This window comes from Canis lupus, chromosome 10 (genome assembly GCF_011100685.1).
Source record: "Canis lupus familiaris isolate Mischka breed German Shepherd chromosome 10, alternate assembly UU_Cfam_GSD_1.0, whole genome shotgun sequence".
Lineage (NCBI taxonomy): Eukaryota > Metazoa > Chordata > Mammalia > Carnivora > Canidae > Canis > Canis lupus.
Genome location: NC_049231.1, coordinates 41875188 through 42019366, shown reverse-complemented (window position 1 = coordinate 42019366; position 144179 = coordinate 41875188). Strand labels below are relative to the sequence as shown.

At 43.6% G+C, this 144179-nt stretch overlaps 1 protein-coding gene, 1 long non-coding RNA gene, 1 other non-coding gene and 1 pseudogene across 6 annotated transcripts; all 4 read left to right on the top strand.

Moving 5' to 3' along the window:
- Positions 1–67085: 67085 nt before the first annotated feature.
- Positions 67086–138940, top strand: IL1R1 (interleukin 1 receptor type 1). 4 transcript variants are annotated; one of them, XM_038550926.1, is made up of 13 exons: positions 67086–67418; positions 71043–71137; positions 71295–71356; positions 117799–117865; positions 120750–120984; positions 121091–121280; positions 122283–122451; positions 124718–124783; positions 129802–129919; positions 130674–130825; positions 133469–133612; positions 134550–134717; positions 135616–138940. In XM_038550926.1, exons 4-13 carry the CDS (start codon positions 117805–117807, stop codon positions 136029–136031), a joined length of 1719 nt encoding a protein of 572 aa, XP_038406854.1. In that variant the 5' UTR covers positions 67086–67418; positions 71043–71137; positions 71295–71356; positions 117799–117804; the 3' UTR covers positions 136032–138940. The 4 variants fall into 4 exon arrangements, with proteins under 4 accessions (XP_038406854.1, XP_038406855.1, XP_038406852.1 ...); XM_038550924.1 differs by lacking the exons at positions 67086–67418; positions 71043–71137; positions 71295–71356 and adding exons at positions 103125–103146; positions 103581–103959; XM_038550927.1 differs by lacking the exons at positions 67086–67418; positions 71043–71137; positions 71295–71356 and adding an exon at positions 103019–103037.
- On the top strand, positions 126688–127909 carry LOC102157304 (annotated as a pseudogene).
- Positions 134839–134945, top strand: LOC119876756. Its single transcript, XR_005366309.1, has one exon. It is a non-coding gene; the product is annotated as a U6 spliceosomal RNA (small nuclear RNA).
- A 325-nt stretch (positions 138941–139265) lies between the features above and the next one.
- LOC119873772 lies at positions 139266–141144 on the top strand. The gene is made up of 2 exons (XR_005365216.1): positions 139266–139815; positions 140312–141144. It is a non-coding gene; the product is annotated as an uncharacterized LOC119873772 (long non-coding RNA).
- Positions 141145–144179: the final 3035 nt, after the last annotated feature.

Genomic DNA, 144179 nt, shown 5'->3' with positions numbered 1-144179 from the left:
CCAGTGGCTGCTTTTGCTCTTTGAAGGCAGAGTCGTTGTGACAACCAGGTTCAAACTGTTGGTTATCTGGCACCAGACAGAGAAAGTTCGCTGACCGCTGGTTTAGACCAAGGACATTTACAGGAGGTTTTTGAGCCTGACTTTTGTGTTGCCCTGACTGTTATCTCCCCTTCCTTCCTTGCCTGTTTTGTAAACACGTAAGGAAGGAGAAGGAAATGAGAAAGAGCAGATGGAGGCCTCTTGGCATCGAATTGGGAACTTTCACCGTGAACGAGGTGGAAACAAGGTTTGAGATGGAGGCAATGGGCTGCCCTGGGTGCTGGTGCTCTTTCTGGATCTTCAGGTTTGGGCGTCGCACAGCTCTTTGTCTCTCTTCCTTCCCTGGGACTCCTCCTCCAGTGCTCTCCGGAATTCCCCACCTCCAGGTCCTGGCAGCTTCAGCAATAACCCAGAACAGAAGCTGACTGCAGCCAGAAGGGGACTGCCAACAACTGTTGAGACTCCACCTTGACCGCACGGCTTACGCACTTCCTCTGTCCACAGTTCACAAGTGGGGTGGGGTGGGGTCTCGCGCTTAGAAAGAATAGGAGACAACCAGGGAATTTCAGAAACCAGATTTATGATGACATAAGTGTTCAAATGAAACAAAGCAAAAGGCGCTGCAAGTGCCATATTGGGATTTTGTTACATTTTGAAAGAAGAGTTGTTGAATTTCTAACAGACTTACAGAAATAGTTACGGGTGATAGCTGAGATTTGCTTCAGAATTGTCCTGTATTTGGGGGGGAATACGGATGAAATGTGATTGGCTGTGTATTGACAATTGTTAAGGCTCATGATGAGTGCGTAATGGCTCTTCATACAATTCTCCCTCTTTTTGTGTATGTCTAGAAATTCCCATAATACAGAGGGAAAAAACTAGCAATATAGAAATAACCAAATACCCATTAGATAAGAGAATGAGCCCATAAGCTGATGTATAATATCACAGTGGCATCTTCTACAGTGGTGAGAATGAATATCATATAGTTCCATGCAACGGAATGAATGAACCTTAGAAAAATATTACTGAGTAAAAAAATAAGTCCCAGAAACATTTATTTATAACATGATCCCTTTTTAGTGAAAGTGAAAAACAACTGAAACTAAAATCTCGCTCTCTCCCTCTGCATGCATGCATACCTACCTCTTTATACATATTTATATTTGAGAGCACATATGTGATAAAACTGTATTTTAACTATATTTGGATATGTATGTATCAGTACGTAAAGAGCACATCTATGACTTTAAAGGTTTACAATTGTCTGTGTTTTAAGAAAGCAAGAGAATGAGCAACCCAAGGTTCAGGGGATAGTGAACACCTCAGGTGACGTGTGGGGGACCAGGGCTGGGACGGGTTAGAAAGAAGTTAGGTTCATCAAGTTCTAGATCTCATATAGAGTGACGGATTATCACTGCTGATACTACCAAACAGATTAAGAAACAGACCACTCACGGACTAATGCAGAGCACGTGTCTTGAAGTAAGGATTCTGCTTAATTCTGCACATCTGAGTCCAAATGAAACAAACAAACAAAAAAACAAGGTGTTTTCTTGATGTTTTCACCTATGTCATGTTCATTCTGTTGGTCGAACTTTCTGATATGGAACTTTTTCACCTCCCCCTACAGAATCAGGGGGAGCATTTGCCTGTCCCACACTTCTAGGCGCTGCCTGTAGGAAAACAAGCCCTATGTAATCAAATACCACTTCCCCAAGAACTGAGGATGACAGGGGACACCAGTAACAGGCACCAACCATAATCAATGCACTAAAATTGCATGTCTCAAATATTTCACGTGTTGGGGGGATCCAGAGAGGCTTTACGGAGTGGGTAGGGTCATATATCTACCTGTAAGACCTCCCAGGGACAGGAGCATTCCTCTTACTGACACATCCCCGGCACCTGGCATGGTGCCTCACCACCTGGCAGCCACTTAAGGAGTGTGGGTGCTGGCTGGATAGAGAAATCCTGTGTTACTTAGGTTTTTCCAGGATTCGCTGGCCTGTGTGAACAGATGGGATCCTACCAGCAGGACTCTGGTGGGACAGGAGTCTCCCGGGTCCTGTCCCTACTCCCAGATACGCACTGATTATTTCCAAGACTCCTGCCAATAGCTCACTTGGACACATAAATGGACCTCGTGTTTTCGTGGTAGTTTTCCTGTTCTTGGTCCCAGCTGTGGGCATCTGCGGACCAGGTCATCTCACGAGGTCATCTCCTCATTGCTGTGCCTGGCCTCCCACAGAGCGCTGTCAGCCCACAGAGGGCAGTGTCCCAGGGGGTCCAGCTGTCACTCTGGGCAGCAGCCTCTGTCCGCCGTGGTGCCAGGAGCCTCCCTGCACAATCACAGAGGCTCCCCCGCCCTTTGTGGCTCACGTGGCCGGCCAGCCAACCACAGCGGTGGTGGGGGCCCCGCAGCCCGTCTCCCACAGGGCTCAGCCCTGGAGGCCACCCTCCTCCTCCCTGGTGTGCCTACAGAAACCACTTCCTCCTTCTTGTTCAAATGAAGCAAAGCAAAACAAAGTCTCCTGCCAGCCAACTCCCAGAGGTGCTGCCCACTGGTTCCTCAGAAACGGCCCGTGCGCAGTGTCTAGGCCCCTGAGGGAGGCCCCTGAGTTGGGCTGTGTGGGGCCAGGAGCTGCTCTGCCAGCTGCAAGGACCGAGGCAGAGGAAGTTCTAGATGAGGGAGCAAAAAAGCAAAAATGAAGAAGAGGAAAATTTACAATGTACAAGACTTTATGGGTTCTTACTCAATGTAATCCTCAAAGAAGTCAGCAAGGCAAACCCTGTAAGCCACATTTTGGAGGTGAGGACATGGAGGCTGGGTTTCAATATTACATCATCAGGTGGATGATGTAATAGATGTGCAGCAACGAAGGGTTTCCTAATACCGACTCCCAGGACTCAGCACAGCTGTAGAACAGCTGGCCCCGGGCTGGGCTGAGTCCCTTGCAAGAACACAGGAAGAAGGAGCAGAGCAAATCTTTGCTTTCCTGGGGGCAACCTGGCCATCGAAAGGAGCTGAGATCGATGTGTTTGGTTCCTCTCCAAACTTGCCAAAGATACATCTGGAATCCGTGGGGGGAATGAGCAACCAAGTGGCGGGGAGGGGGGTCCTCCACAAGGAAGGAAGCACCAGGAATGGGACCCAAGTGTCCCTTGCCCCTGCGGTATGCCCCAGGTTTTAGCTCTCTTGTCCTATGGGACTCCGGCTGGCCTGTGTCCCACAGGGTGGGGATGAACAGCCCACTCACACAGTTCCACTTGACCTTTCGGAGGCGGCTTGTCCAGGAAATAGAAGTGAACTTCTCAGATCTTTCTGGGTCTGATGGTGAGTAATGTAGATTTAACCCTCAGAAGGCTCAGAAATAATTAGGAGTTAAATTTCTAATGGATTAAATTTCTTGTCCCAAATTACTGTTTTAAAAATGTAGGTTTCATCATCATCATCATCATCATCATCATCATCATCATCATCATTTATTTATTTTAGGTGCAGAGGGGCAGAGGGAGAGGGAGAGCATCTTCGGTAGACCACCCTCTGAACACAGAGCTCAACACGGGGCTTGATCCCATGGCCCTGAGAGCAGGACCTGAGCCCAAACCAAGAGTCGGATGCTTAACCGACTGCACCACCCAGGTGCCCCTAAAATATTGGTTTTATTATGATTCAGGTATGGGGAGGCCAACAGATGGGGAACTGACTGTCATTGAAGAGATGGTTTGTTACAGATCCTGGAAGAAGGGCCACGCGGGGAAGCACCAGGGTGGGTGAGGAGGCAGAGGGAGTGAGGGGAAACCATGGCCTTTACTGCTGTTTCTGTGGAAGGAATGGACAAGACGGGGCGTAGGGGGGAGCAGGCTTCAGATTGGCTAGTTTGACTAATTTCATAGACTAATTTCATTCACTGGTGCCTAGCGTCGGGCAGGTGGATGGTGCCAGGCCCCGAGTGTGAGAGACTGATAAAAGGAGGTGGTTGGTGTGCAGACTGTTTTTGCATTTGAAAAGCGTGCTCCGGGAGGGCCCACCAGTTCTGGAAGGGTCTGCAAAGCCTGGGTGGCAGACACATGGTTATGCCCAGCTTCGTCTGGCAGCTCACCAGAGGTTCTGCAAGGAAATAAATGGGCAAAAATAAAGAGCCAACAAAATAGATAGGCTCCCGATTTTATTTTTATTTTTACTTTTTTGCGAGACTATCAAATGTCCTTTGTTAAGCAGAGCCAAGCCGTCCGCCTGGCATGCCTGAGCAGGGAAAGGTTGTAAAATAGTATTCTGTAGCCCCAGTTTGATTTGAGTTTTTTTTTTTTTTTTTCCACTATCAGGTTCCTAAGGAGACATTAGAGTTCAAAGAGTAAATGTTTTTGGCCTTGTAAATTTGAGGGTAAAGAAACCAGACCTCAAAAATGTTGAAATCACAGTCTTGAGTTTCCTCCACCACATCGCACCTTGCTGGGTGCCAGCAGGAAGGCTTCTCCGTCCAGGGAGAGGGGCCTGCCATCGGGAGGGGTCTGTCTTCTGCAGGGAAGGTCATGGCTCCAGGGCCTTGGACATCGTGTTGGCCTCTCATGTGTCCCTTTTGAAGAGCCCCAGGTGGCTTTTTTTTTTTTTTAAAGATTTTTTATATTTATTCATGAGACACAGAGAGAGGCAGAGACATAGGCAGAGGGAGAAGCAGGCTCCCTGTGGGGAGCCCGATGTGGGACTGGATTCCAGGACCCCGGGATCACGACCTGAGCCAAAGGCAGACACTCAACTGCTGAGTCACCCAGATGTCTTTGCCCCAGGAGTTAATACAACATTAACACAGCCCCGACTCCACTCACACCGCCTGGCCTCTGGAGCAGATTTCGCAGGGTGCCGGTGCGGGCTGTTGGTTCTCAGAGTGTGGACCCCAGACCAGCAGCACTGGCCTCCCTGGGAACATGCTGGAAATGCTGGAGCTGCCTGATGAGAGGCTGGGGGGTGATGTTGAGGCATGATCACAGCCTGAGATCCACTGTGGTTTGTCTAGGATCCTCCACCCAAAAATGTTGACTCTGTTGGGCCAACTACTCCCATAGGCCTTAGTGGCAGCACCATGGTGATTTCATCAAGAAAATTCCACCTGTGCATCTTTTCTCAGCCATTGGATCCCTGGCCCAGAACTGCATGTGCCTCCTCTGTCACCAGGCAGGGCCTGAAATGCAAGACTTGCCGCGAAAGACCCCATAAGAAGTTCTGAGTGGGGAACAGAGTGGAAGAAACGCATGGAGAAAGACCCAGAGCCTGGGAGAGGGGATCCCCCTGGAGACGTAGACATTATTTGAGAACACAGCAGGGATCCGCTGGCTGTCCTAGACAGAGGTGGCACTGGAGGGATGTCACACATGTGCGGCAAAGGCGCTTCCTGGTTCTGAATGTTCGGGCAGGAGGGGATCCGACACTCACTCCCAGGAGGAGCCCTGCAGAAGTTTCGGGAAGCTCAGGCCCCATGAGGTGGAACAGGGGCATGTGCCGGAGCACCGCATGCTGGGCTCCTCTCCGAAACCCACGGAGGGCCCCTCACACCTCCTGCTTCGGGGTGGCATTGAGGGGACCGCAGTGGGACAGGGCCCGAGTGGAGGGAGACGTCAGGAATGGGCACCCGGTACTGCCTCCTAAAAAAATAAGCAGTTCTTGGTTATTTCTGGCAACTGTACCACGACTTTGGTTGTTCCCGTCCAACTCTTCATTATCGAGAATTCCTTCCCTGGAAGAGAGAACAAGCAGAGTTGCTGGGCTGTGAGCAAAAGTTGGAGTGCCGCCGGGTCCTCTTCATGAAGGCCAGACCCAGGGAGCCCCACAAAGCCTTTCTAAGTGGCTGTGCGAGCCCTGGTTTCCCGTATGAGGAGGCTTCACCCTGGTACCAAAAAAAAAAAAAAAAAAAAAAAAAGAAAAGAAAAAAAGAAAAAAAAGTGTCCAGCAACTGTTCAGGGGACATTCAGAAGCGAGGAGGTCCTTACAGCCTGGTACTCACAGGTGATCAATCAGCGCTTGTTGGATGGATGGATGGATGGATGGATGGATGGATGGACGGACCGATGGACGGACGGATGGATGGACCGCCGGCTTCTGCGCCGAGAGGACAGGCCCCGGGGAAGAGCCTGCCCACTTCCCATTGGCTCTCCTGCAGCTGGCTTTGCCCACGCATCTTCTTCCTCTCCAAACCCTCCTCTCACTGCAGGGCTCTGTTCCAAGGCCGCCTACAGCACAAGCCCTTCCAAACACCGACTCATCATCCCTCCCAGTCCTGAATCCCACGTGGGCCTTCATCAGAGCTTTTAGCGCTTTCGGCTTCCTGTGCCGTTAATCACATTTTTCTCTTTTCTTCCCTAGGAGACTGTGAGTAATTGGAGAGCAGGGTCAGGGTCTGACTTTCTCTTTGCCTCCCCAAAGCAGTCCGCACAGGGTCACAGAGCGGAAAGCACGCGGTAGACCCGATAAAGGCTCTGAGAAGGCCTGCTTGGGGGGGGGGGTGGCGTGACTCGCACCTGCCGCTGGGTGGGGGGGGGAGCCCGCCGCTAGGGGGCGCCCAAGGGGTGTGGGTGGGGTGAGGGAGCCCGGGCTGCGCGGCGCACCTGGGCCTCTCACCCGGGCCACCGTCTCATCTTGGGCATCACTTTGATCTGCTTCAGAGTCTCAAGGTGGGAGGTGACCTCCTGCCTCCAGGCTGGCCTCCGGCTGCCCCCCAACTCCCACATGGCAGCCAGAGTCACTTCTTTCCTTCCTTCCTTCCTTCCTTCCTTCCTTCCTTCCTTCCTTCCTTCCTCCCTCCCTCCCTCCCTCCCTCCATCTCTCTCTCTCTCGCTTTCGCTTTTTTCTTGTTTTTGTCTGGTCTTTCGTGCTTTCGGCTTGTCGTTCTTCGTTCTTTTTTCTTTCTTTCTTTCTTTCTTTCTTTCTTTCTTTCTTTCTTCTTCTTCTCTTTTTCTTTCTTTCTTCTTTCTCAGATTTTATTTATTTATTTGAGAGAGAGAGCGAACATAAGCAGGGGGAGGGGCAGAGCAAGAAGCAGACTCCCCACTGACCAGGGAGTCCCAGGTGGGGCTGGATCCCAGGACCCTGAGATCATGACCTGCACCAAAGGCAGACTAGACTCTTCACTGACTGAGCTCTCCCTACCCCACCCCGTGCCCCTAGAATCATTTTTCTGAAGTCCGAATGCGATGATGTCTCTGGTCTGCTTCAAACTTCATAATGGCTGCCTACTGGCCACATGCTGGAGTCTAAACTGAGAGGCCTTTCCCAGTCCCCCTGCTTATCTCATTTATTTTGTCAGCTTCTGTCTTCCTTTACTAGAATGTAAGCGCCGCAAGGGCTGTGGTTTGTACGTGTTCACTACTGTGTTTGCAGCTTCTGGTGCCCAGCGAATTAGCTGAGTGAATGGATGGACGCCTCACCTCCTGCCAGGCCCTCCCATCTCCCTGCCCAGGGCTGGCCATACCGAACCACTCGCATTTCTGCTCAGGTCTGTTCTCTCTGTTTCTGGGGACGTGGCACGTGCTGTTTCCCGGATCTGGAAGATTCTGTCCCCTTGTGTTCAAGTGGCTGATTCCTTACTGTTTGGGTCCTTCCTGGGACACCTTTCCCCACCCCTCAAACCTGGCAAGGACACCTCTCTGTGTCCCCAGGGGGAAGCTATCGCAGTTGGAATAGTTGTCATTTATTAAGCAGACAGGCCAGGCTTTATCTACATTAATTTTTCAGACAGTATCTCATTTGTTGTCCCAAATAATACTCATACTCAACATATGGGGAAACTGAGGCTTGAGCACCTTCAATAACTTTCCTAAGTCACAAAGGAGTAGAGGCAGGGTTTGAACCCTATTATCTAGCTCTGGAAGCCACATTCTTATCTCTGAACTTGCTCTTCTAGGTCATTGAAGTTGCCTGTGTCCTTGTCTATCTTTTCTAGTAGATTATAGGCTCCTTGAGGTAGGGTCTCTACCCTATACACTATGGCTTTGTCTGGTGACTTGTGCTTAGCACGGATGACCTGACTTAGCACACATGAAGCACCCCATAGATACTTGGTGAATGAATGTACAAAGGACAGTGTTAAGGTTCTGAGCACATACAGACAAGGAAAATGGAGTCCCTGGCCCCCACCTCCACGTCCATCCAGGAAGCTCACCACCTACGCCTGGAGGGTCTATACTGGCTTTCCCCCAAGGGGCCATTGATCTACCCAGGTGTGTACCTGGTTGCCTCAAAGGAATCCATCCTTACAAATATTATTTGGAAAGCAGAGGTCTACAGCTTCCCCAATGTCAAAGATAGCAGATGAATGAATGAACAAAGCGCGCTGGCTGCTTGGCATTCATGGGAGGTGGGATGTTCTCAGGTGAACAAGGAGGATTTTCTCTGTAACCAAAGGAGGAGATTGGAGTCCTGTTCCAGGAATCACTCCCTCCTACAGTCAGAGATCAGAGTTTCCCTTCTCGAAGATCTGGTGCTGCCTGGCTCTGCTGCCTCTTTAGCCTTGAGCAAGAGCTCCTTTATCCCACTGTGAAGAGAACCCTCCCACCTCCGCTTGGAGATTTAGGTTTAATGTTATCTTCCAACAGTGAAGTAGGGGAGGCTGACAGTGTGCTGGGAGCAGGGAAGGTCACTTTCCGACTCTGGCACGGTTCAGAATGTTTTTTGTTCTTTGGAATTAGAGTTTCCTGTTTAAATGTCTGAGCGTCTGGGCACAGGGTGCTTGCTGAACTCTGACTAAGAGAAGCCTGTGATTGAATTATTTCAGACTATAATAAAAATATTTTAGGATGAAGTCCTTTGAGAATTCTGTCAAATGCTGAGTACACTTTTCTTGGTAAACACTTGAGTCTGCTGTGTCTTTTTGAGTCAGCTTTTACTCAGTGGTGTTCATCCTGAGGAAATTCAGACTTATCTTCAAAGTGATAAGCCCAGGTTGATTTCAGAAACCTCTTGGAGGGAAAGGAATCTGGTGATATCTCAGGAGCAGAGCTTCTTGTTTTAGCACAGCATTGCCCATCCACCCCCCCCTCCATCAACTCCCACCATCTTTAAAATAAATTACTATGATGCATTTGAATTACAATCTTCCAGGGGAGAAAACTTATGAAGAGGTTGCCCTCCAGTTCCCCTTCCTCTGTTCCACCAACCCTTCAATCCAGAGCATGTGGTGGTGGAGTGGGGTGATTGGGGGGAAATGGGGGGACCATGAGCCTCTTGACCTCCCCATGCTCACTGACCATACTGACTCCAGTATTTCTTCAATTACAATTGTTCTGCAGTAGCTCAAGGCAGATCTTCTGTTTTCTCCTGCGTAGGAGCAAATTAAGTAGACAAACAAAAATCTCTTAAGTAACGAGCATGAGTGAGATGCTGTGCTCTAGGAGGAGACACATCGATGGATTCAGCAGCATTTCCTTGCTCTCCAGAAGCTCATGGAACAAGTGCGGGCATAGCATTTCATAGACTGTATTTGCTTCTCCGGGCCACCCCGGCTTGTGGCTGCCACCGGTGAGAGTGCCACCGACGCACCTAAGAGTCTTGTCTAGTCTTAGATCTGTATCTGTTGGGATGGATTTGGCTGCAAGTAACAGAAAAACCAACAGAGAGTGGTTTGAACAAAAACTGGTGTTTATTTTTTCCTCACATTACTGGAAGCATAGAAGTTTGACAGCTTGAAGATGTCAGGATCAGTGACTCTTGAATTTCTGTCCTCTTCTCAGGGTCCCGGATGGCTGTTGCAGTGCCAGAAGTAGCACCTACATTCAAGGCAGGAAGAAGGAGAAGGGGAACTTCTGTTCTGTCTTTACCTTCACGGGGAAACTTTCCTGAGCTCCTGGTAGGCTTTTGCCTCATCTTCTAGAACAAAACTGTCCCATGGCATTCTGGAAAAGCCATATCCCAGCCTCGTGCACTCTGTTTTCTACTGTATAGGACAGCCTGTGAGCAGGTTTTCTTTTCCCACTGATTATGGCTCCGGTTTCCAGGGCTCCTAAGAACCTGGCAACATGTTTCTGTGGGTCGGATTGGAAGAGGGCTGGTGTGGCAATGCAGCATGTCCCTCTGCTGTCAGCCCCCAGCAGGTATGCCGACACCCGGATCCCATACCCAACCTCCCTTCCTTTGGGGCAGCTCCTTTCCCCAGTGAGAATATTATTTTGGAGGGGCAGCCCGTTGTCCTTGATTTGCCAGAGGGTGGATCTAGCATAAGGCCAGATGTCAGCCTCTACATGCAGTGCAGTGATCCCCGGGAGCTCACACAGGGGAGACCCAGGCATGATGGAATGTAGCAGGAGAATGGCTTGTAGGGTGGTTGTGTGTGCGGGTTGGTGGAAGGCTGGTAGGAAAAGGGTAAGGACACTGCGTGTGTCACAGGAGAAAGAACATTCGGTTCAGCCATTGATTTATTCCTTCATCCAACAAATATTAAGTTTTCCTTCCCTAACTAGCAGAAACAGACTTGTCTGTTGCCTGTGAGAGCTCATCTCATGAAGAAGACTGACAGAGATAACATAATGAGTGTGATAAAGTACAAGACTGTGGAAGGTGCAAGAAGGAGAGGGGTGTGCTGCTGGAAGGGGCCACTGGCTCAGGGAGGTCAGAGCTGGATGCGTAGGGGTGAGGGGGTCTCACCAAGTGAACGGAGGGAAGGCTGAGCATTGAGTGGATCTGGAAAGGGCTGGCCGGGTTTGGGGAAAGGTGAGTGGTCCTGACAACCAAGAGAGGAGAGAATAAGCAAGGACTGGGACCACTATTTGCCAGCTCTGTGACAGGCAATTCTCACATTCTGAGCTTAAGTGTTGCTAGAACAGCTCTACAAGGTGAGAATTCCCTTAGTTTTGGCTCTCCTGAAGATGAATTCTGAGAGGAAGACTTGGATGCAGATAGTTGATGGGGAAGGTGATTCCAGGAAGCAGGAGGGAAGGAGACAGGAGAGGAAGGCAGGAAGTGAGGAAAAAACATGCAAAGGGTGATTTATGGAGATGACCTGCTGAGGCCACTGGGGTTCTTGTCCCCAGGGTCTCCTTGAAAGGCATATAGAACGCCCCTGTAACATTTTACTTGAAGGAATGGACACAGATCAGGAGTGAGGGGCCCCTGAAACACCTGCTACATGTATTATATTCATTTAAAAGATGAGGATCAGAAAATTTTAGCCTTTGCCCATTTTTTTTTACTGCCAGTAAATTACAGAGTAGGAATTTGAACCATGAAAAACTCAGACACTTACTGCCATATTATGCTAAAATGGATGTTAGCATGAACGTTGGTGTGATGTTTTTCTGACAGTCACTGATTATGCCAGACCTAAAAGTGATGCCAAGCCTGCTGCTGCCACAGCACCTGCATAAAGGGAGTCACCTCACTGGGAGCTAGTGAGGGATGACACTGTGCAAGCCACAGAGCAAACTAGTTGGCCTAACTCAAGTATAAAATAGTGAAAGGGATGACAACAGGGTCTGTGGTAGATGAATGATAGTTGGCAAAAAAAAAAAAAAAAAAAGATGGCAGAAAATTCTTTGCAAAGTCTCTCATCAGAAGTGGCATTTAAGTCTCTTCCTTCTAAATTCAGTCTGGTATTAGTGACTGGCATGGCCCATAGAATGAGGCAGAAGCAACTCTCTGGGCCGTTCAAAGTTTGCTCACAGGAATCTTCATAGCTCACAGCTGGGCGTCTTGGCTGGGACATTGCTTTTGGTGTCCTGAGCTGCCATATTAGATGTCCCTCTTCTCTGAGGCTGCCATGCTGGAGAGGCCCCAGGTAAGCCCTCTGCTCGAGAGTGTCAGCTGAGCCTGGCCTCCCAGTGGTCCCTGTCAAGGTGCCAGATGCATCAGAGACCCACCAGACCAGGCCTCTTCCAATCGAGTGCCACCAACCTCTGTTGATGCCACATGGAACAGATGAATCACCCCGCCGCCCATAGTTTTGACCTACAAAAGTGTAAGATGAAGTAATATTCTTGTTATTTTAAGTTTCTAAGTTTTGAAGTAATTTGTTCCTCAGCAGTAGATAACTGGAACATAGCCACTACTTTCTGTTTCCTGTAGTCACTGAAAAGGTGACGTACCATCTTTAAATTTAGGCCAAAATGCAGCTGTTTCGACTAGGTTCCGATATATACATATTTAGAAATCATTGAGAAGTTTGGGACCCTCTTTCTTTTTCTCCATGATCCTACATCTGGGATTTGAGATCAAACATCTGAAGAATCTGCCCCTAGGAGGAGAAAGCACACTCCGGTATCAGCATTGAGTTTGAGTGGAGGGCCTAAATCTTCACAGGCAATCTGTAAACATCCGCCTACAAAGCAGTAGGAACGATGCACATGGTAAGGAGGTTTCCAAGGGGTGTTAGCAGGTAAAGCAACGACTGTGGATGAGTTTTCTGAGAGAAAGTAAAGCTGAAAGTACAAGAAAAATTTGGGGGAATGCCCACAGCTGAAGAGGCCAGGGGTCTGAGGCGAGCAGCTGGGTGCTTGGAAGGTGAGGAGCTGGTGTGCTGAGTTCACGTCCAGGTTCGAGGAGGGATTCCAGCAGGAAGCACTGGTGTCCCATGCCACAAGTGAGGTCCAGGAGACTGGCCATTTGGATGAGGCTGCTGCCTTCCTCACCTTGCAAGTAGCCTCATCACGATTTCTTGTGACCTCACTCACATAGGTATGTTGGAAAAAAGACATCTTTCACCAATTGTGTAACTAATTTAGTCAGGCATCTCACCTCTTTGGGGGCAAAGACATGACATGGTTTATAAATTTTTTCGATAACTACAGCCAGTTGTGTGTTGACGCACCCTTTTTCCTCTGGGTGGGGATCCCCCTAATGACTCATTGGTCCATTTCCATAACTTTTCAGTAATGTCGTGTTATTGCAACAGTCTAGTTCTGATTGCCAAGACTTAGTACTGTTTACTTAAAAAATCTAATCTCGTAACCTATGTCTTCCGTTTACCCATTGCTGTGTGTGTGTGTGTGTGTGTGTGTGTGTGTGTGTGTGTTGTATGCTTGTGCATATGGTAGGGTCTGTCATCTTATACCCTCTTGGTTTCTCCTGAATGCACACCTCTGTGTTGGTTGGGACTAGCAGGGGGAAAGAGAAAGGCCTCAAAGTTTCCATGGATGGCTGCTGTCCTTTTTCTACCGGCAGTCACTGCTGTTAGATCTTGCCCTTGCGGTGCTTTCCACCAACTGCTGCTTTCCACCAACTGTCTGGAGGTGGGACAGGGCACTGGTTGGTTTCTCAAGGGTCTTGGGGTGGGTGGTCTTATTTTTACACACTTGCTTGGCTTTTATCTTTTCTGGTTGAAGATCCTCAACCGGGGCTCCCTTCCTGAGGCATGCTTCCATTACAAGGCAAATCGGGCTTTTTTCTGAGTCCTTAGTAAATTCCAGCCGTCCTGAAAGGGTCTTTCACAAATGTTACCTGATCAAATCCTCTTGACTCCACAGGGAATAGAGGCTGAGAAGGCGAAGTCTGCCCAGGCCACCCCCATGGTCAGTGGCCTTGCTGGGATTTTCATCCAGTTCTCTTCTTGTCTGATGTTTGTACACATTGTACACATCCTTGCAACTATCACTTCTGCTGTTGAGTCTCCTTTTAAAGATAACTCGGGATACCTGGGTGGCTCAGTGTCTGCCTTTGGCTCAGGTTGTGATTCCGGGGTCCAGGGATCTAGTCCCGCATCAGGCTCCCTGCATGGAGCCTGCTTCTCCCTCTGCCTGAGTCTCTGTCTCTCTCTGTGTGTCTTTCATGAATAAATAAATAAATAAATAAATAAATAAATAAATAAATAAATATTTTTTATAAAAAAAGGATGTGGTAACCCAAAGTTCACACATTTTTCCAAATACAGCCGAAACTTGGTTTTGGAAAAACACACAATGTCCAACTCTGACAGCGGTGGCTTTGCTACCCTTTGACTCAGTGGGGGCAATGGGTGAATGTTGCCAACAAATGGCCACAGTGAATGGCTGTATTTCTTCTCAGGGTTATTATGGATAGGCTGACCTCTTTATCTTATAAATATCATAGAGGTGACTTTTCTGGAAGTCATTTTAAGGAAAAGTATAATCATAAATACTCCCAGAGAAGCACAGCTATAGATTCCTGCTCACTACTCATTTTTTTTTCCCAGATCTTTTTGAAAGTCAGCAGCTTGCCATTTTTTCACTTGGAAGAACTGAGTCATTTGCAAAGTTATAGATTTTTTTGTGTACTCCCTTGTTTTGGATCATGTTGAAGTATTCATTTATCTCAAAAGTTGGTTTTGATCTTCACATGTCCTGTCTATCATGATAAATGCCTGCTTTTCTACTGGCTGTAGTTTGAAGTTGTCAGGTTAGGTTTGGGGCAGGTCTGAAGTAGGACCAGAATCCAGAGGAAACAATGACTTCCAGATGAGGTCATTTATCAAACCTGGGATTTCCACTCAGGCAAGTCAAGAATTGGCACCATAAGCTTGTACAATCATGAGGTAATTTAAATCAGATTTAATCAACATTCTAGAACATACTAGAGGGTGCCGCTTGATGTTTGACTGGGACAAGGACAATGAAATGGCTATTTAAATATCATTAAAGAAATAGATGGAAGTCATTCTTGAAGAGGTGGCATCTACTAAAATCCCAATAGATTCAAGTATGGTTGAATATTGTCACATCAATAAATGCATATCTGCAAGAGAATTTTCTTAAAGATTTTATTTATTTATTCATAAGAGACACAGAAGGATGGGAAGAGACACAGGCAGAAGGAGAAGCAGGCTTCCTGTCAGAAGCCTGATGCAGGACTCGATCCCAGGACCCAGGGATCATGACCTGAGCCAAAGGCAGATGCTCAACCCTGAACAAATCAGGGAGGGTGCACAGCAGATGCTGGCCACAAATTTTAGCCACCCAGGTGCCCCCTGCAAGATAATTTTTAATGGTAGGAATGATATTCCTTTGAGTCAACATTGTAAAAATTATTTAACCAATTCTACCACAGGCCATTAAGCTGTTTCTAATGTTTAGTTGTTATAAACAGTGCCACAATAAACATCCTTGACTGCCGACGCCTATCTACTAGTTCCTTCTGGTAAATTCCCAGGAATGAATCTGCTGAGCCCAAGGGATGTTCATTCCAAGGGCTTTAAGTAAAATATCCTTAGAAAGGTACTACATACTTACATTGTCACCAGCAGCGGTGGAGGTGCCAGGTGTCCCTGTGTTGACACTGCCAGGAAGATATTTTTCTTTTAGAGAAATTCAAGGTCAATGAGCCATTAAGTCCAGGAGGTGGAATAAGTACTTTTCAGAATGCATACTTCGAACAGAGAGGTAGATGATATCCTCATTCCCCCTTAATTTCTGGTGTTTGCTTTTTCACATCAAATGTGTAGATGGAATATGTCCAAAGTTTGGAATCAGCTATTTAATGGCTGTGGCTATGATGTCATTTGGTGTTGCCAACCTGCCTGGGAATCCTCAGCCTGTGAGTTTAGAACTGGGCTCCACTTACTGAGGGGGGCCTTGGAACATGGCCCTGATGGATGCTGCCCTGGGGTTCTGTGAGCCTTGTCTGCCCAGGATGGTCAGGGTTTGGGCAGACAGGTCATTCTAGAGTCAGTTCTTCAGGATCCTGGCAATACACAGGCAGGTAAGCAACACATTCTTACGTGACTAGGGACAGCTCTCAAATCTTGGAATAACTCAAGTGCAAATGATTGATTTTATAATTTTTTTTTGATTTTATAATTTAAAATTATTTTTGATATCAATTTTTTATAGCAAACATTTATCAAGAGTGGCTGACCAGAACGCCTGTAAGATGGGACATTAGAGATACCAAGGATGAAGGGTGTTTTTTGTTGTTGTTGTTTTTGTTTTTTGTTTTTTTTTTTTTTCGCATTTCCACAACAGTCTTTTTTTGACAACCTCTTCTTCCTACCCTAATTCATTTTATATTTTAAAAATCTGGCCACAAATTTTAGCCTCAGAATGGTCCTTCACCTCTGGCTGTCCCACCTCCTTTCTGGACCTCTGCAGAATGCCTCAGACTGGGAGGCACTGTAATAACATGGTGGCTAAACAAGCACTAGGCTAGCCTGGTTCAAATCCCAGCTCAGCCAATTGCTCGCTGTGTGACACTGGACATGTTCCTTAAAATATCTCTAAACTAGGAGGTTAATGCCTATCTCATAACGTGGCTTTAGGGATTAAATTAAATGAAGTAATATTGGCAACAGGGAGTCATAGAATAAATGCTATCGTTGTAATCATCAGATTACATTGATCATAATTTCCAACTCCCAGTCTCTCTGAGCCAAGGTTGTAATCATCAGATGACATAGATTATGATTTCCAACTCCCAGTCTCTCTAAGCTTAGGTTCTGGGGGTGGGGGTGGGGGTTTGGATTATAGTGATTTCTCCGATTGCTGATTGATTTCCTAGATTACTGGGGCGTTATCATTCCCTTTGTTTCCCCTCATATCCTGCCTGGCCTGAAGCCCCCTTCCAGGCACAACAGCAGACACTGATGTGTGCCACCCAAACCCAAGCCTTGCTTACAATAACCTCAGTTGCAAACCGAAGGTGGTTTTTACCAGCTGAACAAATCAGGGAGGGTGCACTGGGGGCAGGCTCAGTGGTTGGGATTGGACAGCCTGGAGAATAAAAATCTGTAAAACTATTAAAGAAAGATACCTTTAGACTGCAAATGGACTTTGCCCACCTGTTTCTGGAGCAGAAGAAGAGCATGCCTGGCGATGCATGGAAAATTACACACACACACACACACACACACACACACACACACAAATACATGACCTCACAGAGCAGGGAGTCAGTTCATGGAAAATGTTGTCCCCAGAGGAGACACAAACTGAAGATGGGGTTTTGCCAAGGATCTAGAAGAAGTTGTTAAGAGAGTGTCATAATAATGTGTGCCCAGAAATCAGTGGGAACATCCTGAACCTTTTGAGGTTGCCCTCAGGGAAAATAATCACTCTAGTGTCACAGTCTTGTCCTTGTGCACTGCAGACAAGCCCTCCTCAGGCCTCTTCACCTCATCCCTGAGCATCTCTTCTTCTTGGAACCTTAGGGTCTAGCTGGTAAGCCCCCTCATTCTTGGTTTTTCCTTTTCTTCTTTCCAAGAGTCTGGTTATGGACAAGAGAATCATGAGCTCATACTTCTATATGGTTTATACTGAACTCCTTTCATCCTTGCAACAACCTGTGGGAATGGCAAGGCAGCTTCTAGCTGTATCCATTTAATTGAGTTTTGAATAGTTCAGAGGACTAATGTCCCCAAATCCTCATTTTCTTTGCATTTTACCATGAGTTCCAACTTGAGATGTGCTGATATTTTACTAACTGGTGAATTCATGGATCACCATCATAGAGAGCATTTACCTTCAGACAGGTGTCTTCAATAACTGCTGGTGGTAGAATTTTTCACAATGTGGTGTGGTCATGAGAGAGAGAGATTTGGGGGAATTTTCTTTAGCCTTTCACATCACAAGACTATTTGCTCACCTTGCAGGAGGTTTAGGTGATGGTTTGAGAGGGCAGATCAAGGGACAGGTCAAGTGAAAGTAGATGTAACCATGGAAATGCCCCCATCCTCTCACATATATTATTCAAAGTTTTTTTTTTTTTTGTGGTAGCATCAGATAGAAATAAAATATTTGAGGCAGCTGACCTAGATTCTGAATGTGAATTCCAGGGAGATAACTATAGGAAGATAAAATGGAAACGATGAAGTAAATGGCTTTAGTGCAGGAGTCACTAGACTTACAAGAAACTGCAGTATGTCCAACCTGGCAGGGGGATCCTCCTAAAGACACACTATTAGGTTGCAATTAATTAATTAATTAATTAATTATAATTTATTTTTGTGATCTCTATATCCAACATGGGGCTTGTACCCTGGGATCAAGAGCCACACACTCTTCCTATTGAGCCAGCCAGGCAAGGAGACCCCAGGTTGCTTTTAAGTTGGGTTTGATTTAAATAGTAGTAAAAGAGGAGCACCTGGGTGACCTCTTGATTTTGGTTCAGGTCGTGATCTCAAGGTTCTGGGATTGGGCCCTGCATGGGGCTCCATGCTCAGCAGGGAGTCTGCTTGAGACTCTCTCTCCCTCTGTTCCTCCCCCTGTGTACTCTCTTTCTCAAACAGATAAATTTTAAATAACGGTAAAGGCACAGATGTGTGTTTGTATTTTAGTTACTAGTTTTGGCATTGTTTTATTGCATGATGTGAGTTTCCAAGAGCAGAATGCCCATGACAAATCACTGTGGAAAAAGACTTTGACTTAAGATGGCTCAATTTTCGCTGATTGTCCAGGAAGCTAATTAAATGATGAAGTGGTGGTGGCTAGCAGGGTTTGCCAATGGTGTAGTTTTTTCCAGCTCTGTAGAACTCGGGCTGCTTTGTTCATGTGGCCAGGAGGTGGTCTTCCCGTGGTGGCTGCCGGGTCTCCATTCTCTACCTACTCTAGAGCTCCGTGTCTTGCTTCTGCGGGCTTGCTGCTCTCGATGGAGGGGTGTTTCCAACTCTGGCAGGAGAATTAACTTCTGGAATAGTGTCCAATCTGGTGAAACACCAAGTGCCATGATACATGTCCATTACAGGTGACATCACTAATGCCCAGTCAGGATTCAGGGGTTTTGTATTTAAGCCATTTAACTTAATTTTAGGTGGGCAGCGTGTGGACTGCCAGCTGGGGCTGTATTCCATGGACAGGAATGAGCCTGGAGGGTGCTCCAGAAGGACTTGGTGGGTGATGAATATTTGAAGTGGGTGTGGGCCTGGTGGAGTCTCATCAATATAGTCTTCATTGTGCTTGTGGCAACTTTTACAGGTGGGGATTATTTGGGGGGCAAGACCCAGAGTGATTACATACATACTTGCTGATTTGTGGAAGAGAAGTTTATCTGCATATATACTGATGATGCTGTCTCAGTCTGCAATGTTTCTGAAGGGGTGCATCGAAGAACGGTAAATGTAGTTGACTCTGAGGAGAAGGACAGATATTCCGGGATGGAAACAACACCACTTTTCAAAGCATTGCTTACTAGTGCACATATTCCTCTTCCATTTCGTTAATCAGGCTAGTTTTCTCTAGCGGTATTAGGGCTACTGGTGTGATCTTAGCCACATACCACCAAACATCGCCTGAATTTTGTGTTTCTTATCTGCAGAACAAACAAGTTGAGTTAGAGACCTTTTAACATCTTTTCTAGCCCCTTCTAAGGATTCATTTTAAGACTGAAGTACTTTAGGAAGTTGGTTGTACCTAAAAGCACTTTTCATCTGAGATGTTTAAGTTGGCCATGACGCCTGCATGGTGTTTTGCAACCTAGCCAATCCTGCTCCACAGAGCGCCAAGACAATGCAGATGTCTAAGGTCAATCACACATGCCTCCTGTCTCCTAACGTGGCCAGAAAGGGAGAGTGTGTATCACTTCCAGTAGATCCAATAGATGCAACAGATCTTCCTGTTTGTGTGGACGGGTGGAGTTATTAAAATCCTTTCAAGTCAAGCCAAAAACTGGGATTTAGGCCAATGGCTGGAGGAAGCCAGTAGCCTATTTGATCAAGGATGCATGAAATCTTCTAGGATCTTCCATCAAATGGCCTTGTTTTCAGAAGCTTTCCTCTTGCTGCTCATTGATACCAAGCAGTCCTTTGAAAGCTGCTATTGAATCATGGCTGGTTGGCATTCTTCATAAAAACACTTCCAGGATGGAAATCATCATGCTTTACTAAAGCCAATGAGCTTAAATACACAGTCTTTTCTTCCCTCAGTGGGGGACTTTAATAGGCTGGAATTTACTGTTAACATTTGTTTGAGGCAAACTGATAAAACGGGGTCACTTCTGGGAAGGGTTGCTGATGTGCTAAGGCAAAGCTTGGCTTCCTCAGAATTGTGTCCCTGGGGTGACTGATTTGGTGTACACTGATGGACCTGGCTGGTGGCTCAGGTAAGACTTTACTGGGACCATTGCTCTTGTGTGCGTGTGAAACCACTGAGGTCTTCAGGAAGGTTTGCACCACAGACAGAAACTCCATTTTGTTGGTGCTCAGTGATGTTCAGGCTCCCACGGATGAGTCATTCTAACCAAATTTAAGAAGCTATTGAATTCCAGAATGTCCATTTGTTCATTATACTTAATGTGTCTCTTCCTAGTGGTTTATGGAGGGAACCAGAAGGCTAGAATTTGGAAGCTGAAGGCTGCGTGAAATCAATGCCACTGGTAATGTAGGTAGAATTTTCCTGATGGAATTTACAGGTAGTATAGTACCCAGATTGGCCGGGACTGAGTCCCAGCTCCTATTAGGTTGGTGACATTGGAGAAGTTTCCTTAAGTTCTTTCTCTGCTTCTGTTTCCTTATCTGTGAAACTGGTATAATTTCATTGGATGTTTTCAAAGTTTGGCATAAGGATGAGATGTGACATGTATGGCATCTAGAACAATGGCCAGTACATAGTAAGCACTAGAAGCATTCATGGGTGTCATCATTCAGAGGAGGGGTTGGCAAATTCTTTCTGTGAAGATGAAGAGTCAGACGGTAATATTTCAGGCTTTGCTGGCCATATGGTCTCTATCTCAACCACTTGATTCTGCTATTACAGCTCAAAACAGCCATAGGCAATAGGTAAAGAAATGGACACAGCTGTGAAAATAGGGAGTGGGCAAGATTCTGTCCTTGGGCTTGGTCTACTGACCCCTCATCTGTAGAATCCCTGTGATACTGGAGCCCCAGGTGGAATTAGCAAATGTGGGCAAGGGTCCAAGAAGAGGATTGTTTAGTCTTTATCCTTAAGGTAATAACCCTCCCATTCTTTGGGACATTGGAAGGGCGGATGGGGAGACTAAGGAACCCATTCTCATAGTGTGAAGTTGGCAGAATTGGATTCCCATGACCTTTAGTGCTTTTTCCTCAACACTGAGCAGCTCAGTGCTCACACGGAAAGCAAGAATCCGCTATGTTCACTTAAGAGGAAAGAGGGACATAAAGTCCTACCCAAGCATGAGCTGCCAGTGAGGGATATTAAAGAATCATGAAGGATGGAGTCTCCACTAAAAGGGATCTTCGTGGTCAACTATCAGATGTTTCTGTTTCTATCCACTCAACAGTGGTCCATCCAAGGAGGAGTGTGGTGAGTCCTGAACTGGCCTTCACTAAGAGTAGCCTTCAGTGATGGCATCCATGGCGGCCAGGGTCAGAGCTGCCCTTAGATCTGTAAGATGGCCGTGCCCTAGACCGCACACTTTTAGACAAATAAGCAACAAATCCCAAAGACTTCTTTTTAAATTTAATTTCAGTCTCCTAAGAAATTTTTTTGAAGGTTTGGCCAAAAACTGGGCAAAAAGGAATTATGCAGGAAAATTGCTTGAACCAAACTGGACTCCTCTGAGCCTAAGGATATGGGGTGGGAGCGCTGGGTTTGTGTGGGAAGAGGAGAAAATCACAGGTCTGCTCTGAGGACCCAGAGACAGTTGCTGCTTTTGTTTAAAGTTGGCTGCCCCCAGTTGCTAAAAGTGGGTGTCTAGGCAGGAGCTCGGCTCCCTGAATAATTATAGTTCCTGCCACCCTTTGGCTGGGAGGATGTGGTTTTAGCACTGCTTAGAAATCCTGAGTCAGAAGAGTAAGGTGTGGCTTGGTGGGGATGGAGGGGAATCCCCTATAGTTTTAGGGTCAGGGAATCACTTGGTTGCGGCCATAGGACCTGGACACAAACAGGTAGAGATTCAGACTTAGCATTCCTAATTGTATATTAAATACCTTAGAAATATCCAGACCCATGGTATGTGGCCTCTCTTTGGAGTCTCATTTTAAGCCTCAGAAATGTTAGGAGTAAGCCTGGCTAAATTCACGGCACCTTGTGTTCCTGGGTCACCTGATTTCCCTGGTTTTGCTCCTGAACATATCCCTTCTAGATATGTAATCAACACACACTTAACATTGATGAATGCTCTCCTGGCTGGGGTACACTCCTTTCCCTTAGAGTGCCTTTCATGCATCAAATTTTACCCATTTTACGTAGGTCAAAGTAAATCCAAAAACCCAGGGTTCTCATTCTGTGCTACCATTGTGTGTGTGTGTGTGTGTGTGTGTGTGTGAGAGAGAGAGAGAGAGATAGGCAGAGACAGTACACATACGTATATATATGTGAGTGTGCATATATACATGCATGTATATATACATATGTACACACACATATGTTGTTGAGTTTTACATTTTATCTCTCAAAATTGTCTCCTGTATTTTCTGAATAGAAGGAAGGATTGGGGTAGTGGGATACATGGACCATATATTTGCCACTCTCAATTACTCAGTTAATAGAGTTGAATTTGGAATTAAGTGAAAAATACCTTCTGTGCAGCAGAAATAGACAGTGTATTAGTTATCTGTTGCTGTTTAATACCTTTCCCTTGCTTGAACACAAATAATCATTTATTATCTCACAGTCTCTGAGGACTAGTGACTGAGGAGTGCTGGCTTGGCTGTGTTCTGGCTCAGGACCTTCACAAGGTGATCAAGATGCCGTCACAGGCTGCCATCATTTGAAGGCTAGACTGGCCATGGAGTTCTGCTTCCAAAAATCTCATGGCTGACCAAGTGATGCTGGCTGCTGCCAGGGGACCTCAGTTACCTGCCGTGCACACTCCCCACTGGGCAGCTTAAGTGTCTTCACAACATGCGCTGGCTGCCCTTGGAGTGTGTCGTCCTAAATGCCATTGTGGAAGCAATAATGCTGTTTATGACCCTACTGTTATTTCTGCAGGTCAGTCCTGATTTAATAGTTAAGGTACCAGGGCATGCCTACTAGAAAGTGAGGATCATCCAGAGAGGGTCATCTTGGAGGCTGGCTACTGCTGATATTATAACATCCCTGGGTAAGATGTGACACCTGCAGACCCAAATCGGACCTATTCATGCCTTATTTTTGTGAACATTGCCCTCTCTGTGCCATGAGCCTGTAGATGTTGCCACCACATGGTTCAGCTACATCTCTGCACCAATGCCCAGAAAGGTCCTTGGACTCGGGACTTTATAATAACCACAAAAAAGAGTCTTTGATGACTAAATCCAGACAGTCAGAAGTCCACATGAATATGTGTACATCTGATTCAGCATACCACACAAGATTATACACAGTATTGTCCTGATGATGTCAACCACTGATACTTCCTTGTTGTAGAACTGGCCACAGTCACTGCCCTAGAGACCTATGGCAATGTGTCTGTCCTACCCCTGATCCTCTTCACTGGTTGACCTTTGATGACTTCTGCATCCCACTCAGTCCATTGTATTTCTCAATTTTAATTCAACTGACATGGCAGTTCGAAAGATTCTCTGTATTGCTAAAGATCATCTTTAAAGGACCAAGTCCTACTGGCAGAGTCCCACGAGCTTCATGAACTGTGTTTCTAGTGCTAGATCCTTGTATTCTCATTCGCTCACTCACTCATTCTTTCACACATTCAACTGTGACCATGTGTGCACTCTGTGCGGGGCTGGTGTGAAGCGCTTTGCTCTCTGGTTGGCTATTGTGCGAGGGGTCAGACATCGCAGGACTCAAATGCTCAAAGGCTGGGTGCTCTTTCACTAGGGAGGCTCTGCTAATGGCTTCTGCCAAGCATCCGTCTACAAAGTGCCAGAGAAAGCTGCCTGCAGCACAGTAGGACCAGATTTGAGAGATGGCTCTCATTGTGGGTGGAGAACAATGATTTCCAGGCCAACTCTATCAAATGGATCCCCTGGAAAGGTCCTTCTTATTGTAGTTTTTTTTCCATTTATTTTTATTGGAGTTCGATTTGCCAACATATATCACCCAGCGGTCATCCCGTCAGGTGCCCCCCTCAGTGCCTGTCACCCAGTCACCCCATCCTCCCACCCACCTCCCCTTCCATTACCCCTTGTTCGTTTCCCAGAGTTAGGAGTCTCTCATGTTTTGTCACCTTCTCTAATTTTTTCCACTCATTTTCTCTCCTTTCCCCTTTATTCCCTTTCACTATTTTTTATTTTCCCCAAATGAATGAGACCATATAATGTTTGTCCTTCTCCGATTGACTTACTTCACTCAGCATAATACCCTCCAGTTCCATCCACGTGGAAGCAAATGGGTATTTGTCTTTTCTGATGGCTGAGTAATACCCCATTGTATATATAGACCACACCTTCTTTATCCATTCATCTTTTGTTGGACACCGAGGCTCCTTCACAGTTTGGCTATTGTGGACATTGCTGCTATGAACATCGGGGTGCAGGTGTCCTGCCGTTTTGCTGCATCGAATTAGCTCTTTTAAAAGGGGAGAGTGGCTGCTGGAAGCAGGTAGCATGACAGTAACGTGAAGGGTCCACTGAAAGAGATTGAGGAAACAGAAATAGGAGACAAAGCAGAAGTAAATACTTAGAAAGAGCATGCCTCTGGGGATGTCAGGGCAGGCTGTCTCATGTGTTCTTGGTTAAGAGCCCATATGAGCCTGGTGTGGTCATTACCCTGCTTTTGGGGCTGGGCACAGAAAGTCTGGTCTACTAGAGGGACCCCCTGCTCATAAAGCTCTATAGGGGGTCTGGGGACAGAGACTATGTGACCATGTGAAAGTGGATGCTCTCTGCTCAGAGAAGTGACCTAGAAGGAGAGGGGAGGCCTTTAGAACTCAGGGGGGTGATGACAGCTTGATCTTCCATTTCGCCAACTCAGACCTGTGAAGTCAGCTCATAGCTTAGCTGCCAGTGGACGGAAAGGAGCCTTCAGGACCATCCAGATTGTCAACCCTGGGGTGGCTATGAGGGTCTGCTTTGATGTGGACTCTAAGAAGTCACTCTGAATTGATAGGTCAATTGTGTAGTCTTCTCCTGTGTGTGTGTGTGTCTGTGTGTGTCTGTGTGAGGGTGGTGGTGACCTGCTGGTCCAGAATCATTAGTTTCCTCCTCAGTTTGAACCCTAATGAAGGTGTGAGTGAGTACTCACCTTGCTTCTCTTTGGCCAAAGGAAGGAAGGTTTTCTAGGCCTTCCCCATCCAGCTCCCCAGGCTGTCTTTATGCCACACCCCAGATCAGTTTTTTAAATCTCCTAATTCCCCAAAGAGAGCTCTTCTAAGGGGAAAAGAAATGAACTATTTAATTATCATGCTTAATTCCCGGTTCAGAGTAGGCGCACCGGGAAGGGGTAGGGGCGGCTTTATCACATAGACCATAGACCCCCCTGTTACTGGGAGGCCCCGTGTGTCTGGTCTGTGACAGCATATGACTCCCTAACACCCTTTCAGGCTTTCACATCAGAGAACCTGGTGTGAACCTAAAAGGCAGTTGGTTACGCAGCCACATATGATGGGGACAGGGAAACTTCACATTTTTTGGCGTCTTGCTCTGACCCGGGCATCCAGGCAAACCCTCTTCACCGGAGCACGTCCTCTGACTGCCCCGCACAGTCCTGTGTCTGTGCTCTGTCATCCACGAGCAGCCAGCTTGACTCAGGGGTTCGGTGGGAATCTTCCACTCTGGAGTTTGAGGTGGGGAGTCATTCCTGCACCCTCGTGGGCGTGCATCTCACACGCGGCCCCAAGCCACTTCAGGACTGTCGCTCTCCCTCCTGACCTCATGCCCTCTGACTGCCCTGCTATGGAAGATCCGGCCGTTCTTTGTCCCTGAGCTCCACAAGGACAGCCATCTCGCAGGTGCTCGCCTTCTGGTCCTACAGTGATGAGTCCCCTTTTGCCACTTGGATCCGACAGTCCCAACCTCTGCAACTTTGCACCCGAAGCCATGATGCAATCTCCCTGCTTTTTCTTTCCTGTTTGCCTCTTTCAATTATTATGAACTTGGAATCATTTGAGAGAGTACAGCCAACAGGCCAAGCAGCTGAAGGGGATTCTGGGAGTCTGGCTGGTTTGGGCTTAGCTGCTGTGGGCTACCTCTGGAGGTGGTTCTGGGAGCCACACTGAGCAAAGGGGCACCACATCTTCGGTTTCAGTCACAGACAGGGATGTGAGCAATGCTTAAAGCTCGACCAGGGTGGAGGCTGGGGTGGGGTGGAGACAGGGGCAGAGTCTTGGCTACTACTTTGTGGGATATGATCTCCTCTCCCTTTCTCCTCCTTCCCTTCCCTGCATGTACTTATATATGTGGCCCTGCATGCACTCATAGGTCCGCGTGCAGCTAAGTCTGTCCATATATACACTTATTTATATGCATACACACAAATGAATCAAAATGAGATAATTCAAGCTCTGCTTTCTGTCATTCTAAAATGACAGTTTTAGAATTGCTTATTAAAACGTTAAAACCGATTTTTAAAACAAAAGGAAAATGAAAACAAAAGTCCCTGTTTTACTGGTACAACGAATGTCGCCAGAGTTTGGGGAAGCTGGGGTCAGGCAAAGCCTGCACATCTGTCACCCTATGGGATTAACCATGAGCCAGGTTGGGCACCAGGTGGAAGGCAAGCATGTGCGAAGATAAGAAAGTTCAAGAGGCCAGAGGCTCTGGCAGGTGAGTGTGATCTGGGTTTGCATCTACGCTCTTTCCCCAGACGTGCCTGTGTGATCTCGGACACATCACTTCCTCTCTCTGGGCCTCTGTTTCCCCCTGTGTACCCCTAAGTGACCCACGAGCTCCTTGCAGAACTATCATTCCTCGACTTACAATCATAAGGCAGTAGAATCTGAGGACTGTGGTCATGGGCCACGTGTCATCTCAGGGGCCCAAGTATATTGGCACCGGGGAGGATGATCAGGTGACCTTGGCTCTATTCTGACATGCAGAGGTGAGGATGGCAGTGATTTGGGGTTGATACACTTGCCAAATGGATTTTCCTCATCATTTCCAAATGAGACCCACAGTGAGTGTGGCCAGGGACATCCCACTAGGATCTCTAATTCTGGCTCCTCCAGCTCTCTGATCTTGGGCACAGAACTACATGACATTTGCCTTCTGGGGTTTCTCTAGCCAAGTATGTCTCTTGCTAGGTCAGAGTCTGGACTGTGCCTCTGGCAGTGGCTGTTCACCCCGAGACAGTGAGAACATCTCACAGACTTCGTAGTGAGCGAGGATGAGAATCCTGACCCACTGGCAACAGCAGGCCAGAACTCAGAGCCATTTTCTTAATAAAACATCTTAGTGAGTGCAAAGAAGCAAATTGGTTTTCCAGAAAACATTTGACTAGTTTCTTGGAAGTGTTTTTAATAGCTTCACAGCTATAAACATTTTTGTCTTGAATTGAAAAGCTGAGTGGGTCCACTGAGCAGTCTGTGTTTTGGAAGTGTTTCCTTTGGATGGCATTCAAAGCAGCAAAATCCTATTATAAATCCTAATTTGGAAAGTCCCCATTTTGACTATTCAACTAAGGATTAACTTCATATTTGTATTAAATGAGCAGGCAACTTCTCTCATTGACGTATTTGTAGGGATAATATTTCAAGATTTTGAATTTATGTTTTTCACTTAGATCACTTTTGGGGTTTTCTTTTTTGAATCATGGTTAAAATGTAAAATGAATAAAAATATAAAACTTTTGCATATAGGGATGCTCGGGTGGCTCAGCGGTTGAGCGTCAGCCTTCAGTTCAGCCTGTGATCCTGAGATCCGGGATCGATTCCCACATCGGGCTCCCTGCAAGGAGCCTGCTTCTCCCTCTGCCTGTGTCTCTGCCTCTCTCTTTGTGTCTCTCATGAGTAAATAAAATCTTAAAAAAAACAAAAACCTTTTGCATATAATCTCACTCCTTATAACTAAGTACTTATACTACTATTTTTTTTTGTATTTGCAAGTGACAACCCATCTCAAACTAGCATATGAGGGAGAGAGAGATAGAGATAGATAGAGAGAGAGAGAGAGAGAGAGAGAGAATCTGTCAGCTCAAAAGACAGTAATGTTAAATAAAACCCGGTAACAAGGTGGCTTCAGCATGGCTGATGATCCAGGGACCATCAGGGTGCCTTATCGTTGTCTCTTTAATGGGTTCTCTTCACGTGGTAAGCAATATTAGCCACTGGTATCTCAAGGTGTACCTTATATTTGTGCACCAACCTACATGAGAAAAAATTATCTTCTCAGATATTTCTGTTCAGCTATGTCCTACTCTCCTCTCTGGAGCTGGTCTGCTCACTGTAGCCATGAGCATGACACCATCTGATTGATCAGGACTGGGTGACATGTCCTCATTCATTCTACAACTCATATAGTGGGCTTCTGTCTTTTTTTTGGGGGGGGGATTCTGTCTTTGTATCACTGTTTCCTTATTTATTCTATTTAAAAAAATAGAGTATGAGTGAGAGTATGAGTAGGGGGACAGAGGGAGAGGGAAAAGAAGGCTCCTGGATGAGCAGAGAGCCCCCCTCAGGACTTGATCCCAGGACCCCGGGATCATGACCTCACTTAACCAACTGAGCCACTCAGGTGCCCCCCGTTTCCTCATTTCTAAACATAGTGAGAAGAATATTCTTTCAGTTTGTTTCTTAAGGCTGTCATGTCAATACATTGCCTGGTGACTACTTTCCATTATGTGCTTGATCTTTCAGGGATGATAGCATTGCATTATAATCACAGGTGAGCATGGACACATGTGGCGTCAATAAGATGCTGGCTGGTGGTAAACTTATGCAGACCCAGAATCTGGTCCTTACCTCTTCTCCTCTCAGGATTTCCAGGAAGTTTTCTCCTTTCCTGAGATTTTTAGTGCCTACGGTTAATTGCACCCAGAGCCCAAGGCATAAAATTAGTTCGAAATGAAAAGCTCGGAATTTATTCTTGAAAAATCACAAAGCCTCGCAGTGTATGTCTCATTGGTCAAGAGCCAGGGCTGGTGTGTTCAAACCAAACATGGTGATCATTTGCATGTTTTGACTTATGCTCAACATCATGCTGTTTCGATGAATGGTTTGTCCAATGCAGTGGCTGCGGTGGAAAGTAATTCTTTTTCCTCTTCAGAGATGAGGGTGTGGAATCACCGGGGACACCTCCCTTGCTAGGAAAGCCCCTTGAGAACTGAAACGAGTCACCATTTTCTCAGGTTGTGCCGAGAGCTCAGTGAATTGATATTAATTAAAATTCCCCTTCTTGTGAGATTTTCCTTCAAGATCCGGAAACAAATAACTGGGGGAAAATGAATAACATGACACTGTAAATATTGAAAGCCCTGAAATGGTTCCATCTGTGTCGTCTTACTTGGAGAGGCAGAGAGGAGGGCTTGCCCTGGGTTTGCTTGTGGAGAAGCTGGGATGTCACCTGAGCCACTTGTCCAATGTCACATGCTAGTTGGGCCCCAGTGGGAACCCCGACTCCTTCTCTGGGTCTCACAAGCTCAGACATGGTGGCAGACAGCTTTGGTTGCAAAGCTTATTTTTTTTTTATTTTTTTTATTTTTTTATGATAGTCACAGAGAGAGAGAGAGAGAGGCAGAGACATAGGCAGAGGGAGAAGCAGGCTCCAAGCACCGGAAGCCCGACGTGGGATTCGATCCCGGGTCTACCAGGATCACGCCCTGGGCCAAAGGCAGGCGCTAAACCGCTGCGCCACCCAGGGATCCCTTTTTTTTTTTTTTTTTTTTAACCATTTCAGCTTTTATTAGTAAAACAGAAAACTAAATTCAAGGCAACTGCTTTGTTCTTGCATCTGATCTGACCATATTACTGGAGACGGGATTCTTTAGGCGGACTTAAGTTTCAATATACAGACAGGTTTCATCAAAAGTGGGATATTGCAGTATCTCATAAGGTTAGGTAAATGAAATAAAAAAGAGAACAAGTTAAATATTAAAAATCACAGAAATCTCCCTCAAATATCAGGGGTTTCCTATGACAGTCTTCAACGTGCTCATCAAGATCAATCATATTGCACAACCGCCAAAGGAAAAAACTGAGGAAACTCATGGGTAATTTTCACAGCGTCATTGTAAAGGCCATGATCGAAAGGATGGTTATCTTCTTTAAACTGGACATATGATGTACACATAATGGTTGCTTTGGCCGTTACTCTTCCAACTATTTCCAAGATTCCAGAGATTTCTTCATCAAGGGGCTCCATCAACTCAATGGACTTATTTTCATATCCTCTTTAGGAAACCAGACCTCCCATAGTCACCAGAACTGGGTCCCACCCATCCTAACCTTTAAAAATTCACCTGACCAAAGAGACCTTGCAGTTTTATTTGCTTGAACAGACTTCATAACCTCCTACAGATCCTCTGTGTCACACTCCCTTGTGTACTTCTGAATAAATAATCACTCCCCCTGTTATCAAATGTTCTTTGACCTCTTTTTAGGAACACACCATCAGTTTTCCCTTTTAAACAGCTCTTTGAAGTTTGTTTACTTGTGAATGCAAGGCCTTCCCTCCCCTGTGGGTCACAGAGCAATTACTGGAAGGTTGGCAGTAGGTGATTCTTGGCTTCGGGTACATGTGAGTGTGTGTCTATGAGCAGGTTGGTGTTTAATGTTCCAGGCTGGAGCCCTTTGGTCTGAAGAGATATGCAGGTCACCTCAAAATACAGAAAGAAAATGCAAGGCTACTCCAGTTGCAATCACAGAGGGAAGGCAAGAACCTGTGGTCCTGGGGACCCCCAAGGCACATCAAGGAACCCTAGGGTTCCTCTGAGCACAGTCTGAGGACCTCTGGACTGGCGGCTTTATGAAGTTCCCGTTGGAAGAGCCTGCAAGGCCTATGGTGGGGGTTGCTAGCAAAGACCTGCTCCTCACCACAGTCCTCTCAGGACTAGACATTAGCCCCACATCTCAGCAAATTCCTTTCCTCTCTTCACTTACCCACCAGCTAAGGTGGTAGGTTGCAGGGTAAACAGACTTTATGACTTGATCCCTTTCCTCCAAGAACTTATCACTAAGCTTTCATAGTAAGTGTTCCATGTGTATTTGATGAATAGATGTGATAACCTCTTTTGAGGTATACAGAAGACAAAAAATATGGCTAAAGTCCAATCCTCAGTAAGAGACACATTTGACATTGCACCCCAAACATACATCCCTATATATGGATGCAATGAGAAACCCGGATATACTCCATTCTTTCTTACATTAAAAAGAAAAAAAGCCAGTCGTGATCCACCAAAGTGTTTTCCTAACCCATTAATGGGGTCCTGCTCCGGAGAATGCTGGTGAGGGTGGGCTCACTGGTCATTCCTCCGAGCCCACATGGGGTTAGCTTTAAGCTTCTCCTGCTACATCAAGGGTCAACAAACAGCAGCCCCCAGGCCAAGTGCCACCTATCACCTGTTTTTGTATGGCCCACTCAGGGGTACTGGGCGAGCACTGTGAACCTAAGCTGGTGTGTCCCCTGCTACGCTCTTCCTCACTCTGTTCCTACACTTGCTGGGCATTGACTGTGCTGCAGGCTCCCAGTCTGGAGCTGGAACTTCGGTGACCTCACTTCTGGTGGGCCACCTGCGGGCAGACACTCATGCTCTCTGGGAGGAGAGGGTCTGGGTGTCTGTTGGCAAAGAGAATTGACCGTGGGGGCTTGGCCCCCTGTAATTACCCATCATGGTGATCTGGCTTGCTGGTTGCTCTTAGTCCTGAGACTGTCTCCAACAGACCCACCTGGGTCCAAAATGTGCCTACCACCCAGGGCAAATATATAATTGCTTCTCGGTCCACAGTGTCTGAAATATTTCTTTTTCTATCTGGTATTTTATTGGAAAAATTTGCCCAACACAGTGCTATCTGCTGAGGGGAGGTGCATGACATAATCCTACAAAAACTCATCTGCTTTTTAAAAAATCAAATAATCTTTAAAAAGATCTTATTTATTTATTTGAGAGAGAGAGAGAGTGTAAGCAGGGGCAGGGGCAGAGAGAGAGGGAGAAGCAGACTCCCCTCTGAGCTTGGACCCCGTACTCATGACCCTGAGATTGTGACCCAACCCAAAATCCAGAGTCGGATGCTCAACCGACAGAGCCACCCAGGTGCCTCAAGACTCATCCACTTTTAATAATAATAAACAGTAGTATTAACTATCACTTATTGTGGCTCAGAAAGGTTAAGAAACTGGCCCAGGGTCACACAGCTAGTAAGTGGCAGACTGGGATTTTGCAGCGATGGTTTGGCAGGAGAAGAGACTAGACCACAGAGTTGACTTCCTGCCATGCTGGCAGTGTGCTGGCACCCCAGCCTCAGCTTCCCCAGGGACCACCCTTGCCCCAGAACCGCAGGGCAGCTGTCTCATGTCTCTCCTCCTGAGCCTGCGCTGGGGTGGCCGCCAAGGTTTCTCTGTAATTATCATGGTCCGACATCGGGGCACCATGGCCAGAAGCTTCTATCTGTCGGGCATTTTCTTTCCTGTGTGGTCTCCCAGATTTAGTGGTTCCTTTGTGACTTGGCTAATTCCCCTCCGGAAATTTAGGTTTCCTCTTCAACTTCACTTTGTGGTTCAGGGAGGAGACCACTGTTTTTAAGTGGTGTCCTGCTCAACTTCTGGTGTGTCAGAGTTGACAAGCCCCCTGCCTCGTGCCCGCCCCTGAGTCATCCCCACGGAGCAGACACATCTCACTTACGAGGCATCATCCAGGAATGTGTGCTCTGAAGTGGATTTTCTGGGAATCAGACTCACTGCTCCGAACGCCCGACTTTGGAAACTTGTAACTATTTTGCATGGTAATCGTTGTAAAGTAAGTGACACCTTGCCTTGTCGTCTTAAGCTGAGCCCCTTGCACATTTAGTCCTTCCCTGAAAACTTAGTAGACTCATGAAAAACATTAGTAATCCGGGCTGTGACGGAAAGGCAGCGTAAGGTGAACTGCATGACTTTGAGAGATTTGCATAAAACCTTGAAGTTTCTGTTTCCTTATCTGTACAATGGGGACGATACTGTGACTGACCCAGTAGAATCAGGTGAGGGCGAAATGAGAAAATTCTCGGAAAGCCTTTGGCAAGGTGATTGGCACGTAGTGTGCTCCCGCTGGGTGACTGATGTTAGGATCCAAAAACATCGTCCCACGTGGGGTCGTGGGGTCGTAGTTCTCAACGCGGGCTGTGCGCTAGGGCCCCTGGGGGAGCTTTTATTTTTTTATTTTTATTTTTTAAAATTTATTTATGATAGTCACAGAGAGAGAGAGAGAGGCAGAGACATAGGCAGAGGGAGAAGCAGGCTCCATGCACCGGGAGCCCGACGTGGGATTCGATCCCGGGTCTCCAGGATCGCGCCCTGGGCCAAAGGCAGGCGCTAAACCGCTGCGCCACCCAGGGATCCCCTGGGGGAGCTTTGAGAGTGCTGGAGCCCCACCCCGGAGCAACTGAATCGAACCTCTGGGGTTGCTTGTGCTTCAGCATTAATGCTTTTGTTTTGATTTGTTTGCGTCTCTGCCTTCTTCCCCCCACCCCCTCCCCCCACTGCCTTTGGCCTCTCTCAAATGCAGCTAGAACTGGGGACCCCTGCTTTGAGGTGTGTCCAGCTATTTGCTCCAACGCTAAATAGCCTGATCCTCTTGAAACTTTTAAGAATTTCTATTTTCATTTCAGAGCAGCTGACTAAGGGCTTTCCAAGGAACTTTGCCAGCTGTGATTGACCCTTTCCTGCACCCCACCTAGTCCCGGGCACCCAGGGCACACCATTTAAGGAGGCACTTACTCTCCGGGCCTTGCAAGTACCCGCAAGTGTGCGTGCCATCCTCAGTTTCTGGCCCTGGGCAGGTACCGGTTTGTCTCTCCCAGGTCTCTGCCCCACTCCGCCGACCACTCTCCGTTTTGTTCCCCTTCCTTCTCCACAAGGACTAGCATCTATGTCTGTTTTACTGCCCAACACGGTACAATCCCTCTAGAACTGGGACTGAACACTGTAGGTGTTTGTGCATGCGTGAGCAAGAGGTCCCTGCAGGAATCCTGTGCCTTAGGTTCCATCACTATTCATTTACAGGTGGGGAAACTGAGGCACAGAAAGGCTAAGTAGTTTGCCCAGAGTCCCCGGAGTGTGGCAGCTCCGGCTGGGCCCCAGGTCTTGTCCCTTGCACCCTGCTTCCTGACTCCATCACTCCCACTGCCCGGAGGAGCTCTGGCTCCCGAGTGTGTCTGGTCCAGGAAACCGTAATCACATTTAAAAAAAAGAATTGGCTGGTAAGAAACCAAGCCCTGATTACCTAAGGAATGTTATTTCCTTTCACCTTCCTGATGCTATGAGCCCAGCTATTAGTTTTCAACAAACAAAATTGGTAGCCCCAGAAAGTTTGTAGTGCCCTTTCTTTCTAGAGTCACAGCCCAAATCCCAGGCCTGCGGCTGTCGCTGATTCCATGGCAGAGCTGTCACCCCTGGGGTTTGACAGGCTCCCCGCCTCTGATGGCTTCTGATCCAGCCACAGGGAAAGGAAAGGCGCAGGAAGCACCAATGCTGCAAAGGGGGACTTAGGCACCCTCCCCCGGCAGAGGGGTGGCCACAGCTTCTCCCTCCCGGGCATCTGGCCAGGGTGGGGGCCCTGGCACGGTGTGGACATGCACAGCAGCGAGTGGGGGCTCCTGGCCGGCTGGCAGGGCCTGAGCTCTGGAGGGGGAGGGCGTGGGGGGACAGTGGGGTGAGGAGCTCCCGGGGTGGCAGCTCCTCCAGGGGTGGGAGGCCTGCTCACAGAGGGGGAGGTCGAGTCACAGGGCCGAAGAGCCACTTCTTTCTGGGAAGCGGAGCACGTGGCTCACCCTGGCCCTGTGTGAGGACACACTGCCACCCGAGGTTTCAGGGCCTAGGATGGCAGCCCTGTCTTGCAGCTGCTCCCTCTGCCCTGAACCCCTCTCCCTCTCGGTTGTGTACCAGGAGCACGGCTGGGCGTGCGTTCCCCAAACACAAACACGCTCTCCTGAGATCTCTCTAGACTGTGATTCTGAGCCCGAGCCTCTGTTGCTGCCTGGTTTTGCTGCAAATGCACCGCTAACATCACAGGCGATCAGCGCCTCGGGACTGCGCGGGTTCTTAACCTCTCCGCAAGGAAGCTGGGCTCGCCCGTCGGGGCGGTGGTACAACGCGGCGGACCCTGAACCCGCTTCCAGACAGCTCGGCCCTGGGAGAATCTGATGGCAAACTCCCCAGTGGGCCAGGCTTTCTTCTCGCACCGTGCGGTGCCACCTCCTGCGGGGCAGCTCGTTTCTCAACGAGCTGGGGACCCGTCGCCTCTCAGCGAGGCTGGGCCTTGCCGCTGGATTTCCGGGCGGCGTTCGGCGGCCTGCGGGGCGCGGGTCCCGCTCGCGGGCGCCTCCCTGTCGGCGGAGGGCGAGGGGCGGGGGTGATGCGAGGCTGCGGGACGGGACGCGCGAGCCGCCGGAGGGCGCCCCTGGCCCCGCGCTGCGCTCCCGCCTCGGCGCGGACGTAGGCGGGGGTCCTGCCTCCGGGGAGCCGGCCGTGGAGCCCGCGTGCCCGCCGACTGCCCCCCGACGGCCTTGCTGGGACTGGTGACCACGACGGGCTGCTGTCGAAGCGCCACCCACGCAGGACCACTCGCCCCCGAGGCCCCCCGAGGCCCCCTCGTCTCCATCTCGCCCCAGGGAGGCCCCGGCGCTCAGCAGGCTGCTTCACCCAGCTTCCCTGCCGCCTTTCTTTCCTTCCTATTCCGGGGGAGGGGGGGGGGGGGAGGGGAGGGGAGGGGAGGAAGGGAGGAAGGAGGAGGAGGAGGTGGAGGGGCGGGGCGAGGCGGGAGGGAGGGAGGGAGCGGAGGGAGGGGAGGGTAGGGAGGGAGGGCGGGAGGGTAGGGAGTGGGAGGGAGAAGGAAGGAAAAGAAGAAGAGGAGGGTAGGAGGGAGGGAGGGAGGCGGAGGGAGGGAGGGATGGAGGGGAGGGGAGGGAGGGTAAGGGGAAGGACGGCAAGGAAGGCAATGAAGGACAGGAGAGGGGGTAGCGGAGGGAGGTGAGGGCGGAGTGGGAAGGGAGGGAGGGCGGGGAGGGGAGGGGCGGGAGGAGGTAGGGGGGAGGAGTGGGAGGGAAAGGGAAGAAGGAAGGGGGAGGGGAGGGATGGAAGGAAGGACGGAGGAGCGAGAGGGAGGGAGGAAGAGGAAGGAAGGAAGGAAGGAGGGAATGCAGGGAATAGGAAGGATAGGAAGCGAAGGAAGGGAAGGAGGAAGGAAGGAGGAGGGGGGCGGAGGGCGGGAGGGGGGAGGTCGGTCGGGTATGGCGGGAGGGAGGGGGTAGCAGGACGGACGGAAGTCTTAACTGCATATCCTCCTTCCTTCCTTCCTTCCTTTCTTTCTTCTTTCTTTCTTTCCTTCCTTCCTTCCTTTTCTTTCTTTCTTTTTTCCTTCCTTCCTTCCTTCCTTCCTTCCTTCCTTCCTTCTCCTTCCTTCCTTCCTTCCTTCCTTCCTTCTTCCTCTTTCCTCCACACCCAGCATGGAGCCTAATGCAGGGCCCCAATTCACAACCAGGAGATTAAGACCTGACCTGAGTTCAGAGTCGGACACCCGCCCAACTGAGACACCCAGGTAGGTGCGCAAGCCCCGCCCCCCCAACTCCACTCAGTGCTGTTAACCTTACAAAGTGCTGCTGCATCTGCTGCCAAAACATATATTTATGTTCTTCCCTATGTCTCCACTGCTGTAACCCAAACAACGCCATACCTGGGAGTTGGGGGACCATAGTCCCAGCCTGCTAACTGGTCTCCCTTCTGCTTTCCCCTCATCGCTCCAATCCTCCCGTGATGCTGCAGCCAGGGCATCCTCCTGAAGCACAGACATCTCAGCCGTTACCAACAGCATGGCCCCTGACTGTTACCCTGCACTTGGCGACAGTCCCACTCCAACGGGGTGCTCTCCTCCTCCCTCCCTTAAGGAAGCACAGCAGCCTCACGTGAGGGGAGGGATTGCAGGATTGCAGGGATCCCCTTGAGTGAGTCCTAATTAGCAACATGTTACTTCCCCCACACCGCCCAGCTGCTCTCTCCATGAGTCTGGGCACCGCAATTGGGCAACACTAGCCCAGAGGTAGAGTCCAGGAGGTCTTTCGCAAGCTCTCCAGGGCCTCCCTTTCAATTCTCATTTCCCCACCCTTCTGTGCCATTCTTGCAGCCCACAGTCCCGCCGTGTTCTTCTTTGTGCAGATGGGCGGTCTCTGCAGGGTGGGGGTGGAGGGGGTCGCTTCCTCTTCGTCTCCACTCTGCCCAGTGGCCAGGGCTTCCTTCATCCCCATCGTGTTTTGTGTGCATCCTTGTGTGTTCTCACCTCATATTACATTTTCTGGTTCTGATTTAAAAAAAAATCAGCTTTCTTAAGGTCTAATTTACAAACAGGAAAATGCACCCATTTTAAGTGTGCAGCTTGCTAAGTTTTGACAAACCTAGGCACCTGTGTTAACCACCACCACGGGCGAGATAATAGGATAGTTCCCACACTGTGGAAGGTTCCCTCGTGCCCCTGCCTGGTCATCGCCGCCCACCCCAGCCCCGGGAAGCCCCTGATCCGATGTCTAACATCGCAGGTTGGCTTTGTCCTTTCGGGCATTTCATGTACACAGAGCATGGGGTTTGTGCTCGTCTGTGATGAGCTGCTTTCACTGGGCGGAAGGTGCTGGGATTCATCCTCGTGTGTGTAGGTCATTCCTTTCCACGAGCCCTCTTCCATCCTACGAATATGCCATCATTCGTTTGCCAGCTTTCCCGAGTTCTGGGCTGTTGTGACTGAGTTTGCCATGAAGTGCAGGTCTTGGGACCTCCGGGTGGCTTAGTGGTTTGGAGCCTGCCTTCGGCCCAGGGTGAGATCCTGGAGTCCCGGGATCAAATCCCACATCGGCTCCCTGCATGGAGCCTGCTTCTCCTCTGCCTGTGTCTCTGCCTCTCTCTCTCTCTCTCTCTCTCTGTGTGTCTCTCATGAATAAATAAAATCTTAAAAAAAAAAAAAGTGCAGGTCTTTTGTGGACACGTGCTTTTTATTTACTCTGGGAAACCATCTAGGATTGGACTCACTGGGTTAAAGGGTAGGCATATATATATAGTTTTATCAAAAAAGCATCACTTTTCCCCAAAACAGTTCATCACTTATGTTCCCCCCAGCACTTATGAGGCTCCCAGAGTGCCATCTTGGCGTCAACATCTTTGTTGTCAATCTTTTCGATTTTAGCCATGCTGGTAGGTGTGCAGTGCTATCTTGTTGCATTACTTTATATTTCCCCTTATCACGCTGTATTTTAATTATTTGAGAGTCACTCTCTCCCATCTGACTTCAGTGCAGGGACAGCTACATTCAGCTCTACTGGGTGAGTGAACAAGTGTGACTATGGACACAATCTCTGCTCTTCACTCAAACTGGGTCCTGAGAAGAGGGGACTTTAGGCCCAGGACTGAGGAAGTTCTCAGGCCAGCATGTCGGTCCTGCCCCGTGATGCTGCAGCCAGGGCATCCTGGTTGGATGGTTGGTCACCCAGGGGATGTGGGCAGATGTGACGTTTGATCACAAATACACTCAAATGGTTCTTTCTTGTGAAGAGGGTAGAGAAATGTTGTCTTTTCAGTTCAAGGGAACTCGGGCCCTCTCAGTCTTAGGTGTTTTCTCAAGCACTGAGATTGGTCCAAGATTTTCTGCCTGCCCCTTCTCATTGGGAGCTGCCTTGTGATGCCCATTGGCCTGGTCGTTGGGCACTGTGTCCTGCCTTGTCACTGGTCTCATAAGGCATGTGCTTTGTCAGGGAGGGTGGGTAGCCAAGGAACCTGTCCAAGCCCTCCTGTAGCTCCCGGAGGCCACTGAAACCCTGAGGCCTCCCTCCGACCTTCATCCTGCCTGCTTCATTCCAGTTCCCTTGCTCCTGGGCCACAGGCCCATGTTGGAGGAGGAGGGGTGTCAATACAAGGTTTGCCTCGAAATCCAGACACAGATGCCTCCTTGTCTTGGGTCCCTTCCACCCCACTCCCACTGAAGCTCCCAAACCTAGTCATACTCCCTCATACTTCTGGTGTTATATGCTGGTTCCAGTGTTTACTCCCTCTCTGGTCTATGATATAAGCTCTATGCCCCAGGCCTCTGGCTTTTGGGCTCTTGATATACAAGGATATGTTTCTTGAGCTACAACAAATAAAAGCCAAAAAAAAAAAAAGTGCTTTTGTCAAGGCTTTTAAGATGAGCACCTTGACAATCAGCCTGGTGGCCTTATTGGCACCTTCCCTCTGTTAGGGTGGCACCCAGGGAAAGTTGCCTGCTGTCTTATAGGAAATGTGGTGAGCACAGGAGAGGGCAGGAGAGAGAGGTGGCTCTGGAGGTTGGTTTGAAGGCTTCTTGGAAAGATGAAACTGAAGTTTGAACTTTAAAGGGAGGGCAAACTGTGCCAAATGGGTGATGGGCCTAGAAACTCATTTCAGAGAAGGAGCCTGGCTTGGACCAAAGCACAAGGCTGGCTGGGCCTGCCATGTGGGAGCACTGATAAGGTGGCCTGACTGCAGGGAGGATGTGCATTTTAGGGGAGATAAGAGGGAAGAGGGTGTTTGTACAGTTCCTCAGGAGGTTCACCTCAGATTACCCACTGGTTTCTGATACGCATAGCTGGACACCACAGTTGGCCACCCCTCCATTCCTAGTGTCTTATAGTCACAGCATGCCTTTCCTTGACAAAGCATTTCACCTCAGCCTTCACCACCATCCCACAGAGCAGATGAGATTATTTCCATCTGTAGAGAGGAAACGGGGGCCCAACAGAGGCAAGTCATCTGCGTCAGGTCCCAGGGCAAAGTCACTCAGCCATCCCAGGAATACTTGCTGAGTGGCCGGCCCTGTGTGCCAGGTATGAGCACCATGAACTTTGGCTTCTTTTGCACTTTGTGCAAAACTCACATCAGACATTGCCTCCTTATGTGAAAATCTGCATGGATTTTGATATCTTTCCTCCATCTCCATAGCACACATAACATGCTTGGGAAGATTTCTGAAATTACATGTGCCTACACAGATGGATATATGTCTGCATAAGGCAGCTTCAAAGCCAGGCCTGGCTTAACATTTCGTTTAGAAGAACTGCTATCCTGATAACCAACAATAACTGAGAACAATTTAAAGCTCTATTGAAGGCCCTTAAAAAAAAAAAAACCTCAAAGTGTGTGTGTGTGAACATTCATCATTGCAAAATGAAGCAGAGCTGTGAGCTGGGATGGAAGGAAGCTTCAAAACCGGGCTTAGAGCCCCAGGCTGCTGGTTTTTGGGAGAGATTGCAGCCCTTACTGCCCTGCTTCTCAATTCTCCCACCCTTGGGGAAGGAAAACCCGGCCCCAGTATCCTGAGGGTGTGGCTCAAGACTTGCTGACAGCTCTTCACTTGTATTTTTTCCTATTGAGAACAGGAGGCGACATCCAGTCAAGGAAAGTTCCAAGGGATTTATCTTGATTAATCCTCTGAAAAATGAGCAGGGAAGCCAGATGACTTCTCCAAGGCTCCTTTTCAGCTGATTGGGTCAGTGAGTCTAAGGTTCCCATAAAGAGCTCTTCCCAGTTTCCCTGGGGCTGTGTCTGTGATCATGTCATTTCCAGGGTCGGGAGGCCCCGCACAGCTCCTGAGCTGAAATCCGGGAACTGTTGCTGCTTCTAGGGTGTTTGAAGACATGTAATGTCAGAGCTCCAAGCAAAAAACAAATTTCAGGAGGGGCGCCTGGGTGGTTCAGTGGTTGAGCGTCTGCCTTTGGCTCAGGGCGTGATCCTGGACCGGGGATCGGGCTCCCTTGCAGGGAGCCTGCTTCTCCCTCTGCCTGTGTCTCTTGCTTCTCTCTCTGTGCCTCTCATGAATAAATACATAAAATTTTTAAAAATAGATAAATTTCACGAAGGGCTGCCTTTACTTTCAGAAAAATGAAATAATGAGAGCTAGCATTGATTGGCCATTTGGTGCCAGGGCCTGTGAAGGAATTTCTATTTATTTTTACTATTTTGGAGATCAAGACACACATGCTAGCTATTTCAAGGCAGGCAAGGAACTGGAGAAAGCGATCAAAAGCTAAATAGCTGTAGGGTTATGCAATTTGATCTTACGTAAAAATTAAGCTATTTGGAGACTACACTCTTAGTATCTGTTAGACCATAGCTTCTTTCATGATGGTATCTAGAACACTTCAGAGCTCTATATTTATGCATATACACATACATTAAAAGTAACATATTTATTGCCAGAGCCTTAAAAAAATCAGTTCATAATGGTAGAAATGAATCTTCCTCTTCCTCTCTGATTTTAATCTTTATTTCCCTCTATAGCTTAATTTATTTTTTTACCTAAGTGGGGTGATACCATGAATACAATTCCCTAGCATTTTCCTTATTAGTGGAAATCTGTGTACAACACCACTTAGACAGCTAATCAATACCTCCTATCCTGTGCACAGTATTTTCGCACATGGTTGGGCCATGATTTCCTTAACCACTTCCCTAACGATGGCTCTATCATGAGGTTTTTTTGGCTGTGGTATCAGAAAGTGACTCAGACTGGCCAATGAAGAAATTTATTGGCCCTTGTAACTGAAGTCTATGGAAAAGGTAGCTTCAAGATGGGTTTAATCCAGTAGTCTAGCTTCACTGGTTGTTGGTCTTGTTACCTCTGGGAAGTCCTCTGATGTGCCCTCCTCTGCAAGCTGGTTTTTCTAGAAGGTTGCTTCCTCTCATGGTGGCAACTGGCTGTTGTAGCAGCACTCAGCTTTATAGTCTCTCATCAGGGTGATGAGAGAGAAACACTGCTGTCTCACATGCCAAGCGAGAGTCTTGTGATTCATCCCGTTGGAGTCCTTGATGCACCTGTCCCCTGGCCAATGGCCAAGGACTGGCCAGTGGTCCTCTTTCATGGAAGCATTTGGGCCATACATCCTCCAAAATGGACTCTTAGAGTCAGTCCAAATTTTTCAAGATTGGAAATACTGTTAAAAAAAAAAAAAACCCCAAAGCTTTGTACTGTACACCCAGGGCTTGTTTACTTGTCATGGCTAGTTTAGGATTACCTTTGAGAAATTAAATTGCTGGGTGAAACGGAATGCAACTTTTAACTTTTGCTTGGCATTGACACTTTATGCTCCAAAAAAGATTTTAACAAGTTATGTTTATAATAACTGTGCCTGGTACCTTTTATCTCACATACTTCTTAGAAATCTTTTGGTCTTTGCCAAAACAGGTTATTTTCCTATTAGCATAATAGGAAATGAATTGACATAATTAATATTTCTTTCATTTTTAGTAATCTTGAACATAGTTTTAATGTTCATGGTCTGCTTCTCCACTTCTGTAGATTGGGTATTCATAGGCTTTGCCGAGTTTTGTCTTGGATTCGTGGGAATTATTCATTTCTTATGAGCATTAACCCTTTGTGGATAATGCATGCTGCTAACATTTCCCCCCAAGCTTTAATTTGTTTGGTAAACTTAAATTTTTCTTCAATGTCTTTTCTAGATGAAAGGATTTCACTTTTATGTGGCTGAAATTATATATTATTTTCCTTCAATAGCCTCCACATTTTAGGTCATGCTAAGTCCTTCCTCTGTTGACGATTGTAAAAATTGCCTCCTACATTTTCTCTTTAAGTTTTTAATTTCAATATCTGATCTATCTAAAATATGTTTGTTGTAAAGAATGAGATTAGAAGCTGGATTTGAACCTTTGTCTGTCTGGCCTTGAAGCCAGGCCCCCCTCACTGCCTGCCCCCTTCAGACAAGCAGGACTTGGGTCTCCTTGTTGGCTTTGCCTTCCAACAGATTAACCCCAGAGCCACATGCACACTCCATATCAGAACAAGATCGGGGCTTATCATTTAGCCATGGATGTGCCTAGAATAGTGTCAAAGAGCTGTCAGGAGGATGTTCTCACAGTGCAAGGACTGAGGGAATATACTTCCCATTTTGAGCTTGAACCAAGTAAAATGGGTGATTGGTCTATTTGGAAACCACTCTGGGGCAGTAGGTATAAAACTTCCATTTTTCTTCTTGGTCTGGAATATCATGAAACCTTTTCAATCTCCTTGAGATTTTTTCTAAATGTTCTCATTTGATCCAGACATTAGGTCCAGTGGTTCTCAATCTTCAGGGTATGTGAGAATTAACCACTTAGAAAACTCACTGAGAGGCAGATTCCCAGGGGCCCATTTCTGTTGCAGTGGGTCAGGGCCAAAGCATGAGAGACTCTGTATTTCTTCTTTGCTACGGCCCGAATGTTTGTGTCTTTCCAAAACTCACATGCTAACATACTAGCTCCTGAAAATGATGATATTAGCAGGTGGGGCCTTTGGAAGATGATGAGATCATGAGGGTGCAATCCTCATCAATGGGATGAGCGCCTGTGAGAGAGCCCAGAAAGCTCCATGCTCCTTCTAAAAGGTGAGGATACAATGAGAAGTTTGCAACTCAGAAGAGAGCCCTCACCTGACCTTGTGGACACTCTGACCTCAGACTTTCAGCTTCTAGAACTGTGAGAAATACATTTCTGTTGTTCATAAGCCACTCAGTCTGTGGGAGTTTTGTCATAGCAGCTGGGATAGACTGTGACATTCATTGCACAGGTATTTCATGAGTGTTCAGAGCACTGTTCTCAGAGCCATGGTTAAAATATGTGAACAGAGTAAATAGATTTCTGTTCTCAGCTGACATCCTAGTGGGGGAGATAGTTCATAAGCAAATAAATAAACAAAAACTCATCTGGGCACTGAAAGGGTCTATTGGGCAACATGAAGCTTCTGCAAATGTTGGGATGGAGAAATTAGAATGAAAGCAAGAATCCAATCACTGAAAACTCTCTATTAGTTCCTTCTCTCCCTTCCAGCCTCCACCCCCAGGTATTGACAGTTTATAGCAGACTGGTAATGATGCAAAAGGGAAGTGTGGTGGATTTCTCAGAAGTTCATGGTGTGACTCCTCCTCCACTGCTCTTGTCACCCCCTACTTAGAATTTTTGCAGAATGTCAGTGAAGTGGCTTAAAATTCTGAGCACGTAAGAGCCATTCTCAGGACTCTTTTTTGGATGTCAAATGGATAAAATATTACCTCTTCAATAGCCTAGATCTCACTTCCTCTTACTTTTCCAAGGCAGGAGACAACAGTGCTCCCTTTTGTTTTTTTTTTTTCTTTTAATTTTTATTTATTTATGATAGTCACACACACAGAGAGAGAGAGAGAGAGAGAGGCAGAGACACAGGCAGAGGGAGAAGCAGGCTCCATGCACTGGGAGCCTGACGTGGGATTCGATCCCGGGTCTCCAGGATCGCGTCCTGGGCCAAAGGCAGGCGCTAAACTGCTGCGCCACCCAGGGATCCCCCTCCCTTTTGAAAAGGCATGATTCATGGTCAACAAACCTCTGAGCTCAAAGAAAAGAGGAGAGGCAACATGCAATCCTACCTTACCCAGTAAAAAGTTTTTTTTTTTTAATGGTTTCATTCGGCCTTCTTCAGAATCCCCTAAAATAGTTGTTAACTGTATGATGAGAAGATGGGAGGAGCAAAAGGTCAAGTGACTTATCAAAGTCAAACACCTTTTAAGTAGCTCAGTCAATTCGCAACCCAGCTGTCCCCACTTTCAGCCCCATGCTCTTTTTACTTCATCAGTGTTAACCAGCACTTGGTCTTCAGCTTCACCATAAGACTTGAGATTTCGTTTTTAAATATAGTTTTGGTAATTTGCAAAGAGGCTCAAACATTAAGATTATTATTAGCAGTCTCAATTATCTATTGCTGTGAGACTGCCCTCTCCTGTACCCTCTCCCCCAAGTCCTGTAAAACAACCACCATTTTGTTTTCTTGCCTGATGTTGTGGGTGGGCTGGGGTCAGGCAGTTCTGCTCCACATGAGGTCAACTGGGGCTGCACATATGTGGGGGCTGACTTGGGCTGTTAGGAGTTCCTTGTGGTTCCCTCACATGGAAGGCATCTTAGTGAGGACAGCTCCCGACTGGGCCTCTGTTCTCCATGTAGTCTAAGGGCCTCTCTACCTGGTCTTCCACCGTATTTGCTAGTTTGGAGCAGCTCTTTCCTTTCCTTTCTTTTCTTTTTTATCCTCTTCTATTTAAAGATTCTGCTGGCATGAGCTCTTTGCCATCCACAAAAGGATTGATACCTTCCTGGATCTCTTCCCGCATGACTGTCGGAGACTCACTACATGTTTAGCTACTCCCCGGGGGCAAAATTTTAGTGCAAAACCATCTCACACATTGCTAACTGTCTACTAGAGTTTCCAGAAGTGTCTCGAGGAGGCCTGGATGCCATAGACCTATTCCTTCACAGGGTATGTAAGGGATATCTTGGCAGGTAAGAATGGAAAGATAGGCTTTAGCCTTTAGAATTTATTGGAGGAGATTATCAGAGCCATTTAAATTAAATTTTTATCAGCAAAGAGTTGATACAATTAACTTGAGGAAGATCAATCTCCTGGCAGGGTATGACAGGTGCCCAATCATCTCAGTTACAATCTGTGCCTATGAAGGATTTATCAAGCGTGCCTTAAACTTATTACAGCCTAATTTCAAGACAGTTATACTGCTTCATGTATATGAACCTTATATAACACTTTCATTTCTCTCTACCTGGCCTTTGTGCTATTAGTATCACAGATTTTTCTTCCACATGTTACAAGCCCCATTATACATTGCTGTTATTTTGGTTCAAACAATTATCTTTTTTTTTAAAAAATTTATTTATTTATTCATGAGAGACACACAGAGAGAGGCAGAGACACAGGCAGAGGGAGAAGCAGAATCCCCGCTGAGCAGGGGGCCCGATGCGGGACTTGATCCCAGGATCCTGGGATCATGACCTAAGCCGAAGGTGGACACTCAACCACTGAGCCACCCAGGTGCCCCTCGAACAATGATCTTTTATAGAGATTTAAATAGGGGCACCTGGGTGGCTCAGTCAGTTAAGTGTCTGCCTTCGGCTCAGGTCATGATCCCAGGGTCCTGGGATCAAGTCCCGCATCGGGCCCCCTGCTCAGTGGGGAGTCTGCCTCTCCCCACTGCTCATGCTTTCCCTCTCTCAAATAAATAAACAAAATTTTTAAAAACAGATTTTAAATAATAAAAAAAATCTTATGTATATTCCCTTGGAGTTATCATTTCTATTACTTTTTATTCTTCTGTGTGGATCCAGGTTTCTATTGGTACAATTTTCCTTTTGTCTGGAGGACTTTCTTTGACATTTCAAGTGTAGGTCTGATGGTGATGAATTCTGTTAGCTTTTGTGTGTCCAAAAACAGCTTCATTTCCCCTTCACTTTTTTTTTTAAACTTTTATTTATTTATGATAGGCACACAGTGAGTGAGAGAGAGAGAGAGAGAGAGGCAGAGACACAGGCAGAGGGAGAAGCAGGCTCCATGCACCAGGAGCCTGACGTGGGATTCGATCCCGGATATCCAGGACCGCGCCCTGGGCCAAAGGCAGGCGCCAAACCGCTGCGCCACCCAGGGATCCCTCCCCTTCACTTTCAAAAGATGTTTTCACTGCATAAAAAAGTGTAGGTTGACAGTTTGTTATTTCTTTTAATGCTTTAAAGACATTCATCCAGGGTCTTCTACTTTGCATCATTTTTGATAAGAAATCTACGTCATTTTTATCTCTGTTCCTCTGGCAACTTTTAAAGTTTCCTTTTTATCGCAGATCTTAAACAACTTGATTATGATGTGCCTTGGTGTAGTCTTTTTTAGGTTTCTTGAGTAGGGGTTTATTGCATTTCTTGGAAATGTGGGTTTATAGTTTCCATCATATTTGGAAAATTTTGGGCCATTATTTCTTCAAGTATTTTTTTCTATTGCCTCATCCTGCCTCACTTCCCTGCTACCCATGCTGGAGACTACAATTACACATGTACTTGGATACTTTTAATTGTTCCACAATTCATCAATGCTTTATTCACTTTAATTCAAACTTTTCTCCCTGTTTTATTTTGAATAATTTCTATTTCTATATCTTGAAGTTTCTTACACACTTCTTTTGCAGTATTGTATCTGCCATTAATCCCATTCATTAAAGGAATTTCAGATGTGGTAGTTTTAATTTCATTAAGTGTGATTTGTATCTTTAAAAATATCTTTCACATTTCTGCTACCTGTTTGATCTTTACTTTCACATCTCAGACATGTGGAATACAGTCATAATAACTGTTTTAATATCCTTGTTTATTAATTCTATCATCTGTCTATTTCTGATAGTTTTGATTGATCATATTTCTTCTCATTATGGGTTATGTTCTTTTGCTTCTTTGCATGCTTAGTAGTTAAATTTTCTTTTTGAGTATAATTGACACATGAGGCTACATCATTAGTGTCAGGTGTACCAAATAGTGATTCAATTTCTCTATAAAGATGCTCTGCTCATCACAAGTGTAGCTATCACCCATCACCATACAATGCTATTAAAATATATTGACTACATCCCCTATGCTTGGTAGTTTTTTTTTAAGGCTTTAATTTATTTATTCATAAGAGACACACAGAGAGGCAGAGATATAGGCAGAGGGAGAAAGAGGCTCCCTGCAGGATCCTGAGATCACACTCTGAGCCAAAGCCAGACACTCAACCAATGAGCTACCCAGGCGTCCCACCTGGTAGTTTTTTTTTTTTTTAAAGACTTTTTAATTTTTTTTAATTTTTTTTTAATTTATGATAGTCACACACAGAGAGACAGAGAGAGAAAGAGAGAGAGAGGCAGAGACACAGGCAGAGGGAGAAGCAGGCTCGATGCACCGGGAGCCCCATGTGGGATTTGATCCCGGGTCTCCAGGATCGCGCCCTGGGCCAAAGGCAGGCGCCAAACTGCTGCGCCACCCAGGGATCCCACCACCTGGTAGTTTTTGATTGGATGGTAGACTTTGTGAATTTTCCTTGGTGGGTTAGACCTAACAGACATATATGAAATTCTCTTCCGAATGACAGCAAAATATACATTCTTCTCAACTGCACATGGAACATTCTCCACAATAACTCTACGTTAGGTCATAAAGTAATCTATGCATTTAAAAAGATCGAAATGATACAGAGTATGTTCTCCAATTGCAACAAGGCAAAATGAAAGATGGATAGGAGAAAGAAATTTAGAAACTCACAAATGTGTGGAAATTAAACATCACAATCCTAAATAGTGAATTAAAGAAGTAATTAAAAGAGAAATCCGAAAATACTTTAAGGTGCAAAAAATTGAAAACACAATATACCAGACTTAAGAGATATAACTAAAGCAGTACATAGAAATATAGGAATGTAAATGACTATATTTTAAAAATTCTCACATAAATCACCTGTTTTTCCACCCTAAGAAACTAGAAAATGAAGAGAACATAGAATCTAAAGCAAGCAGAGGGAAGTACATAATAAAAGTTAGAATAGACATAAATGAAATAGAAAATTAAATAGAGAATATTGACAAGACCAAAAGTCGGTTTCCTGAAAAATGAGCAAACTTTTGGTTAGGTTGACCAAGAAAAAAAAGAGAGTCTTAAATTGTTAAAATCGAGAATGAAAGAGGAGACTTTACCAGGGACCTCACAGACACAAAAAGTATTACAAGGGAATATTTTGAACAGTTGTATGCCAGTAAATTAAAGAACCTAGATTAAATGGACAAATTCCTAGGAAGGCATTACCAAAACCAGCTCAGCAAGAAAGGAAAAAAAAAATTCCTGCAAAGAAAAGCTCTGGCCCAGATGGTTTACTGGTGTTCCAGTGGATATTCATTTCTACCAAATATTCAAAGAGGAATTAGTGCCAATCCTTCAAAAAACTCTTTTGAGGAACAGAAGACGAAGAAACACTTGACAGCTCATTCTGTGAAGCCCATATTACCCTGATACAAAAACCAAAGACATGATAAGAAAAGCGAAGTGAAGATCAATATCACTTGTACATACAGACAGCAAAATCCTCAGCAAAAACTAGAAAACCAAGTAGAGCAACATATAAAAGAATTATATACCATGACCAAAGGGGATTTATTCTAACAATGCAAGATTGTTTCAACGCCTGAAACTCAATCGATGTAATACAATGCACTAATGGAATAAAGGATAAAACCACATGATCATTTCAATAGATGCAGACAAAGCATTTGACAAAAGACAACAACCTTTCATAATATAAAGAAAAATCAACAGACTAGTAATAGATGGGAATGTCCTTAGGTTGATACTGTGCATCCTTGAAAAACTCACAACTGACATTATACTTAATGACATATCCACCCCTAAGATCAGGAACAGAAGGGTATCTGTTTTTACCACTTCTATTCAACATTGTACTGGAAGTGCTACCTAGACCAATTAGCATTCATATGGGAAAGGAAGTATTTCTATTTGCAGATAATTTTAAAGGATCCACAGGAAACTGTTAGAACTAATAACCAAGTTCAGCAAGTTTACAAGATAAAAGATTGATAAACAAAAATAACAGATTACATATAGTAGCACTAAAAAAATCTAAAAATGAAATCAGAAAACAATTCCATTTATAATAGCATATAAAGGAATAAAATAGTAACACTTAAAAGAAGCACAAGCCTTATTTACTAAAAATACAAAACATTGTTGAAAGAATTTAAAGGAGACCTAAATAAATGGAAAGACATCCTATATTCACAAATCAGAAGACTTAACAGTTTTAAGATGGCAATGACCCCAAATTGATCTGCAGATTTATTCACAATATATATGAAAATCCAAGCTGCCTTTATTGCAGAAATTGAGAGGCTAATCATAAAATTCATACGGAAGTGCAAGGGATTCAGAATATCCAAAGCAATCTTGAAAATAAAACAAAAACAATGTTCAATGACTTAGATTTCCCAATTTTCAAAAGTTAGTTCAAAATTACAATATTCAGTGTGATGGTGTCATAAATCTAGGCATAAAAATCAGTGAAAGAGAATTGAGGATCCAGAAATAAATGCTTATAACTGAATTCAAGCAAAAGAGCCAAAACAATTCAATGGAGGAAAGAGCAATCTTCTCAAAAAATGGTCCTGGGACATGTGGATGTCCATAGAAAAAGAAAGAAGTTTACACCTCCACCTCACACCATATACAAAAATTAACTCAAAAGGATCATAGACCTAAATGTAGAAGCAAGAATGACCAAGTTCTTAAAAGAAAGTATAGGAATAAATCTTTATGAGTTGGATTTAGCTATAGTGTCTAAGCTATGACACCAAAAGACCAAGCAACAAAAGAAAAATAGAAAAGCTGTACTTATCATAATTAAAACCTGTTGCGGGATCCCTGGGTGGCGCAGCGGTTTGACGCCTGCCTTTGGCCCAGGGCGCGATCCTGGAGACCCGGGATCGAATCCCACGTCGGGCTCCCGGTGCATGGAGCCTGCTTCTCCCTCTGCCTGTGTCTCTGCCACTCTCTCTCTCACTGTGTGCCTATCATAAAAAAAACAAAAAAACAAAAAAACCTGTTGCTTTTTTGAAAAGTGAAAGCATAACTCATGGAATGGAATAAAGTACTTGCAAATTACATATCTCATAAGAAACTTGTATCAAGAAAGAAGAAAGAAAGAAAGAAAGAAAGAAAGAAAGAAAGAAAGAAAGAAAGAAAGAAAGAAAGAAAGAAAGAAAGAAAGAAATTTGTATTCATACATGTAAAAAAAAACCCTCTTTAGATGTCTGGGTGGCTCAGTGATTGAGTGTCTGCCTTTGGCTCAGGTCATGATCCTGGGGTCCCCGGATTGAGTCCCACACTGGATTCTCTGCAGGGAGCCTGCTTCTCCCTCTGTCTATGTTTCTGCCTCTCTGTGTCTCTCATGAATAAATAAATAAAATCTTAAAAAAGGAAAAACTCTTAAAAGTTAACACAGAAAGACAAATAACCCAATTGAACAATGGACCAGGGATTTGAACAACCATTAAACAACTATTTGAACAAGCCAATAAGCACTTGAAAAGATGCTCAACATTAATCATTAGGGGAGTGTAAAGCAAAACATAACAAGATACCAACTTGTATCCACTAGGATGACTAAATTTTAAAGGTAATAATAAAATGTTGGTAAGGATGTTGAGAAATTGGAACACTCATTCCTTGCTGGCAAGAATTCACTGAGACTGGCTAACATAGTTTGGCAGCTCTCTAAAATATTCAATATAGAGTTACCATATGACTCAATAATTCTACTCCTAGATATAGACCTAACATAATCAACAACACAAACATATTCACCAATGTTCATAGCAACATTATGCATTATGGCTAAGAAGTAGAAACAATCCAAATGTCCATTCAGTGATGAAGGGGCAAACACAAGGTGGTACATCCATACTTGTGTGGAATACTATTTGGCCATGAAAAGGAATGAAGTCCAGGTGTTCCTAAGAAACCTTTTGTAAGCTGAAATGATGTAAGGGGAAGAATCAATTACCATTTTTGTAAAAGTGAAAAACCCTATTAGATATCTTTCAGTTAGTGAAAATATGTGCTAAGGTAGGTCTTTTGCAAAAGCCAAGTGGTATAAAGTGAACTTTCAGATAGCAAGGGAAATTTGTACTACGGTACATACTGCCTCATGGATGAACTTTGAACTCATTATGCTAAGTGAAAGAAGACAGTCACAAAAGAACATGTATTGTTTAATTCCACTTATGTGGGATGTCTGCAATAAGCAAATCCATAGAAACACAAAGTAGTTCTCTGGTTGCCAGGGCTTGGTGCAAAGTGAATGGAGAGTGACTACCTATGCACATGAAGTTTCTTTTTGGGGCGGCGAAAACGTTCAGAAATTAGGTAGTGCTGATGGATGCACAACTCTATGAATATACTAAAACCCATGGAATCATACACTTTTAAAAGGGAGACTTCTACGGTGTGTGAATTATAGCTTGGTAAAGCTTTGCTGAACCCACTTGTATATGAGAATACCTATTTCTGCATTTTAAAACCTCTGCATTAGAGGTTTTAAAAGAATCCTGTAGAAATAAGCAGAATTCATCGAAACTGATTGGGAGAATCGGAACAGTATCCAAAGGCCTCTCTGGCCCTCTCCCAAGAACCAAAAATAAAATCTATCCTACAACATGCTAGAGTGTCTGTTAGTCTGGCTATGCAATGATTTCAGCCACTGCCCTGCAAATGATCAAGTTTTTCATAGCAGAATAAAAAGACTGACTTAGACTCACCTCCTGTACCCAGGGACAGGAAATAACAGGGCCCTCCTCAATCTTGGGTCAGAGGTTTGGGAAGCACCTCCCCTGCCAATGAGTAATCCAGCTTCCTGCCAAGGAAGAAACCCAGAGATCTTGCCACCCTGATTAGAAGCCCAGGGCTAATTGGATGTGAATGACACCTTGATTCTCCTGTGAAAACCCGAGTGGGCCTGCCTGAATACTTGTGTTGGAAGCCACTGCTACCCTGGGAGTTGTAGTAGGGGTGTCAGGTTGTTGGTGGATTTGGGCTCACTGGCCAGGGGTGGTTCCAGGGGCTCCTGTCCTGGTTACCTCCGTGACTATAATAGGAACTGCCCACCCAGTCACTCATGGTTATTAAAGGCTCACTTTCCTGGGATACTGTGGGAATGCACGAGACAGAGAAAACGCAGCCCCACCTTTAAAGAAGCTAAAATGTGGGTCACAGAATGTTCCAGGTCAGTGTTTTTCAAACTTCAGCCTGTCTCAGAATCACTGGAGGGACACCTTGGTGGCACAGCAGTTGAGCATCTCTGCCTTCGGCTCACATCAAGCTCCCTGTGGAGGAGCCTCTGTCTCTGCCTCTCTCTGTGTGTCTCTCATGAATAAATGAAATAAAATCCTTTAAAAAAAAAAAGAAAAGAAAAGAACCACTGGAAAGCACAGATTTCCTGGTCCACCCGACCCCCAGCCCCTGCCCCTTCCAGAGTTTCTGAATCAGTAGATGCGGGCCAGGTAGCCCACCATTTACCCACACATTTATACACACGTGTCTTTTTACACGCACATTGTCTTCTTTTTCTCCTCCTTCGGTTCCTTCTTCCAACCCTCTTCCATTTCTTTTTGGTTTTATAATTATCTTTGTTTCTGGTTCCCTCTCCTTTGTATTGCCTCCATGACATTTTATATCCAATCCTTCAATTTGAATGCTATTTCTGGAAAATTTCTTTTCCCAATCTCCGTTCTGGTGGAAAACACGAGAGAAAAAAATACACTAACCGTATCTTCTCGAAAACGGTTGCCTTGTTTGTTTTGAAGCCAAGGATGTGCAGTGCATCCGGAATGCTTTGGATCAAAGTGCATTCTTGAAGTTTTCAGACACTGTTGATTCACTTGATGTAAAGCTTTGGAATCAGAGTAGACTAAAGAAATGGGGCCAACACACTCAGCAACAGGAGGTGATAACAGAGGCCTTGGTTTTCCTGCTTTTTCCTCTTCAACCTACTCTGACCAAAGGAGTCAGAGTCTCTGCCCCTGGAGACAGAGTCCTAGCCTTCCTTGCAATACCATTTCTATTTCTCCCTCCCAACATGCTTTGAGTGAGCACGCCATCAGTCGGGCTCTGTCTTTCAGAGATTTAGTGCCGGGAGATGTTGTTTGATAGGTGCAAGTAAAAGCTAATGGTCCAGGCTAAAAAGTTGTCTGGCCTTTGGAGATTGTTAGTGCTTTCCAATGTCTTTAATAACTAACCATGTGACGAACTGGAGCTTTGCATGAGCTGCGGTCAGGGGTTGGGCTTGAACCTGCGCCAGCTTCAGGGGAGAACAGGAATGATGTCAGAAGCATCCGGAGGCCCAGCGGGGGCTGCTCCCCTGGGACCATGAGCTGCTGTGGGGCAGGCGCATGACTTAGCCTGGCCGTAAATGCTGACTGCTTTCTCGGGACATCTAGTCCTGCCCTGGACTCCAAGAAGTTCTGCAGCTGCATCAGGAGAGTAGGCTTCACCTGCTGACTCATTTCCACGAGTCAGAGAACGCTTTCTTTCAGTGGGTGCTCGGAAAGAAAATGCAGAATAGATCTAACTTTCCTACCTGTCAGCTGCTGACTTATACTGAGGGTTCCTAGAATAGAGTCTTTTTTTCTTTTGGGGGAGTACCACCCTCTCCCCAGTTGCTTCGGTGTCCAAGGTGCTGCAGTCTGGAGCGATATCATCTCCTTGTGTGTGATCCTTACTGTGCCTTTTCCATCGAAGAGTTGGAGGTTCTGAGTGGTCAAGGGTAAACCCTGAGCTGGTCTTGACACAAGCACAGGGGCTCCTCCATCTCGGGCTGCTCTGATCCAATGTCTGTAGGAAATATCAGAGCAGTTGAATAGGTCTGAACTCTGCTGATGATTCATTTTTTAAGCATTTTCCTCAAGTACCTGAAACCATAGTTACTGGTTATTTAAAAACAACTGTATGTAGGCTGGTGCCTGGGGCTCAAGAGGAAAGCCTTAGAAAAACCCTGATCAGGAAAGCCTCTTGAAATGAAGACCAGTTAAATGAAACACAGCCCATTGATGTTACAGGAGAGTAATGGTTACAGAAGAGTGAACTTGCTCAGCCTCATGAATATGAGGTTCAACAATTTCAGAAAATTTGGGGCCATTGCTATAACCGATCTCCAGGCGCTCACCACTTGGGGTGCATCCAATTGAACCAAGGAAATGCGGAGAGCAAAGAATTTTTTATTACTCATTATAGAAGTAAGGAGGGGGAGGGGATAGATCTCCAAGGACCATCTCCCTGTGATTAGTTCATGCAGCCATATTCAGTGTTTTTAGGGGGGAGTGGTAGGAGGCTTGCATGGCACTTTTGAGTCAGTTGTGTGTCTCCCATATCAACATGCTAGTGCCTACATCGTGTGTTAAAAAAAAAAAAATAGGAGAAAGCTCTGCCCATAGGTGGAGATCTTTGTATTACAATAAATTGAAGATCACTTCGGAACAACTCAGGGGGGCTTCTGTGCAGGTCCCCAGCTCCAGTCTAACTCAAACTGGCTTGCGTAAGGAGCTGTCTGGTGAGACACCTAGTTGAGCTACTCCTTGGCTGGAACTGCTGGTTCTGCAAAACATAAGCTCATATTCAAATTGTTCTCTATTCCCTGAAAGTGTTTTTGACTTCCTATTGCTTTCACAACTCTGATGTTTTCCAAAATACAGCTACTTAAGCATATCCATATTTGCCCAATTACTGTGGCAAGATCCAGTGTATCTTTCATCTAGCACATCCTTCCTAGAAGCAGAAGTTCTTGGCAATGTCATCTTGATATTCATTTCCAACTGATTACATAAACCCAGTGTTTCTCGGTGTTCTTAACGCTCTTTTTTTGGTCTTCCTTATTCATTTCCTCATTAATGAATTAAATAGCATTTTGACCTGTGCTAAAAATGGCCTTGGCAATTCTACTTTGCACACCACATATGAACTTTGAGAACAGAGCACAAGGAAGCACACCTGCAGGACCAGTTCTTGTAGAACTGGAGGTCTCGCTTTATAGGTCTGGGTTTATCTGAATAATGGGGGCACATAAAGGGAAGCAAGAGGAGGTTGAAATCTCTCCGTGATACATCTTAGAATGAGAGCCTTTTGGAATGAGAGGCTGCAGTAGTTGGTTTCCACCTTTTATTCACAAAGAGGTTGATGAGAAAATAATATTTGGTATGACAGACTTGTGATTCCAGTAATGAAATGTAGAACCTATGCAGGGATTTAGGTTTCTGTGACCCCAACTGCCCAAGACAGGTGGGTGTTAAATGTGGTCAGGGAAGGGAAGACTGAGTTGAAGACCAAATGAAAAAAAAAAAGAGAGAGCAGTTATTTTAAGGGACAGAAAAGAAAATGCCCCCAATCTAACTCATCTTACTAAGAAAACTAGCAAAACCCTGTTAAACCCTTTTGCAGAACAAAAGAAGAAAACTGAATAAAGCAAGAAGACAAACAAAAACCTCTTTTTCCAAGTTCCAAAACTTTCCAAGTTTTTATTGAAATTCCAGTTAGTTATCATACAGCGTAGTATTAGTTTCAGATGAAGAATTTATCACTTCCATGCAACATCCCCTGCTCATCACAAGTGCCTATCATCTGTTTCACCCATCCCCCTACCCACCTCCCCTCTGGTGACCATCAGTTTGTTGTCTCTAGTTAAGAATCTATTTCTTGGTTTTCCTCTCTTTCCAGCCCCCTATGTTTGTTTGTTTTGTTTCTTAAATTCCACACATGATCTTGCAAAACGTATGGTATTTGTCTTTCTCTGACTGCCTTATTTTGCTTGGCATAATACTCTCTAGTTCCATCCATGTCATTGCAAATGACAAGATTTCTTTCATTTTTATGCCTGTGTAATATTCCACTATATATGCATATATAGTACATCTTCTTTATCCATTCATCAGTCAATGGACATTTGGGCTCTTTCCATAATTTGGCTATTGTTGATAATGCTGCTGTAAACACCAGGGTGCATGTATTGCTTTGAATTAGTACATTTGTATTCTTTGCGTAAATACCTAGTAATGCAATTGCTGGCTCATAGGGTAGTTCTATTTTTAACTTTTGGGGGGATCTCCATACTGTTTTCCAGAGTGACTACACCAGTGTGCATTCCCACCAACAGTATAAGAAGGGTTCCCCTTTTCTCCACATCCTCGCCAACACCTGTTGTTTCTTGTGTTGTTGATTCTGGCAGGTGTGAGATAACATCTCATTGTACTTTTGATTTGCATTTCCCTGATGATGAATGATGTTAAGCATCTTTTCATGTGTCTGCTGGCCTTCTGCACGTCTTCTTTGGAAAAATGCCCATTCGTGTCTTCTGCTTATTTTTTTTAACTGGATTATTTGTTTTTTGGGTGTTGGCTTTTATAAGTTCTTTATAGATTTTGGATACTAACTCTTGATCAGTCATTTGCAAACAAACAGAAACCATTATGCAAGATAATGCATTCTCTATGGCTAGAGCAATTAATCAACTAGGCCTCCTGGTTTGCCACATGGTTACCCAAGAAAAGCTGTGAACCCATTCCTATCAAACTTTTGAACGTTCATTGGTACTGGATATTGAATCTAGGAAATGGCTGCATTATTACTATATTCAGAGATAAGAATCTAGGAGCTGGACACATGAATGCAAATCAGTTTATGTCTGTTAGGAGATGCTGCATTTACACTTAACAAAAGGATGAAGGTGGCACACTTTTTAGACTTGATTGATTTTATGGAAACAGCTATTAAAGACTAACAGTGGAGATATGTAGAAGGAAATTGCAAAATTGAGAAAATTGCAAAATTTTTATTTAGCAAAGAAGTAGTCCTCTGATACCCAGATACACACACATATATTCACACACACACACACATGCTAGGCAGAGGAACTAAGAGCCTAACCTTTGAACTTCACCTCCTCTCCCTATGCCAGAGCCCTTTCTCATCACCATATCAGGAACTGCTCGTTTTTAAGATTTATCATAAAACTACAATAATCGAGACAATATGATATTGGTATAAATGCAGATAAATAGATCAATGGAACAGAATAGAGAGTGCAAAACTAGAAGTACACACATATGGACGACTGATTTCTGACAAAACTTATAAAGGTATTGGAGACAGGATAATTTTCTCAACAAGTGGTGCTGGAATGATTAGACATCCATATTTGAGATGAAAGCCCACACGCCAAAAAACAAAGCAATATTGATCCCCATTTCATACCACTACAAACATTATCTTAAAATATATTATAGAACTAAATGTAAAACCTAAAAAAATTTTTCATATTTTCTTTCTTTCTAGAAGAAAATATGAGAAAATGTTGGTGATCATGGGTTAGGCAAAGATATATATGACCAAAGCACAATCCATAAAAGAAAAAAATTGATAAATTGGGCTTTATCATAATTAAACATTTTCTGCTCTTTTTTTTTTATTTTTTTTTATTTTTTTTTTTTTTCATTTTCTGCTCTTTTAAAGCTACTCAAGAGAAAGAAAAGGTGAGCCAGAGAAAACATTTGCAAATCTCTTGTCTGATAAAGGACTGTATCCAGAATATATAAAGAACTCTCAAGATGCAATAGTAAAAAAACAAATAATCCAACTAGAAAATGGGCAAGAGGTTTAAACAGATGCTTCATCAGAGAAGATATATGGCTGAAAAAAAAAAACACCTGAAAAGATGTCCCGTATCATTAGTTCTTCGGGAAATATCTGTTAGAATGGTTAAAATTAAAAAGACTGATCATAATAAGTACTGGTGAGAATGTGGAAGAAACAGAACTCTTAAATACCACTGGCAAGCATTTGCATTGGTACAACTGCTTTGGGAAACGATTTGGTAGTTTCCCCTCAAATTCAAAATATACCTACTATCTGATTCAGGTATTTCATTCCTAAGTATTTACCCAATAGAAGTGAAAGCCCACAAAGATTTGTAGACAAATGTTCAATAGCAGTTTTACTTATAATAGCCTTAAACCAGAAACCACCCAAACGTCCATCAACAATGGAATAGATAAAAACAGTGGTGGATCCATCCAATGGAATACTATGTAGCAATAAAAGGGAACCAACCCCTGATACAGACTACAGTATAGATGAATCTTAAAACAATTATGCAGAGTGATGAGAGATAGACAAAAAGATATACTGTAAGATTCGATTCATATGAAATTCTAGGAAATACCAACTAATCAGTAGTAACAGAAAGGCAGATCAACAGTGGCCTGGGGAGGGACACGAGGGATGAATTTACAAAAGGGTTTTAGAAAATTTTAGGGATGATGAGTATATTGACTGTCCTGATTGTAATGATGATTTCATAGCTTTATACGTATGTCAAAACCTAACCAAGGTCCACTTTGCAGCATTTCCCAAGAATTTACCCTTTGGATTTTACCTCCTTACTCTACCACAGTGTCCTTCCTTCCACATCATTGAACCAGTGATTTCGTCTGAGAGTCACATACATACAATTCCTGCATGGAAAGCAGATGATGCCAGTTTTTTGGTAGTAATAATAGGGGAAAATACAATTTCTGGGTTAAAATGAGGTCGCGGTGATGATAAGGAATGCAGGAAAGGACACAACCTATATGTGAGGAAGAAAAATTCTGCTTGCTTATAAATTCTGTTTTATCTGATGAGGTTTCACTTCAACATTGTTTTCTTTTTCCATAAAAGCAAGAATGCAAGGGGTGCCTGGGTGGCTCAGTCAGTTAAGTGTCTGCCTTTTGGCTCAGGTCATGATCCCGGGGTCCTGGGATGGAGCCCTACATAGGGCTTTCGGCTCAGTGGGGAGTCTGCTTCTCCCTCTCCCACTCCCCCTGCTTATGCTCGTGCTCTCTCTGTCAAATAAATAAATAAAGCCTTAAAAAAATAAAAGGAAGCCAGCAAGAGAGGGGCATTTATTATTTTTAAATTACAAAATACTCGAAGTTTACAAAGGGCTAGATGTAATGAAAAAGGCCTTGACTTAAAAACCCTGCACCCAAGAACCCACCAAGTAACCTGAGAAATAGAACATTATCAATGTCTTTAAGGTTTTCCACATGCCTCAGCCCCTTCCCACTTCAGGATTGCAGCTAGAACCTGGATTTCTCCTCCCAGGTAAGGGCCTTTTCTCCTTTGGCAATAGTAGGAGAGAGTATCATGAGAAGGTCTTATTAAGAATCATCCCTCTAGGCACTTAGTGCTTGAATTTCTCAGAGAGGAGGTTTGAAGGGAAGTGGAAAGAATATTTTTAAAGGAAGAATTACTTATAACGACTTTAGGGAAAGGGAACACGATTACTTAGGATTCCTTCACACTGGGGGAGTTGGAGATGAAGTAATGAAATTGAACTGATTTTTCAAGGAGAACTACTTTTTACAAAGAACCACAGGGTTTGAAACTGAGTCAAGAACTGAGTATAGTGCTGCAGCCTTCTGTTATCCAACAGGTAAGTTTGGACCTCTTTATTATTGTGATTTCTATGACTGAAACCACGTTGGCAGTAAGCTGGAGAATGAATGTGTTTTTGCTCATGAAATTTTCATCTATGAGGATATAGGAATAATAAACACAATAGTTTCCAGCCACACCCCCCCTCACCTCCCAAGGTACTTCATCATGGTTTCTGACATTAAGTGAGTTAAAATAATACATGGTCTACTGACTTCCTTGTACTGAGTGCAATGGTATAAGTATCAGCTACAGGCAGGGCAGGAGCATGCGAGGGTTCCATTTGTAGCGACTGAGCCTTTCATATTCTAGAGATTTTTTAAGTTTCTGTTATAACTATTACAGACTTTTGGTAAGACATCTACAACAGACAGACAAATATGAAGAGCAAAACAATACTGGATTTTTTTTAAAAAGATTTTATTTATTTATTCATGAGAGAGGCAGAGACACAGGCAGGTGGAGTGCACCTGATGTGGGACTCGATCCCAGGACCCCAGGATCACCACCTGAGCAGAAGGCAGATGCTCAACCACTGAACCACCCAGCTGCCACGGAATCTTGGATTATTGACAATTCCTTGCTTCCCAAAGAACCACTGTGAATGACATGGAGGTGTCCATCCACCCAGATTTTTAAAATGTAGTGTGTGAATAAAATATGTTTAATTTTTAAATGTAAAACAAAAGCCATAAAAGGAACTAAGACTTAAGAGAAAGGAAAATGTGTCAGGTTAGGAGGTGGTATGCAATATGTGATAATTTTGTGCCAAAGATAATAATTATGAAAGCCATGTAATAGCACAAAAACTGCTTGTGATGTGATGTTAAATCAAAGGAGATTACAAAGAGGAGCACCTGGCTGGCTCAGTTGGTCAAACATGTGACTCTCGATCTCAGGGTCATGCCAAATCCCACATTGGGCACAGGTTACAGAGAGAGAGAGAGAAAGAGAGAGAGAGAGATTACCAAGATATATGTGCATGGGAAAAAAGAATAAGTGGAAATATTCCAAAATGCTAACAGTTATCAGCAAATAGGTGGCAAGATCATGAAGGACTTTTAAAACTTTATTTTTCCTGTCTTCTGTATTGTGGTTGTATTTTTTTTTTGTGGTTGTATTTTTTAAATAACAAAATTACTTTAAAAAAATCTGTAGTAATCAGAACCTTTTGAACCTTCCCATAGATTTAGTAACAGTATTTCCTTCTATTGAAGAACAACTGAGGACCAACTAGTTATACCTAATGTTTAATGGCACAGGAAGTCAGATACTTTTACTGGCCTGGGCCTCATTTAGAACTTGACATATAACGAGTACAATAGATCACCTTACCTTATTAAGGACAGTGAATTCCTTATTCACTGGAAGAACTGAAAACTGTACCCCAAGTTCACAGAAGTGGACAGCCAGAGAGAAAACAAGGAAAGGGGTTGAGGTTTATAGATCTAAATTCTAGACTTGGGAGGGGCGGCACCTGGGTGCCTCAGTTGGTTAAGCGTCTGACACTTGACTTTGGCTCACATCAGGATTTGCCCGGAGTTGGGCTCTGTGCTCAGCAGTGAGTCTGCTTCTCTCTCTCTGCCCCTCCCCCTGCTCGTGTGCACTCTCTATTTCTCTAAAATAAATCAATTAATTAAAAAAATAAATTCTAGACTTGGATTTGCCATTACTAGCCTCAGTTTCTTTTCTTTTTTTTTTTTTAGCCTCAGTTTCTTATTTCAATTTGTGAATGGCGAGAAAATGCCCTGCCTGACAATGATTTGCCATGAAAGCAGAACAAAACAACCCACATACTAAAGAAAAATCAGAAGGCCAAGAAGAGATGGTGGAAGGGATTCCTGTTAGATGTTCATGCCCATCCCAAGTGGCCTTTGTCTGAATACTTCAGGGATGGGGCAAACACATCATCTTGGGATTTGGCCCATTTTGTTGCTGAGAGCTCTATTGCTACAAAGGTCTTAGACTGGTTTCTAGAACTTTCTGCCCCATTGTTCTAGTTCCATCTCTGAGGTAGGATACTTTGGCCCCTGGCATGGCCTGATGGTTTCCAGGTGTGCAGATATCAATCCCCTTGGTTTATGGGGCAACAGGAGAACCAGGGTGGTCTTCTCAGGCCAGGAAATCCCTCATTATCATTTCCTCAGAGTGTCACAAGGGAAACATGTTTAGAAAACACTGTTCTGGAGTGTTGTCTTGGGAGTGACTATCCTCCCTTGTATCATAGAAGTCACACTTCTACCAGGGCAGCTAAGCATGCAGTTTCTGGTCGCATTTGGGGTTCATTGAGGACATCTTAGTCAATCGAGATCCCTCACATTTGTTTGGTTTTGTTTTCCATCAATGCTGCTGTTTTTTGTGTGCCCTGCCTGTAATTACAAAATTAGGTTTGAGAAGAGAGAGGGGGGTTTTACATTTGTCTCTGTTAAATTTTGTTTTGTGAGATTGGGCCTATGGTTCCCTCCTAATGGGATCTGTTGGGATTCTGATTTGCTCACCCAGAGAATATTCAGTCCATTCTAACTTGGGGTGCCTGCATCATGTAGACATGCCAGCTTTGCCCTTAGGCTGCAGGAACTTGCACTGTGCCCACCAGCTCCAACTCCAGCCTCTCACTTGACTTTGTGACCCTCTCCTCTCTTTCATACATGACCTCTGGAAATATTACCAAGATCCACTTCTACATCCTCTGGATCTTTTTGCCAATACTCACTTGAGAATATTTTTGGCTTCAGATTTCAGTTCTGCTTTCTAACCCTGAATTTGCTTTTTTGGGCAGAAATGTATTCCTTCCAATCCTCCCTCCCCACATTCTCCACTACTCTTGACTTACCACAACTGATGAGTCAGCCATGACCATGTGTTCACCCAGCATGGCCGCCATTTTCCCAGGAGGGACCAAATAGGGCACCTGAGGTTTTCCACTTGGAGACCACTCTTTAGATTGACTCATTTATCACGGAGCATGGGTGTTTATGAAAGTACCCAGTTCTGTCAATTGTATTCTTCATCTGGCTCACAAGAAAGAGGTACTCAAATGCTTTCATGAGCTCTCAATTCATGGAGTCTGCAGTGTTCTGCAGAATCTCCCCATCTATAACCCCATCAAAGAGATTGAATGAGCTTCACCAGGCTGGGCTCATTCTTAGTCAATTCATATTTTCCCTTAGTGATCATGGCTTCATTAAGTGCTACAAGGCTAGCTCTGTAAAATCTTTCCTGTTCACTAATTTGTACTTGCCAACCCCCGCTGAACCAGTGGTAGATGAGGAAGCTCTCTGGAGGTATGAAGTATTAAAGGATGGCATTCTCCTAAGAGGTTTAGTACGAAGCTGGAAGACACCATGGGGCTTAGTGGTCTGGAAGGGTCATGGAGACAATCTGATGTGTTTATATGTCGGTTGCCTGGAGCAAGAGTGAAATCAACATGCAAATATCAAACCAGATTCTCCCAGGGCTTAACCACAAAGGTTACGAGGCGGCCATTTGGCATGAAGTTTTAATTTTCCTGTTTAAAGGAACAAAGGTTAAACTAACAGAACATGTCACGAGAAGGTACTTCAGAGATCATGCAGACCAGGGCTCCTCAAACCTAAATGTGCACAAGTCACCTGGGTACCTTTAATTAAAAATGTAGATTCTGACTCAGTAGTTCTGGGGTAGGGCCTGAGATTCTGTATTTCCTTTTTTTTTCTTTTTACATTTTTATTTTATTTTTATTTTTATTATTTTTTGAGATTCTGCATTTCCGACGTGCTCCCTGGTGATGCTGTTGGCCTATGGCTACACTTTATGTAACAAAGGCTTAGACTACACTGCATTGTTTTTTTTTTTTCAGATATAGAAACTGAGATACAGAGAGGTGATTTCCCCAAAGCCACAATGGTTAAGTTAAAGCAGTTTCTTTCATTCAGGTCTTGTGGGGCCCGGATCAGGGTTTATTTAATTGCAAAGTTGCTGGACTGTAAAACAGAGGTTTACCCTTTCTTAAGGACTCACAGCATCTGGGGGGGAAGAGCCAAGGTTAGATTCCAGGTATGCCTATGCTTGCATACAGGCACACACACATGCATGCACATGCATGCTCATGCTCAAAGAGATTGCATGTGCTTCTTCATATTCTTCTTTCTCATCATTTGTGATGTGTAGGAAACACATGAATTACAAACACATTAAAGATATTCTTAAATGCAAATCGATTCTGAATATGTAAATTTTTCCATAAGAATATTCTGGGAAAATATATGAGTTGTTTCTGATCTCTTAAGTATAAATACAGAATGTTCTGGGGTTCAACAGACACCATGTTGCTGATAAAAGTGTACTCATAATGACGTTTCTTATAGTTTGAAGAGTGAAAGCTCTGGGCCTGGCTCAGCGAGTTCTATGCTCCAGCATTTATAAAGGCCCTGGGAGTTTGGAGATTTTCCACTAACTTCTGGTATTGAATTTTTTTTGCCAACTATGACTATTTGTTTTTTTGAACTCTGTGGAGGAACTAAACAACTGAGAAATCTCAGGCAGAAGTGTGTGTGTTTGTGTGTGTGTGTGTGTGCACATGTGCATGTGTGTGTGTGTTCACACATATTAACTAAACATTGAAGATTCCTGACGTTTTTTTCTCCTTGTTGAGAAACGGAAAGTGGACGGAGAAGTAATTGTCTGGAGTGGAAAAGAGGGTCAGAAAAATCCTTGAAATGAAATCTCTCTCCTTTACTGGAGGTTTAGATAAGATGATATAAACTAAACCAATTCGAGAAAAATTCAGGTCATGAGCTTCTATTTTGGGAGGCAAATACCTGGGGTAGTTTAAGCCCATTGTTGCATCTGTAGCCTACCTAAGCTTCTTGAGAACAAGGCTGGGTCTTCAAGGTCTTTTTTTTTTTTTTTTTTAATTAATTCCAAAATGCTCAGAAGAGGGTCTTGCACCAAGTGGGAGGCCGGAAGCTTCTCTGGAATGAAATATCATTCATCTTCCAGCATCCATCACTCCTGGCTAGCAGCCCTGGAAGCTGCTGGTGTGTTTCAAAGGGCCGAAACAGCCATGTCTGGGAGCCCATGAGCTGGTGTTTGTTTGGAAGTTGCAAACCACTGCTGACGGTGGCTTCTCCTCTGGTTATTGGCCTCTTCTTGTGCACTCAGAGTCTCTCTGATGGCGTTCTCTCTTTCTTTACGGGAGGAAGGAGTGAGAGGAGAAGGAGGAGGATGAGAGGAGAAGGAGGAGGATGGGAGGAGAAGAAAGAGAGGGAAGGAGGCCAAGGATGAGGAGGGAGAGGACTGGTGGGGAAGGGGGGTGGGGAAGCGAGGAGGGGAAGGGGAATGGGAAGAGATGGAGGAGCAGGGAGGATCTGGAGGCAGAAAGATGTCAACCTGCTTGTGCAGAGGTAAGGGGATCAGACTCCCTCCTCTGAGATGCCTTTCCTCTGGCTCCCCAGCCACCACTCAGGTGGAAGCCCTGAGCCTTGCTCTGACTGGCCCACTCTTGAGTCTTTTCTATGGCCAGGAGGATGCTCTGCCACCTGGCTTTGCCCTGTTGTGCCCATCCCACAATCTCTTTGGGAGGAGTGGTGGGATGACCCTGGTTGGCTCAGACCAGTGGGGCCAAATCTAGAGCTGGGGATGGAGTGAGTCCCTCAAGGCTCATGTCTACTCCACATTGGAGGAAAGGTGGAAAGTTTAATCTGAACTTTGAGGGTCTTCTCAGCTTTCTCCCTGGGGTTTTGTCTTTAACAGTCTGTTGATTTACCAGATGGCCTAGACCTGAACACTCACACTGTAGGTAGGTTAAACATGTCAGCAAAACTGCTACAGGAATGTTGCCTTAAACCTCATCACCATTCTGCTCATTCTTAATGTTGCTAACATCCCTGCCCATGACTAAAGTAGAACATTTGGTATCTCAGTTAAATGCCATTAATCTACCAATTAATCACGGCTGTTTGGTAATTACCTCAAATGAGAAGGCATTCCAGGACACACTCTGGAAAGGATACTGAGTGAGAGGAAACTGCATTGTCCCTGAGTCCATATATTCCCAGAGAGGAGAGCACTGGCTCTGGGTAAGTGAAGAGCAGTGCCAGATGGGCTCATCTGGGCTCCACCCTGTCAGCGTAAGGGATCTCAAGGAAGGTATTTATTTTTTCTACACTTTTTTTTTACACTTTTATCTTTTCTTTTTTTAAGATTTTATTTATCCATTCCTGAGAGACACAGAGAGGCTCAGAGACACAGGCAGAGGGAGATGCAAGCTCCCTGCAGGGTACTCGATCCCAGGATCCCAGGATCATGCCCTGAGTGGAAGGCAGATGCTCAACCACTGAGCCACCCAGGGGTCCCTTTAGACTTTTTTTCTAGAAGGGTTCTGAAACATTTAAATTTTCTAGAAAAATGCCCAACACATCAGTGACCACTCTTGCCTTCTGTTATTATTATGAAGGCAAGACACAGGTGCCGAGTGGGAAAAATCACCCCAGGATGGAGTGGGAGGCGGGGTTTGATTGAGTGCGTGGTGGGAAGGATGGGAAGGACGGAGAGTGGGCGCTGAGGAAGGGGAAATGTGCATGTGGGTGTCGTCACACTCAAGGGGATAAGGAGGGCCAGTGGGAGGGTGGTGGCTGCAGAGCACATGCAAACAAAGGTGCGAGCAGTGTCTTCCAGAGTCGGTGGGTGGTCACGCAGACGGGCAGCAGGGGTTCTCGCAAAGGGCAGGGGGAACAAGGCAGAGAGGCATGTTGAAGCCCTGGGTGGAGGAATCCTAAGGCCAAAATAGGAGGTTTGGTCTTGCTGCGGGGCTTTGAGCAGCGCTGTGCAAAGCTGGACCCTGTGTCATGTGAAGGACATGAATCTGAACGCAGGGCCGAGGAGGGGCCCAAGCACAGGGAGCGAAGGGTCAGCCGGACAGGTGGCTCTCGTCATCTCCCCTCCTGCCTGCCCCTGCCCGGTCATCACCTGAGCCCTGGGTCCCCCGCCTCCAGGACCCTGACAAGAGAGAGCCGGGCGGGGTTCCCAGGGCGCGGGGCAGGCCGCCGGGCGCACCCCCCGAGGCCCAGGGCTGGAAGATGGAAAGAAGCGAAGGGTCCTCCAGGCTCGGGTCTGTGGCTGTCGTTACAAGAAGGACCTGGAGGTTGACAACTGAGGGGGCGGCCTTGACTCGTCGGATGGGGACCTCTGCCAGGCTGGACATGCTGGCAAGCCTTGTCGAGGGCTAACACGAAGTCACATGGGGATAGAGACCCAGGCTTGTGAAGCATTTGGTGCAAGTGTGCGGTAAAGCGTGTTGGTGTTTCGTAAGAGTTTGGCACGTTTTCGGAATGATTCTGGCTGGCTGCCCAGCGCTGAGTTTCCTGTTCATAGCTCCCCATATGTGTCACTGCTGAGGATTAAAGCCCCCATAGGCTCTGACACAGACGTCACTCACTGTCTCCTTCTTTCAGCCTCAGTAAAACTGGGTCGGTTGACAAGATGTGAGGGACACTCTCCTGCTGCACGGACCAGACCCAAAGCTCTTTGGGAAAAGAAAAGAGGAATTAGCAAGTCTATCCAGGGCTGACTTCAGAATGCACTTTTGTTTTTAAGAACCAACATCCACTCAGCTGACTTATTTGGGGGAAGAAAGGCTGCGGGCTTACCCTCCGAGTCATCGCCTCCCGCGACGCCAGCCATCCCCAAATGTCCCCACGACGAAGAAAGGAGATGGTAAGATGATTAATTGCACTTCTGGTTTTTGTTCCTGTAATTTTCCCTCGTTCTCTTTTTTGTTTACTTCTACATGGATGAAGTATTTTGGAGAGACAAATGGAATTTGATAAAAACTGATAATGTTATGCTGCTTTGTGGAAAAAAGGATTTTAAGAATTTCTTGGTGTTATGCGGCTCTGTAGGCATATTCAGCCTTAAGATGTGTCTGTGAGTTATATTAAAAGATCAGCTGTGATGATGCATGTTTTACTCTATGGAAGATTAACGGTGAAAGATATGGGAAATACATTTTATAGCCGTGCACTACTTATAAGCCATAAATAGTTGCGTGACTTTGGGTAAATCGTGAGGTTCAAGGGGAGGGTATTGTAGATAAGAATCTTTAAAAAATATTGTTGCTGATCTTAGAACGAAGACTTATTTTATCACTTTCCATCAAGCTTTGTCAGTCTTAGAGGGGCACAATCTGGCCCGATGTTTGACCCAAGGCATTGCGTGACTATTAACCGTGGGTGTCATCGGCTGCAGTTAAAGTTACAACGCGTTGTAGTAGCAGTGCTCGGACACGCTTCCTCCAATACGGCTTAAACTGTCATCTTAAAAGCACAAGCGTTACTTTCCAAGGCTTTACAAACGTTACACCCTGAGCTGTAAGGAAAAACTCTGAGAAGATTATAAACATTGTCCGGTATTTCTTTATTGGACATGCTTGACTTCCATAATCCCATCAGTAGCGTTGTTATGGGAAAGAATAATAAGAAAATGGAAAGAATCTGGAAGGTTAAAGACAGGAAATGAGAACACAAAAAGGAGAGCAAAATGAGGTTTACTGTTCAATTCAGTTCAATTCATCTGACAACTCCTTGCTCTTCTGCAAAATGCCAGTTGACGCTGTGGGGAGGAGGGCGTGGGGAGCCAGGTAGAGGAAAGATGCTTCAGATGGTGCAGCTGGTTTGGGAATCCCGCTACCCACGCACGGGCAATAGGAGACCACCGTGGTGTGCTGGAGGCCAAGGGAGGGTGTGTGCTTTTTGGAAGCGTGTGGATCTGCTGGGGAAAGGAAGGAAATAATGTTGTCTAGAAGGAGCAGGGAGCACTTTTGGAGATGAATTTAATCTTCCTAATTCTGGTGATGAATTTATTTTATTTTTATTTTTTTAATCTATTTTTTATTGGTGTCTGATTTGCCAACATATAGAGTAACACCCAGTGCTCGTCTCGTCAAGTGCCCACCTCAGTGCCCGTCACCCAGTCACCGCCACCCCCCGCCCACCTCCCCTTCCACCACCCCTAGTTCGTTTCCCAGAGTTAGGAGTCTTTCATGTTCTGTCTCCCTTTCTGATATTTCCCACTTATTTTTTCTCCTTTCCCCTTTATTCCCTTTCACTATTTTTTATATTCCCCAAAGGAATGAGACCATATAATGTTTGTCCTTCTCCGATTGACTTACTTCACTCAGCATAATACCCTCCAGTTCCATCCACGTTGAAGCAAATGGTGGGTATTTGTCATTTCTAATGGCTGAGTAATATTCCATCGTATACATAGACCACATCTTCTTTATCCATTCATTGGTGATGAGTTTAAGGAGATACGTGTGACCCTTCTCAAAGTCAGCATGGGGGTATCAATCTTCTATCCCACAATCCCTTCTGGGCACATGCCTGTTTGCTTACTTAGGGGAAAACCTTGCCCGGCATGGTCTAGCAGAGGCCGAGATTCACTCCTAAAATCTACCTTGCAAAACTGACATGAATTGCACGTGCTCATGGTTAGAAATAAAACAAAGGACTACGGATCAGTCAATAAGATGAAAAATAAAACCTATCACTGTGGGATTAATGCTGTCAACATTTTGGTGGGTATGTTTTTCTCCGAGTACATTTACATTAAAAAAAACAACAACAACAACAAACCATATTGAGCTGTACGTGTTGGCTTTTCCCTTTTGACAATATATTGGAGCATCTCACCACACTAATGAATTTCTTCCTACAAAAATTGTTTGATCACATTATACAGAGAATTTATTAAGTCATGTTGGTAGATATTGGATTGTTTCCTTTTTCATTATCAACATTACAAAACCGATGTACTTATAATAAAAGCTTTGCGTCCCTTCTTGATTATTTCCTTGGACTAGAGTCCCAGAGGGAAAACTGTGGCATCAAAGCACCTGAGGATTTTTGAAGCTTTTGATCCCTGCTACTAAATTAATCTAACAAAGTGCTATAAATTTATACTCCCTCCAGCACTGTATGAACACCATTTCCCCACACTTTCACCAACGCTGTGTTTTGTCATTTTTAAAATAAATGTGCTAATCTGATAGCTGGCTACGGCTACTTTGTTGTCTTGATCTGCTTTAAGGAAACCCTTTGTAAAACCTTTTGGCTTCTTGTCTTTTCGGTTACTCACATCAAAGCAATCATTTCTTACAGTAACTTATGGCAACCTAATTTCTGGGGACTTTGACCTCATTTGATGTCGCTCAGCAGGGCTGCTGAAAATGTGGGGAATCAGATGCTTTTGCTCTGACTTTCTACCATTTGAACAACCCAGGGCAAAACTCAGTCTTTATGATTTTATTTCCTTTTTGTCTATAAAATTTAAAGATAAGGGTTGACTTTTCATCCCACTGAGCGATTATATGGAGAACAGAGATGAGACAGAGGAAAGTTCTTTGAAAATAAAAAAGGTGAAAAATACAAAATGGTACAATTACGATTGTTGTCATTATGAAGTTTATATTGTCACCTTATAAAGTATGTAGTTTTGGAGAACTGCATGCTGAAATTTTGACAAGGTGTTCTAATTCTAGACTAGAAAGTGTGTGTGTATGAAAATGTGTGTGCATGTTGCAACATACTTCTTAAGTCTTGGATTTAGTGCTAGCGTTTGGTATGTTCTAGCTGTGCATGGACATACAATAGGTTGAACATGGTTTCTATTTTGTTGCTTACTTATCTCACTTGCATGCAGGACAGCACACCATTTTTCTTATATTGCATTGTGATTGACCACTTGCTTTCTTCAGTTCCCCTTCTCAAAGGCAGGACTTGTTTTATGTGTGTTTCTTTCTGTAGGGCCTGGTCTGGGATCTGATACCTTGTGGGGGCTCAATGACTGTTTCTTGAATGAGCCAACAAAAGGGAGCTAGGAGCATTTTTACCTAACTCTGCAGGGAAAGAATCATCTCAAAAAAAATCGTAGATTTTGAAAATGGAGATTTTCTGGGGCAAATTGATTATTTTGTTTAATTTCATTTGGGTTGTTTTCCATTTTTATTGAGTGACACTTTAAAGCTCTTAATGGATATTAAGCAAATGAATACAAGCCAAGGGTAGAATCAGGAAAATGGAGATCATAGACTTGTAAGTGTAAGTCTCATGGAGTTGGTATGAGTATGAAAAGCTTTACGGGGGGTACAGAGTTTCACTCTTAACAGCTCAGTGCTAGGCTGTTAAAATAAGGACCAAAGTGATGCTTAGCAATGGTTTGAACTTGGTACTGAATAAAAAATACCAATGGCCAATACTTAAAGAGTACTTGACTATACGTGAGATCTGGTTCTAAGTGCCTCATGTATGAGGCAGTAATTATTATGATTTTATTTTGCAGATTAAGAAGCTGAAGTACAAGTGATTTGGCCAAAGTCACACCAGTAGGCAGTGCACAGCTGGGATTCACAACACAATCTTACTTAGAGTCCACAGGTTGGTGAAGGTGGGGGTTACTGAATTCAGTGGTTTGGGACCACTGATGGTATTTGTGCTGTTTCACTCGGGTATATAAGTCACCATTTATTGAATTCCCACTAAGGAACTTATGCTGATCTGGGTTCTTATATCATTATGTCTAATCTGTTCACAGCTTTACAAGATTGGTGTCATTTTACCTGCTCAAGGACCAAACCAACTAAGACTCTGAACTCAGTAAGTGGCCCAGAGGTGATGAGTTAATGATAAGGGAATGCCCATCAATCTATACCAAGTCTATTAAACTTCCTAGCCTATGTGCTGCTCTGGCCTGGACAGCTGAGTGCTGATGTTCTTGGTTCTTCATCCAAAGGTGCGGAGTCCAGTTCTCCATTTGGAGGTGCTGGGCCTAGAAACTCAACCAATTCATCCCTTCACTTGGGTATTGTGGGGAGGTGGGGTCTCTGCCTTGGTCTCTGAATTTGTGTGGGCCATTGTGAAATGGTACTTGAAGTTGATTTTCAAGCTGACATTTCCTGGCAGATTATCCAATTTATCACCTCATCCTAGACATGTTGAGTGTTTAATATGTGGGGACATTTTCCTTATATGTTCTAACAAATGAGCCCCCAATTCTGCACCAAGAATGTCTAAAGAGTATCTCCAAGGAGTCTGGGACCGAGTAAGGCAAGTGCTAGCTTGGGAGAGGAGACTCAGTTCTGTTTTCTCTTAGGCAACTTACCTATTTTCTCTTTGTTTAGTTGTTCCAGTAATATGGGTATAGGAATATAATTTAAAATTGTATTTTACACAATTTGCTGTTAAACTTTTCAGTAAGATTTTGGAATTTAAACAATTTTTTCAACAAGGAGTGTTGGGTGGCTCAGTTGGTTAAGCATTTGACTCTTGATCTCAGTAGAGGTCTTGATCTCACAGTTGTGAGTTCAAGCCCCATGTTGGGTGACTGCTTAAACAATTTTGTTTTCAACAAATAACATATAGTTTGTGTACTTTTGAGTAGATAACACACAGTTTAAAAGCCTATTCAGTAAAGTCCTTCCTCTCTTCCTTTTTCTCAGATACCGCTTTCCCTCTCTCTCATCAACAAGTAGCTAAGTAATTGTTAATAGTTATTTCTACCTTTTCCATGCTGTATTAGTCAGGGTTATCCAGAGAAATAAGACCAACAGGAGATAGGTACATCAATCTCCTATAGGTTTTATATATAAAATTGGGCATATCATTGGTATATTTTGAGAGAGAGAGAGAAAGATATATATATAAAGAGAGGGAGAAAAAAGATGATAAAGTATCGGCTTATGTGATCATGGAGGCTGAGAAGTCCCAGCATCTGTTGTCTATAAGCTGTAGACCCAGGAAAGCAGGTGGCATAGTTTCAAGGCCCAAGAGCTGTAGAACCAAAGGTGTAGATTCTAGTTCAGGTCTGAAGGCATGAGAACCAGGAACATGGAGAGAAAATAGATGTCTCAGCTCAAGTAGTCATGCAGAGTGAATTCAACCTTTCTCTGCCTCTTTGTTCTAGTTCAACCTCCAAGGGATTGGATGATGCCCACCCACACTGAAGTGAGCCATCCACTTTAGTTTCAGTTTGCAGGCTAGTCTCTTCCAGAAATACCTTCACAGACACATCTAAACATAATCTTTAACCAGCTATCTGGGCTCCGTCAAATGGACACATAAAATTAGCCATCACACACACCAATGGTATACACTCTCCTGTACCGTGTTCCATATCTGCATCTAACGAGGTGCATTTTTCACCTTACAGTGGACTTTTAGGTTGTTTGCATTTTTTTGCTATTACAACCAGTGTTGCAATGAATAACAGCCTTGCCTGTGTCATTTTGCAGAAGTGCAAACAAGCATATTTATTGGGTAAATTCCTAGAAGTGGAATTGTAGGTCACAGACCATGTGCATTTGTGATTTTGATATGTATTTCAAAACTGCCCACTTACCTCCTACCCGGTTGTACCAAATAATACTTCTGGGAATGTTTGAGAGAATGTTTCCCCATGTACTTGTCAACATGGCATGCTGGCCAACTGGTTTTTTATTGAACTTTCATGGTCTTTTGGTTAAAGAGGTTAACTCGTTTTTTTTTAAAAAATTCTCATATCTTATTTCATGATACAGGTTTCTTTATTTAGATTTTATTTTTTGAAAGCAGTTTTAGGTTCACAGCATAATTGAGGGGAAGGTATAGAGATTTCCTATATTTGTTCTTCTCCCCATTATCAAATGTTCCCCTATTCCGGAGTGGCACATTAGTTTTAATTGATGAACCAACATTGTCACATCATTATCACCCAAGTCCATGGTTGATAATAAGGTTCTCTTGGTATTATGCATTATATGAGTTTAGACAAGTATATAATGACATGCATCTATCATTATGGCATCATACAGAGTGTTTTCCTGTCCTAAATGTCCTCTGTGCCCTACTTATTCTTTCTCCCTACTCCCACCTGACAACCCCTGGAAACTACTGATATTTTTACTGATTTATCCAGAGTGTCATATAGTTGGAATCAAGCAATGTATAGTCTTTTCAGACTGGCATCTTTTACTTAGTAGTATGCATTTAGGTTTCCTCCATGTCTTTTCATGGCTTGATGGTTCATTTCTTTTTAGTGATGAATAATATTCCACTGTCTGGATGTACCACAGTTTATTCATGCATCTAACTCCATAATATGTTGGTTGCTTCCAAGTTTGGGCAATTATGAATAAAGCTCCTACAAATAGCTATGTTTAGGTTCTTGTGTAAATTTTCAACTCTTTTATATAAATACCGAGGGGCACAGTTTCTAGATTGTGTGGCAAGTCTATTTTTAGTTTTATAAGAAACTGCCTAAGTGTCTACCAAAGCCTGTGCCATGTCATATTCCCACCAGTGATGAATGAGAGTTCCTGTTGCTCCATATCCTTGCCAGCATTTGATCTTGTCAGTGTTCTGGATTTTGGCCATTCTAACAGGTCTGTAGTGGCACTGAGATTAGTTTAAAAATTGCGATCATAACTTCTGGTTTACTCAATGATTGTTTTCTGAGGGCTTGCTGGATGTCTAGCTGTGGGATGCCATAGTGGGTGAGGGTGATCTGGCTGCTGCCAGCAAGGGCCACACAAAACAGCTGGGCAACAGCAGGTATTACACCCATAGCAATTAGCACCATGAAAGAAACAGGCTGGTGCTAAGCTGGTGACTGATGAGCCAAGATCTGCCTTAACCTGGTGGTGGGAGCTCTGGTGGGGGAAGGTTGAGTCTGAGGCACACAGGTAGAGGGCAGAGGGAACAGCAGTGTAGAGCCCAGAAGAAGATGTACAGAGCCGGCCAACTGTATCGAGGGGGATTGTAGATGAATTTGGAGACAGGGATGGGAGCAGATCACTGTGGGCATTTGGGGTCACCATCAGGAGATTGGATTTTATTATGAATTTCAGGTAGTCTTCAGTCATGGGCTAGAAAGATGGTGACAGATCTGTAAAGTCTTTCCCTGTTGACCATAAATGCTCATCTGGATGATGGATGTCACACGGAGAAGTCATTGTATTTGCCACAAGAGATAGTGACATGGGTGACATCTGGTAGAGGACTGGTACCCAGGACATTTCGCTCTCTTGCCCAGCCCTGAATTCTGTGTGTGTGACAAGTGACAAAAGCTTAGCCAAAACATGGCCGTGGAAACGTTCCACAGAAACACATTCTATCTCTTCCAGAGATAAAACTCAGCTTATAAAGATCTTTCTCCTTCATTTTTTTATCTTACGAAATTAACTGATCCTTTTTGATAAATCATGATTGTGTGTCCAGTCTGGGCTAAGCCCTGTTCTCGGTGCCCCTGAGATTGGAAGAGGAAGAGGAGGTAGGAGGGAAAAAGAGGAGGATTCAGAAAATGAGCAGCAGCTTACAGTCTAGTTTTGAGACCGAATCAAATGTCAACACCGAAAGGAAGGCAAGAAAGAAACAGCCAAAGGACTCCGCCACTTGTGAGTTACAGATGAGAACTCTGGTCATGCAGTGTGGGCCACTTGTATGCGTGAGGGTCTGCTTGGTGCTCGGGAGCCCGCTGGGGACTGGAGCTTCTACATCCTTCCCTGGAGGCGCAAGTAGGGTTATTCTAACTTTAGAGGTGAAGAATCGAGAGCTTTCCTCAGGACCACTGAGTGGGCATGGGGCAGAGTGGGACTGTCTCCTAAGCCCTGAGGCCGTGACTTTCTGTGCTACAGAATAGAATAAATTCCTAAGTTTTATTATTTGAGGAAGTCCCTGGGGAGAGAGTTTCTCTCTACTCTGTATCCTCTTTCATTATGGTCCCTCTGGTTCCATTCTTATGGAGCTGCTTTGCTTATGAGTCTGCAGAGCTGGGAGGTTCTCTGCAGAAGGGATGTGGATGGACCACAGCCTCGGGTTCCTGATGGTAAGGCCTGAAGCTGAGAGGTGCTTCTATCTTGTGAAGAAACACAGGGAACCAAGAGAAAGTGTTGATGGTTAGGTGGACACTCAGATCCATCTTCATGGCACAACTGGTCATTTGTGGCCAGAGCAGGGTGGGGATTAATGTGTGTGTGTGTGTGTGTGTGTGTGTGTGTGTAGCATCTGGGATGAAGGTTCCAGAAGCTGCTGGCCCTGAAGAGGGACTAAGAGGTGCAAGTTTCTGTGGACATAGGAACATGTAGGTAGGAAGCAGAAAGGCTATGAGGTCTGTTTCTTAAGCTCAAGAAGCTTCTCCTCTTAGTCCAGGGAAAAGAGGGCAGGGTTTGCTTCTGACAAGAAGGGGAGTCCTTAGGTGAATTCTAGGTGTTTAACCCAGACAGAATTGTTCAATTGAAAGCAATGTAGGATAGGTGATTGTTAAGTGAGAATGTTGGGTAAAAATGACAACAAAAAGGAATATTTACCAAAAAAAAGTCCAGAAACATATTTGTAAAATTTGAAATGTGTCTGTGCTAATCATGATTGAAATAAATATTTTAGACTTCCTAGATTTTGAGGCTTTTGGTTTTCTTACATCTCTGTTCAGTCGGCCCATAACAATGGCATGGTTTGCTTTAAAGACTAAAATTTCAGAAAATATTTTAGCAAGTTTGATGTCTGAAGCCTTCAGCCATTCCTGGAATGAATTAATGAGTGAATGAATGACATTGCTCTAGAACCAAGGAATCGCATGTTTGTATCTTTTGTGGAAGTCTGCCACTTTTTATAGTTTGAGGGGAAATTACTGGACGTGAATGTGCTTATAAATTATCCTGTGTTGTTTCTAAAGATGCTGAACTTCTTGACAATGAGTCCTTTCTTGGCTGAGGTAAGCAGTGCTTTTGATGACTGTAGTCACTCAGTCATTTTTGCCAACAGCGTATTCCAGCATGGACCACAAAACCAAGACATTCCAAAGCCATGAGCGGGCGCCCCCCAAACTGATGTGGCTTCCCTAATTCTATTCCCGGAGTTAGTGAGAGGGTAGAACTTGACTGGAAATTCTGGGGCAACTTTTCTTAGATCTTTTATAATCTGCAACTTCATTTAGTGGCCTCTTGATCTCCTTGCTATAGGTTGACTAGCAGCTGCTCTATCCTGGAAGTATCATCGCACAGCACCCTGCCGCCCTGCCCCAAACTGTCTCCTCCCCATGATTTCTGGGTGCATTACCTGTGTCCCTTACACAGATTTGGACCGAGGGAGACAGAGACCCGGGGACAGTAGGTGGTTTCTCAAGATAGTAGTGGATGATTAACAGAATCAGGCTATGAACATGCATCGTTGGATTCCCAAACTACTTTGTATTTCATTGTGCTGAAATGATAGGAGAACTTGAAGAAGGAAACGCTAATTTATGGCATCATTCTTTTTCAGATGTAGTTGAAGTTGTCATGTTTTTATGAGCATTGACATTTTTCAGAGATGGTTCACATGAAGCATGCAGTTAAGGCTCCTTCCTTCTACCTCCAATGGGAATTTATCATCCAAATTGGCACATGCTATCTGTAAGCTAGTTTTTTTAAAAATATTTTATTTATTTATTCATGAGAAATATACAGAGCGGCAGAGACAGGATGAGGGAGAGGCAGGCTCCCCTCAGGGACCCCGATGTGGGACTTGATCCCAGGATCCCGGGATCACAACCCGAGCTGAAGGCAGAGGCTCAACCACTGAGCCACCCAGGTGGCCCTATAAGGTAGTTTTTAAAAAGAATATTATGTGCAAGGGTTATTTTCTACTCTTTGAAATGGTCAGTAGATAATATTTAAACTAAAATGAATACGAATGAAATATATATATATATTAATAAGGTACACATTAACTGTTAAGGTACACATTAACAATGACTATAGCTATTCCTCTGGCATGATTGAACAGATCCTGCCTGGAGTAGGTGGGAGAAACCTGGTTTCATAAATAGTATTATCTGTCCATTAAAGAATAATCTGTATATCAAAAAGGTAACTGATAACAGGTGTTGCCAAGATTGTAGAGAAAAAGGAAGCCTTGTACACTGTTGGTGGGAATGTAAATTGGTATAGTTACTATTGAAAATAGGATGGAAGTTCCTCAAAAAAATTAAAAATAGAACTACCAAATGATCCAGCAACCCCTTGGTGTATATCCAAAGGAAATAGAAACAGGATCCTAAGGAGATAATCTGCACTGCCATGTTTATTGCAGCATTATTCACAATAGCTAATGTATGGACACAACCCACGTGTTCATCAACAGGTGAATGGATAAAGAAGATGTGATATATATGTGCAACGGGATATTACTCAGCCATGAGAAAGAAGGAAATCCTGCCATATGCAACAACATGGATGAAGCTTTAGGGCATTAGGCTAGAAGAAATAAGCCAGACAAAGACAAATACTGTATAATATCACTACTATGTGAAGTGTAAAAATGCTGAACTCCGAGCAACAGAGTAGAGTCGTGTTGCCAGGGGCTGAGGGGAAATGCAAGGGAAGTGGAGAGATTTTGATCAAAGGATAAAAACTTCCAGTTATGAGATGAACAATTTTGGGGATCTAAGGTACAGCATGGCGATTACGGCTAACATATTGTATTTATATACTTGAAACTTGTTAAGAGAGTGGGTCTTAAATGTTCTCACCATTCTCACCACAAAAAGAAGTGGCAATTATGTGTTGGGTTGGAGGTGTTCACTCATGGTCTGGTGGTTAAGTATTAGTTCTGGCTGTGGTGGTAATCATTTTGCAATACGTAAATGTATCAGATCAACACCTGGTACGCCTTAAACTTACACAATGCTATATTGATATACATATACATAGATAGAATGAAGCTGGGAATGCAAAGATTCATAGATTTCCTTCCTGGAAGGAAAATACTTGATTATAATCAGTGGTGATATAATTAAAAAAAAAAAAAAACTCGTGTGAACTTGCCATGACTACCTCTTTTGAATAAATTTCCCTCAACGAGTATTTCTCTAGATTAACACAGTGGGTTACTGAGCTGACTCACAAGGAGAGAGGGAGGTTATATTTTTGCTATTGTTAATAATGTGGGAAATTACACCCAACATCACTCACCAAGCTCGAGTATTATTAACCTCAATTTCTGAGATTTATGTAACTGCAAGATCAGAGTTCTACACTTCTTCTGCATTCAAAGTTTTAAGAGCATTGGTAAGATAATGTGACTGACAAGTGTACAGGAACTATGTTCACAGGAAAGTGAAAAATGCTGGGCACTGGGGTGGTGGAGACCGGTACTTCCTTTGGTCTGGATCTGATGTCCAACAAATTATAAATTATTGTTTTAGGGAAACCTGTTGTATGTAAGTCCCTGAGGCTGAACTCTCTTCCTTTGGCTGGCCGCAGTCTGCTGGGTCCCCATAGAAAATGGGTTTTGCTGTGTGAGTGAACTACATAGTTTTGTACAAATAGAAGGAACATCTGCTAAATAGGATCACCTTCTATGATCTAGGCATGTGATCGCGAATCCTGGCTGTGAGTTGGGATCACCTGGGGAGCTTAAGAAAATACTGATGCCTGGGCCCCACCATTAGAGGATCTGATGTGATAGGGTTGGGTCTCAGCATAGGGATTTAAAAAAACTCACCAGATGGTCATACCATGCAGCCAGTGTAATGTGGGTTGAGAACCACTGACCTGGGAAGTAGACAGCCATAAATTCAGTAAATGACCTGAGTAAACAAAAAGCTGGCTTGAACAAGGCTGTCCAGGGAGATTGCCAAATCCTGCCTGTGGGGGGGAATTTAGGTCCATTTCCCAGAAATCCTTGTCCCCAGAAGCTATCAAAGGTTCTCTCTGTCCTGTGAGTGTAGTTTGAATCTTCTAAGGCATGGTGGGCATTCGTGTAAATGCAGCCACTGTCATTTCTTTGGCAAAGATGTAAACAGCTACTCAGTTCAAGCTAGAGTTAGTCAGAAAAAGAGCCTATCTTTAAGTATTTGAGTGTCAGGGGAGTGAAGAACTCATGCCAAATGAAGGTGATGGTTGCCAGTGCCATCAGAGAGGGGGAGGTGAAGCCAAGGCTCAGCAGAGGAGGTGAGAGTCACCTGTTTCCCCTGGTCGAAGGAGTGGGGAAACCCTAGAAGGCCTTCTGGAAGGAATGCACAGTATTGGGAAGGGTTGGGAAGGGTAGGGAGGAGGGCATGAGCTGGAGAAGGAAGGGTGACATTCTCTGTGGAGGGAAAGAGGTAGCCCCTGGGGAAGCCGGCAAGGAGGCAAATGTGTGCAAGAAGGTAGTCAGGGGAGATCAAGGTGGGTCTGTGACCCCAAATGGAGTGCTCTGGCTACTTCCCAGAGGCAGTGAGGGGACCCTGCATGGCAGGATTCGACTGCCAATGTTGAAGCAAAAGGGCAAGTAGGGGCTTGCCTAGTATTACATACTCAGCTAACGTGGATTGTTTGGAAGAAACATGTATTTTGGTCTAACCATCCATTCTGACGAGGTGAAAAAGAAACCCACGTAGGTCACATGGGCCAGTTTAGCATTGACAAGGTGGGTGTATTGCAGTCAGATAGTTCAGACTTCTTAACCTTCTTTTCTCTGATTTCTAATGCTCCCTTTGTTCTTCTCCAGTCCTCCTGAGGAAGAAATTTAAGAAACTCCCCCCTGCCCCCAATCTTGTCTAAAGTAGTAACAGTGAAGCTCTGAATGTAAAAAGGTGAAGTATATTTTCCTTGAGATTCTTTACTTTTTTTAAAGATTTTATTTATTTATTCTTGACACAGAGAGAGGCAGAGACACAGGCAGAGGGAGAAGCAGACTCCCTGTGGGGGCCCGATGTTGGGGCTCTATCCCAGGACCCCGGGATCACGACCTGGGCCAAAGGCAGACTGTCAACCACTGAGCCCCCGGGTGCCCCTCCCTTGAGATTCTTTGGAGTGTATTGCTTCTGGGAAAAACTAACATTGTTTAATGGATGGGAGAAAGAACAGGGGCATATGACCTGTGAAGGTGACTCGGGTAGACTATTTTCTGTGATTTGCTCCAACTTTGAAGAAGTAAACCACAATTTGTAAAGACATAACCAAGAATATTCTTTCCATAAAATGTCGATATTAGAATTTTATCACATTACACCTTATTCTTGAAGGGATAAACTTTAAGCTCTTTGTCATTTGTGGAAATCTGAATCCAAACTTCTACACCAACCATTAAAATTAAATATTTAATATTTAATTCCTTGGCAGTGAAAAAAAAATTTGGTATGATCATTAAGAGATTTGATGGTTAGCATGGTATTTACTTAACAATGCGGGGCCACATTGACTTAAAAAAATAAATATGGCAATTGCTGTTTTTCTTCTTCTTTTCAAAATACAAAAATAAAGTATAAAGGTAAACTAGATTTTGGAATAAATGGCCAGCACACTTCTGCAAATGATGTTTCTGGATTAATTTTTTGCATCTGAATTCTCTTCGGTGTATTTTGGGATTTTTTTTTTATAATAAAGTTTGTAAGTACTGCTCGTGATTCAGCCTCAACGAGGGTAGACATCACCCTACCTGGAGCTGAGACCACTTTGTCTGACTGTAAGATGTCAACAGTGTTTCATGTGCTTTGCACTGTATGAGACTCTTTGGTGGATACAAAAAAATAATAATAATAAAAATAAAATAGGGATGGTCATTGTCCTGAAAACCTCTTGAGTTTGCTCTTTTCTCCCTTTCTCCCACTGGAAGAAATGGGGGAAATCAGGAAATCATGAGAGTTGACTTTACATACTTGATCCTAAAGTGTTTATGACCAGGCTACATTTTTCTTTTTCTTGTTTGTTTCAAATTTTTATTTAAATTCGAGATAATTAACATTTGGTGTAATATTGGTTTCAGGAGCAGAATTTAGTGATTCATCATTTACCTATAACACTCAGTGCTCATCATAACAAGTATCCTCCTTAATACCCATCATCCATTTAGCCCACCCCTTGCCCACCTCCCTGCATCAACCCTCAGTTTGTTCTCTATAGTTAAGAGTCTCTTCTGTTTCCTTCATTTTCTTTCTCTTTTTTCTTTCTCATATGTTCACCTATTTTGTTTCTTAAATTCCACATATGAGTGGAATCATGTATTTGTCTTTCTCTGACTTACTGTGCTTTGCATAATACTCTCTAGCTCCATCCACATTGTTGCAAATGGCAAGATTTCATTCCTTTTGATGGCCAAGTAATATTCCATCGAGTGTATAGACCACATCTTCTTTATCCATTCATCAGTCACTAGACATTTGGACTCTTTCTGTAGTTTGGCTATTGTTGATAATGCTGCTATAAACATCAGGGTGCATGTGCCCCTTCACAACTGTACTTTTGTATCCTTTGGGTAAATATCTAGTAGTGCGATTGCTGGATCCTAGGGTAGTTCCATCTTTAACTTTTTGAGGAACCTCCATACCCTTTTACAGAGTGGCTGTACCAGCTTGCATTCCCATCAACAGTGTAAGAGGATTCCCCTTTCTCTGCATCCTCACCAACACCTGTTGTTTCCTGTCTTGTTAATTTTCTCATAGGTGAAGGTTCTATCTCATTGTGGTTCTGATCTGTATTTCTCTGATGATGAGTGATGTTGAGCATCTTTTCATGTGTCTTTTGGCCATCTGTATATCTTTGAAAAAATGTCTGTTCATGTTTTCTTCCCATTTCTTAACTGGATTATTTGTTTTTTGGGTGTTGAGTTTTATAAGCTTCTATATGTATTTTGGATACTAACTCTTTATCAGATATGTCATTTGCAAATATCTTCTCCCATTCTGCAGACTGCAAAGGTTTTGTCAACTATTTACTTTGCTGTGCAAAGCTTTCTATTTTGATGAAGTCCCAACATTCATTTTTGCTTTTGTTTCTCTTACCTCCGGAGGCATGTCTAGTAAGAAGTTGCTATACTGAGATCAAAGAGGTTGTGGCCTGTGTTCTCCTCTAGGATTTTGTAGGTTTCCTGACTCATATTTAGGTTTTTCATCTATTTTGAGTCTATTTTTGTGTATGATGTAAGGAAATGGTCCAATATCATTCTTCTGCAGGTGGCTGTCCAGTTTTCCCAACACATTTGTTGAAGAGGCTATCTTTTTTCCATTGGATATTCCTCCCTGCTCTGTCAAAGATTAGTTGACCATAGTGTTATGGGTCCATTTCTGGGTTTCCCATTCTGTTCCATCTGTTTGTTTTTATGCCCATACTATCCTGTTTCAATGACTACACAGACTACATTTTTCTAGATAAAATTTGCACATCTGTACTTTCCTAGTTCTTCTTCTTATTGCTCTCATGTTTATTTGTTATCCCATTGCAATAAGTGTTTGACCCAGTTTGAAAGGATCTAGTGGTAAATAGGGAAGGGGAAAAAAACACTTAAAAAAAACAATGCTTATTTCCATATGAATCTTAGATACATGACATAGTAAATATTGTAAATTGTAAATATTAGTTTTAACATTGTGGTTTTAAATATCAGGCAGTAATATCCCATATCTTATCAAACCACATGTCCAATTTGAATGGGGAAGACATCCCAACTCTACACTTGAAATCGTAGCACCTTCTCAATTTATCTTTGGGGAACCCAAAGTAGCAACACAAAGAACCTACCATGCCAACTACCACAATAAACATTTTATCTGTGTTTTCGCCATCCTGGCAAAGTCTTGATAGAAGGGCCACTGAAGCTGATGTAGCACATCTGGAAAGAGTAGAGATGGAGGCATCTTGGCCTCTCTTATCTGTGGGTTAATGCTGTTTATGGCACCCCATGCATGGTTGTTTCTTGTTTAACTGTCTTGTTCACATCACAAAATAAAGTGGTTGCGTAGGTTACTGTTCATTACTTCTTTCTCAGACCGTTAAACAGCCACCAACATTTCTCCTCAGTTACTTTTGTACTCAAAAAGCTATCTTTGAATCTCCATCTAACTTTCCTCTGGTATGTTCCTTGCTTATTTATTTGTGTAGGTGAGTCTCACTTTGTGACTTGGGCACTTGAGGAGGCTTATTGCGTGTTTAATGTGTGTCCAAGTCTGTTTGGCCTCTCAAGGATGTGTAATATGGGCTTCTCGGAAATAGCCTTTGTTAGTAGAGGGCACTGCTGGGCAAAAACATTTACTCTGTTCCGAGCACTTGAGTTTCAAGGGTTATTCTCACTTATTAAGACTTTGTAAAAGTGCCAAAGCTGCTACTTCCTGGAAGTTTTTCATCAAAATCAGTACTATGGCATGGTAAACTCTTTGCAAAGTATCAAGAATATCTATCTATTATCTATCTATCTATCTATCTATCTATCATCTATCTCTATATCTAGACATATCTATATCTAGATACAGACACACACACACACACACACACACACACACGATAATGAACAAGTGGGCATGAAATAGAGAAGAGCCAAATCTTGCAAAAACCACTGACTCTAAGGAAAAAAAAATCTGATAAGAATGAGGGCTGTCAGCTAGATGTTGATTACAAGCAATAGGAGCTGGCAGCGGCAAGAGCCATTGGCATGTTTCAATGAGCTAAACTTGCTCAAGCAGAAAGGAAGAAATTTAGTCAACATTCACAAGTGCCTCTGGGAACCTAGGGGCAAGGAAGCAGTCTGACTCCTAGAAGGGCTGAACCAACCTGAGGGGTTTGTCTCCCAGCATCTGAATGAGTCCCTTCTCATTTTTTTTGTCTCCACTGCTCGCTTTTCTTTCTCTGAAAACTGAATTTCTTTGCTTCTCTGGTTCATTTGGAGGGTGTCCACTTTGCATCTCCCAAAGGAGTCTGAAGGAGAACAAAACCTTTGTTTTGATTCCATCCACGACACATAGAAATTAGCTCTGTGTATTTCAGGCTTGATACAAAAGTCTTGGGAGAGAGTTTAGTGAATACTCTCGACCCAAGCATCCATGGACAAGAGTATTTCCTTAGGCCCACACCTATGGGCTGGAGGTGGGTTCAGAGAAGTTGGTTTACTTTCCTGAGAAACAGGGGTATGCTATACCCTGAGTAGACACCAACTTAAAGGCATGTACATAAGTACAGAAAGACTGAATATAGCCTTGAGTTAAGTATGCAAGTATATTTAGTCTATTTTCTTAAGGTGGCATTGCGTCCCAATCCAAGGTGTGTTGATTCAAAGGATAATATAATATAATGTCAAGTTTCATAGGTCAAAGACATTTAACCACAGATATACCAATGCCATGCTACTCTTGTTACATTTCAAGTTGTGTTCTTTGTGTTGTTGAGAAAAGCATTATGAACCCCACTTTGAGAAGCAAGCTGAGTTTTCTCATAAGTACATTTAGCTTCTTTGGAATGAAGTATTCCCAGAATTCCATGCTGAAAGCAAATCTGAGTACATCAAAGGCACATTTACCACAATTAATGGTAAATTAAAGGGCCAGGGGAAATACTTCACATATGTGCTTTCCACATATACTTTACATATATGCAACAATAAAATGTTACGGTTTAAGATAATGTGCACTAATAGAATTCCAAGAAAATATAGAAATATGAGTGGAGTGTTTTATGTGTATCGTTCTTAGTTGATAGAGAGCAAGGAAGGGAACTTGGAAGAAACTACAGTGGGAGAGAAATTGGGGGAGAGGATGGCGAGGGGGAGGGGGAGAGAGGGGAGCTTTTTGAGTGAGGTTGTCTCAGTCTCAGATGCTACCCCCACTATTGAGCAGGGAAAGGTTTGACAAGGGTGATGCAGGAGATGGCAGAGTGGCCACCCTCATAGCTCTCGAGGCTGAGGCTGGGAGGATCTCCTGGAGGCTCATTCCCAGCTACTCCCCAACTATCTAGAACCTACTGATCACTTAGCAAATGTTGTGTTCTCCCTGCAGAGAAACTTGATAGGAAAACCACAGTAGAAGATTTACCCTTGCAACTTCATTGTCTCTGCATAAGGGAATAATTCTGAGCTGAGATTCAGTTTGGCACAATGTTTTATCCTTCCTTGGTCATAAGTCTCAGTAACATTATTGTTTCTTGGATTGAAAGCGAAGGGAGTTGGGGGCAGTCACAAAAGTGAGTTCAGAATTAAGTCACATTTAGCAGCTAGAATCTGCCTGGTGGCATTTAGGTGAGAAATGAGAATAAGGGAGATGTTTAAAAAGGCAAATCACAAAATGTTAAGAAGTTTCAGCCTCCCTGTGGCATTTATGGCTCAGGAGGTTCAGCCAACCTGGTTGGATCAAAACTTTCTCATGGTCTTGGGTATAATATTTCAAAATAGGGCTCACAAGGAAAGCTGAGAGGATCTCTCAGGGGGTGGGGGTGAGAGGCTGCCCATGAAAAAAAAGACCTCTTTTGTGATGCTTTGGATTCTGCAAAACTTGGAATTTGAAGTGGTTTTCCTAGAAGACTTGTCATTGAATAGGCTACCAACTGGGATGAAGTCAAGGGTGAGCAAGGAGACACCAAGGACAAGTCAAAGACTGTAGTGATGTCATCTCCAGCCAGTAGCTTTGATTTGAGGGATGAATTAGGTGGTTTTGATCAGTAGTTCTTAACTTCAACGGACTTAATGCTCTTTTTCTTAAAAAATATTTTTTAATTCCTCTTTACTATCCTACAATAAAATTCACTGATAACATATCCTATCTACACGTGATAATAAAAATTCAACTATGGGGGGCGGGGGCGCCTAGGTGGTTCAGTCGGTTAAGCATCCAAATCTTGATTTGGGCTTAGGTCATGATCTTGGGGTCATGGGATTGAGCCCCATGTCCAGCTCAGCTTGGATCTGTTTGAGATTCTTTCTCAATCTCCCTCTGCCTCCCCTGTAGCCCTCCCAAATAAATAAATAAATAAATAAATAAAATCTTAAAAATTTTTTTAACTAGATCACCCTAATTGTAATGTGAAGGAGAAACATCACAGTTATTCCAGATTCAATTAGATGTGTCGTACATGGCTGTGACTGAAGTGGAAGGCACAAAGGACCTGTAAGATGCCTGCAGTGAGACAGAGATGTCTGTAATGTGGCAGCTGCAAATGCAGCTGGAACCTGTCTGTGGAAACTGTCCCCAGAGATTCACCTATTGTTAGATGCATTGCCTTCCATCATGAGATTTTCCCAGTGGTGAAACATCTTTTTTCAAGTTCCAGAAAAAAATAAAGTTCTAGCTCCCCTTGATTTTTGTGGTAGCTGCATCTCTGGAAAATTCAACACATATTAAAATGGCACCAAAAATTACTCTGTTTCTGTGAAAAACAGAGTTAGGCGCCAGACTCAAACTTTACCCACATTCTGGTGGGATATTTGAAAGTTTTGTAGGATGGAGGATGTTCTGTTATATGGTGCTATCCTGGGTGTTACAGAACCTTCTGTATCCCCCCACCTTCTGTCCACTAAAGTATCCTTCCAAACAGATAACCCTAAGTACTTCCACCTAGACTTAAAACTCCCCTAGGGCATGCTCCACCCCTTCAAAGACCTATTATCTCGTAATCGCAGGTTGGAAAAGCCCTTGGGGGAATTGTTGGTTAATAGGTGTTGACCTAGGGAGCAGTTGGTAGATCCTTAGTCATACAGATTTCCAGGCACTATCTGTGGTGAGATTCTGCTCAGGAAGTACGGCTCTAGAATGCCCATGAGACACTGGTGCACAGCCAGGTATGGAGCCCCCTGACTCAGCCATTTCTCCATCTGATTCATGAGGCCCTTTTCCCATATCTAGGTTTGAAGGAGGAGGGTTTTTTTTAATTAATTAATTAATTAATTAATTATTATTTATGATAGACATAGAGAGAGAGAGGCAGAGACACAGGCAGAGGGAGAAGCAGGCTCCATGCAGGGAGCCCGACGTGGGACTCTATCCCAGGTCTCCAGGATCCCGCCCAGGGCTGAAGGTGGCGCTAAACCGCTGAGCCACCCGGGCTGCCCAAAGGGGGAGGGTTTTAACATCAGTTCTCTTTCCAGCCCACTTATTATTCCGAATGCAAGCCCTGAATTGGAATGGTGGTCTAAGTTCCTATGGAAATCCCTTTTCTGGGTCCTTCCCTATGTGCAGTAGCTCAGGAGATGGTTGATTGATGATTTGGACTTCAGCCTTCTCTACTGTGCTCATTCCCATGTTCAGACACCCTGATTTTGTCAAAAGTGAGAAACACTTTGCTCCAGGTCTCCATAATGTGAAGGCCCATTGGCTGAGTCCCACCTATCCTTAGAAGGATCCAGGATGGATAAGTTGTCTTCATGCTAACTACCTGCATATTCATGGCTAGTGCCTGGTGAGACAATACAAAGATGGTTGAGAGAACTATAACTTGTTGTGGAAGAGTTAGGGCAATGAAGATAAAATATTGTTAAATGAGAGGGATGAAAAATACTGAAATCAAGCATACAGGAGCCTGCAGCATTAAGTGATTCATTCATTCATTCATTCATTCATTCATTCATTCAGTAAATAATTGAAAATGCACCTACTACACTTTAGGCTTTCTTCTAGGCAATGGTAGTACAACAGTGGACAAAACAGACTCAAACCCTACCGTCATGGTGCTTACATTGCTAAGAGGCATAGATGGTTAAGAAACAAGATCACAAATAGAGACAGTATGTAAGATGGTATGTGCTCTGAAGCACCGGTAGGGACGTCAGATAGGATACGGATGTATGTATGTGTATCCTCATGTGTGTGCACAAATGCATGTAACGTCCAAGAGCTTGGGCTACCTCTTTGGCAATGAGGTGAAGAATTTCTTTGGCAACAGTGATTTGGAGTTTAGTAGTGTAGAAAGAAGAGGAAAAAGATATTGCGGTTGTCAAGACAGGAAATGATTCAAGTTTTGGTAGAACTTTTTAACAATGAAAAATGAAGAGAAACAGAACAACTTTGGCATGGCAATAATTGAATTTCTGAGTTTACGTAAGGAATGTTGAGAAATTTCTGGTTGCAAACTGACCTTCTGTTTGTTTTAAGTGCCTCACTATCTTTGAGGACTGCTTAGATTTCAGTGTCTGATAGTTCCTCACGATACTGACAAAATTCATCATCCTATCACACAGGGACCAAGTTCTTCTACATTTCACACTTGGTAACTCTAGACTTGAGTGTTTGTGCAGAAATATCTGACTTTTCAAATGTGGTTTTGGTTAGTGTTTTTGGAATGAGGAATTTATCAGCTGTGGTGATAAGTACCTACTCTTTTAACCAGAAATACTAATGTACTCTTTACCAGAAAACTCCCTATTCAAAAATGACATCACATTAGGAATTTATGCCAAATAAAGCTTCTGTAATATTTGCTTATTTGCATGTTATTCAGTTAAAAATACTATCAGGCACATTCATTATCTGTGATTTTCTCAATAACTCTCTGGTGTAACTGGGCAGGTATTTTATTTTATTTCATTTATTTTTTTTAAAAAAGACTTTATTAATTTATTCATGAAAGACACACAGAGAGAGGCAGAGACATAGGCAGAGGGAAAAGCAGGGGAAAAGCTCCCTGTGGGGAGTCTGCTGTGGGACTTGATCCAGAAACTCCAGGATCATGCCCTGAGCCAAAGGCAGACACTCAATTGCTGAGCCACCCAGATGTCCCTGGGCAGATATTTTATACCCATTTCACAGGTTTAAAGATCCTGAGTAAGTTACCCAAATTTAACTAATGTATGGGAAATAATGATCATCTCTACAATTGACTATATATTAGACAATATTTAAATGTTCTTTACATATTAACTTATTCAGTCCTCACAATAACCCAGTAAAGCAGGTACTATTAGTAATATTATTTTACCATCAAGGAAACAGAGAAGTTTAGTGATTTGCTCAGCACCACAAAGCTAATACATTATTGAGTTGGGATCCAAGCTATGGCAGTCCAGCTCCATTGTCTACACTTGTAACCACTAAGCTGTTCTCCCTCTAGTTGTAGAGAGAGAATATTTTAGGACATTTTTTACTTTATAAGCAATGATACCACAAGAGTGACAAATGGCAGGGCAGTGAAAGGTCATAGTGTGAATGGCAAAGACCATCAGCTTTGGAGAGTGGATTGAGTCCCTGTTGGGTTATTCCACTCACTGGATAATCTTAGGCAAGTTCCTTAAGCTTCCTGTTTCTGTCTAGAAAACAAGGGGACAGTGACAATGTTCATAGTATGGTGAGTGTAAACATTATGTCCTGTTAAAACATCTAACTTACTGTCAGACATGTCATAGGAGCCTGATAGTTAACACATTTCCTTCCTTCATAAATGATCAATTATTCTTTTTAAAAATGTTATTTATTTATTCATGAGAGACACACAGAGAGAGGCAGAGACATAGGCAGAGGGAGAAGTAGGCTCCCCATAGGGAGCCCGATGTGGAACTCGATCCCAGGACCCGGGATCACTACCTGAGCCCAAGGCAGAAGCCCCCCAGGTGTCCCATAAACAATCAATTATTAGGCATGGGCCAGATGCAGAGGAACATTATGGTGAAGTAGATTGGAAACAGCACTGGCAATTTTGCAAACCTTCTAAGAAATTCAGGGTGGGACTTGTACCACCTAAAAGAGCAGTTGAGATCTCAGTGATGAGTTAACACTCAGTTCCTTCCTTGTGGGTGAAGCTTATAGAGACTGCTGACCTGTGCGTTATCATTTCAAATTCTGGGCAACAGATGAAGCAGGTGGTGTTGGAGGTGATTCTCCCTTCTGACTTCTTGATCTGCCCTTCGTCCTTGTTCCTGGGAAGACCCTTCCATGAAGTACACAGGGGTCTCTGTAAGGCTGAAAAAGCTTTAGGTAGAACAGAGATTCTCAGATTTGTGGGCTAAAAACCCCTTTGTTCTCTGAAAAATTATTGAGAACTTTAAAGAGATTTGTTTATGTGGTGAACTCTATTGATTAGAAATTATTAGAAACTAAAACAAATTAAAAAATAAAATTTTATTGGGGCACTGGATGACTTGGTGGTTGAGCGTCTGCCTTTGGCTCAGGTCGTGATCCTGGGGTCATGGGATTAAGTCCGGCATTGGGTTCCCTGCAGGGAGCCTGCTTCTCCGTCTGCCTATGTCTCTGCATCTCTCTGTGTCTCTCATGAATAAATAAATAACATATTTTTAAAAAATTATTGATCATTTAAGAATAAAAATAAATTCATTACTTATTAACACAAACAACATTTCTTTTACAAAAATATATTTTGAAAACAAAACAAAACAAAAAAATGAAAAAGGAAACATATCATTGTTTTATGCTGTTGTGGAAATCTCCTGAATACTTGGCGCAACAGAGAACAGATGAATTCTCATATCTGCTTCTGCATTCACTCTTTGAGATATACATTATATAGTTTCTGGAAAACCCCTGTATACTTAAGAGAGAATGTATGTGAAGAAGATACATACCATCTTTGAATCATTATCAAAGTGGTTTTGACCTTCTGGGCCTCTAAAAGGATCTCAGAGACCTTGGAGAGCCACTAATGTAAAATATTTTTTCTCTTTAACAATTTTTTTGGAACACTCATAGAATTTCCTCTCAACTTCTTCCTCCTGTTACCTGTATTCAACCAATCACAATTGCTAATAATTCTTCCTTTGAAATTCTTGGGTTTGGCAATGCTGGAGGTAGATAACTTGGTTCTTGGGACTTTATATGTCTTCCTTCCTCCTTCCTTCTATCATCCTTCCTTTCTTCCCCCCCTCCTCCCTTCACTAGTCTTCCTTTTCTCTCCCTGTTGAACAGCTTTGGTCTCTCTGCCTCTGACAATTGCCACACTGTCCTTTACTTGACATCATTCACAATTTAGTTCCTTCTTCAAAAGTCTCGGTCTTGGCTAACATTTATTAATTCTGGGTTATGTTTTATAAATATTTCAAAAGCTTTTCCAAACAAAATTGGAAGAAAAAAATTTTGAGTTGTGTAGAGAATTTTAGACATGTTCATGGCCAACTGCCATAGTTATGAACTCAGGAAACTGTGTACCTAAGTTCTATTGCCAGCCAAGACTGACGAGTAGGGTCTGGATTTACTTCTCGCCACAGCCAACAACAACAAAAAACTGTATAAAATACGCAAAACCAGGATTTTTAAGATATCGGACATCAGCCATTGAAGGACAGGGACCCTTGAGAGACAGGGTGAAAAATGAGATGAGCCCTATGTTTGCTCCTGCTTACTGATGTGAGAAAGCTTCCAGGCTATGGAAGAGTGTCCAGCCACTTGCATAGGGAAGGGAAACCCATGCAGAACTCAACAAACTGCCCAGGAAACTGAATTGAGAGAGCCAAGGGCCAAGGGACACCAAGGTGGCTATCGTTCACAGGATGGATGCCGGAGAGGGGAGATCTTCAATGAGGAAGAACTTCAAGTCTGCAGGGGGTCCCCCTTAAGAATTTAGCAGAGTATGGATGAGCATATGTGTGAGGGAACTGGCTGAGGCCAGAAAATGAACCACCCTACAGGAGTAGATGAAACAGTAGATAGCATACAAGGCTAAGAATAATTTCTGTTCCCACCAGCCAGAATGGAGAACCTCATAACCTGCAGGCATTTGGTAGAGGACGATGATCAAGTGTTTCAGCAGTGGCGTGAAATGAGCCCCATGCTGAATGCTGTAAAGCCCTGCCTAAGGAGTCATAAAGGCAAGACCCACTTTCAAGAACTACAGTGCATCCTCCAACTCAAAAAACCCAGCATCCAACAAGTTAAATTTCATGATGTTTGGCATCTAATAAGAAATTACAGAGATTGCCAAGAAATAGAAAAATAAGAAGAAAAATCAACTAATCAAAACCAACTAAAAGCCAACACAGAAGTTAGAGTTAGCAGACCAAGACATTCAAACAGTTATTATACCTGCATTCAATATGTCTAAACCAGTAAGTAGAGAAGTAGAAGATGCTAAAAATAAATAAATAAATAAAAAGACCCACCTCTAACTTCTAGAGATGAAGACTGTAGTGGCTGAGATCTAAATATCCTGGATGAGATTAACATCAGATTGGACATTGTAGAAGAATAGATTAATGAATTTAAAGACACAATAATAGAAACTATCAAAATGAAACACAGAGGGTAAAAAACAAAAACATCAAACACACAAAAGAACAGAGCATCAGTGAACTGTAGGACGATTCCAAGCAGCCAGATCACATATATTTGAAGTCCCTCAAAAGAAGGTGGGGTTATGAAAGAAATATTTGAAAACAATGGCCAGAACTTTTCCCAGTTGGATGAAAATGACAAACCCATTGATTAAGTTGATCCCTGAGAAACCCAGAGAAAAATACATTATGTTCTGTGATAAGTTACTTGAAACCAGTGGCGAAGAATAAAATTTTAAAAGCAGTCAGTGAAAGAACACAAAGGAGAACAAGGATGATAAGATGGCAGATGTCTCACAGAAACAAGGTAAGCTAGAAGACTTTGAAGGATTGTCTCTAAAGTACTGAAAGAAAAAATACCATCAACCAAAAATTCTATACACCATGAAAATATCAAAAAACAAAAGCAAAATTAAACTGATTCAGATGTACAAAACTTGAACTCATCACTGGCAGACATATACCACAAAATATTAAAGGCAATCCTTTAGGCAGAAGGAAAATAATGACAGAGATCTGGAGCTATCCAGAGGAATAAAGAGCCCTTGAAATGGCAATGAAATTATGACTTAAATTTCATTGAAAGAAAATCAATTATTTAAATAGAAGTAGTGATAGGGCTATGTGAGGTTTATAACATATATAAAAGTGAAATGAATGACACACATGGCACAAAAAGCCAGACAGGAAAAGATGGGACTACAGTATTGCAAGTTTCTTTTTAAAAATTGAATTAGAGTCGACATACAATATCATATTACTTTCAGGTATACAATATAGCGTAATGATTTTATACATTACAAAATGATCACCTTTACCCTCTGTCACCATGTAAAGTTATTACAATATTATTGACTATGAACCCTGTGTTGTACTTTCCATTCCCATGACTTATTTATTTCAAATTGGAAATTTGTACCTCTTATTCCCCTTCACTTGTTTTGCCTACCCCAACCACTCCCCTGTGACAACCATTAGTCTGTTCTCCATATCTCTGAGTCTGTTTCTGTTTCATTTTGTGTTTTAGATTTCACATATAAGTGAAATCTTATGGTATTTGTCTTTCTCTTACTGACTTATTTCACTTAGCATAATATCCTCTAGGTCCACTCACATTGCTGCAAATGGCAAGATTATATTCATTTTTATGGCTGAGTAGTATTTATATATATATATATATATATATCACATCTTTTTTATCCATTCATCTATCAATGGACACTTGAGCTGTTTCCATATCTTGCCTATTGTAAATAATGTTGCAGTAAACATAGGGATGCATAAACTTTTTCAAATTAGTGTTTTCATTTTCTTCAGATAAATATCCAAAAGTAGAATTGCTGGATCATATGATAGTTCTATTTTTAAGTAAGGTTCTTACATATGGAATGAAATCTCATTTGTGGAGAAATTTTCAGCACAAAATGCCTTTTGAAAAAGACAGAAGAGTGTTGGGGTGCCTGGGTGGCTTAGTTGGTTAAGCATCTGACTTCTGATTTTGGCTCAGGTCATGATCTCAGGGTTGTGGGAATTGAGCCCTGCTTGAAGCTCTGTGCTGAGTGTGGACCCTGCTTAAGATTCTCTCTCTCCCTCTCGCTCTGCTCCCCTCTGAAATAAATAAATAAATGGGCAGAAAAATGTAAAATCCATGACCTTGGCCTCCACTGTAACCAGAAAGAGAAAAAAATTATACCCAAAGCAAGCAGAAGATCAGAAGTAATAAAGATCAAAGCAGAGAGCATGATGGCATAGGAAACAGAAGTATAATGGAGAGATCAATGAGACCAAGAGCTGATGCTTTGAGGAGTGCAGTAAAATGAACAAACTTCTGGCCAGCATGATCAAGAATAAAAGAGAAGACAGAAATATCAATATTGGGGCATAGGTAACATCCCTGCATTACACTACAAATATTAAAAAGCTAATGACAGAACATTAAGAATAAAATTATGCTAAAAATATTGACACATAAACTGGATAATTCCTTTGAAAGACACAAACTGCCAACCTCACTCAAAAAGAAATAGATGACTTGAATAGCTTCCTATCTATTAAAGAAAGAATTGAATTTGTAGTTGGAAGATTTTCCCAGAAAGAAAACTCCAGGCCCCGATAACTTCTTTGGTGAATTCTTCCAAGCAGTTAAAGAAGAAATAATACCAACTCTGCACAGACTTTTCCAGAAATTTGAAGAGGAATAAATACTTCCCGACTTATGAGTTCTCTCCAACTTTTTGAGGTTAGTATTACTTGGATATCAAAACCAAATAAGACATTGCAAGAGAAAATAACTATAGACCAATATTCCTTATGGAGAAAGACATAAAAATCCTAAACAAGTACTGGTAAACCCATTCCGACAAATGTAAAAACGCTAACACATCATGGCCAAGAAGTCTTTATCCCGGGAATGCCAAGTTGGCTTAGCAATAGGAAGTCAATAAATGTAATTTACTATATTAATAAAACCAAAAAAGAAAAACCATGTAATGATCTCAACAGATGCAGAGAAAGCATTTGACAAAACCCAACATCTACTCCTGATAAAAATTCCCAGAAAATTAGGAATAGAAGTGCACTTTCTCAACAGGATAAAGAGCACCTGTGAAAGATCTACTGCTAACATCGTAGACTAAGAGCTTTCCCCTAAGATTAGGAACAAAGCAAAAATGTTCACTTTCCTCATTTCCATTCAGCATGGTACTAAATGATCCAAAAGTCAAGAAAAGAAATAAAAGTCATCTAGATAGGAAGAGACTGTCTTTATGTGCAAAAAACATGATGGTTGACATAAAAAATCTTATGAAATTAATAAAAAGCTATTGGAAGTAATAAGTGAATTTTGTGGATCACAAGATCAAAATGCAAAAATCAGTTGTATTTCTATATACTAGTAATGTATAGTCAGGCATCAAGATTGAAAAGCCATACACTTTACAATCAATAATATCATGTCAATATTATCGATATTATTTTCATATCAATAATATGAAAAAGTTGGGATAAATTGAAAAGAAGATGTACAAGATCAGAGTGTGAGTTGGCAGCGATGGGGTGCTGTTCTGCCCTCGAGCCCACAGTGTGCTTGACAGTGTTCTTGCCATGGTCTCCTCTCCCTGCCTTGCCTGGCTTGGGTTTCTTTTTCTGCAAATACTATTTCAGAGTCTTTCCCAATTGCTGGCTTTTCCCGGGTCCTCCAGGTATCTACCTTGTTACTCCCATACATAGAGCAGGGAAAAGTGAAGAAAGTGCTCAATACTTTCTAAGCATTGTGTTTTATTCCTGACTTCTCCTTTTCCTGGGACAGCACAGGGGAAAAACACTCTTCCTAGAACACGTAGGGCTTTCCTTTGTATTCAAAATCTTATGCATTGGGACCTGTTTCTCATTCTTAGGAAAGCCTGGGTTCTGGGTGCCACCTACACCTCTTCTCCTTGGGCACCTTCTCTGAGACTGTTTTTCTGTGTCATTATTTTGATGTCCAGATTGGGAAATCACCAAGTTACTTGATAAGCACACAGTTAATATGTCAAAGCAATAGGGCAAAGTACTATAAATGATTTTTTTCTTAGAGAATAACAAAAAGGAATGACAAAAATGTAGTGTGGTAAGATTTTACAGTGCTAACATAACTGTATTTTAAATCTTTGGTCTCTCTCTCTCTCTTTTTTTAAATTGAAAAGTAATAAATATCCTGTTGCTGATTTTATGACCTTGTGACTGGGGATCATGGTGTTGCCTCTGCTAAAAATCATTGTGAGTGCAGCAAAAGTCTGAGGTGACATTTACCATAGAGAAACCTCTCTGCACTCTTCTCCTTACCTGGTCAGTTGACTACTTCTGACATTCAGGGTTGTATATGAGTATTTTGGGACACGTGATGGAGAGATCCACCCCTCCCCCCTATACATGGTTTCTATCCTTGATAGGAAGGTCTTACATTTATTTTTATTAGAAAAATAAAAAATATAGATAGGAAAACAATTATGGACAAAGCATTATATTGATGAATGTAAAGTAATTACAATAATATAAAAAATGAGCACAGAAAATATGGAGAAAACGTGATCTAGTATGATTTAGCTGAGCAATGGAAGATAGACTGAATAATGACGTGGTTGATCAGAAGGAAAGAGGAAAGTACAAAGAAGATTCTTCCTTAGATATAGATTTAAAATGAGCAGATTGTTTATTTTGGATGAAAACTAGCTTGCAGGAGAAGGGCCCCTGGTCCAGAGGCCTTGAATTGTCTAGACTCTAGAGTAGCAATGTCCAGCTTTGCTACTCTAGAACACTCTGCAGTGATGGAAATGTTCTGTGGCTTCCTGTCCAATATGATAGCTGCTAGTAATGTGTGGCTATTGAGCTCCTGAAGTATAGTTAGTGAAACTGAGGAGCTGAGTTTTAAATTTTATTTAATTTTAAATAATTTTAATAATTTTATGATTCTAAAGGTCACATGTATTGGACAGCACAGATCTAGAAGCATACAAGGACCCAGCTCCTGAGAACTTTGCATAAGTCACATTTAAGGAACCTCCTGTTTCTCCTGCCCAATGTCTTGTTTAGTCTGGATCCTAAATCTTTTATGCCATTTTTTTTGGAAATGATATTATAGGCTTCTACTATTGTCACTCTTAGGAGGACTCGAAGCCCAGTAGCACTGGCCTCCTATTAGGACAGCAGGTGTAACTATCCCGGAGTAGGAACAGCTCAGCACTCACCACCCAGGCTCTTAATTCAGTGATTTTCCTATGAGGATGCAAGAGGCAAAGAAGGAATCAACGGGATTATGGACTCTTCTCCCAACCTTTGGACCCAGGACAGAAAATTTTCCTGGCTCCCATCCTCTCTCAGGGCAGTCATGTGTAACAGTAATTACTGATGGACATAAATCTACTTGCTGTTGAGTTATTACCAAATTGTTTGTTGTGAAAAAAACAAAAGAATGGAATGGATGTTAACATAATCTTGGGACATTAAGAAAACGATTCAACAAATACAGCGCTCTCGAGTCCAGGCAGATTTTCTTTTGCTTGTATCGTCAGAGGTAGTGGCCTGCTCTCTACTTTTTCAAGTACCTTTGTCTCTAGAACCTTATATTTCTCCTGGGCTGCTCTGTTTCTTGAATTGAATAACAATACTAGAAACTACATCCTTCTTGCAGTTAGCACTTGCTGAAAAGTACAAGGTTGTACTCAAAACAGCATATTTAAAGCTAAACCTGTTTATCCCATAACTCTCATTTCCTTTTATTTGCTGGTAAGATAATCACATAATCATAATCACAATCTTCAGGAAGTCTGTAACTGGGCAGTGGCCAGAGGTGATGCCAGAGAAGGGAGGATAGTATCCTTTTAATTCAAAGAGACCTTGCATGCTCCGCTGACTCTGTATGGTAGGGGACAGGCCAACTGAGAGTTGTGACACATTCCTGGGTCGGGTCATTGCTTTGCTTACCTATTATTGTGCTACAAACTCAGTGACTTAAAACAACAATGTGCTATTTTGTTTGTCATGGTTCTGACATTGATGGGACTCAGCTGGATGGTTCTCCTTTGGGGACTGTCCAATGGATGTAGGCAGATAGTGGCTAACCAGGATTGGCTGGCTTAACACCCAAAATGGTGCTCTCTCATGGTGGTAGTTGGTTCTGGCTGCCAGCTGGGATGGAGTGTCTCCGTGTGACCTCCATGTGGTTTAGAATTTCTAATAGTATGGCAGCCTCAGGATGGTAACACCTCTTATCTGACAGATAAAGAGGTCATGAGTGAGTGTTTCAAGAAGCCTAAGAAGAAGCTGAAAGGTTTTTGATGATCTGGCCTCAGGAGACCCAGAAAGTCAATTCCGCTTCATTCTATTGATTAAGTAGCCAGACCAGCCCAGATTCAAGGGGAGGGAAATTAGACTTTACTTCTTAATTGGAGGAGAAGCAAAGAATTTGTAGCCATCATTAATCTACTATAGCGATCATATTAAAAGGGAACCATTTAGAGAAAACAAATTGGCAGTAATGTTTGGAAAGATCGAGAAGAATTGAAAGGCTGCAATACGAACGCTGGATTTTAGAAGGTGCTTGTGGTGCTTGACAAAACACAGAGACCAATTACAGAAACTTGCAGAGAACCAAAGGTGGTGGGACTGGGTAGGAAATACCAGGAAATACGTTTAAGGCAGCTAGTACTTTTGTTATGTTTAAAGATGAGTTTAAGGAAAGCATTGCTTTTGTCACATGTCCATGTCACATGTCACATGTCCATGACTGAGGAGGAAGGCTCTAAGGGGCCCTTCTTGGATAATGTGGGGAATTTGGTAACCGCTGCATATTGGATGATGATGGCTGATTTGGTTATTGGTGCTTTGACTTTCATGTGTTGCACCAACCATCAAATCAAGATCTGGCTCATGAGAAAGAGGCCACTGGTCTGGTTTCTTTAGGCGCAGCTCTTCTTAGAAGCCGCTACATCTTTGGGTCTCTGGAACTTGCTGTGCTGTTTCTGTGCTGTTAGCATGGAAAAAAACCAGGTGCAAGAAATTTCTTGCACTCAATGGCTTTCACTGAGCAAGATTAAAGCTGCATTAGAACAAGAAGTTGGCAGGGCTGCCTTCCTCGTCCATCTCTTTGGCCTCCTCTTATAAAGGAAGTTAAGAAATAGTTTCTTGCCCGAGGCAATTTTATGATATTCTACACTTTCTCTTCCACTCCTATCTCTAGTTTACATGCAGCTTTCTGACTGGTAAAAGTCTTGTAAAATCGGAGGAATCTGAATGGAAAGATGATCAGAGAAACTCCCATAAAACTGCTTAGAGAAGTGGACTTAGAGAAGTGGATGGGTGGTAATAAGAGACACAGATTGAAAGAGTGGTTATTTGGAGGTCAGGAGGTGGAAAATGTGTGAAAGGAACGAAAAACGAGGTTGTAGAAGGAAGTCCATGTAGGACAGTGGTTTTTAAATCTCTCTCAGGGAACACTGTGGTTCTGTGAGCAGTTACTGGCAGTTCTATAAATAACACAAAATAGGCGTAGCAAGAATCACAGAGGCCCTGTGTGCAAAGATGTAATTTTATTTTCCACAACGGAAGTCAATTTAGCTCACGGATCCTTGTTTCCATCTCTAGCGCCAGAAAAAAATCTCTCCAGCAGAGTTGCCTCGTCTCCACTGGCTCAAGACTCCATCTCCTCCATTCAGAATCCTTTCCTTCGCCAACCCCTTTTGTCCTTTGAAGAGTAACTGGGGTTCTTTGGGGGCGGTGGAGGTGAAGGACGTGGGCTGCTCATGGCTCCTCTGGGGAGGGTTTCTGTCTAAAGGTCATCCTCTGGACTTAACGACCCCAGCTTGGATCATGTTTATCCCGATGTCCCCAGCTGCAAGGGCTGCTCTCACTGGTGGCCTTCTTACCCCTTAGCAGTCCCTTTCGAGCGGCTGGGGACTCTGAACACAATGGGGGTGTTGCGTCACCATTTGTGAAACAGCCCATCCTCTGACCCAGGCAGTTCTACGGTGACAGCTGCCCCTTGGCACAGACCACTCTGGACACATGGCTTTGCTATGACACTGATGATCTCCAGGTCTTTGTTTCTTGTGCATCATTAGATACTCTTCTCAAAGAAGGTCCTATGATTTGAGCAGCTTGACAAGAGGGGCACACACTGAAAATCCTCATGGGATACAATCTCTCTCTCTCTCTCTCTCTCTCTCTCTTTTTAAAGTAGGCTCCACTGTGGTCCAGTGTGCCCTATGTGGGGCTTGAATTTATGACCCTGAGATTGATCAAGACCTGAGGTGAGATTAAGAGTCCTGACACTTAACTGACTGAGCCACCCAGGGGCCTCCAAACCGTTGGGGGGATATGGTCTCCCAAGAAAGGTTGTCTGGGGGTGGCAGACAGTCAAGTCTTCCAAATGACAGCAGTCTCAGAGACGGGAGGGTAGGGAGGGAGACACACTCCAGAAGGTGTCACTAGACTCTGGATGTTATTTTTGTTTCTCATTAATTTTTGTCAAACACATCTGTCATCACCTTCCTGAAGGGATATGGCTCACACGCAGGTACACCCTTGCATTCAGAGCATCTGTGTGGTGTTGAGACCAGAGTATGTAGGCCTGACAACCTCCACCTCATGGGTCTTCAACTCTGGGATGAGGCAGGACAGGTGGACACATGAGCTACCTAGGAAATGAAACAAAGGGAAGAGGCAAGTCAGGGAAAGTAGTCAGCACGGCTGAGTGAGGGAGGAGGTGAATTTAAGGTGCTAGATGGGACCGTGGTTATAGTTGAGAAGAGAAGGTCTTCAAAAACCCATCCTCATAGTATAGAGGAGTATTTGAGTGTCTTCTCCGAGTCTATGGGCCCATGTGTGTAGCAGGATGGTTGGGGTAGTGGTGGGTGGGAAGCATCAGAATATAAAGAAAAAAAAAAAACTCAAGGAAAAGTGTAATTTTAATTTCTACATTATTGCACAGACCAATTTTACTCTCTTTTTGTAAACTGTTTAAAAACCTTTACTATATAAATGGCAAGATATGTTTATGTTCACCAACAATGCTCGTTCCACAGCACTCAGCCTGGCTGGCTTGTTGTAGCTTTGATTACCACTGGGGACACAGGAGCCGAAGTAGCTTCAGGTGGAGGATTCACAGAAAGGGCATCACTACGGGGGCTTGAAGGGACAGTTGTTCCCAAGCCTGGCTGCACAGTAGAATCACCTGGGAGTTTTGATAACACTGACACTTGGGCCTCAGCCTCAAAGATTTTTGTGTGATGGATCTGGACATCACTGGTTCAGATTTCTCTCCTGGTGATTCTAAGGTTTCAAGAACCACCACCCTAAAAAGGAATACTAAAGAGATGGGGGAGAGCTGATGAATTCTCACAATACCATGTTACTGGTCCCAGAGTTGAGTGTGTTCCTTGGAGAAAGAGGAACCAGATGCAAACACTGGAACCAGATAAATTAAAAAAAAAAAATAGAGAAATTGTCATCATATCAATCCACAAGGCAGCATTAGGATTGATGAATTATTGCTGGTAATTTCTCTATCTGGGCCACCTGAGGCCAGGGTTATCTCAATTCTTGGGGTTCTGACCACGGCTATCAAGGGATGGGTTAGGGAAACCAGGACCTGCCCAGCCTGGAAGGGATACAGGAAGGGGGTGTGCGAGTTCTGTTAGGAAGGAAGCAATCATCATTTACTCAACGTGTCCTCGGAGGAGGATGGCTCATTAGGCGCTCAAAACAAGTCAGGGTCCGGTCGCTTGCTGGAGGTACGGCGGCGTGGAAAGGGAGGAGCAGCTTGCAAGCCCCTGGCTGCTGCCGGTACCCAGCGTCCTTCCCTCCCCGCACCAAGGTCCACGTGGGACCCTGGCCATTCACTCAGTTTCCCCGAGGGCCAGGCCTCAGGTGCAAAACGAGCGGATGGGAGTAAGTGGGTTTTACGCTGAAAAGGATACCTGGTGTGGCCGAGAAGCCTGGTATCACGACGGTACCACCTGTGAGCTGCTTCTGCACCCGGGCACATAGCAGTAGCGATATAATAGCGGGGGACCCCGTGTCGTATCAAACCGGGGCCTGGCGCTGGCTTACGGCATTAGTATCTGTCCCCTGCCCACGAGATGGGTGCTGCTCTGACCCCTTTTCACAGAAGAAGAAACGAAGGTACCGGGAAGGTAGTGGGTGCGGCAGGTTGGCAGGCCAGGGAGGGCCGGCCAGGGGCTCCGGGGCCTCGGGGGGCTCGGGGGCTCGGGGGGCTCCGGGGGGCTCGGGGGGCTCGGGGGGCTGACCGACCGACCGACACCGTCCTGCCCTTGGCTGGGGAGCGGGGCCGAGAGCTCAGGGGACGGGGCGCGAGCTGCAATCGCCCACTCGTGCCCGGGGCCCCGCAGTCGGTGGGGAGCCCGGCCGCGGGTCCAGGGGGCGTCCCGGGTCACCCCGGGTGGGGCCGCCGCTCCGCGGTGCGGGGCGCCCCGGGCCCGCCGAGGATGCGCGGGGCAGGGCGGCGTCCCGGCTCCCCTGGGTAGGGCGCGGGGCACCCGGCCAGCTCGCTCCCGCCCGCGCCCGGCCCGGCCCGGCCCGCCCCGGCGTCTCCGCCCGCCCCCGTCCGTCCGTCCCCGCCCGCGGCGCCCGAGCCCGAGCCGGAGCCGGAGCCGGAGCCGGAGCAGAGCCGAGCGGAGCCGCCGCGCTGCAGGGGCCGCGCCCGCAGTCCCCCGGCGCCAGGGCGGCGCGGCTCCTGCTCCGGCCCCGCGCGGACCCCGGAGCCCAGCCGGAGCGCGGGCATGTGACCGCCGCGCCCCCTCCGCCGCGCCGCCCGGAGCGCCCCCCCCCACCCGGAGCGCCCCCCCGGAGCGCGCCCCCGCCGCCCCCGCCGGGCCCCGCCCAGGTAGGAGGCCCCGCCGCGCCCCCCGCGCAGAAAGCGCCCTTCCCCAGTCACCCCTGCGTGTCAGTTTGTTGTGGAAGGAGGTGGCGGCGGTGACATCCGCGGGGATTTGGTGTGTTTTTATTCCCGCGTGAAGCCGGAATAAGGGTTGTTCAGATCCTTTTGGGGGGAACTTGCTGGTGGTCCTGGAGGGTAGTTCCAGGGTGTGCGTGTGTTGTGTGTGTGTGTGTGTGTGTGTGACTTGCTTCCATGCTTTGGAATCTGGCCAAGTTCAGCTGGTTCGGGAGGGCCCCGCTCGGGGGTTTAGGCTCCGAGGGGTCAGTCTGGTCAACAAGATGAGGGACCCTGGAGGGTCTATAGAGTGGGGGAGCTGACTTGCCCCCCCCCCCCCAAGACTGCCCTGAGTGTAGCTACGAACAGACGCCAAGAGGACACTCGTGCACAACAGGCAGGTCCAGTACTTCGCAGTTTAAAAGGCCCTCTCCGTTTCCCTTTTATCCTCCCTGCCGTCTTGGGAGACACATGCTATTATGACTTCCCTTTCAGGGCAGAGTGAAGCCGAGGCGTAGACGGGGTTACTGACCTGGGGGACTGGCACCCAGAAGGAGGGCGACCCCTCTGGACTCCAAACCTATGCCTCTGCTTTAGGGCAGGATGGCTCCCATGGTCAGTGCCTACCAGGGCTCTCTCGCCTGTGCTGCGGAGGTGGTGTGGATTCCCGCCCCGGGCATCTGTCCGCTGTGATTCTTGGTGGCAGGAGATGCTCAGCAGATGGGCATGTCCCAGGGTTTTAGCCTCACAGCGTAGGAACCCAGTAAGGGACGTCTGGGCCACTGATACCATGGAGAAAAAGGTGAGCCGAGATCCATCCATCATTGGAAGGTGCTCTCTGGGTTACCCTGGCTTGGCACCAAACTTCTGGAAGGTGAGTATATAAAATGGAATTCCATGATTATTGGTGAAATGCGGAGAGCCGGGGGATGCGGGGTGAGGGGAGTGCTGGGGAAGTCTGCTGCCCCTTTTCCCACCAGCTTACTGTGTACTGTGGGCATCTTTTCCTCTCTTGACTGCTTTTAATTTCTTATTTAGAGTCCTATTTAATATTTCATTTACTATTCTATGTTCACATCCTGTATTTTGTTTTATGCTAGACTAAAAGGCAGGGCCTTTGGGATGTGGAACCCCTTATTTGTTTTCAGTCTTATTTGGCTAGCTGCCACTGTACTGGGTGTGGAGCATCACTTGCACCTGTCCACCCTGGGGTAGCCTCCGTGTAGTTCCGGAAAGATATTTGACCTGAATTCTCACATGACCTTGGCATGGCCAAACTAAACCTTTCTTTTTAAATAGGCTCTGCTCAGCCCTGTGGGGCATAATGTGGCAAGGCTTTCTTTATGGCTTTTTTTTAAGATAGTATCTTTTGAGTAATTCTTTTACTGTTGGTTAAACACTGTTAGATACACTTATTTATTTAACAAATGCTTATTGAATGTCTACTCTGTGCCTGGTACTGTTCCAAGTACTGAGGGTAGAGCCGTGAATGGGATAGGTTAAAAACCCTGTCCTCTAATGGATATGAATCTTTTTGGTTGAAGTCCCAGGACAACTGCTGTCTTTTTGCATAAGAGGGGGGTCTTTGAACTTTGTCTCATTGAATAGAGTGTGGTCACCCCGGCTGCCCACAGGCAGGACACCATTCAGGGTCTCCAGTGGAGAGGGCAGGAAGGTAACGGACACAGAGACAGCTCCGTGGTTCCGAAGGATTGGTAGGGGTGCTGAGATATACCCTAGGGCTTGGCTGTGCACTTGGAGGGAAGATGGAGAACGTGTAGTTGGGATGCATCAGTGGAATATGGCGCGTCCACCTGGAAACAGGTAGAGATGTTGTAAACAGAGCATCTTATTAACCAGCGTGGCAAAGCTGGACAATTGCAGTGAACTACCATTGCACAGGGGGTGGGGAAGTGCAGAGATTATGTTACATGACGGACCCACTGTGAACTTGTCAGTTGAAGGACAGTGGTCATGGGGGGGGGCGCTCATAGGCTGTTCACCCCCCCCCCCCCCCCCAGTGATGTTCCCTGTCTGCTGCTGCGTGCAGGAACTGGGTTTGTGTTTTCCTTTCTTTGAGGTTGTCAGGAGGGCTCACAGGATCTGTGCTGTCAGCAGCTTTGTTCCTCCCTCCCTCCACCCTGCCCTTGCCTGCTGTGACCTCAGGAAATGCTGCCAAAGCCTCCTGGTCACGCTCAGCACTTGGGAGTATGTGGAGGAGCCCTGGTACCAGGGTGATCTCACCACGTGTTGAAAGGGGCTGGGGTTCCGGAAGGTCCCTGGTCACCTACATACCTTTGAACTCTGCACTGTCTCCCCTTCTCTTACACGAGGCAGAGTAGTGGAGGCTTCCTCCTCCACCCCATTCCTCCTGTTCCAGAAAGGATTTATAAGATGCCATAAATTAAAAATAGGATGAAAGAAAACCAAGAGTGGAGATGAAGTGGCGCCCTCAATGAGCCTAGCAAGGTGTCAAACGTAAACCTTCATGAACTCTAGATTTGCAAAGTTGCCAAGTGGGGCTGCAGGTGCGGCAGTAAGCGGGTGCTGCAGCCTTGCCTGCACCATAGCATCGCCTGAGGCGCTCTGATGACAAATGGCAGGACTTGACCACAGACAGAGCAAACAAACTAGCGTCGCTGGGGATGCGCCCAGGCACTGGTGTTTTTAAAGCCCCCAGGTGGTTCTCACGTGTAGCCAAGGTTGACAACACTGATGTACTTTCCTTTCAGTGGTGAGAGAAAGGAAACCTGGTGGGGCATAGCTGTCTGTGTCTTCAAGACACAAAGAAGTGCTCAGGAGAAGTAAAAAGAATTCCTGGTATGGAGAAAAGTGGGACCTTTCCTGTGGTGCAGATCCCCTTTCAGGAGGTGCAAGGGCAATTTTAGGCTGTCTCTTGAAATGATTCCCCATTGCAAGTGCAGTCGGGTAACGGAGTTTCAGCTGGACTTAGGGTGCTAGTAGGAGGTGGGGGGAGGTGGCCTGTGCACCCCAAGTTCTGCACATATGGCTTCCCAAACCAGAGAAGGTAAGGACCCCAGCAGATACAGCCCATGACTGCTGACCCTGAGTTAAATCAAGAGTTACATGCTGTCACTTAGATCAGTGCTTGTCAGCTCATTCAGAACCCCTTACCCCCTTTAATGCAAATACTTGCAATTCTAAAATGATATAATGAAACTTACCTGCAACGTAATTTCCAACTAATCAGTATACTAGCTCGATGTAGTAAAGAATCACAGTGTGGATGGATGCTTAGGCAGAGCTAAACTGGAACCCAGTGTGGCTGCTAAATGTGCTATATAGACTAGAATGTAGGGTCACAGGGAATGGCTCCAAGTGTGGTCTGGAACAGAGGCATCTTGGTGGGGATCCAAGTACCACTGAGTGATGAGTGACTTTTGCTCACGGTCTAAGGTCCAAATGGTAGTCAAAGGTAGTCTTGTCTGTTTTCACAGTAATCACATTCCTGGAAAATCCAGTATATATGAAAAGTGTGCCAGTATATATGTTTTATGTAAGCGTAGGATAGAGTTAGGCGCTAGGCTCCCCAGTGATAAAGGGCACGGAGGCTTGGAAGTCATGCACAGTCTTTACTTTGCAGAACTGCTTTGCATTGTACTGAAAGTCAGTCTACCACCAAATGCTTCATTTTGATCATCCAAAGTATCCCCTTCTCCATACTTTCACAAGTGCTCCCTTAGCAGCCAGACTGACCCCTTTGAGAACCAGTGCATTCCCCATATCACTTGGTCATAATGCCAAGTGGGCGCTGGCATAGCAGGGCACTGATGGGGTGTAAGCCAGCCGTCCGTGTGCGCTCATGTTAACTGTTAAAGGGTTGTGTTGGTGATGATAGAAACCAGAATGGTGGGGCCATGTGCAGTCAAGGGTGGCTAGTAAGGGACACATAGGAATTTTAGAGAAGGATAGAAATGATCCATGTCTCGATGGGGTCTTCCTGGTGGATTCAGTTGTCACAGTAAATGGAATTATACACTTAGGTTTTACTGTGTGTGGCACTGTATGCGTATTATAGCTCGGTTAAAAAAAAAACAAAAACCTCAGAGGAGTGAGGACAGAAAAATTCTTATTAGAGAAGATCTAGTCCCAAGTTCGTTGTGGAAAAACAGACACTGTGTTAAAATCCAATCCAACCATCGAGCCCATTCATGTTTGTGGCCCTCTGGTGATGGTAATCCTGACCCTCTGTGCCTTATTTTTCCCTCTGCTGTGAAAATTCACATGAAACCACCGATCTGGTGGCTTTGTGCCTTGTCATAGCTGAACAACTTAGACTGCATAGCGACACCTGAAACCTCTGGGGCTATTTTTACTTTATCTTCAAATCCCTGTGCACGATAGGCTTTGATGGTTAAAAAATTTCCCTTGCCTCATTTGTGTGAGTAAATAAACCAGATGAATCTGCTATGAGGCAGGCTTTTGGATCATCTGATAGGAAAATTGCAAAAATTTCAGTGTTTCTCAGGCTTTCTGAGATGATGAGTGTTTCTACTGCCTCTGTCGAAGGAGTGGTTTTGGTTACTCATGGTTTTGGATAACTTTTTCTCTGGGGGAAAATCAGGCATAGCCACGCTGAACACACAGTTGGGTTGTAGGATGTCGAAGTGTGGTGGGGTGTCCGTCGCTCATCTCTGTAGAACAGAAACAGTCGTATCATACCGTGGTCAACCCCAGACTGTGCCACGTCCTTGTTCTGCCTTCCCTGTCTCAAGTGTGGAACCATCCTAGGGGCTCTGCTCAGTAATGTTAGGGTTAGATCGCTCTTTTGTGTCCTTTGTAGGTGTGACTTTGGGTGGCCCTCATGGTTCCGTTTCCCATGCGCGGGACCGGATAGAGATGGTTGTGGGTGCTTATGTAAGGCAGTGCCTCTCAGATTTTACCACCAAAGGACTCCTCTTGAGAAATGAAGAGTAAAATGCTCCATCTAGCACTCCAGAGTGGCTCACCTGAAGAGCTATTTCTTTGATGACTCATGTTTTACATCTTGGAGATTTTTCTTTCCATTTTGTAATATAGCTGCGTTTTCTCTAATATAAAGATAACTCCACCCAGAAAAATCCTTGAGTCAAATCAGTACACCAGAAAGTTGGACTCTGAGTTCCTTCGCTGGCTACAGCTTCTGGGGATTTGCAGATTCTAGATTAAGAAACTGGGACTCGTGGTAAGTCCAGAATTCTAAAGTATTTTCTACAAGCATGTGGTTCTATGGCTTTATGAGTAAGTTCCTTTATGCCTTGTCTTTAAAACTAACATTTTTGGTCTTAACAGCATTGGAGACTGTTTAGTTGCTGTTTGAGTCCTTATAAGAGGTGAAGATCATAATTCCAGGCTTGATTTTAATGCCATGCCCCGTTCCCCCTACGTGTTCACGGTGGTTCTCGGTAGAACAAGGAGGTTGTGACGATTCATGAGCTGAGGAGCCTGCGTTAGTCTTTGCTTCTTCCAGGGACTATCCACAGTCCCTTCTCAGTTATAGTCAAGTAGTTGGAGCCAGATTCTCTGAATATTTCTCTGCTGTGTCAAATATACACTTACATACATGTTGAATAATGTTCGGGATGAGAAGTCGTATTAAACAATGTTGTGTATATATTTGTAAGTGTGAAGAGTGAGCTGGTATTAGATGGAGATGTGGAAAGTACCATTAGGATTTCTGTTTAAATTTCGGATGTGAGTCCCGTCAAGTCCCTGGAAGGTGGAAGAGGTGGCTTCTGCTGCTGTGTTCTCTTTCTTCTTGGGTTTCTACAAGTTTGGCTGCTGCAGGACTTCCCTTAGAGCCAGGCAAGAGAGGTCCTGTCCAGGCCCTGTACTTTGGAGGGTTCTGCTCTGCCTCCTGGCCAGTTGCATGCCTCAGCACGGCCAGGAGTCTGTAGGGCTAAAGGGATGTGCCTGCGTGGAACCTGTGCCCATCAGCATGGCCACGATCCAGGTACCTAGGGTCCCCGAAATTCGTTGGCCTAACAGCCTGGGCAAAGCATATACAGGCCTCTTTCTTAGGCCATGCCCCTATGAATGCCACAGCCAGTGTGCCTCCCTGGTCCGACTGGCCCTGGCTGTGCAGGTGGGGGGAGGACAGACTTCAGCCTTGGATGTGTGGGCTGGGCTGTCTGCCTGCATGTGTGCCCAGGGCCCCTCATGATGTGTGGCCAAGCCAGGGGCAATCCAGGGAGTCCAGCTTGGAGATTAATGTCGACGGAAAGAGCACGGGCCATGCCAGGGGCTGCTCCATGCAGATGCTGTATGGGACAGTGCCTAATGTGTGGGGTGTGTCTGATGCGTGCCACCTCTGTCCTGTGCCTGGCTGCTGTCCTGGAAGGCAAGCTGCACAATGTGGGGGAATTCCTCAGGAATCAGAAGGAAATTCCTCAAGGTTGTAGGAAATTCTTCAAGAATAAGAAGGCGTTAATAGATGCTGTGTGGCCACAAAGTGGGCATAAACACCTCTTCCCTCTTCCCTGGGGCCCTGGGCCTTGTGGAAGCCACATGGGTTCTGGTGACTGTCCCTCTGCAGCCCTCTCCCCCACCCCCCAGCTGTCACTTTTCCTGTGTCTGCACCGGGCATAGACTTCCTTGCAGACTGACAGGACAGCTAGCAGATGAAGCTAGCCCTTCCTGGAAGCGGCTTCTGTTGGAGGCCTGTGTGTTCACTGTTCATTCTTAGACTTCACCTCTGCTTCTGTAATTTAGTACATGTCGAAGTAGGTCATCCCAGGTCTAGTAGGACATTGCTGTACGCCTCCCATTCGCATTTCCATTTTATTTTCAACAGACAAGTAGCTTCGCAGGGTTCTCCATGTGCCACAGAGTCATGGTGTGATGTACTGGTTTCCAGATGTGTTGTAATCACTGAAAAGCAAGGGGAACTGTACTCAGGAAGTTCACATTGGCCAGCTCTTTTCATGTGATTGTCATAGAAAGCTGTGCTTCCTGTCTCCACACCCCAGAGCACGGCAGTGAGTGGACCAGGCCTCTAGGGACAAGGGGCAGGGGTGACCAGTCGAGGCCGCCTGTCATGCCAGACCCTGGCTGACTGCCCTCACTGGGCATCAATACCTCAAGGCGCTGCCGCCAAGCCTCTACACAAGGGCTGGAATCTGCTATGGAGGAGATGGTAGGCAGGGCGGGAAATTTCATATGTAAAACAGACATCACCGCACCTCAGGGTGGGAAAGGAGCAGTGTGTTAGGGCTTGCTAATTTGCTGAGAGCATTGGTCCTCTCCCCTTCCTTAATCCTTTTATTTTATGCGGGGAAATTCATCCAAATCTGTGACATTTTTGATTGTTAATACTTTCTAAAAATATTTTGAATTTTACTCAGAAACCACTTTCAAAAATCACAGCAGGTTTTGCTCAGTTGCCTCCGAACAAGGGAGGTTGACTTAGCTTAGCCAGTGTCCCTGCCAGGGAGAGTCGCTCCCAGCGTCTGCTCTCCCTCCTTCTGTTCTCCCTCAGTGTCCTCCCTGGCTTCCTGGCTGTGCACCCTTGTGAAACCCCTGAAGTAGTAATCTTCCTTTTCCAATGTGCTTCCCAGCCTCATAATGGTTGCCCTTGCATTTCTCTTCTCTGACTCACACTCAGTACCCGTATTCCATCCTTTCCTCCTCTCTGGATTCGAAGCCAGATTTTTGTCCATGTGTTGTCTGATGTGAAGATGTTGGAGAGATGAATCCCCCTTCCCTCCCTTCCTTCCTGAGCTCTTACCACATGCACAATGAGTAGGTTGGGGCCCTCTTCACTGGAGCATGGGAGAGGGAGAGGATCTTCTCTGTATCTTTCTCTTCTGGCCCAAGTAGAGAAGACCAGCAACTAGGAGAGCCACAGCCACTGCCCGAACCCTGAGTCTCAGAGCCAGAGGTCTGAGGCAAGGGGCCCTGTGCCAGGGAGAACCTATGTGACTTGATGCTCCTGGCTCTGGAGGAAGAGGGTGTCTCCAGGCACCCCGGGAGAGGCCTCTGATCAGAATCCTGCTCACAGCTAGTCAGAAGTCCCAGAAGAAGCAGGCTGACTCAGATGGAAGAACCAAGTGACGGCCCCGGGAAGCACCATGGAGGCACCATGGAGGCAGAATGGCAGAGCGCTTGCAGTTGGGCAAGGAGAAGAACCCGTGACTCAAGTAACAGAGGACAGGAAGAAGAGACAGTGAATATAAAAATTCTTTTAAAAACTTTCTGGGGCAAAGAGGAATAGAGAAAATGAAGTGGTTTAGGGGGCTTGGGAAGTCAACTCTGCAAAGCGTTTCCTGGACTTTCCAAGTAATTTCATTTCGTGTCATCCTTCCCCCATCCCCCCCCCCTCTTAATTTCTCTGCCATCCCCTATACCTTCCCACCCCCAGGCTGCACTCCTTCCTCAGCCATGCTAATGGAGGTGGGGAGGGCGCTGTGCCTAGGACAGGGGCCAGGAACCCCGGAACATCAGGGAGTCTTTGACTTTGTGTTATGATTCCTGTAGATAAGCCACTGTGTCTCTGACCCCCTCATGTTATGCTGTGTACCTTCCCATCAATCTAACATGAACAATCAGGTGGTAATTAATCCATTTAATCTAAGCAGAGTGTTGGTGTTGTCTTAGGCTGTTTTATTGATTGGACATTAAAAGGCGTTATGCTTCAGCCTTACCAGCATTTCAAAGACCCAAGGAAATGAATCAGACCTGGAAAAAACCAGAGGCTCCAAAATATTAAAAGTAAACTGTAAAACCAGGGAATGAATGGTGGAATGTCTGCAGGACATGACAGGTAGGGCAGTCACAGCTCAGCTTTTTGGAAGTTTCCAATTCTGTAACTGGGAAGGCCGGTGTATTGATAAGTGTGGTATAAGGAAGCCTGAGGACTCACAGTGGACCTGTTCTTAAAAAGGGCCTGTTCATTTTTTCCTGGCATCTATTTCTCTCTGAGCTCTGAGCTCTGTTCTCCAAGTGCATAAAGTGGTGAGCTGCCCATAGGCGATTCAGCCTTTCTGCATCCCTGGGCCCAGTGGGATGTGATGGGTCGTGTGTGTTTATTCCAAAAGAGATGGTGATTATCAACCTCTTGGTAGTCCTCACCCCCGTGACTCGATTTTCTGAGCCTCAGAGGACAGTAGAACATGTTGATCTTTAAAAGTGTGACTCCTTTTTGTCAGCTTGTTTTGGGTTTTTTTGGATACCTTTTGAGGTCTGCACAGTGATCAGTGACTTTAAGCTTCTTCATTGCAGCTCACACCGTCAGGTGCACTTCCTTCCTCAGGTGGACTTGTCCCCTTGAAGATGCAGACTCCATCCTGCGAAGCAGGACTGCTTCACACAAGAAAGGGCCATCTTCAACCTAACAGGGCTACTTCCCCAGCTCGGGCCTGCCGGCCTTTTCTCACAGATAGGTGGAGTCTCCAACCTCAGCTTCAGGTGATCCTGGCATATCTCTCGTTGTGTACAGAACATTCTGTTTGTCCATACAGTTTCCTCTGGGCTAGCTCCATGGTTTTATCTGATTTCTGAAGAGGTCTGTGACCCACAGCACACCCACTTTCCCGGGGTCACTAACCTACTACTATGGTTTGTGACCTCTGTGATGATGGCTGTCATTGCACTGTGTGCTGTCCAGTTCCAGCACATTCCAGTGTCTGCATCACTCAGCTATCAGCTGACACTTGTATTTGATATTTGGCAGCCCTGCTAGCTAGCCCCAGCAGACCCAGGGCATCTCCTTGGGCTGCCTGTGGTTCTGGAACCTGTCCTTACCTGGCCTGGCTCTCACTGGTCCCCACCTGAATGAATCGGGGCTGGTGCATCCTAGACCCCCTCTGTCATCCCTCCTCTCGCTGGTCTCTGAGTGAGTCTCAGATACGCCCCTTTTCTTGTCTGTCTCTTACTGTAGGCTGGCTCATGGTCTCATCTTCCCTCATCTCGACACCCTTTCACGGCAGCCTGTTCTCCCTGCCTACCCTCTTGTCTCTGATTTATATTCCACATGGGTGCCAAGATTTCTATAAAAAATGGAATCTGATTGTACACCACCCTATGGCTTCACACCTGTAAGTGATTTTCTTTTTTGGCTACCTACAAATTGGCAGTCCTAGGGCAGCTCCGGGTGGCTCAGCGGTTTAGCACCGCCTTCAGCCCAGGGCCTGATCCTGGAGACCCGGGATCGAGTCCCATGTCAGGTTCCCTGCATGGAGCCTGGTTCTCCCTCTGCCTGCATCTCTACCTCTCTCTCTGTGTCTCTCATGAATAAGTACATAAAAAATCCAAAACAAAAACAAAAACAAATTGCAGTCCTAACTCCAGAGCCAGGCTCTGTGATCTGGGCACTGTCAGCCTCCCCAGCTTTGCTTCTTGGCTTCCCATCTTTGGTTTATGCTCCAGAACTGGAGGGGAGTGGTCTCCCCCAAGTGCTCCCCACCACCTCATGAGGTTGAGGTAATACCTCATCCAGGAGTCCTCCTCCAGGCTGACTTAGGGCCCTGGGCATTCCTCTCCCCATAGCCACCCCTGTATCACTGTTTAATTCTGTGGATGTTTCTGCTTTCCCTGCTGGCTAATGACCTGCTTGAGCCAGACTCAGGGTCGTCATTCCTGTTTGCTCCCAGGGCCAAGTGTGGATGCAAGGCATGTGGTAGATATCCAATATACATTTGTTGAGTTCAGCAGTGAATGAATAAAGAGATGAATGGGTAGCTGAAAACATTTCACCAAAACTTGTATTTGTCATCAGCACCAGGGGTGATTTATAATCGCTAACATTTGAGTGTGACCACCTGCCAATGTCCTACACCCTCACATGTGACAACTCATTTCATCCTCAATAGCTGTCTGTGACAGATACTGCTGACATCATCCCTATCTTGTCAAATGCGGAACTAAAATTAAGGAGGCTGAGCTTTGATCCAGTGTGCCAGTGATGGGGTGTGTGGGATACATCTGTGATCACATGTGGCTTATGCCTAAATTGTGGCCATCTTGAAGAGTGGCTTCTTATTTCCTTATTTTATGTCATTATTATTATTGTCTCTGGCACTAGCACTCTTCCTGGCATACGGCAGCACACTGATGCTCTTGAGAGACCTCCTTACTTGGCCACCCTTTCAACTACTGGCAGTACAAGTCTAGTCAGGTTTGGCATCATCCTTGGAATTTCTGTGTTGTTTGGGGTGCCTAGTGGGACTTGTGTTTGTTTTTGTCAGGAGTGTGGCTAGTTTGATCTTGGGTATATGTATCTTTACCTCCTTCCTTCCCATTGTCCTTCCTTGGACATATGACCCCATCTCCTGCCCTAAGGTCCTGGGAACTGATAACAGATTCAGAAGGTCCCCTGTTGAGAGGAAGGAGCCACTCTCTCCCCCGCTTTTTCTAAGAGCAGTTCGGGGGGAGGTGGAATAAAACCTGTACCCATGGTGCTTGGCTTTTGTGTTTTTTATAGACTATCAGAGTGGGAATTGCTCAGTGATCATCTGACTCCTTGCCCACTGTACATATGAGGAAACTGAGGCCCAGGGAGGTGTTGTGTCGAACATCACACTGCCCGGCAGCGGCAGGCCATTAGCCTTGGACTCGTAACGAATCAGCATTTCCCTACAATTACTTCAGAATTACATCTTCAGATATCATCTGTATAAAACTCACCCTGGCACCTTCCTTTTCTTCTCCCATGCTTAGTAATCAAACAAGTCCGATCTTGTGATTGCAGGAACGAACAGCTGGCACTGTTCAGTTAGTTTCCTGGTGTCTTTATGTTGTTTTAGATAAACTAACATGAGCAGTTGATTGGCCTGGAACTGGCCATCAGGAAATATTTTAACCCTTTATTTTCTGCCTCTCTCTCTCTCGTGGAGCCTTGAAATACACATCCACACAGTCACAGAAAGAGCTAGTAAGCCAGGTTGCTAGACTTTTTTAATATTCTAAATATAGGTTAGAAGTAAATGTGATAATAATGCAATTAATGTGGGTGAACCTGGGAGAAGGCCAATTGATGTGAATAAAATGTCAGAGTTACACGATATTTAAGGAATGTGGTCTTACTGCTGAGGTAGGCTTCAAGGCTTGAGCCAGGCTTAAGGATCTCATCCTCATGCGTGGGGCAAACCGAAGAAACTATAAAAGGGGATGTCTGCCATGCTTCGAAGGTCTTTTTTTTTCCTCTTTTCTGTCTTTATGTAAAAAGCCCATTGTGACATCTTTTATGTGTTTTAATAGCACTTCTTAACTATAACATTTTACAGCTAATACTCAAATGATTGCACGCCATTAGAGTCTGAATTAGTGATGTCTTAGTAAAATATGTCTTGTGCTTGTAATGGACTTATGGCTACAGATAATATAAACAGGTTTTATGTCCTATAAAAATTAAAGGGCAAAAAAAAAAAAAATTAAAGGGCAGGTGATTTTAAAACATGAAACTACATTGTTTAGTCTGGACATTGCCCCGAGATTGGGTTAGAGAGCATAGCCATTTCTTTGGTTAATTTGTCGTCCCATGGGCTTGGTTCCAGGTGCAGTGGCATGTGTGGCAGTGACAGGCTTGTCACGGTGCCTGCCCTCACGACGCTTCCTGGCCTGGGATAACTGAAGTGAGACATTCCAGGGGCTAGGAGGAGGGCCTGGCTGGGCCACGGGTCTGGGTGGGAGGACAGTGATGGGGCTGAGACCTGATAGATAAGGGAGGTGGCCAGGTGAAGGGAGGGGGACCAGTGAAGGCAGAGGCTCTGAGGTGGAGAACAGGGCAAGGAGAGTGTGACTGCAGACTTGGGTGAGGGACAGCGGGGCAGGGCCTTGAGTCTGGCAAAGTAAGTCAGAGCCTCCGTACATAGAACCTGTATGCTCTGGCTAAGAAATTTGCTGGGGAGCTAGTGGAGGTGTTTTGAAAAGATCATTTGGTAAATGTGAGTCTGTAGACTCTGGATGGGAGGGAAGTAGTATGTCCACAGGCAAAGAGACCAGTGAGGGGCCTGTTGCCATAATTAATCCAGGCAGAGCTGGTGATTGCTTGAGCCGGAGGGGTCAGCAGTGTGTGAGTGAACCGGGCCACTTGACACATGCTGGCTAGGGTGAGTAAGAGAGGAGCTCTGGGGGCGGCTGCGTCAGGGTCCTTAACCTGGGTCTCCTGTTTTGTGTGTGGGGGTGTGTGTGTGTGTGGCTGGGGTGGGGCAATGCTGTGCCTGTCATGGAGGTGGGGAGAAGATGAGTTTAGTTGGGGGTCTACTGAATAGGAGGGATTCACAGGTCCTCAATTTGTGCAGAAGGTCACCGGGGGTATGAGTCCAGAACTTACAACGTGTCATGGTCAGGGCCCTGTTCAGGAGCACTCACGAGAAACTTGCCAAAGGAAAATGAGGCTGTGTTGAAACTTAACTTCATTTGTGATTGAGCAGTTTAGAAGGGTAGGCAAAATTGAGATTTTTTTTTTCTTTTTCTCATCAATAATTGATATTATTTTAGTGCCATTGTTTTATCGATACGAAATGGGCACGTTTTCCTTCTAGCATCAGTCAAGTACCTAATCTGGTTACATCCCCTGCCATGTATGTGGGCAAAGTGTTATGCAGTTGGTCATAATTACCAGGACCTCAATTTATTTATTTATTTATTTATTTATTTATTTATTTATTTATTTATTTTTTAAAGTAACTAGTTATTTTTTTTTAAATTTTTATTTATTTATGATAGTCACAGAGAGAGAGAGAGGCAGAGACACAGGCAGAGGGAGAAACAGGCTCCATGCACCGGGAGCCTGATGTGGGATTCGATCCTGGGTCTCCAGGATCACGCCCTGGGCCAAAGGCAGGCGCCAAACCGCTGGGCCACCCAGAGATCCCCCAGGACCTCAATTTAATCTATAGCCCTATCGCTGACTGATAGCTTTTGAGGCTGATGCTATGTTGATGTGGCCTTCTAAACCACTCAGGAGCTGAGAGGCTTTGTTTTTGATTGTTCTCTTTGATAAGATGAGTACAGGCTCACTGTAGAAATGTTAGATAAAAAGCCTCAGAGAGGGGGAAAAACCATTCAATTTCTATATATTGTTATTATTTTTTTTAGTCTTCTTTGTTGTGTTTCTAGGTAGCTGTCAATTATTTGGTACAAACAATTTAGTTTGTCTACCTTATAAAATGAAGGTATGATCTTTGAGCTGCACCTAGAAGTATGGAAAGACTTTTTGTAAGTGGGTCTTAGCAGTGGGGTGCATTCCAGCTGGAGAATAAATCCACACAAGTTAGAGGCAAGCTGGTTTAGATAATTTGGATATAGTGTAGATTAGATTTGGGGGAAATTTGAATGGGAAACAAGATTGGAAATGAATATTGGGACAGATGATAGAAGCTTTGTTAATCTTGGGGATCCCTGGGTGGCTCAGCAGTTTGGTGCTTGCCTTCGGCCCAGGGCATGATCCTGGGGTCCCAGAATCAAGTCCCACATCCGGCTCCCTGCATGGAGCCTGCTTCTCCCTCTGCCTGTGTCTCTCTTCCTCTCTCTGTGTCTCTCATGAATAAATAAATAAAATCTTAAAAAAAAAGTTTTGTTAATCTTAAATTGTTTGAACTTGTCCCCAGTTCTGACCAGAAACATGATCATATTGACGTACGGAGACTAACCCATCATTGTGACTTGGGGGTGAGGGTAGAGGCAGGTGGGAGTTAGTGTATATGGTTTTAGAGATTTTTCTGAAGTAGTAACATTTTCATTTTTGTTTCATGTCCATTCCTCTCTTTTCCAGGAGAATATGAAAGAGTTACTCAGGCTTGTTTGTTTCATAGCTATACTCATTTCTTCTCTGGAAGCCGGTAAGTTAAGCATTTCCTCATGTTCTTGTTTGCTGAAAAACTCTTTTGTTTAAAATACACGAAGTACCTTCCCTGACAGAGTCATTTTTTTCTCACCTGTGTCTGTTGAATCCCAGAACAGAGAGCCCTGGTCACAGAACTGTATTGTACATTATCTTATTTACAGATTGGGGAACTGAGGCCCAGTGAGGCTAAGAACTCATGTTCATGTAGCTAGTGTCAGAGCAGGAGCTAAATAAAATCCAGGCCTCCAATGTCAAGGCCGGGCCTCCTCTGACTTTGTTCCTGACTGAAGAGTGTGATGGGAGATCCTGACTTTCATTCAGAAGAGGTGTTAAATGTAGTCATTATGAACCCACAGCTGAGAACCGTCAAGAGACAGTTTTGTTTGTTTTGTTTTGTTTTTTTTAGTCTGGCTTCTTTCAGTCATCATAATTATTTTTGAGATCTATTCATATTGTATAAATTATTACTATTTTATTACGTGGTAATTTTCTGTCATAGGGGTATATCACCATATATTTATCCATTCACATTTAATGGAAATTTCAGAAATTTCTAGTTCTTGGCTATTCAGTTAGTGTTCAGGTCTTTGAATGGACATATATTTTCATTTTTCTTAAGTTAATACCTAGGAGGGGAATGGCTGTGTTATATGGTTGGCTTGTATTAAACTTTTTGAGAACTTACTAAAATGTCTTCTGAGTGGTTATACTATTTTATACCCTCACCAGCAGTAAATGAAAGTTCAGTATGTCACCAACACCTGATATTGCCAACCTTTTAAATTTTAATACTGAAAGGAATAATATCTGTTTGTAGTTTTATTTTTTTTTTAAAGATTTTATTTATTTATTCATGAGAGATACAGAGAGAGAGGCAGAGACACAGGCAGAGGGAGAAGCAGGCTCCATGCAGGAAGCCCGATATGGGACTCAATCCTGGGTCCCCAGGATCATGCCCTGGGCTGAAGGCGGCGCTAAACTGCTGAGCCACCCAGGCTGCCCTGTTTGTAGTTTTAACTTCCATTTTCTCGTTAGTTATAATGAACTTCTTGTCATGTGCTTTTTTTTTTTTTTTTTGCCATTCGTATGTCATAATTCACTTTATCTGTTTTGTCTGGCTTATACTAATAACTTGTCTTTTTAAAAAATTACTGCCCTCAGGCTTATGATATCCATTTTTAACTTGCCTCTGTCTACTTTCAGGTAATACTATGCTATTTCACATATGCCATAAAAAACTTAATATAAATCCACTTCTCCCTTCTTGAACTTTGTCCAGTTGTTCCTATACATCTTACTTTTCCATATGTTATAAATCTCACAATACTTTTAAAATTTTTGCTTTAACATTCAGTTATCTTTTTTTTTTCAGTTATCTTTAAAGAGATTTAATAATGCTATGCCTTGAAGTTCACTAATCTTTTTTCTACTGTGTCAAATCTGCCATTAATCATATCCAATGTATTTTTTAAGTCAACATTATAGTTTTCATCATTAGAAATTTAAAAAAATCTTTTATATCTCTACTCATCATGCTTGATATAGTATTTGAACATAGTAATAACTATTTTACTTTTTCAATCTATTCTATCATCTGTGTCATTTCTGGGTCTGCTTTGATTTTTTTTCTTCTTCTTTTTTTTTTAAGATTTTATTTATTTGAGAGAGAGAGAGAGCATGAGCATGAGTTGGAGGAGGGACATAGAGAGACAGAGAAGCAGACTCCCCTGAGCAGGGAGCCTGACTCAGGGCTCAATCCCAGGGCCCTGAGATCATGACCAGAGCCAAAGACAGATGCTTCACTGACTAGGCTACCCAGGCGCCCTGATTATTTTCTTCTTATTGATTGTATTGTCCTGCTTCTTTGCATACTTAGTAATTTTTGATTGAATGCTAGGCATTGAAGATTTTACCAGTTTGGGTGCTGGATATTTTTGTATTACTAAAAATGTTCTTGAACTGCTCTGCTACAGGGTTGTTACTTGGAAATAGTTGATCCTTTCCGGTTTTGCTTTAAAGCTTAATTAGTCAGAAAAAGGTTTACTGTAGGCCTAAATAGCTGGTCAAAACCCTCTGAGTACTCTTCCTGATGTCCCATGATTAATAAGTTTTCCATTCTAGCTGTTGAGAACAGCAGTATGTGCTCCAGCAGATAGTCACTCTAATCCTTTTGGCAATTCTCACTTTGACTTGGGGTAGTTTTCTTATGTGCTTATACTAATTGGTACTCAGCTGAAACCTTGAGGGAGACTGTATAGATCTCTAAAACTCTCTCTATATATATCTATACCGCTCTAATCCCTTTGGTACTCTGACCTGCAAACTTGTGATTTACCTGGATTTCCAGCTCTATCTTCTCCATTCAGAGAGAAGACTGGGCTTTGCCTGTGTTTCCTCCTTGTAATGTCATGATCTAGAATCTTTCTCTGGACAATAATTTGGGAAAATTGTAGGGCTCACCTACTTTGTTTTCCATCTTTCTGGTATTTCTGTTCTTTGTTCTTTGATGTTCAATGTCTTGAATATTGTTTCATGTACTTGGTCCATTTTTTCTTTTTTTAGTTGTTCAGGAGGGAGAGCAAATCCAGTCCATTTTGTACTGAAGCAGATTTCTCTCCTGCTACATTAGCACCAATTTATAGATGAGTAAAGAGGGGATAGAAAGGTTAAGTAACTTTCCCAAGGGCACACAGATAGTGAGTGACGGGACTGGAATTGAATATAAATCTTTCAGACTTCCAAAGGGATGCTTTTAATCATAAAGCTGTTAAAACTCATACATAATATGAATTGATGTATTTTATAATTGCTGTGTTTATATGTCGATATTACATTAATTTTTCACAGAAGTTGCTTCTTTCTCTTTTTTCCTTTTAAAGATACATGTGAGGAACGTGAAGAACCAGTAATTTTAGTTTCATCTGCATTTGAAATTGATGTCCGTGCATGTTTTTTAAACCCAAATGAAGAGAAAGGCACTATAATTTGGTATAAAAATGACAGTAAGACACCTATATCTATGGAAGTAGACTCTAGGATTCATCAGCACAAAGATAAACTGTGGTTTGTTCCTGCTAAGGTGGAGGATTCGGGACATTACTATTGTGTCGTAAGGTAAGAAAGGTATTAATGCATTGCAAACGTGTTCTGTGTGCCTGCAAGAGTTAAGGATAGAAACATCTTTAATTATGCTGAATTCACCTATTTTGATTTATTTTAGGAATTCAACTGACTGCCTCAAAATTAAAATAACTGCTAAGTTTGTACAGCATGAACCTAACTTGTGTTACAACACAGAAGCAGTATTTAAACAGAAACTACTTGTTGCGGCAGATGGACAACTTGTGTGTCCTTATATGGATTCTTTTAAAAATGAAAAAAATGAGCTTCCCAAAATACAGTGGCATAAGGTAATTTTATATTAAATATGATATTTTACTTTTGCAGCAAATAATAGCTTTCTGCCTTAGACAATAAGGTGAATCTGCAGACTACTTTTACTTTGATGTATTGTTTCTTTTGCGTGGTGAAATTAACAGGAATTTTTTTAGGGTTGTAAGACGGCGTACATTTAATTTGCAGTTTAAGGAAAGTCTTACTTTCTGTTAGTTTTATTTAATGAGATAAAGTCGAAAAAAGTATAGTAGAAATAAAGGATATTTAAAGATGAGGCTGATTATAAATTTAAAGTTTTTGAGAGATCCCTATTTATTATTAAAGATATTATTTTTTGGTTTTGTTAAAAACATTAAATGGTCCTTACGTAACTGAGTGGTTTCTGTAATTGTCTTAAAAGTGGATTGGCTAGCAGTCCATGGAGCACGTCATGTTTTGGTACCTTTGATATATCCAGTTTTTTGGCGCTTACATGGGGAATCATCTGGTAGAGGTAAAGAGATACAAAATAGATAATATCAATGCAGAAAGGAAGTACAGCATTACTAAGAAACTGGTATTAGCATTCTGCCCTCAAATATGTTTTCCTTGCAAAGTAAATTTGTCTTCACTTGTCTTCAAAGTGCAAGTCTCATAGGCATAAGAATGTAATATCCTGGGAATATAATTGTGACTATTGCCAAAAAAAATGCTGTATTAAAACTTGTACGCAAGAAACATAGTCATATATTCCTGTATGTACTGAGCTTGTGATCATGTGTCTGTGCAAAATAGAGGAGAAATAAACAGATGTATGAGGATTATTCTTGTAAATTCCCCTGAGGATTTTGATTCATATATGTTTGGATTTATATGAATATATGTACATATATATATATCTGTATCTGAACACACCACCTACACACACTACCCACATAAAACATTTGCCAGTGTGAAAAAATGGAGTTTCTTTTCCTGGTAGGCTGGGGAAAATCATTAATTGGCTTTAATTATGTCTTTCCTCTCCCTCCATCTAGGATTGCAAACCTCTGCTTCTTGACAATATAAACTTTATTGGACTGACAGATAGACTCATCATAGCGAATGTGACTACGGCGCATAATGGGAAATATACTTGTGGAGCATTTTATACATACTCCGGAAAGCAATATCGTATTACCCGGGTTATAGAACTTACTACTATAGGTAAGTCATAACTCCAATCATAGGAGTTTGAATCTGGGAAGGCCTGGAAACCATGATTCTAATATTACCTTCATTGTTCAGGGAGGAACCAAACCCAAGAGGGGCTCGATGACTTGCCAAAGGTCACATGGCTTTAGCTTTTTTGTTGCTAATATTATATGCATGTTTTGCATTCTTGCTTCAGATGCAGAGCTGATTAGACAAACATTAGGACCTGTGTTTTCCAACTGAAGTAAGAGCCTTTTTCTTTGGTATGGCTAACGATGGTTCTTCCAGAGAGCTCTGGGGTTCCCTGTGGCTGCTATAAGAAGAAGAGCAATTTTGAGCACTTTCACTTGGGAGGACTGAGTATCTAGCAGTAAGGAACACTGACTTGATGGGGTGGACACTAATGGGCTTTGGAATATGTTGCATTCCCAGAGTGCACTCTATCTCTTATTAGTTTCATGTTAGCTCAGTTACTTTACTTCTCTAAGCCTGTTTCCTCCTCTAAGATGATACAACCTTCCGAGGTTATTGGACAGATTAGAGATCAAGTATGCTCAGCTTGTGATCATGTGCCTGGTGCAAAACAGAAAAGAAAGAAATAGACATATGATAATTATTCTTGTAAATATTCCTGAGGCTTTCAGTTCTCTATTAACTATGTTTCACCTTAAAAGCTATTTTATAAGAAAATGCCCTCCTACAAATTACCTGGGGATGGGCAAAATGCTCAGCCTTTCTGTAAATATTAGATTTTGTAAGCTTTCAGTAATAGAAGAGTTGCTTTAACTAGAACTTTAAAAGTTAAAGGGGACCTTATTAGTAACTATCCTGAGACAACAGGTATAAATGGGGACTGCCTCAGGTAAACCCAAAATACGATCACCCTATGTATAGCTATGTTTTCTCAATTGTCTAATAATTTATATTTTGCAAACATTAATTTTATTGAATCAAAATTAACTCCTTGCCTGGGTCTTGCAAGCATCAGTGAATTATAATTTTCCACAGTCCTTATATCACTACCATCCTGAGTTTTTAGCAGCTTCTCTCTGACCATTGGGTACCTCTTCTTGGTCTGTCTTGACATACAGCAACCAGAGCAGCAGACAGAATTTTAGAGAGAACTAGGGAATTTTTTTAATTTTTATTTAAAAAAATATTTATTTATTTATTCATGAAAGACAGAGAGAGAGAGAGAGAGAGAGAGAGAGAGAGGCAGAGACACAGGTGGGAGAAGCAGGCTCCATGCAGGAAGCGCCATGTGGGACTCGATCCCAGGACTCCAGGATCACGCCCTGGGCTGAAGGTGGCGCTGAGCCACCCGGGCTGCCCAGGGAATTTTTTTAATAGGTCAAATATGTTTTAAATACTCTCTGTCTTCTTTTTTGGTCCCTTTTGTAGAAATAATATATTTAATCACAAAAGAGAGTATTAGAACATTGGAAACAAAACATATTTTGTTTTTGTAAAACAAATATAAAGGAATTTTAAAATATTAATTGAGCATTTACTATGCACCTGGCACTGTTCTAGGTATACATTAGGGAACAAAAGAGACAGTATCCCATTCTGATGGAACTTACTTTTTTCTTTTTCTTTTCCTTTTTCTTTTTCTTTTTCTTTTTCTTTTCCTTTTCCCTTTACCTTTCTTCTTTTTTCTTTTCTTTCTTTTCTTTTCTTTTTTTCTTTCTTTTCTTTCTTGACTCTGATGGAATACTGGGCATTCCAGTTCATAATTTCTCAGGCTTGGCCACAGATCTACCTTTGAAGTCAATCTTCTTGTAAATAAAACTTAAATGAATTTCTGGAACTCCTTGATACTTTTCTGCCCATTTTCATAAATTATGCCAAATTGCTGGACATTCCACTCTTAGGTCATTACTACAATTACTAAATACAAGCAGGTATATCACTGGATGGTTCGTCCAGTGAATGCTTCATCCACAGAGGTACCTTTCCACAGCTATTTGTTTTTCCTGATTTGCTTTAAGAGAGGCACTTGTTTCTGGAATCATGGTGAGGTGTGTGTTTGTAGCACCATATTCGACAGGCTCAGCAGAGCCCACCAGGCTGGGTAGCATGTATTTGTGGTTTTACTGTCGCCTGTGTTGGTCTCCTTCCTTCACAACTCTTACCTTCTGCCTCCTACTGTCTATGCCTTGGGGACTTGCGGGAATATCTGGCCAGATGCCATGTGGTATATTTTGCTAACAGTTGTCACCAGTCGAGATTCTGATCTGTAACAGACTAAGAAGCCCTGCGAATGTTTGTCTTTCAGAAGAACACAAACCTGTGAGGCCTATAATTGTGAGTCCAGCTAATGAGACAGTGGAAGCAAGTTTGGGTAAGTGGGCTCCAGTCAGGATACGCTGAAATCATTATTTTGAACTCATGATTAAGATAAACTCTACGTTTACTTCACATAACCGAAACCGTTTACCAAATAGATCTATAATTAGTGGGCAAGTGGCACAGATTATATCTTAAAATTTTTCTTTGGATTTCCTGCCTCTCATGGCAGAAATCTAACCATGTCTGATTTGTCCACCCTCACTTTCCTGTGGGTCCTTATAAAAGCATCAGCCAAAGGCTAAGTTCAACAGAACTAGAAATGAAAAATGTAATTTATCTGAGTGGCACAGGATGGATTTCTTTCTTTTTTTAAAAAAAGATTTTATATATTTATTCATGAGAAACACACATAGAGAGGCAGAGATATAGGCAGAGGGAGAAACAGGCTCCCTGCAGGGAGCCTGATGTGGGACTCGATCCCAGAACCCTGGGATCATAGCCTGAGCCAAAGGCAGATACTCAACCACTGAGCAACCCATGCATCCCCAGAATGGATTTCTTAAGACCAGAGTTAGGCTTTTAGACAGAAGTGTACAATAACAGACCAAAAAGGAAAAGTATTTTTCTGGAATGACCATCAAGTCAGTGAATTTTTTTATTTCAGGAACAAAGGCACAATCTTAGAAGCATCCAGACCTACACTATATAATGCAATAGCCAATAGCTGTATGTGGCTATGTACATGTAAATTTAAGTTGAGTAAATTAATTAGTTCAATTAAAAATTAGCTCTTCAGTCACATTAGCCATATCTCAAGGGCTTAATAGCCATATGTGGCCAGTGAGTTCTGTATTAGCACAAATATAGAACATTTCTGCCTCCACTGAAAATTCTATTAAAAACCATTGGTCCAAACATAAAAACAGATTTTCCTATTGGAGGACCAAAAGCCAGGCTGGAATACAAAATTCTCTTCTGTAAAAGTACCTGCATGAAAACCTTGAATGATTGTACAGAGATTAGAAGGTAGAAGTTTGTGACGAGTGGATTCTGTACTTGGCCAAGTTGTTATTCCTGGTGGAAGGGAATATAAAGACATTCGTAGATATGAACAAAGATGTGAAAACTCACAATTAAATATAGACCAATAGAATCTAGAGTAGTGTTTCTCAACCCTTTTCTTCCTCATTAATGCTCCCCTGTAGAGCCTAACAAGGCACTTACCTCCCCCAATCCTCTTCCCTTCCTCCTTCCTCAGTTGTAATGCCCAGATAGATATCTGTTGATGTATCGTGGCACTTGGAAGGGCCACAAACCTTTGCAAGATCTAGGATTTTCTTGCCCTTTCCCCAAGAACCACTTTTTGCCCTGTTGGCTGTAGCTTCTATTAAGAATTCATGTTCTAGAGGTACACGGTTTGGAGCTCTCAAGTTCAGGGGGCAGTGATCTCTAAATCTAAAAAAATAGCTTCATATAAGAAAACAATTATTTCAATATATCATGTTGGTGAGATGCACACATCACCCTGTCATATGATTCTCCTGAAGGGTTTCAAACAGGCATTTGCTAAGATTCAATGCCAATTACCAATAAAATAACTTAGAACAATAGGAGCTGGGGGATACTTCCTTAAGTTAATAAAGAGCATCGATTGAAACCAATAGTCACTAGCATTCTTAATGATAAACCACTATAGTGTTAGACCTTCTACAGGCATAGACCCTCTTGCCGAAGCCAAGAGCAAGACAAAGATGCCCAAATAACTTTACTTAACATATTCTAGAAACACCCACTTGATACAGTCATACATTGAAAGAACCAAGGCAGGCCTACTGTAAAGGACTTTATTATTATTTTCAGATCACATAATGTATGTATTACCCTCAAGAGCATTACGGGGGAGAAGTTAGGGTTAGTATATTATTAATGGGCCAGATACAAAATTAATATTCTAGGTGTAGTGGAAGTCCCTCCGGCTGTGGTGGCATGCTGTGGGGAAGAGATGGATTTGTAAATCTCCGAGCGAGGTCCTGCCTCCCCGAGGCCACTGCTGTGCGGATGAGACTCTGGGTGAAGCCATCATCACCATGTCTGACCAGGAGGCAGAACCTTCAAATGGGGATTTAAGGGATAAGAAGGAAAGAGCATGCATTAAACTCAGAGTCATCGGACATGATGGCAGTGAGATTCACTTTGAAGTGAGGATGGCAGACGACACATCTCCAGAAACTCAAAGAACCATCCTGTCAAAGACTGGATGTTCCAGTGAATTCACTCAGGTTTCTCTTTGAAGGTCAGAGGATTGCTGAGAATCACAGTCCAAGGGAGTTTGGAGCGGAGGAGGATGTGATGGAAGTTTGTCAGGAACAAATGGGGTCATCCCATGAGTTTAGATATTGTTTTTATCTTTTCTTCTTTCCCCTTGGTCCTTTTTTTTTAATTTTTAAAAATAGTTCTTTTGTCATGTGCTATTCAAGATACAATTAAAGACTGGCACCTCACCTCCTTAAAACATCTGGTGATTTGAATTCCGGTGTCCATCAGTCATTAGAATTTGTTTTCATGGTGCTGAGTGTTGGTGATGAAACCTCAATACCCTTCCTGTTGCCCACTCCTTTTTACAAATTATGTGTGTGCACAGAGGGGCCGCCTTTTCCAGGACTATGTGTCTTCAGGCTTGTGGTAAATAAGACCCACCAGTGCTAGTGCTCATCATGGCTTCCTAACTGGCCCTGACGGCAATCTGACACCTGACCGCTTCCCTCCTGAACTTATGGCTCTCGGTGGGAGATGGAAGTTCCTCAGAGAACTGACCTGTGGAAAAATGGCCTTTGCTTGACTTAAAGCTGCTTTTAAAACCTGAGGGTCTGGCCCCAAAGAAAAGGAATATCAGATTGGAGTCGAGGTGGCAGAAAGATGGTGAGAATAGGGACTGACTCCAGTGATGGCTTCACTGAAGAGAAAACATTAAGATTAAAGAAAAATCTTCTCAGAAGATCTCTGAAAACTCCTGATTTTCATAAGCAGTTAATAAAGTTATTCATGCAGAAGTATATGCAACAGAACACTGCTTTTTTAAATTTTATTTGTACTTCTTTTTCATCTGGGGATATGGGTTTTAAATGTACATTGTCTAAGCCAACTTCATTAAAATAAACAAAATATTTGTAACAGCAAACAAATGAGTAAAATTAATTACCATTCTAAAATGATAAACTTGTTCGGCAGTAACCAGCTAGAAAACATAATGGAGAAAGAGCTCCTATTTGCAACATGTCATAGAGATGTCTATAACATTTCTTAGCAAAATCTTTCAAAAATATATAAAATTTATAGAGGAGAAACCCCCTCCCCAAATTCTGACCTATATCTCAGGAAAATTGAGATTTAAATCATATATATTGATGAGGAGTGGGAGCTATGTTGTTTCCAATGGGGAGAAAATTGGTTCTTAGTGGAAAAAAACCTAAAGCAATATACTGTTTGTCTGTGGTATTAAAAATTCATGGGGGAGGGAGGCAATTAGGATAAAAATGTCTTAAAAGTCTCCAAAGGGAACAATAATGAATACAATCTTGATCAACACTAATTTAAGGAAAACTGTAATAGAAGTGTATGTTTTTTCTTATAGGGAAAACTGGAAATTGTAAAGACAGAGACTTAAAATTATAGTTCTGATGGAATTCCAATAAAAATATGAATGGGCTCAAAAGTTGGCGAGAGATTCTAAAAATCACCCAGAGGATTAAAATGATGAGATTATTAAAACAATATTTGGAAGAAGAGCTCTAAGTAATACTAACATTTACCCCAAAGCTGAAATAATTAAGATTTTAGTACAATTGGAATCAGTATATACATTCAGATCAACCAAGAAAGTCACAAATAAATAATTTATTTTCTGATAAAAGTGGCATTACAAATTGTTACTCAGTAAGTGGTTCTGAAAGGATCAATCAGCTATTTGGATAAAAACATTAAGTTAAATCTCTCCCTCACACCATACCCATTTATATTCTAGACAGAGTAAAGAACTAAAACAATCAAAACAATAAAACAAAGGGGAACATTTTATATATCTCAGTGAAACATACATGGATATTTTTCTGATTTGGTGGTAGAGCTTTAGAAAAAAACTGTGAGAACAGATAAAACAGAAATTTGACTGAATAAAAAAATAAAAATATCTACACCAAAGAATTTCCCTAAACAAAAATGAAAATGAAAGCAATGAACTCTGAGTGGTATTTGGAATAGTTTTCATGCATGATAAAGAGTTAATATCCTCGATGAATAAAGAGCTCCCACACGGCAGTGAAGTTAAATGAGAATCAACTAAATAATAGACAGTGGGTATAATAAGCAATTCGTAAAGGCAAATGAATACCAAACTTATAAAAGACACGTTCACTGTGATTTCAAGAAATGCAGATGAAAATTTAAATGGAAATTTTCCTTCTCTTTTTGGGCAATGACAAAAATAATTGGAATCTGGAGATTTGGGGGTTAGAAGACAATCACATACACTACTGGACAAAGTGTGGGCATGTACAGCCTCATTTGGCTTTTTAAATATGTATCTCACTCAATTCTACTTCCAGATTCAAAGTAGTACTTCAGGATATGTATAGTATTGATGATGTACAAGAATGGTCATTAGAATATTAATCCTAATAATGAAAAACTTAGAAACAAATTATGTTTAGCAATAGAAAAATTGTTAATCATAGTATATCTGTATTATGGAATACTAAGCAGCCATGAAATGGCCTGTTTTGGAAGGCTGGTCAAGTAAGCTGGAATTCCCAATATACAATATTTACAAATAGTAGACAACACTTCATTTAAAAATTGCATGTGAAGAAAAAATTGCATGTGTACATAGAGAAGATAAGGAATAAGATACATGAGTTTGCTAATCATGGTTTTCTCCAAGAGGTGGGTTTAAGGGCAATTTTTGTTTTCTTTGTACTTTTCTATAATTTAAAATTTTTATTCAATAGCCTCTTATTAATCTAGGTAGATCAGCTAAAAATCAATTGCTATGATTAAAAATACATTGCTTCGCAGGATCCAAGCTACAATTGCTGTGCAACGTCAGTGGCCACTTTAGTGACTTTGTCTACTGGACGTGGAATGGGTCATCAATTGATATAGAGGACTCAGTGCTGGAGGAGGATTATATACCGTAAGTATGCTAAAAGCCACTCACACAACAGAGGTATTTTGGTATTAAATTTCATGTCATGAAATTTATACAGCCTTGATGGTTTAATTGAATAGCAAAAGTTAGTTGATTGGCCCTTGATCCTTTACTGCCCATATTGAGTTTTGCTGAGCTAAACAGGATTTATAAGTTCTTAAACACTTAAGGTAAAAATACATGACATTGTGGTGTAAATTCCGGACCACTTGGAAGGCTTTCTGTTGAATTTAGATAGATATGTTACAATATCCCAATGAAGCAACTTTCCTGAATTACCCTTCATGTTATTCTGTTTTTTAAGCAGTTTAGGAAAGACTCATTAAATGGGATGGAGAATCTGGCACTCCACCTCTCAAGTCTCTAGTGGCTTTCTGTTTCCTCTCTAGGGATCAACTCCTGACTCCTTAGCATTCTCCTTGGTCATCTGCTCCAGTCTCCTCTTGTTTCATGTATTCTCTGTGCCCCCATGACAACCAGAATGCCCATCCATCTTTTTTCTTCTCGGAGGCTGGTAATTTTATTTTGATCTCTGCTACTGGGCCTTTTACTGACAGTGATCTTTGGGCTATGAAATCTCAGATCAGGATAGCTAACAGCCTGATTATTATCCCTGTGCATAGGGCTGGTGATAATTTCTGCCATAATTCATGTGGTGGATAAAGAGATGAACCATGTATATGTGTCTCAGTTGTAGTTTTACTTAAATAACTTTATTTATTCCCTCTCTTTTGAACAGAGTGGAAAATCCTTCAAAAAAAAGAAAGAGTACAATCATCACCATGCTTAATATTTTAGAAGTGGAAAGTAGATTTTATCAATATCCCTTTACCTGTGTAGCGAAGAATACAGATGGTATAAGTACAGCATATATCCAATTAATACATCCAGGTAAAAAACAGAATATTTGAAATGTATTTATGGTTCACTGTTGCAATGACCGTTAGGTATATAGTGTTTTCTTTGCCTGGAACACTTGAATTCCTCTTAACCTGGCAAACTTCTATTCTTTCACTTGTCAGCTGGACTGTTTCTTCTGCTAGGAAGCTTTCTGTCCTCTTGCCTGCCCTTAACAAACTCTCTGACCACACAGATGAGATTATTGCCTCTGTTATATACTTTCAGAGAACTCTATGTCCCTGTCACAATATTTTTCATACTTAGTTTTCTTTACTTGACTTAAATTCTGTGATGGTGCTGACCATTTATCTTACCAATCATTCTATTTCCAGAGCTAGTAGTGACTTAAGTCTGCTATATCATAGGTATTTAATGAATATTTTTTGGTAAATGACAGTATAATGGATGTACAGGAGAAGCCTAAATATCTACATTCCAGAGGGGATGTCAGAAGTTATTGGTTTTCTTCAAGTATATAATCAGACACAATATTGAAAATATTTGTTAAATAATGTGATTACTTGTAATTGAATTAAATATAGGGTCCTTATGGATGTGTACATGGAAGAAAATTTTAAAACCTAGAGACAAACTATGAGAATTAGTAAACAAATTTAGCAAGATCACTAGTCTCTCTACATGTAAACATATATATATATATATATATATGTATACAGTGTTTCTATGTATGTCTATAAAATACCAACAATAAATAGAAATTAAATTTAAAAGATTACATTTACAGTAGTATCAAAAATTGTCAAATACTTAGGAAGAAATCTAGCAAAGGCTCTTCAAGACCTCCATGATACAAACTAAAAAAAGATTACCGAAATAAATTAGAGAAGAGTTAAATAGGTGTAAGGATATACAATGTTTATAGATTGAATAACTCCATATTATAAAGATGTCAGTTCTCCCCAAATGAATGTGTAAATTCAAAAAAATTCCAATGAATTTCAACAGTATTTGTGCAAGTGGGGGTATGTGTTTGTGTGGGTGCATTGTTGTAGGCAGGTTTATTCTAAAAGTATCTGGAAATGTAAATGGATGAGGCACCTGTGTGGCTCAGTCAGGCATCTGCCTTTGGCTCAGGTCATGATCTCAGGTTCCTGGGCTGGAGCCTTGTAGGGCTTTCTGCTCAGCAGGGAGCCTGCTTCTCCCTCTCTATCTGCTCCTCCTGCTTGTGTTGTCTTTATCTCTCTGTCAAATAAATAAATAAAATCTTAAAAAAAGAAAGGGATAAGGATAATCAAGGTAGTCTTGAATAAAAACAATAAATCTGGAAGATTTACACTACAGATATCATGATCTTGTGTGAAACTGCCATAATCAAGACTATAAAGGTGAACTATCCATTGGGCCAATTGGATATTGGTTTGGAAAATGGCATATATCTTCATTTCTATTTCATACCCAAATAATCTGCAGATGGATCAAAGACCCAGATTGGGAAATTAAAATAATAGAGCTTTTAGATTCTCTCTTCTGGGTGCCTACATGGCCCCTGACATTTAGAAGGCACTTTTTCTTTTTTTTTTTCTCTACACCATACCCCCTTACCTCTTCTTCACCTTGCTTCTCTGCCCTTCCTCCACTGCAATCATTGGATGAATGATTAGGGAGTGAAGGTAGGAGAATGTGGAAGAGTGAAACATTCTGTATGGCATCCCTAAACGCCTTCTTTCCTTTTCCCTAGACTTCAACTTCCACCACCTGACTCTTCTGCTTCCAGAAACTTTTGTAGGCTTTTTTTTTTCTTTTTCTTTTTTTCTTTTGTAGGCTTTTGAGTGAGTTTGACTTGCTTTATTCTGAAGTGCTCTATCCTATAGTCTTTGGCATTTTTTTCTGTTCATTGTATACGGTGGACCCTTGAACAACATGAGGGTTAGAAGAACCATCACCCCCACTCCCAGTCAAAAATTCGAGTATAACTTGAGTCCCCCCCAAACTTTACTATGGATAAACTACTGTTGACCAGAAACATTACTGATAACATTAACAGTTAACACATATTTTGTATATTATGTGTATTATATACTGTGCTCTTAAAATAAAGTAAGCTAGAAAAAAGAAAATGTTATTAAGAAAATCATAAGGAAGGACACCTGGGTGGCTCAGCGGTTGAGCATCTGCCTTTGGCTCAGGTTATGATCCTGGGATTGTGGGACCAAGTCCTGCATCGGGCTCCCTGTGGGGAGCCTGTTTCTCACTCTGCCTGTGTCTCTGCCTCTTTCTCTATGTCTCTCAAGAATAAATCAATAATTTTTTTTTAAAAAAGAAAATCATAAGGAAGAGAAAATACATTTATAGTAACTGTTATAAAAAGAAACTACATATAAATGGACCCATGCAGCTCAAACCTATATTGTTCAAGGGTCAACTGTGTTATAATATTTAGGTGGAAATTTAATACAGTGCACTTCATTCAGTTTTATGTGGTATCAATTCTAAATGGCTCTGTGCATTACTATGCTTTATTAAGTGATGATAATGAATAGGTTGATACTATCTGGGATTTGAGATTGCAGACCAATCCCAAATAGTTTCTCTGGGATAATAATATTTAATTTGGTATGCCCCAATTTTTAATTCTTTTGGTTCTAATATATTTTTTCCTCTTTTCCGCTATAGTGCCTGATTTCAAGAAGCACATGATTGGTGTATTTGTCATGTTAACAGTAGTGATTACATGCTCTGTTTTCATCTACAAAATCTTCAAGGTTGACATTGTGCTTTGGTACAGGGATTGTTGCTATGAGTTTCTCCCCAAAAAAGGTACAATGTTGTATTCTATGCAATAATTCTTTGTTGGAGAGAGGGGATAGTTAAGGGATGTAGAAGATAACTGAGGGTTTATACTTAAATTTTAAAATGAAATATGGCATATACACGAATAGTAGTTATTCTTGTATGTAATTGGAGTTTGGGGACTGAATAGACTGCATGGCATTGTTTTCCAAGTTGCTGCTTTAGTGTTCGTAACGGTGGGATAAACAGGCATTTACAGTGTCTGTTTACAAATCCAATGTGCATTATTGAGGGCCTGCTCCATGCTGGTTAGGACATGGATGACCCCATGATATGCTTTCAGAGGAAAGAAATGATTATTTTCATGCATCAGGGAAACTCTCCCTTTCTCTTTTGTTTCAAATTTGCAAAAAAAAAAAAAAAAAATTAATACTACAATTATAAATAAAAGAAAGAATGGATAGACTGCAGGGCTGAGACACCGGGGGAGAAGATAAGACCAGGGAGTGAGATGTAGTTCCCAGAGCAAGAGGTAAAGAATCTCTGCACAGGTCACCTGGGTGGGTCAGTGGCTGTCTGCCTTTGGCTCCCAGGTCGTGATCCTGGGGTCCTGGGATCAAGTCCCGCAACAGGCTCCACAGAGGAAGCCTGATTCTCCCTCTCTGTATGTCTCTGCCTCTCTGTGTTTCTCCTGAATAAATAAATGAAATCTTAAAAAAAAAAAAAGAATCTCTGCACATGAGGTGGCCATTCAGTAATATAAGAATACCTTCACAGTAAAACGTAATAAATAGAAACTTGTAGGAGAGTAACATTTTAAAAAGTTACTGTATTTTTGGTATTGCTGCTTCATTCATACTCACACACAAAAATTAATAATTCATCCTGAAATGCATGTTTGGGATACTGACTTTACCAAATCTCTTCTTTTTTGGACCTAAATATTTTATGTTTTCACCTCTAGCTTCAGATGGAAAGACCTATGATGCATACATACTATACCCAAAGACCCTTGGGGAAGGGTCCACCTCTAACTCAGATATTTTTGTGTTTAAAGTCTTGCCTGAGGTCTTGGAAGAACAGTGTGGATATAAGCTGTTCATTTATGGAAGGGATGCCTATGTTGGGGAAGGTATGTGTGTCATGGAAAAAAGTAAAAGTCTTTGTTGTGAAAATAATTGCTAAAGTTAGGTTTCACCTTTCTAGAAGAATTTTGATGTATTCAGACGTGGCAGTGTTAAGAACCCCCTCTGGTGCTCGCTTCGGCAGCACATATACTAAAATTGGAACGATACAGAGAAGATTAGCATGGCCCCTGCGCAAGGATGACACGCAAATTCGTGAAGCGTTCCATATTTAAAAAAAAAAAAAAAGAACCCCCTCTGTGGGGCGTGATGAAGATTTTCACATCTATTAAATGCAAAGTACTTACTTTTACTCATATTTTGTTGGTGCAAGAATTAACTAAGTTTTTTTTGTTTTGGAAAACTTCACAACTCGTTAGATCCAATAGTAACAACTTTCTCTCTTTACAACTGAGAGAGCAAGAGAGTGGAATGGGAGTGGAAGAGAACAAATGGTTTAATGTTTTAAAATTTCCACCTGAAATATTCTGAGTCCTAAATGAGATATTCAACTCTTGTAGGTCAGGTTTTGAGCTGGTCTATACAATTGGAAATTTTTTCATCTTAATTCAGATGAGATAAAAGAAGGGGCACCTGGGTGGCTCAGTCAGTTAAGTGTCTGCCTTGGGCCCAGGTCATGATCTTGGGGTGTTGGGATGGAGCTCCAAGTCAGGCTTCCTGCTCAGCGGGGAATCTGCTTCCTCTGCCCCTACCCCTGCTCGTGTTCATGTGTTCGCTCTTTCTTTCTCTCTCTCTCTCTCATAAATCTTTAAAAAAAGATGATAAAAAAAGTGCATTAGAACACAAAAAAGATGGGATGGGAAGAATCTTGTGGGGTTTTGGTTTGGGAGAAAATGATTGTTAATTGAAATTTTACTTACTCTTACTCTGCTTTGTCTTTTTCAGACATTGTTGAGGTAGCTAATGAAAACATAAGGAAAAGCAGAAGACTGATCATCATTTTGGTCCCAGAAACATCAGGATTGGGCTGCCTGGGGAATTCTTCTGAAGAGCAGATAGCAATGTACAATGCTTTTGTTCAGGATGGAATTAAAGTTGTCCTGCTTGAACTGGAGAAAATCCAAGACTATGAGAAAATGCCAGAAACCATTAAATTCATTAAGCAGAAACATGGGGCCATCCGCTGGTCAGGGGACTTTAGCAAGGGATTGCAATCTGCAAAGACAAGGTTCTGGAAGAACGTCAGGTACCACATGCCGGTCCAGCGGCAGCCACCTTCATCCAAACACCAGTCTCTGTCCTTGGCCACCAGGCCAGACTCGAAGACGCTGCAGAGGGAGGTGCAGGTGCCTCTCGGGTAGCAGGGAGAAGCTTGGCCAAGAGTTACTTGGGTGACTCTTGTCTTCTAGCACTGCAGGCTGGGCTGTGCCCCCATTGACTGTATAGTCGTAAAATGCCACCTGTAGCGTCGCTTACCCCTGAGGTCACCTGAAATCGGATTGTTAAGGGAGCAGGATGTGGTGACAGTAGCAGGTCAGCACAATTCAGAACCAAGGGCTTGGAAGTCCTTTCAGAAGGCAACAGATGCCCTGTCTGAATGCTTGAACTGCCTGCCGGGAACAGGCGCCAGGACAGAAAATGAGAGGAATGAACAGGCAGGAAATATTTAGCATCTATAAACGGTTTTACGAAGTTGTCTACAGTCCACAGATGGGGCCGTGGCGCAGTCCGAGGATGGCACAGCCCCTGGCCTCAGTGGCTCCCCTCGGGGGTGCTGCCTGCAAAGTGAGACTGGTTATTTCACAGAGGAAGGTAGAGAAGTATTCTTGGAGAACTTTCCATCGGCTTTGCACTTTCCATATGCATCGACGGCCAGCCATCAGTTTCCAGAGACCAAATTTCATTTTACAGACCTTTAAAATTCCCATTTCAGGGGCAAAAGGGATTCGTCAGGATTACATGTGTATGAAATAACCTCCCTCAGCTTTCTGCTGGAGAGAGGGAATTTCAAAAGCGGGAGTAGCAGAGGCTTGATCCACCTCGGCCTGCCTTCCCCCTGCAGTGATCATCCCGTTCTACCCTCCTCTTCTGCATTCCACTTGACTCATGGCTTTTTCTGAAGCACAATTTCCAAGTCACTTCCTCCTTCCTCTCCGTCACACACCTGGCCCACGGATTAGCCGCCCTTCAAAAAGTGCTGCTCTAAGCGCCTCCTGCCTGGGCAGGGCTCCTCCTGGTTGAGGAGCGAAAGCCCGAGATGCCCCACTTACATGTCACCACCACTGCCCCACACCCCCAGTGTGTGTGCACAGCTGTCCCCTCACTGCCCATGCTGGGAATCCCCAGGCCAGCTCTGTGCTCCTTCATCCTGCCCCCAGTGCTCCTACGCCACTGCTTCTCCTTCCTGTCTCCTCTGACCAGAACGCCTTCTCGAATTTTCTCTAGCCGACCAGAGCTTTATGAAATTCAAAATTTACTCCAACTCTTGTTTCTCCAAGAGCTCTCCCCAAGAAACTGCCCTAAGGCACCTGCTCTCTCCTCTTAGTCTGGTAGCACTTGGTCTGCTGGCAGCCACTCAGGAGAAGGCTGTTCTGCTTCCAGCCAGAAGCCTTGCTCTCCACGCGGAGGCCGTGGGTGTGTCCCTTGGTCTGGGTGCCTTTGCAAGGAGTGTGCCCACCTGACAGAGATTTGGGTAGGGCTTTCTTGTTGAAAAATGTTCACAGATTGTCATTCTTTAAGTTTTGCAATCATCGTAATTTGATAAAGTAAGTGACTTTTTTTTTTTTTTTTTTTTTTAATTCTATTCTTCGTGAGGTCGGAGCAGGGCTTAGAACTGAGTTGCTGACTTCTGGTGCGGTGACTTCAACATTCGACTTCAGGTCAATCCATGTCCCCTTCAGCCCTACCCCCAGCGCTTTTGTGAGAAGAAATGATTGTTTCCTAGGATGGTGGCTGAGTCTAGGAAGGCTCTCACTTAAGAAAGCAAATTCTAAACTTTAGTGTGTTGGAATTTACGAAAATTATGTTGTTTTTATGAAAAACGTCTCTGCTTTCATATCTTCTTTCCCTGAAAGGTAGATATTTCTTAGGGAATTACAAATGAAACCAAATTGGTTTTTTTGGTATAAGAAATTTTTTTTTTTTAAACTTGATGATAGTCGTTAGAGAAACCCTGGAAAGAAACCCCTTGCTGCGGGCCACGTGCCCTATTTTAAATGGCAACGAACATGGGCAGGCCCTGTGTTCTTTATATTTTTAATGATTAATGTTATGAGTGAACACAGACTTATACAGTATATTTTTTTCTCCCCAAAATGATTGGAGCTAGACAAAAACAGTTGAATTCTCTGCCTCTTCTCTTACCACCTGCTTTTTCCTGGATCAGATCTGGTAACATTGAGTAATGGCTCTGTTTTGGAACTGCTGTTTTAAAAAAAAAAAAAGTGCCTTATTTTTATTTGGCAGAACACACGGGGCTGGGGCGGAGGTGGGGGGGCTGTGATGCCCCCCAAAGACCTATCAGATGCTCAAAACATATGTTGCTGACGATTTTTAGTCTGTCATCTGTAAAATACACTTGCATGTGTAGGCCAAGAAAGCCAATTCTGAAACTTAGAATTAGCAGCAAAGTTGGCCAGAAAGTAAGGAGTGGGGAAAACATTCCAGAATTACTGGTGGCATTGCACTTGGAATTTAGGGAGGGAGAAGAGTCAAGGGATGGGTCCTGGGCCAGGAGGAGCCCCAACCGGAAAGTGCATGTCCTGGTGTCACTCCCATTTCCCAGGGGAGGATTCCAGAGGAAGGAGCTACACTCCTGGTTCTCTGGGAACTTCCTTTGTTTTATTGTTTTCCCTGAAAACCTCCTTTAAGCCCTTCCTTTCAGGCCTTCCCCATTAATTAGATTTCACCACATTATCTGATGGTGATTTTTTTTTTTTGGTCAGCCTAAGTGTTTGAAGGGAAGTTTGCCACAAAGCATTTCACTCCCAGTTCTTAAAGCTGGCTTAGCAGAATTTGTATTTTCCTTCTTCCACCTCTCTTTGTGTATTTGTGAGGAGAGAAAAGGTATTGAGCCATTTTTTTTCCCGGTGGTATTTTTGATAAATTATATTTTTACTGATTCATGATGAAGAATTTTAGAAACTTGTTTGTATACTTCTGAGCAGATAGCAAGTATTTTTGTATAGTAAAACACCAGATTCATGTACAGCATGTATCACTAATCAATGGACTGAACTTAGTTTTCCAATAAAATTGGCAAAACCTGGTATTGAGTATTCTCATTAAAATCTGTTTCTGGGACTCCTGGGTGGCTCAGCGGTTTAGCGCCGCCTTCAGCCCAGGGCGTGATCCTGGAAACCGGGGATGGAGTCCCACGTCCCACGTCGGGCTCCCTGCATGGAGCCTGCTTCTCCCTCTGCCTGTGTCTCTGCCTCTCTCTCTCCTTTCTCCCCTCCCCCACCCCGTGTCTCTCATGAATAAATGAATAAAAAATCTCAAAAAAAAAATCTGTTTCTGCATGGGGGTACCTGGGTGGCTCAGTGGTTGAGCATCTACCTTTAGCTCAGGCAGTGATCCCAGGTCCTGGGATCGAGTCCTGGGGTCGAGTCCCCCCGGGGAGCCTGCTTCTTCCTCTGCCTGTGTCTCTGCCTCTCTCTCTGTGTCTCTCATGAATAAATAAATCAATAAAATCTTAAAAAAAAAAAAATCTGTTTCTGCATTGACCCTGCCCTGGGCTTACCAGGCCACACTCCCAGCTCTGATGTAGGTGAGGACCCCTTCTGCCTGGGGAATTCAGAGGCCATTGGCCAACCAATGAGCCCTGAATCCCATCTGTAGCCTCAACTATGCTCCACTTGTTTGCTTGCTTTTAAAATGTGAAGGTTTATTATTATTGTGATTAACCCTTTACCAGATAAGGGCAACATTTGTATGAACTTTTTTACATTTTAGAAAAGGTTTCCATGAATTTTCTCCTTTGACCCAGGAGGTGAATGAAATTAGCAGACTGTGGCGTCCACGGTGCTCACCAACTCCAGTGGTGAGGGAGGCCTGCCCGGTCAGCGCTGCTCTGTTCTGACCTCCCTCCGAGCTATTCCCACAAGCAGGTGGCTTTGGCAGCACCCAGAGGGCACACCAGATGAGGTAGGTCTGCCGGGAGCCTGAGGGCCCACCCTAGATCCTGCCTCCTACTTGGTGTGCAAACTGGGACGAACTATTTGAGCTCCAGTTCCCTCATCTATAAAATGGGCCTACTATCTAATTCGTAGAGCTGTGTAAGAATTAGAAAGATGGGGTACATTCCGACAGGCATGGTGCCCAGCATACAGCGGGCCTTCCAGAACGGGAGATTGGTTGTAGCAATTCTGTGAATAAGCTTGGGCATACTAGAATCTGCAAATAGAATGCAAAGGGAAGAGTAATAATAAACCAGAAGTGCAACTGACACGAAGGGGGGAAGTAAAGCAATTGGAAAAATACAGTGTCAATGCCCAGATGAAGCTGTGTGACACGGGGGCCAGGAGCCCTGTGTCCCCGAGGGCCAGGGACTGATGTTCATTCACACTGACTCTCTGTTGGCGGGGGGGGACTTGAAGGGATACCTAGCTCCTTTTTCTTTTCTTTTTTTTTTTTTTTTTAGATTTTATTTATTTATTCACGAGAGAGACAGAGAGAGAGGCAGAGACACAGGCAGAGGGAGAAGCAGGCTCCTCCCAGGGAGCCTAATGCAAGACTCCATCCTGGGACCCCGGGATCATGCCCTGAGCCACCCAGCTGTCTCAAAGGATGCCTAGTTTCTAAAGAAAGGGATTTAACAGGTTCCTGATGGGATTTTCAATAAAAATGAAAAAAATGCAAGAACCCCTGAAAATTTCAGGATCAGCTATCCAGAAAACTTGCTTATACAGAATTTGTAGCTGGAAAAATTCAAAGAGCCTTTCACCATACTTTGGTTATTTTTATCATTTTATATATATATAAATCACTTTATATATATATAAAGTGATATAAATATAAATATATACATATGTATATATTCTGTATATATATATATTAGCAAACAAAGTCAGTGCTAACAACCATTTTAAAAAAACATTTAAAAGTGTTTTTTTTCTTTTTTCGTCAGGAGGATTTTTATACTCTTTACCAAATAGCTTCCTCGAAATGGGGGTTTATTTTGTTTTTTTGTTTGTTTGTTTTTTGGTCTTTGGAAATGTTTCTCAGTCAGGATGCTATCTGGTGGGGAAAATCCTGAGTATAAATTCCTGTACTGTCACAGTTTTTAAGCTAGAGCAAAACACCTGGCTGTTTCCTATCTCCATTTTCTCATCTATGAAATAAGACTTACTGTGTTTCAAAGTTTTTATGTGCGGAAAGCCTCTGTCCAGTATCTGAGAGAGAATCTCAGAATATATATTTTAAAAATTTTGCCTTAAAAAAATAAAAAATAAATAAAATTGCCTTTTGATCAGATAAAACCAAGAAATTCATTTATCCAAAATGTATCTTTTTCAGATTCTGGGGCTTTGGGCATGGAGGGAGAGGAAGGCATATCATCTTTTTTTTTTCCTTTAAGATTTTATTTATTTTATTTTATTTGTTTATTTGCATGCGCACCAGCAGGGGGGTGCGGGTCAGAGGGAGGGGGAGAAGCAGGCTCCCCACTGAGCAGGGAGGAAGGCAGATCATCTTGGAGTTAACTTCTAGAAATGAAAATAGTTTTTGTTTACTCCAATTTTAGCAAGTCAGAATCTGCTTGTTATTTTTTTTTAAAGATTTTATTTATTTATTCATAGAGACACAGAGAGAGAGAGAGAGGCAGAGACATAGGCAGAGGGAGAAGCAGGATCCATGCAGGGAACCCGACGTGGGACTCGATCCTGGGTCTCCAGGATCACACCCCTGGCTTCAGGCGGCGCTAAACCGCTGTGCCACTGGGGCTGCCCTGCTTGTTATTTTTAATGTACATTGACCCTGGAATAACACAGGTTTGAACTGTGCGGGGTTCCAGGATCAACTGTAGCAGGTTTCTCAGATATTAATCGAGGGACTTTTAAATATAAGTACCATAGAGTTATAAAATCAGATTGTCAGAAGAAAATCTTTTCACTTTTGAGGCTAGAATCTGTGAGTGCGGTGAGTAGGGCTTCATGTGAAAGCCACAGAGAGGTAGCGGGTGGTGAGAGAATGTTCCGGAGTTGGAATGGGCAGTTCGTTCCTTTTTTGCCAAGATAAGTTGCACAAATGGATCACAACAGGAGCCAAAATTCACAAAATAGCAAAAATAGACTACACATAAACAATGTACGTGGGAGACAGATGAGAGGGACCTCTTTTTGATGTACCAACATTTATTTTACACCCAAAAGATGAGTGTGTGTGTGTGTGTGTGCACATGCACATATTAGTTTCAGGGAGAGGAAGAATTACAGGAAACAGGACGTTATCTAAAGTGAGTATTAACCTTTCAAAACAAAAACATGCTCATCCTAACACATATTGCTCAGGTTTTGGCTGATGAAAGTGCAGAGACCCTGTGCGTTCACCTTATTTCTGCAGCCCAAACATTAACACAGCAGTCAGGAAAATTTGCAGCTTTGAGACCAGTTGAGCCTGTACCACTGAGTCTAGCCCCACAGGATGCTGTTGACTTCTCTAGGCCTGTGCTGGGAGTTGGGAGATTAGTTTACCCAGAGTGAAAGTCGACAAAGCTTGTTTTCCTCAGAACGGTTGACTGGGAGTGATCCCAAGTGTCGCTTAGTTCACCCTTCTGGATCTGGGATGGGCTGCACTGACCCCATTCCACAGGGTTCCCTGGTTTTCCTTTCACTAAATATATTCTGAGAGTGAGACTCTTGGGACTTCTTTGGGGCCAGGCTGGGGCGGGGGTGGGGCATTGCATGTGTAACAGCTCCCGTGGGAACCCACTTCCACTTTCACCCTGTGGTCAGTCCCGCCAGGCTGTGGCTCCCTTTTCTCTCCTCAGCCATCTTACATCACTGGTCCTGCTTAGCCTGACAGTCTCCTGCTTCTCGTCGCCTGCAGGGCTGTGCCCAGTGGCCATCTGTTTGAACACGATTGTTAGAGAACATCCCATAATCCTGCCTTCCTCGAATTTCTTGTTTCCTAAACCTGGGCCCCATGTCTTCCCTCAAATTCCCAAACATGGGGGAAATATGTTTGCTTTCAAGTTTACTTTTGGATTGTTGTAAAAGTGCTAATTATGTGCCTCATGCCATACTAAACAAAAAATCTCAAAGTCAGAAAACACTTAAATCTAGCCACAGAGAACAGAGTGAAGAGAGAGTACTTCAGGGAATGAACTCATGCTGTAGAAGGTCTTAAATCCCTGAGTAAAATACCTACTCTTTATCATTCAGAGTTGGTATAGGGGAGCTATCTGAGATTTGGGATGGGAGGACATGAGGCATAAAGTAAGTTGGCTGGGAGACATGATGATGCAGGGCATTTAGGGAGTAAAAGTTTAGGGAGGCTGTCAGCAAGTGGAGACAGTTAATCCCTCTGAGAGTTGATGGTATAAGAACCACTTTTCTTAAATTAATTAAAAAAATCTTTTTGTGTTATGGAAACAATATTGGTTTGAGAGAATGCAGAAATTTCTAAAAAGTACAAGTAAGAAAAAAGTCTCTCGTAACCGTACAACTTAAAAATAATTACTAACTTTTTAAAAAAGTGTTTATTTGAGAGAGAAAAAAGAATAAGCAGGGGGAGGGGCAGAGGCAGAGGGAGAAGCAGACTCCCTGAGAACCAGGAAGCCTGATGCTTGTCATCACTCAGGTCTCAGCTATGGGGTCCCTTCCCTAGTGAAGCCTTTCCCAACACCCTATCATTTCACCATATTTCATACCCTCATATGGTTCTCATGAGCCTGAAACCGTCTCTTACTCAGTGTTTCTCCCAATCTCTGGTCCCTCCATTCCACATACCAGCCACTGGACTGTAAACTCTGAGAGGATCTGTCTTCTCTACGGCTGTTTCGAGCACGCAGGAGGTCACCCGGTGTGCAGCAGGGGCGCAGGGGCTGTGTGGATACTCAGCGGGTGAGTGAACAGACTGATCGTGGAGCTGAGCGGGAGACAGCAGGTGCAGGACCTCAGGAAGCCAAAGGCTGCTGCTCCTTCCATCTCTGGGGGTTCATGTCATCCCAGCCACAAAAGCCTCTCACAGAATTGCTGCTGCACATTTCAAGTCTCCCAGAGAGGACACATGTGAGAATCTGAGAACTTTGGTTTTTTTTTTTTTTTTTTTTGAGAACTTTAAATGTATAAAGATCTTGGGAGCACCTCCACCCCCTCATCCCAGCCTAATCCAGAGCATTTGCCCATTACACGTGAACATATTTCCACTTCGTTCTCACTGGGAAACCTTCTGTGCATGTTAGGTTGAGTGGGAGGGAAATCATCAGATATTTAACTAGACCACAGAAAAGCCACTGGACATTATATAGAATATACATTTATATATGAGACCTTTTAATAAAAACCATT

Excerpts from the sequence above, each read along its gene's own strand:
- IL1R1 (XM_038550924.1), top strand. The coding sequence starts at position 103,795 with ATGCTCAGCAGATGGGCATGTCCCAGGGTTTTAGCCTCACAGCGTAGG. Across the intron at positions 130,826-133,468 it reads TATCCAATTAATACATCCAG|TGCCTGATTTCAAGAAGCAC; the intron begins GTAAAAAACAGA and ends TTTCCGCTATAG. Across the intron at positions 133,613-134,549 it reads TGAGTTTCTCCCCAAAAAAG|CTTCAGATGGAAAGACCTAT; the intron begins GTACAATGTTGT and ends TTTCACCTCTAG.